Genomic DNA, 123,879 nt, shown 5'->3' on the forward strand with positions numbered 1-123,879 from the left:
GAGATAGACAACACATTGCTTCCAGGACTCTGTCCTTTTGTTGTACTACTGATTAATCCAGAGAGACAAACATCACATTGCTTCCAAGACTCTGTCCTCTTGTTGTATTACTGATTTATTCAGAGAGACAGACATTATATTGCTTCCAAGACTCTGTCCTCTTGTTGTATTACTGATTTATCCAGAGAGACAGACAACACATTGCTTCCAAGACTCTGTCCTCTTGTTGTATTACTGATTTATCCAGAGAGATAGACAACACATTGCTTCCAGGACTCTGTCCTTTTGTTGTATTACTGATTAATCCAGAGAGACAGGACAACACATTGCTTCCAGGACTCTGTCCTCTTGTTGTATTACTGATTTATCCAGAGAGATAGACAACACATTGCTTCCAGGACTCTGTCCTTTTGTTGTATTACTGATTTATCCAGAGAGACAGACAACACATTGCTTCCAGGACTCTGTCCTTTTGTTGTACTACTGATTTATCCAGAGAGACAGACATTACATTGCTTTTAGGACTCTGTCCTTTTGTTGTATTACTGATTTATCCAGAGAGATAGACAACACATTGCTTCCAAGACTCTGTCCTCTTGTTGTATTACTGATTTATCCAGAGTGACAGGACAACACATTGCTTCTAGGAGTCTGTCCTTTTGTTGTATTACTGATTTATCCAGAGAGATAGACAACACATTGCTTCCAAGACTCTGTCCTCTTGTTGTATTACTGATTTATCCAGAGAGACAGACATTACATTGCTTCCAAGACTCTGTCCTCTTGTTGTATTACTGATTTATCCAGAGAGATAGACAACACATTGCTTCCAGGACTCTGTCCTTTTGTTGTACTACTGATTTATCCAGAGAGACAGACATCACATTGCTTCCAAGACTCTGTCCTCTTGTTGTATTACTGATTTATTCAGAGAGACAGACATTACATTGCTTCCAAGACTCTGTCCTCTTGTTGTATTACTGATTTATCCAGAGAGACAGACAACACATTGCTTCCAAGACTCTGTCTTCTTGTTGTATTACTGATTTATCCAGAGAGATAGACAACACATTGCTTCCAAGACTCTGTCCTCTTGTTGTATTACTGATTTATCCAGAGAGATAGACAACACATTGCTTCCAGGACTCTGTCCTTTTGTTGTATTACTGATTTATCCAGAGAGACAAACATCACATTGCTTCCAAGACTCTGTCCTCTTGTTGTATTACTGATTTATTCAGAGAGACAGACAACACATTGCTTCCAAGACTCTGTCCTCTTGTTGTATAAATGATTTATCCAGAGAGATAGACAACACATTGCTTCCAGGACTCTGTCCTTTTGTTGTATTACTGATTTATCCAGAGAGACAGGACAACACATTGCTTCCAGGACTCTGTCCTCTTGTTGTATTACTGATTTATCCAGAGAGATAGACAACACATTGCTTCCGGGACTCTGTCCTTTTGTTGTATTACTGATTTATCCAGAGAGACAGACATCACATTGCTTCTAGGACTCTGTCCACTTGTTGTATTACTGATTTATTCAGAGAGACAGACAACACATTGCTTCCAGGACTCTGTCCTCTTGTTGTATTACTGATTTATCCAGAGAGACAGACAACACATTGCTTCCAGGACTCTGTCCTCTTGTTGTATTACTGATTTATCCAGAGAGACAGACATCACATTGCTTCCAGGACTCTGTCCTTTTGTTGTATTACTGATTTATTCAGAGAGACAGACAACACATTGCTTCCAGGACTCTGTCCTCTTGTTGTATTACTGATTTATTCAGAGATACAATTGTCCCAATTATTAGTTTTTTGTATAACCGATTTTATTTACCAATGCAGAGAGACAAACACTGGTAAACATTTTTTTATCGTTTTGTTAACCTGAGTTACACAGGAATATAATTGTCCACAGTTTTCTGTCCTTTGGCTGAATAACTGATTTACCCAGAGAAAAATGAAAATGACTTTTATTTTTTTAGTTGTCTGTCCTTTTTCTATAAACTGATTTACCCAGAGAAAAAAATGACCCCATCTTTCCCTTTCTTTACCTGTGATTTACACAGGGATACAAAAATGAATTGCTCCGAGTTTTTTTTGTTGTTTTTTTCTGAATATATTTGATATACCAAGAGATCGTATACATTTTGTTACTTTTCTGTATACATGATTTACCCAGGAACAAAAGAATTTGTCCTAAGTGTTTGTTCTCTTTATTAATACTAGTAATTGATTTATCCGAGGATACAACATATTGCTCCCAGTTTTTTGTTCTTTTTTTTGTCTAAAAGATTTACCGGAGGATACAAGATATTGCTCCCAGTTTTCTGTTCTTTTTCTGTATAATTGATTTACCAATGGCTACAAGATATTTCTCCTAGTTTTCTGTTCTTTTTCTGTCTAATTGATTTTACCCGAGGATACAAGATATTGTTCCCAGTTTTCTGTTATTTTTCTGTATAATTGATTTACCAATGGCTACAAGATATTGCTCCCAATTTTCTGTTCTTTTTCTGTCTAATCAAGGATTTGATTATACAAATCCTTGGTCTATCTAATTTTCCAATGGATACAAAATATGGAAGAAAGATACCAGAGGAACAGTCAAACTCATAAATCGAAAATAAACCGTGACACCGCCATTGCTAAAAAAGGAAAAAAATCAAACAAACAATAGCACACATGATACAACATAGAAAACTAAAGAATAAGCAACCTGAACCCCACCAAAAACTAGGGGTGATCTAAGGTGCTCCGGAAGGGTAGGCAGATTCTGCCCCACATGTGGCACCCCTCAAGATATTGCTCCCAGTTTTCTATTATTTTTCTGTACAATTGATTTACCAATGGCTATAAAATATTGCTCCCAGTTTTCTGGATTTTATTTCTGTCTAATTGATTTACCCGAGGATACAAGATATTTCTCCCAGTTTTCTGTTCTTTTTCTGTCTAATTGATTTACCCGAGGATACAAGATATTACTCCCAGTTTTTTGTTCTTTTTCTGTCTAATTGATTTACCCGAGGATACAAGATATTACACCCAGTTTTCTATTCTTTTTCCGTCTAATTGATTTACCCGAGGATACAAGATATTACTCCCAGTTTTTTGTTCTTTTTCTGTCTAATTGATTTACCCGAGGATACAAGATATTACTCCCAGTTTTTTGTTCTTTTTCCGTCTAATTGATTTACCCGAGGATACAAGATATTACTCCCAGTTTTTTGTTCTTTTTCTGTCTAATTGATTTACCCGAGGATACAAGATATTACTCCCAGTTTTTTGTTCTTTTTCTGTCTAATTGATTTACCCGAGGATACAAGATATTACTCCCAGTTTTCGGTTCTTTTTCAGTCTAATTGATTTACCCCGAGGATACAAGATATTACTCCCAGTTTTTTGTTCTTTTTCTGTCTAATTGATTTACCCGAGGATACAAGATATTACTCCCAGTTTTTTGTTCTTTTTCTGTCTAATTGATTTACCCGAGGATACAAGATATTACTCCCAGTTTTCGGTTCTTTTTCAGTCTAATTGATTTACCCCGAGGATACAAGATATTACTCCCAGTTTTTTGTTCTTTTTCTGTCTAATTGATTTACCCGAGGATACAAGATATTACTCCCAGTTTTTTGTTCTTTTTCTGTCTAATTGATTTACCCGAGGATACAAGATATTTCTCCCAGTTTTCGGTTCTTTTTCAGTCTAATTGATTTACCCCGAGGATACAAGATATTACTCCCAGTTTTTTGTTCTTTTTCTGTCTAATTGATTTACCCGAGGATACAAGATATTACTCCCAGTTTTTTGTTCTTTTTCCGTCTAATTGATTTACCCGAGGATACAAGATATTACTCCCAGTTTTTTGTTCTTTTTCTGTCTAATTGATTTACCCGAGGATACAAGATATTACTCCCAGTTTTTTGTTCTTTTTCTGTCTAATGGATTTACCCGAGGATACAAGATATTACTCCCAGTTTTCTGTTAGTCTTCTTTAGGTATAACTGATTTACCCTGTGAAACAAGAAAAAGACCCCTGATTAATTTTTTTGTTCCTTTTCTGTTTAACTGATATTTCAAACTATGGTACAAGACATTGTCCCCTGTTTTTTTCTCCTTTTCTATGCAACTAATCTGCCCCCCCCCCCCCCCCTAGGGATACAAGACATTGTATTCTGCGCTTTTCTGTCTAATTGATTTATACCAAGGAGGCAAGACAATGTATTAGTATTATGTCTTTTGTTCTGTGTCACTGATATACCCAGGGAGATAAGACGTGCATATCGTAATTTTAAATGTGCCCGTGTTAAAACATGGCACGCCGCGTTTTCTCATGACCGCACGTGAAGTTCTTAACTTGTTATAGATTGTATTATAAATGTTTTTGAAAATAATATCAGTTAACTAACATGTTTTTTGTTATTTATATTTTTGTACACATTACCTTCCTACATTGTGTGTATGTATGTTGGGGGGGGGGGGGGGGGGGTATTCATCCTATATGTTTGGTAATCTCTTTTTTTTAGAACTTACCAAAAAGGCTATTCTTTACTTAAAATCCTACTGACCGACCCCTTCTTCAAAAACAAATACATGGTCTTCCCCTAAGCAGTACGAACAGCTAGTGTATAGAATCGTTACCCCACACAAAAAAAACCCATCACATTGATAGGTTTACAAAGCCCGCAATTTGAAATAAATTAGGTATTCATGTAAGATTATTCATTATCACTGAACTAGTATATATTTGTTTAGGGGCCAGCTGAAGGACGCCTCCGGGTGCGGGAATTTCTCGTTACATTGAAGACCTGTTGGTGACTTTCTGCTGTTGTTTTTTCTATGGTCGGGTTGTTGTCTCTTTGATACATTCCCCATTTCCATTCTCAATTTTATTATTGGTTACTTTGAATAAACTTTTTTTAAACTATAAAACACAGTAATAAAAAAAAAGCATTGATTTTGTTTACTGAATAATTTTGCTATATATACATTCATGAGTAATTACGATCCTATACATCCTCTAGAAACTGTTTCCCTAGTACTGTGGGTTTTTTTCACACAAGAACATGCGTTTGTAAGACTTGTTTGTGACGTGTTTTATACTTAATCGTATGATTTTACTGGTTAATACTTTTTGATACTGTTGATTGGGTTTTAACGCCACCGTGTTTTAGCACTATTTTGCTATAGTATTTCATGGTGGTATGTTTTTGTTGTTGGAAGAAGCTTGAGTGCCCTGAGTGGGAGAACACCGACCTTCGGTTTAGGAAAACTGACAATCTTAGTCAATTAAGCCGGATAGAAGTCGAGTGCACCTACCACGTGCAGTAATTCACAACCTCGGTGGTGTTTTAGTCAATGAAGCCGAATAGAAGTCGAGTGCACCTACCACGTGCAGTATCCGAACTCACAACCTCGGTGGTATTTTAGTCAATTAAGCCGAATATAAGTCGAGTGCACCTACCACGTGCAGGATTCGAACTCACAACCTCGGTGGTATTTTAGTCAATTAAGCCGAATCGAAGTTGAGTGCACCTACCTTCGAACTCACAACCTCGGTGGTTTTTTAGTCAATGAAGCCGGATAGAAGTCAAGTGCACCTACCACATGCAGTTTTCGAACTCACAACCTCGGTGGTTTTTTAGTCAATTAAGCCGGATAGAAGTCGAGTGCACCTACCACGTGCAGTATTCGAACTCACAACCTCGGTGGGTTTTTATGTACCACTGGAGGTGACATCCCATTAGTCCGACAACCATTATTCTGACAGCCCACTATTCCGACAGCCCATTACCCCGACAGCCCACTATTCCGAAAACCCATTACTCCGACAGCCCATTATTCCGACAATGCATTTTTCTTATATGCATGGGTAAATTTTCTCTAAAAAAGACCAACTCCGTTCTCTGTAATATTTGTGGTTGTCCATTTTGATTCCAATTATTCTTTCCATACGGGATATAAGTCTCGGTACATTGGAGTTGATACACATGCTTATTGCATTTGCTCAGTACTTTAAAACCCCGGTACCTCTTTTGTTTTACGTGTCTGGGTATTTTCTTTTTCTTTACATTTCATCGTTTGTGTGTCCACTCTCAGTCTGTGCTGTTCTAGTTGGCTGTGTTTTTTTGTGTGTGTTTTGATCTACCTTCTTTCACTAGATCGTCGGTTACCCCCTTTCGCTTATCAGGGGAGTGAGGTTTCATCGCTATTAACATGATTAACTACATAAAGAAAGATATCGGAGTTGGATAACACTACCCGCCCTCTTTGGTCGCAACACTTTCTACCCCTTGTATCACTCATCTGAGTTTTATCTAAATTAATTTTGTCGCAGAAATAAGGGACTAATGTAGCGTCGGTCAAATTGAGAAAAACAAAGAGACAAATACATACCCAGATCCTTAAAAATAAGATGGCAACTAGGACGGAATATGTGCTCAGAAAAGATAAGCAATTCCAATTATGAATACAGTTTCATGTTCGGGAATGTGAATCCACGAAATACGGAGACAGTACACAGCACTTTCAATAGCGATCGAGAGATGACACTCGATTTGTTTGTAGTGATACCAATTTTATATCCCGATCTAGAAAAATATGCCTCTTTTATAACGGTTGAAGGAAGTGCAGGACTGATGATGTGCAACAAAAACGAAAAACAAATATGACGGACATGAACATTTCGGCAACTTCTTTTTCTTTTAAAAATATTCATAAGGAAAAGTGATATCGGGTCGGTGACTCTTTAATTTATGACAAAAGTCACATAGAAATATACAGTCAACGTATTTTGACTGTTCAAATAGAACGAGTGCAGTATAAAAGCCAATAGCAACTAGTAAGAAATCTAAGACAACGTGTGACATTCTTGTCCTGCTTGTGTCTTTCTCTAATTGTCTAATTGTAAAAACTCACTACATTATGTGTTTTGTGGCAAACTTGGCACTTATGTTTTATTTAAAGATTGTTTTCAAGGTGAAAAATATTTAGATATCAGTGGTTTTAAGAAAGGAAGTTCATAATTCTGTTAATTAAGAATCGGTGCTCACTCATTACATTAAGAATTGAAAATGCCAGATATTAAAAAAATCGTATCTTACAGCTGATAAAGTTGAGGATGAACGTCATTTTACAATCGAATGCTCACATTATCAAAATTTGAGGGAGAAACTCTTTCAGCATATTCAGTCTAGCACATGACAGAACTTTGAAAAGATAAATATGATAAATCTTCGATGTAAACCCTAGAAAACATTACTATTATAGGGGAAACAAATGAGGATTATATTGTTAGTTCTTTTGAAATATGTAGTGCATGGTTTGATACTGACTGTTATTTGATATCAATGTCCTAGTTTTTTTTTTTTCAATTCTATTTTGGCTCCGATTGTGACTGAGGCTTACGGTGTTATAAAGATAAATATATCATATTATTACTAGTTTGATATTAGTATTGTAAAGTCTTAATGTTGACCCAATCATTATACCGCCGCTTCGCAAAAGTGGGAATATACTGTTTTACCTCTGTCTGTCCGTCCATTCAACCGTCCACTCGTCTGTCAGCCAGTCCGTCAGTTCGTCCTTCCGTTCCATGGATATTTTCGTTGCATCTTTTTCATGAACGACATATACAAGGATTTTTGAAAGGTTTATTTAAGTCTGCTACATCGTGTGATACGTTTTCAGATTCATTACTCATCAAATTCCTGTTTACCGAACACTTTTACATGACAGCCAAGTTGAAAATGTTCGTCTCATTTTTCGCAAGAACTACAATACAATGATTTTCAAGGTTTATATAAGTCAGCTATACGGTATGAGGCTTTTTCAGATTCACAACTCAAAAACGAAGTATTTGTGCGGGAGCATCATCAGTAACACGCACCATCACTGGTTGTTCTTGATTTATATGCTGTTTATATACCCTTTAATTTGAAAAGTGAAATAATATTTTCTGTTCTATTCTATATACCGAGATTTCGACTTGAGTGTACAGAAAGTATTCGAACTACCTCAGCCTTATGTTATACATGTATATACGGAGTTATTTCTTAAAATATATAAGTTTTATTTTACTCTGATACCCTAATACTTGGCTTGTTAAGTGTCGGATTTATGGGTTGTCGGAGTATTGGGCTGTCGGAGCAATGAGTTGTCGGATTATTGGGTTGTCGGACTAAAGGGTTGTCGGACCAATAGGCTGTCGGACTAATGGGCTGTCGGAATAATGGCATGTAACCCACTGGACGTTTAGCAACCAACAATTTCAGTATTTTTTTGAAACTATACCAAGACCCTGTTTTATAATTGTTTTATTGTGTACCAAAAAATACCCATGACATCAAAGACGTCTGATGTTGATATGTCAGAGACAAGTGCCTGTGTTGCTCAGTCTTTAGTTTTCTATGTCGTGCTTTGTATATTTCGTACTGCCAAAGCGTTGTCAGTTTGTTTTCAGTCAGTAAATGAGTTTAAATCTATATGGTATCTTTCGCCTCTCGTTTCCATGACCATATATACCGGGCGTCCACCGTGTATAATTATATTGGCAGTGGCTATAATTCTATAAAAGGGGCTATTTTACCAGCACTGAGGCTGATCAACATTATAATAGTGAAATTGTTGCCGGCTTTGGAAAATTAGAAAATATGTCTATTTTGCTGGCATTGGGTAAATGAAAGAAAAGTTAAAGACTATTTTGTTTACACATATCCAACCTCAAATAACTGACTATTATTTCAAAGGGATTTTTTTAGCTGTCAGTCTGATCAAACGGATCATCGAAGCACAACTTGAGAGATCGACATGTGAAGTCTGAGCTTGAACTTATAGCCGTTATAGTCCAAGGTCTGAGAACATAAAACTCGGATAGCATATTATAGATTACATCCTAATCTTACGGTTGAAATTGAGATCGAAATTAACTGTGACCATCCGATAACTTGAAGTCATTTTGTTTATGTTTGAGCATATTAAAAGTATTTCATATAATAAAGAAATGGTAGAAATTAAATATATATGACCAATGATTTCATTAGCACTAAATAAAGACGGATCTATGAATTCTTGTCATATTTTATAATCAACCTATTTTTCCACAGCCACTTGTTTCTGTCATTAATGGGTTTATTATCCATACCCGTGTGAAAAATCACCCCATATTGACAGAAACAAATGCCTTTGTATTTTTCTCATTTTTTCTGAAAGTTGAGAGTGCGGATATACTTGGCATTTCCGTTTCATTCCGGGTACTACAAATTACTGGGGCGAAACGGGGTAATTCTAAATTTATGCTAGCAGACGGGTTTTCTTTTAGCGTGTTGTTCCAGTTAATAATTCAATACGATATGGTTTGATATGGAGATGATACAAGTATTTTTTACCTACAGGTAAGTTTTATCTTATAGTTCTTGAACAGTATTATCATTGTCAACCTGGATACACTACAGCACAGGCACAGGAGTCAGTTGAAAAACCTGTGATGCATGCATGCATGTGTGTTACAACTTACACAAACAGTCCCCACTATTAGTGCACTAAAGCTTTCACATGCATTGGTATGGTTAGCTCTGTTTCTGGTACACATCATCTTCAAAACTACAGATATGCATCCAAAGAATAGCCATGGATCGTGTTGACTGTTGTCCTGGCATTTTGAGGGAGATTTACCATTTACTGGGTGTCGGACCGTCTGGTCAATATGTCTGTCATCTTGTTGTCTGGTTTTGTTAGTGCATTCTCCTGTACATTTTTTGCCAGATTTTTCATAATAGTTATATGATAGAGCCTTATATAATCATAATGTCTGACAAGTTCAAAAATCAGTGCCTATAAGGCTATATCAACTATTTTAACTGAGTTATGCCCCTTTGTAGTGTTAAGGCAGCAACCATTTGATTTTCGGGGGGGGGGGGGGGGGGGGGGGGGGGCTATGGTTTTTTTTTGGAGAAAAAGTTTGTTTCCAATTTTTGGAGAAAAAATAATTTGTTTTGAATTCTGAAAAAAAAAAATTGTTTGTTACACCCTCAGCTGCCAGTATATGTAATGCTAAAATTGAAAGAAAAAAATTGTTTTTCGACTTGTCGCGATAAAAATAGATCGTTTTTCGCCGCTGGCGAAAAAAAAGTTTGTACAGAAAAAAACCCATAGCCCCCCCCCCCCCCCCCCAGAAAATCAAATGGTTGCTGCCTAATTACATGGAGAGTTTCATTGTTATCAAATATTGATAAATGAATATACGGTAATACCTCTTGCAAATTATGAATTATATTATATGATATGGGAAACTACATTATATTTGCCCTCAAGCCTAATTCATTTCTCTTAGATATTTGCTAAAAAGTTTTAAATATAAACAAAAAAACAAAAAAATAGAAAAGGAAGATATTTTTAAAAATTCCTTTGACATATACATGTATTATTATATTCCATGCCAATATATGGAAATAATATTTAATAGAATTTATGCCTTTATGGCACTTTTTCCACTGTTCTGTGTCACATTTGAACAATAAATGTCTCTTCAGTGATGCTTGAGGCCAAATTTTTGAAAAAATTAAACTAACAAATATTAAAGAGCTGATCATGAATTAAAAACCAAAAAGGATCTTAACATGAAACCAGATATAGACAAGAAATTCACCTAAAGTATGCACCTATTTCGAGAAAGAGACGGAATCAAAACCAATATTGGACTATAACTGACACAGGGTGAAGTTTGATCTAATCTTGCTGTTTTAAAGCCATTTTATTGAATGTTTGATAATCAATGTGTGGGTCACTGGATCTAAGCTCTTCATTCATGGTCAGAACTTGATCTCAGGTGCTCTGGAATGGTTTGAAAATTCTGCTTCACATGTTGCGCCTGTTGTGTTGCTCAAAACAAACATGGTGATAAGTCTTACTCTTATTAGGTTTGTGACATTTGTACAAACAATTACTGGATTGTGTTTTAAAGACACTTAATAAAACATATGATGGTCATATCTGTCACCATCACTCAGTAAAACAGTATTCGGAGGAGAAATATATGATATTCGGTTGATGCAATCGTAGAATCTATCTTTAATTCAGTCAGTTTTAAGATTTAAATTGGCTGTTATATATATTTCTATGTACTGTATTTCTGTATTCACAATTGATAATTTATTAACACTTGTTCAAATGTAGACCTTTACTCAATTTAATTTTTTTTTTCTTTTAAATTACAAAGCCTGTGATTTCAATTACTAAAGTACTTGAACCATACAGTATTAGTTGTTGTATATGAATACTCTATTGATAGATTCTACTACTCTTTCCACTAAAGCTACGTTGTACATGTATATTATTGTACCTTATTAAAAATTTAAATGTCAAACCATGTCAGATCCTGATTGCTAAATTTACATTTATTGTCTCTCGTAAAGCATTCCTTTTCACCTGATCTAATCATATATAAGTAGATTGATTATTGGAGATTCCGCAGTATCAATTTCATTGTTATAAATGATTTTTCATCGTAGCATCCATCGAGGAATTTTGTTATATTTTTATGTCATGGATGTGTAGCCAGGTAATAAGAGTTTATTGATAATTGTGAAAGCTTATGTAGCAAATGCAACTGAAAACAGCAATGAATAATTTATATACTTCAACTAACACCAAGTGTAACTATTTAAAGGAAGTCAAGTAAGCCACTGGAGACGGAATGAACACTTTCCATTCACAATTAATATTGATCCGAAACTTGTCAGTTATATGTTTGTCTTTTACAGAAATGGATGTTAAACATTGAAAAATGAGTGAAAATCGAGGATTAAATGGTGGACCGCATCAATATGATGATTATGGAACAGTGGATAAACAGCCAATTATTGACCGTGATGAACTTGTAAGTCTATTTTGATGTAAACAATTAATAATGCCTGAGCCCTTGATCAGTGTCAAAATTGGAGTTAGTATGGTTATGCTTAATCTGTATGATAGAAATTTAATTGATATATACAGTACGTGTTATAAGGTTAATGGATGTAGTTTAAAATCTAAATTCTCATCACCAGAAAATTTCATTCATATAAATAGAAGATGTGGTATCATATGATTGTCAAGAGACAGCTCTCCACAAGAGACCAAAATGACACACAAATTAACAGCTATAGGTCATCCATCGTACAGCATTAAAATTTCTTGCCTTGAGCTGTTTTTACCATATAACTACAAGTTATTAGAATTTGTACAAAAAAATGTTATTTTGTTTTTTTAATTACTTGATATTAGTTTTTACTGATGATAATAGTTTACCAGAAATATTTTTTTGCACTTATATATATATATTAAAATGCAATTTTAGCACTTTATCTATGAACATGATGAAAGGATATCTATGTACATGTAGACAACAACCCAACAACAACAAAAATTATTATATTAATTAAGTTTATCATATATTTAGTACAAAATACAGTTATTATGTATATCTAATAAAGATTCGTTTTTCCAGTCTGTATCACCTACCTCGTATTGCATAGCTAAACCCGTATTGCATGGTAAAACCCATATTGCATCCCTTTTTTTTTTTTTTTTAAATATACAAAACACTTAAATAAATACAATAATAAACAAAATATTTTCAAAACAACAGATTGTAAGGTAACCCAGGTGCTTCGTATAAATAATTGAGCAGTTATTTTAAGGCTTTGAAACAAGACAAAAGCAGAACTTAAGGTAACCCAGTGCTATGGATCAGAAAACAGTTCATATAATATAATACTCTTCTGTTGAAATATATGATAAAGCATATAATACATGGCAAAATCCGTATCACATGCCGTATCATCCTCGACCAATATCATTTATAACTATTTATCATATATTTAGTACAAAATACAGCTATTTTGTATATCTAATAAAGGTTCTTTTTTCCAGTCTGTATCACCTACCCTGTATCGCATACCCCGTATCGCATGGCTAAACCCGTATCGCATACCCTGTATCGCATGGTAAAACCCGTATCGCATACTTTTTTTTTTTTTTTTTTTTTTAAACTTAAGTCAGTTTTTTGGGTTTTTTTTTTGCTGAAGAATTTTTTTTCTATTAAAATTTTTTTTTTTTTTAAAACATTAAAAAAAAAAAAAAAATATTAAAAAAAAAAATAAAAAAAAAATAGGTCAATTTTTTAATGACGTCATTGTTTGGTATGTAACGTCACGAACATCAAGTTTTTACAACAATTTTTTTGGCACACTAAATGCAACTATAAAAAATACAAAACACTCAATAATACAATAATAAACAAAATATTTTCAAAACAACAGATTGTAAGGTAACCTAGGTGTTTTGTATAAATAATTGAGCAGTTATTTTAAAGCTTTGAAACAAGACAAAAGCAGAACTGAAGGTAACCCAGTGCTATGGACCAGAAAACAGTTCATATAATATAAAACTCTTCTGTTGAAATATATGATAAAGCGTATAATACATGGCAAAATCCGTATCACATGCCGTATCACCCTCAACCAATATCATCCCTCGGGCCTAAGGGCCCTCGGGCTGATATTGATGTCTCGGGATGATACGACATATGATACGGATTTTGCCATGTATTATTCTCTATATAAAAATTGAAGCCTATTTTGAGTGTGACCAACAACAGATACAAGCTTTTTCTGCTGGTTTTCCTCTAACCTATGATACTGTAAACCAACTTATTTTCGCGGATACTATATTTCGCGTTTTACTCTTTCTAGACCACTTCACGGCTATTTAATTTCGCGATTTGCTAATTTACTTGATGTATTTTAATAAGGAAAGATCAACTTTTTATATTTTCGCGACGATTTATATTCGCGTTATTTTTCTACTCGCGAAAGTCGCGAAAATTAATCGCTCGCGAAATAAGTTGGTTTACAGTAATCGTATCTAAAAAAAAATATGTGAATTTTTTTTTTGCTTTCATTGCGGAGGCTGTATGGTTGCCTATAATAGCTTCATACACTTCATTTCAACTTTGGTGGATAGTTAACTAATTGGCAATCATACCACATCTCCTTATTTTTACATTGAAAAATTAAATATATATATATATGCAATGATAACCTTAAATAAAAGGCAAAAGTTAATCTTACACATCTGTAGGAGCCTTCATTATCATCTGACAACGTTATTACTTTAGGGACAGGAAAAGGATTAATTGACATTTTGTGTTTGCAGTTCAAATATAGACTATATGATTTTTCTATCAATATTTCTGAGAAGTTTTCTTCTATAGATCATAAATAAAATCACTAGAGATTTATAATCCTTACTAAACCAGTATAAAGTTATGATTTCATACAAGACATGATGGGTAAGATTGAAGTGTTTTTCATGCATTAGTTCACATATTTGATGTCTTAAGAGACTTGTACATCATGTTTTATGTCATATAAAAAAATTCTAATAAAAACCACCAAGGTTCAGTAAATTAAGTGCATGTATACAGACTACATTACAGTTCAGTATACTTTATAGTGCATGTATACTGAAGAAACATTTGATTATAATAATAATTTCATTAAAAACTAGTGATTATTAATTTGTCAACTGAAAACTTAGTTATGATAGATTCTGAAGAACTCCCGATTAGTATGAAAATAGAATGCTTTTATTAATTTGAAATCAAATATATTGCATTTCTGCAAAACAGGCTGTAAAAAATGCTGTTATCAATTAACACTCAGTCCAAATAGAATCTAATCAATTTCCCAGTATTGATGGTTCATTCTCAACCAGAAAATTCAATCACTAATAATAAGCAGCATTTTATAACCAAAACTTGAGCAATATGATCTACACAGCAAAATTGCTGTGCACATTCAATAAATAAACTGATTAACTTTTCATAAAGCTTGTTCTGACAGTGTAGGTGTCATAAACTGGTACTATATAAAGTGACCAATTCAAGGAAAAAACTTGCAAGCTTATAAATTTTAAAGCTCTAATACATGCTAAGAGTTAACAGACAGTCAGGAATAAAAAAGAACTTTTCAGAATTTGCATCTACTATATAGATGTATCATAGAGATAAATCTAAAAAAATCTAGTTCTTCATCAATTCTAATGGAAATAGATCTCAATTATTGCCTTTTTTCACTTTTTTTTTGGTCGTAAAAATGTTATGTGAAAATTATTACTGACATTAACCTACAATTTTATAAAGAATTTCTTTTATCCTCAAATAGTTTCCATTGTTACATAAATTTATGCAAGGTTCAGTGGGAGGCAGTAAAAAATTTTGTATAAAATATTGGGTAAAATGCTTGGTTGCTGAGATGAAATCTATGTAAAGCTATATTTAGTTGCTTTATCAAATAAAATACTATTGCTAAGTTTACCCAGTTTGATATCCATTGAACACGTACATTGTTTGTGAAGCGAAACTGCATAAAAAATGAAGAGATGTATTTATTATATGATTGCCAAAGAGACAATTATCCACCAGAGTTCAATGACTTGCATTGAATATATCCTTCTGATGTTGTAAACTTTGTTTGGTTATTTCAGTTCATACATCTTTATAGTTTTTAATCTCACAAAAAATGTGGCTGACTATATATAAATTTGATCAAAATCCATGTGTAAAATGAAAATTATAAAATGCATAATATTTGTGTTACCTACACTTTTTTTTTCATGCCTGAAATTTTGAACCTGAAAGAATTTATAGGTAGCAGTATACTTAAGATTGTGAAATGTAAGAAAATTGTAAGTGGTCCAGACTCCTGAAATACTCAACTCAAGGTGAAAAAAAAAGAAAGGGGGAGGGGGGGGGAATTGTAGCTACTGTAGTAATCCCTTTTTAAGGCACATATTTTGTCATTTCTCACAGTTAGTCCCAAATATCCTGGTTTAGAAAAGCCACTCTATTTTTTTTATGTGAATGTCAGATTTTTATATGTCTATAAACATGCAGTAAAACAACAGTTCCTGCTTCGATCTTCTACTTTCTCTTATACTTATTAATTTCCTAAATGTATAATTGGTATAAAATCTTGTGTAGAATATTAATGTGACATACACTTTTCTGTAAGAATTCCATATTGATTAGCCTTTTTCCTGCAGATTTATCTTCTTAAACAGGACAATTAACAGATTATTTCCTACTTCGGAAATTGTCCTTCTTTGAAACACTTCCTACAGACGGAAAAGCTGAAGTGTTATAACGAGCCTATTAGCCGTTCTTATTGATTCTAAAGCTAGAAATATACTGCATTATGGCGTGAAAATGATTATTACGGCCAATGTAGCGAAGGAGACAAATATATAATATTTGATATGACAGTCTTCTTTAAAAAAACCTGATGGATTTGGCATTAAATTGTGAAAACTGTCTGCATTGCAGAGAACCAGCAAATAAATACATGTAATAGTATTTGAAGTGTTTTATATATTGTGGGTCAAGGGATTGAACCTGAGTGTCTTCTCAGCAATAGTTTTAACCTAAAAACTGATGAATTTGGCATTTAATTCTAAAAGCTGTCAGTGCATTGCTTTGAAGCAGCAAATAATACTTTTTTGAAGTCTTTAATATAATGGGGGTCTTTATTGTCAAGGGATGGAATCTCAACAAAAGTTTTACCATAAAAACTGAAGGATTTGGCATTCAATTGAAAGCTGTCTGCTTTGCAGAAAATAATATTTTTTTATTTTTTTTATTTTTTTATATATATAGTGGGGGTCAAGGGATTGAATTAGGAATTTCTCAACTAGTTAAATTCAAACTGATGGATTCAATTCTAAGAGCTGTCAATTGAAATATTCAATGAAGTACAAATTTTATATAATAGGCTTGTTTGCAGACTTTGACAATACATGTACCACAAAATCAAATATCCACTGAAATATAAATTTCCCTCAATCAACAAACATTTGTATCCACAAAAATATAAGAATGATCTTTATCTACTTGTGATGTGCATACATGTATAATTTTTTTTTGCACAGTGTGGACTTCAAAGATTTAAATTTAGAATGATATTTAAATTAAGAGCATACTTTTTTCATCCGTCCACTATATTAACAGAAAATAATAACTTGTTAGCAATTTGTTTGTTGTTTAAATCATATTTTAAACAGTCTGTTCATAAGAGTTTAATATTTAAAGTCAGTATTGTTGTAGACGGTGAAATTTTCAATATTTGAAAAACATAATATTTTTGTAATGTATTTACATCATGAAAGCTCAGTTTATAGAACTATTATTAAGTTTAAATATACCTCGTCAAATTGAATGTGTGACGTCACAATGTTTTGTGAAAAATCGTGTAGAAGTTTTTTTGTAATATTGTAATAGAAGAATATGAACCTATATTTTGACAGTCTGCGCAGTCATCTAATAATTAAGTGTTTATAATAATAATTAGGTAGCATTCATGTCTATATGTATATAAAAGAGTACTGTTATAAACTAGCAAGTTTGTAACTGAATGAATGCATATGGTTTAACACGAATAGAAATATGAAAGGAATAAAAATACCGCTTTTTTTTAAAAGACTCTCATAATGACTTTTCTGAAATGCAAAGGTTATACTTAATGAACTTTATAAAATTGACCGACATTCATGGGATTAAAAATGAAGATTTATTAAGAATAAAAGCAATGACAATTTCTATAATTTTTGTTTTAAAATAACACAAGCCACAGCTAGATTCAAATTGTCCACATCACAGCTGGGTTTTCGTCCCATTATAAAATTGCATATTGTAAATTCAGAAATTATTGTGTGCATTTATTATTGCGATTTTGTCATTTTAGACTTAAATGCAATTTTAATTATTACAATTTTGAGAAAAGTCCTGTTTTATTCATATAAAAAATGTTCAAAATGCAAGTTTAAATTATTGTGTTTACAACTCTCTCGCATTTTTCGCAATAATTCCAACCTTGCAATAATTTCTGAATTTACAGTACCTAAAAAATAATAATAACAATAATAAAATTTCATAAATGTACAGTGGATGAATAGACCATACTGCGGATACCTTACTATTCATTGGGTACTTATTTTCATGGTTTTCCAGGGTACAGTTTAACAACGAATTTAATTGTTGAATTTGTAATGAACTTTCTATCTAAGGCTTGCCATTGAGCAGACAAAAGCAAAACCATGAAATTAAAAACCAATAATAACTCATTTTTTTTCTCAATTTAACGAAAATTAGTACATGTATTTTGCTTAGGCATATTCACTGAAATGTTCTTATTTTATTTTAACCCAAAGATTATAAACTTCCCAGATACCCTTGTCACAAATTACCCAGATACCCTTGTCACAAATTACCCAGATACCCTTGTCACAAATTACCCAGGTACTCTTGTCACTAACTACCCAGATACCCATGTCACAAAGTACCCAGATACCCTTATCACAAAGGAGACAGACAAACTTACTGGTTTTCTACTGCACTTTTGTGTTGGTATCTGTTGTTAACATATATATTACAAAGACATATTCTCAACAATTACATGAAACAGATATGTCTCGTTATAATAAGCCGTACTGTTGGAGTATGCCAGTTCTTTCTTTGTTTTACTTTGTTTGCAGAAAATACTTATTGCATGAAAAGATCAGATTCATATATATGTAAGAAACTTAAGTAACTTTTAGAAGATTAACAATTGAGCGATTTCAAGATCATATACAGTACATTTTAATGTTTTTTTCTGCTTTGGTGATATGGCCTTGAACAGTCATTAATCAACAGGAAATTAAAGCAGAAATGTGAATATTGATATATATATGCGATGGATACAATTTCATTTTCAATAACAATTGAATTAAGCTTGGATAATTCCTGGAAAATTGTTTTATATGTCTCCAAATTTTAAACTTTTGCAATGAGCATTTTTTTTTTTTTTGTATTGTATATTCAACAGCATATTGAAGAAGCCATGTCACTGCATGGTCACAAAGACCTGTAATGTACTAATTAACCTAAAGTCACATTCTAGAAATTTTGATAAGCAGTTTACAATGCTACTGGTTATATTGTTTAATTTGCAAAGATCAATTCCATCAGATATCTGTATTAAAGTGAATTACTTTCTTCATCCTTCGGCAGAAAATTGTTCTAAAAGAATTATGGGTAATAAAATCATACTGATGATACAATCCTTATTTAGGAGTTAATTTTCTCTGTAATTACAGGATTCACTGAATTACATCAGGGCTACTGTGTGTGATTTAATTGGTGATGTAATTGAATAATTGATAATTGTTTTTGACATTGAGTGCTAACTATTTATATTGAATATGGATCTAATGATTGTATTGAAACTAATTGGTATTTTAGTTATATGGTTCGCTTCTAACCCCAACAGATCCATAGAGGGTTAGTAAAATCCATAGGGGGTGAGGCCAAAGTACGAATCCACTGTGGATTTTATTCACCCTCTATCACTGGATCCGTAGGGGTCAGTAGTTAAACCATATAACAAAGTTATCGCATGTTGCACTTTTTTTGCTGTGTTTTGTTGAAAAATAAACAATGAAACACAACAACATTAAAAGATGACGTCACCATTAAACGTCATGAACCCCCTATGCAATTTACTAACCCCCCTAAGGTCTCATAGGGGGTCACCATGTGACAGCGTTAAACCAATCACAACATAATAATTTTTCATATGCATTGGTGCGATAAAATATCATGTGAAACAGATGTATAATAGAAATATTGTACAGCCCTAAACTAAATGTCATTTATTAATAATAAACAGTTGCTGGTTAAAATTAAAATTTTTTTTTGAAGGGTTTGACACATTAGTGTTGATTTTGTTTCATATTGAGTTAAATTGCACTATTGTAAACAAATTGCTAGATCAATATCTGATCAGGATGGGAACTGTAAATATTTTGTGAGATGATATGGAATCCAAGGCCCTCATCAGTCATAAAACTTTACTTTGTATTTGGAGTAGAAAATGTGTGATCAAAACACCTTATCCGATAATTTAGTACATGTAGGTGATTTCTGAGTCTGAGTACTATAATAATGCTTGAAAGTTTTATAACCAAAAGGCCTGGCCACAGGGATTGATATCATATGTACATGTGCATGCTTATATTTTATTCACAACATAAGTCAGACTTGGGGTTGATTTATAGCTGAATTCACAGGAAATTGTCTACAACTGCAATGCAGACTGTATGTTGACATGGAGATGTATGTTCTTGTTGATTGAGATGTTGGATAAAATTGTCTAATTATACTCCCACTTTCACTTTGCCTCCATGTTTGTTTTGTCCCATAGGTTAAAGTCTGTCCAACAAATGGTTTCATCACATTTCTCAGACACTGACTTGACTGTTATCTACATGGATTTGGCCAGCAGGTTGACAGTGATATAAATTGTAAAGTGTGGGCAGTTCTAGGATCTGTCAGACACATACTTCCTGTCTGATGTTCAATTCCTTTGAGCTGTTAAAGTGGTTGAATGAAACTTAAACAAAATTTGTCACACATTTGTTCAATACCTCTGATCATGAACATATTGATTTTATATTTGGTGGGCAATTTACTCAACAGTTTAGGAAATTATGTGTCCTTTTCAGATTGTAATGTCAAAAACATTACTTCTTATTTTTTTTACTTTATAGATTTTAGATATTGAGTGGGAATATGTTCTTAAATATGTTTTTATGCCGTTTTTCTGGCATGTAGGGTTATCATTATAGCAATATTTATTAAAATTGTCATAATTTGGGGGGTTTAGCTAGCCATTACCCCAGGTTTAACCCACCATTTTTTTTGCTTTAAATGTCCTGTACCAAGTCAGAAATAAGGTCCTAGGGGGCTCATCAACCTCTCCCTCCCCCTTGTGGTGGGGAAAATTTGGTTGATTATGTAGGGAATCACTGAAGCATGATGAGAGAGACCCCCTCTTAGGTCAGTCAGTGGGCCCCCTTTATGAAAAGTTTTGGATCAACCACAACATTTTTGTTTTTGAGTTTATGAATACTTTACATATCTTTATATTCCCACATCTTTCAGTAATAAAGCTGACGAAAGAAACCAGACTAACTGTACATAACTATGTATAAATTAAGGTGGCATTTTGTGTAGGGACTGCATTGGGTTCAAGCAAACTGTATATCTAAAGATGACGAAGTTGCAGGCTGAAGTGAATATTGCTAGAAAGCCAGTCAGACTTAGATTTTTTAACTTTAGATATATATGACCTAGAGGCAAAAGTCCTAAATGTATTCTGTAGACATTCATGCTTCTGATAATGGGCTGAATTCTGAAAAATTTACAGCTCTTTTGTTCATTTTAGTATAGTTGTAGGTAGACTTAATATAATATGGTATGAAGTTTAACAATGCTATTGTAGAAAAAGGCTCCTGGTCATTGTTAATATGATGATGGTGTATTAGGCATTGAGGGATTAGGAGGGATCTAAGACCACAAGATGATGTATTAAGACTTCTAGGTGTCCCCTAGAATGTTAAATATTTATTTAATGATTTACAACATAAAAATGGATCCCTTGTCAATCTTTTTAAAAAAATACTTTGTTAGACTTATATTTAAATGGAAAATGTTTCCGGGGAAATATAATAATTGATCAGTTTCACATTATGTCATATACATTCATATAAATAAATTGATACATTAGATAACTGTGTTTTTATAAACAAAATTCCTATTGATTTGATGGTCAAAGACTTGATCTGAGGTAGCAGATGTTTTCTTTCTGTAGATATGTCAATAGCCATTATCTGGACTGTCACTGTGTAACTGATGTATCAATATTTCTCTCTATAAAATCTTTCAAATAGTTTTATGTCAGATTGTTGTTGTAGATTTTGTCAGCTGTTTATATAATAACCTTGCTTAATCTAGATTCTTCTGTCTAAATTGAAAATAAAGTTTGATGCCCCTGCAGTCGAGGGGGTGGGGGGTGGAGGGGCATTATGTTTTTCCCTTGTCTGTCTATCCGTATGTACAAAAACATTGGTTTTTGGTTCTCTTATTTTAGTTTGCCTCACCCAAATGTTATAAAACTTTATTACACAATGCTTATTACCAAAAAACAGAGATCAAGTTTGAGTTTGGTGTCATCACTTCTACCTTTCTAGAGTTATTCCCCTTTGTCATATAGTTGTCAAAAATGTGCTGGCACTTTAAATTCAAACGGGGTGCACACCATATTTAAATAACCAAAATGTAATGAAGATAATATCACTTACAATTTGTATCAAGATAAGTTCCTCTAATTTTGATTTGAAAGGTGAGCTTTAACATCAAATCAAGAGGTTTCAAAGACTATCAGATATGGTGTAGTTCTGACCATAAATGAAGCCAACTAGCAATGCACATTGTTGCTTCGATGATTCTTCAGCGGTTTGGGGGTTCCAGGGGAAGTATGGTTGCAAAGCTGAAACTAAAAGGAATTGATTGAAATGGACCTGTCACCAGCCCAGGGATGGAGCGTCTTGAAAGACCTGTTGTTTGAAAACTCTTATCAGAACCTTTTTAATGTCCAGTGCCAAATATTTCATGTAAAATGATTAGAAATCATCAATGTTGCAGAGCTATATAATGCTTATGTAAAATTGCCTGAAAATAAGTAGTAGTTTGTTTTAAGCCTGGCCAAATATTGTCAAATCCTTGTAGGTTGGAATCTATTTTGAATACAAAACTAGATCCTGTTCATCCTGAAAGGTTTTACAATATTATCAAGTTCTAATTACACTTACAGTAACTAGAATATCCGATATGAAGGATTATAATTGCTTTGTATATTTGCAGAAATAAAAGTACAACATATCAATAGAAAGAATTTTAAGCAATATCTTTGTCAGAATATAAACCATTGTATTTTGTATTGATTAAACGTGAAGCTTCATTTATCATTTATTGTACAAACTAGAACCCAGAGTATTAGTCTAGGCGATATTTCAGATTGATGAAACTCTTGTTTAATATTTGATGATTGGTAATTGGAATAGAAAAGTAAATATTATTCCTTCAAAGGCTTATAGGGATGTAGAAAGGATCTATAGGTATTAAAACTAATCTTATTTCTTTAGCTGATTACATTTGTAGCAAAAATTATAAGTTTAAGTGGATATTAGTTTTTAGATGAAATTTGACAATACTATATATATTAGTTTGATGTAAGATGTAAAAGAAAAATCTTTTAATTATGCATTGCCATCATTGAAGCATTAAATTGGATTGTTAAATGAATGGTACCCATAGGTACACTGATTATAAGTCTGCTACTATGTTGTTGGTATCCCTGGGTTCAGATAGTTCACAGGGCTATTAGATGAATAGCTACTGATATACCACTAAAAGTTGTACCAACAAACTAGTGGAAGTTAAAAGTAGGGGGGTTGTGAACTTTTTTTCATTTGCTAATGATATGGAACCTAAGAGTTGAAAAATGCATCTTGGCAATCTAGAAATAACTTTTTATTTTATCAACAACATTACCTCCCCTGTAAATGTATCATATGCCCTACAGTTTGTTTAGTTATGAGTATAAGTATAATCCACTAATACTAGTAGTTTACTACAGCTGCTGGTCAAACATATTTTTATTTGAAGTAATACCAATAACAACAGTGTTATTACAACCTCAATTGTTAAATGAAACTGAATTAAATGTATAAATAGCCGGAGGATATATCTCTGTAATAATCATTATAACATTTATCAGATCATCCATTTAAACATGTTAAATGACATCATAGATACCTAATTTCTAACACATTAAAGAGACAGAATTGGGGTATCTCTTAAGCCCTTTATGTGGATGCTTTAAGGCATGTATAATGGTGAATTCAAGTTTACACTTCAATGATTGTGTAGGTGTTGGTATTTAGACTACACCATTCAGTCTACCAGAAATCCTCTTTTCATTAAGTATCACTGTACTGAGCAAAATGCATTAAAACATTTAATGACATTGAACTATCTTCTTATATGCTCTGTGATTTGGAGTTTGTGGCGGTATTTATTCCCCACCTTTGCAAATTATTGTGAATTTGTCATTTTTTCAGTTTTGGTTTATTACATAATTGTTCATAACATTCAGTTGTATTATGTTTTTATGGTTTCTGAATAAATGACCGTTATTGCAAACCTTGTGTTAGATATTTTGCAAATGAACTTGAATCCTTGTGGTATTTCCTTTTCACGTCATCAGTTTAAAAGAAAAAATTTGGCTGACAAAAATAATAAGTCCATGGATGATTTTGCCCCGAAGCAAAAATTGTGCATTTACATTGTAAACAGAAAGTGCATTTATTGTATGTTTTATACAATATTAGAATTTTCTGTTTTTTTTTTCTGCCTGTCATGCAGTTGTTGTTAGCATTAAAGGATGACAACCAGCATTAGGTAGACACCAGTAGCAACTATAGGTCACTATACAGTGTTCAATAACAGTGGCTGATCTAGAAATGTTCATAAGTGGGGGCCCACTGGCTGCCTAAGAGGGGGCTGGCTCCCATCACGCTTGAGTGATTCCCTATATAACGGTTAAATAAATAAACCAACCAAATTTTATATTCTCAGAATGGCTGCCCTCCTCCCCCCTCAAAAAAAAAAAAAGATCTGCCTCTGACTAATGAACAAAACCCACACCACATAGAGAGCTATAAAAGCCTTGCCATAACTTAATAAATAAATTTGAGTTTTTACTGTCTTCTGATTGGTTAAAATTATTAGTTTTATTTCCAATGTTGTCAATTTTGATGACGACACGCCCACATGTGTGTACGGTTGTTATAGTTAATATAAATAATATAAAAAGTTCTTTGAGCCTTATTTTTGATAGAAATTTATTTATAATGAATGGCAATAATTCATTTTTATCTTATTGAACCATAAAACTAATTTTTGACTCTTCACATTTTACATAATCCGCTTCGCTGATTATTCAATGTGAAGAGTCAAAAATTAGTTTTATGGTTCAATAAAATCAAAATAAATAATAGCCATTCATTAAGTGTAAAAAATTGGAATGAGACAACATAAGTCTTGATTTGTCACAGTACAAAACAAAAACCAAATATGATATTATCAGGAACAAAAGACAAGCACTGAATTACAGGCTCCTTATTTCTATAATTGAAAGCACACTACTATAGATTAGGAATTCAATTTTCAGTCTTGACTTTTTAAACAAAAAATTAGACAGAGATTTATGTTATTGTTTATTATTTACATTTTTTTATTTATGTAGAAGTGCATTTAAAATTGTCATTCTGTAGAGATAAGAGATTTAAACTTATAAACTCAATCAGGTGTTCATTTGTTTATTTATTATTTAAATATGGATTCAGTTGAAAACTTCAAGTCATGCTTCAAAGGTCTTGTAACAATAGGCTTTTAAAATGACAGTATAGAGATAGTTAGAGAAAATTACGTACTGTGGGAATTTGTACAATGTGTATTGTTATTTGTTATGTCAACCAATTATAGTGTAGTACTATAATGAACTTGAAATTTATCTGGTTCTAAAAAAAAGATGAAGACCAAACTACTGGTAGGTGCAATTTAGAATACCTTTATTATTAATTCTTAATATGAAAGTTTTGACATGAATATTCTTTGAAATAAGCCAGTCAGTGTGCATTAGCTAAGCTGGTCATTATATTCGGAATTCTTGTGCTTATCTTTCAGAAGTAAATCTTTTTTAAGGTTCCATAAATTTGACTGAGGTCCAGGTTCTGGACCCTGTATACCTCCATATGTTTTTTGAACAATTTAAGTACAAATCAGACTATGAGTATGCTAAGTACTCATTTCCTCTATGATCGGACCATTTAGATTTTAACATTCAGAAGCAGACTTTAAAAAGTTATTCTTCATTAACTTCTGACCTTAGTTTTCATAAAGAATCATTCCTACCCTACTCTATTTACACCATGTAATTTGTTTTCAGTTAATTTCTTGATACTCCCTGTTTTCTGTTTTCTGTTTTTTAAATTATTTTTACAATATTATTTTTATATATTTTAGAGCTCAGGAGGAGGGATTGAGATGTCTGCCAAAGCTAAGACACCAGTGCCACTAGAAGACACATGTTTCTTTAGGGATGGCGAGAGAAGAATAGGTAACTATACCATTAAATTTTATTTTGTGATTTTTAAAAAAAAAATTATTGAACATACCTTCCTTCCTTCTGTTTTTGTAAGAGTTATCTTCCATGTGTGCAATTAACTTCATTTGTAAGATCAAAGCGAGGAAACCTTATGTTTACAAGAATTGAGAAAGTAAAAAATCATGTTTACTAATTCATCAACAAGACTAGATTAACTGAATGTCAAATTGTAATGTTTTCTATTGCAATTCTATCGGGACTCAGGGATCTGGTGTTTTTAAGCTCGGGATTTCGGGATCTGGGAATTTCTTTATTTGAATTTCTGGACCTCAGGATTTCGTGTTTTTAAGCCCTGGATTTCGGGATTTCGTGTTTATAAGCCCAGGATTTCAGGATCAGGACCCCTCCTATCCCTCCTCATTCAAAAGTTTTGCTGCATTGATCTTTTGAAAGGGATGCTTAGTTCACATTACTTAAAGAATTATAGCTTGAAAAGATGCACATCACATAAATGACTCTTAGTAAATAGTTTCTTTAAATTTATAGGAACAAATACAGAAGTTCCTCATCTTTTCAACTCATAAATTTTGATTTAAGAAAAGATATACAAAATGACATACCATTAAAATATGTTTATATATAAATTTTTATGGATGTATTTACATCTTTTGTAAAGGATTTAAATTGAATTTATTTGAAATTGTTGTATTGATATATCACATTTAAGATATTAAGTTAGATATTTTATGCTTTACTAGTGATTTAAACATTCAATTGTGTCACTTTTTGTAAGAATTTAATTGTGTGGATCACTGATATACCAATGATTATGTGTAGAAGTGAGGACAGTTGGAGTGTTTTTTATATAAAAAAATAAGGAAATGTGGCATTTTTGCTATACATGTATAAAAATAAGGAAATTTGGTATGATTGCCAATGAGAAAGCTAACTACCATTGTTCAAATGAAGTTGAAACGAAGTGGATGCAGAAGTAGAAACCTAATTTTTATTGTCGAAGAATGAATTTTGGTTAAATTTGTATCATTTGTTAGCTCTTATTGCCTGTTTTCAATATTTATGATAACACATACTGGGTCAAAGAAAAAAGAGCCCTTAGCTAACCAGATGTAAAGGTCAAATTTGAGCAGTGCCAATTGGTCTCTTTTACTTTGCAAGATTTCCCTTCTTGTCTAGTGTTAGAGGGTGCTGCTTCATGATGCATCTAGTGTTGGAGGGTGCTGCTTCATGATGCAATGGTAACATAATGGTCTCATTTGGGTCTAAACGTGACCCAGGATTGCTGATTTTTTGTAAGCGTGACATGTGAATCAAACTATTTTGCCATGAAAATGGGAAACGAAGTCTAGCAGGACACAGAAAATTACAAAAAAAATTGCTTACGTACATAGTGTAACATGGATAAGCAGGATACAGGAATCTGACATAACAGTAAGAGGGATCCAGGATCAGAACCCCCCAATGAGACCCACATTGGAGGCTTAGGATGCAATAGTATTAGATAAGCACTGAATGAATCAGAACTTGGTGAAAAATATATGAATAAGGAGATGTGGTATGATTGTATAGAGACAAAATATATGAATAAGGAGATGTGGTATGATTGCATAGAGACAAAATATATGAAAAAAGGAGATGTGGTATGATTGCATAGAGACAAATTATATGAATAAGGAGATGTGGTATGATTGTATAGAGACAAAATATATGAATAAGGAGATGTGGTATGATTGCATAAAGACAAAATATATGAATAAGGAGATGTGGTATGATTGCATAGAGACAAAATATATGAATAAGGAGATGTGGTATGATTGCATTGAGACAAAATATATGAATAAGGAGATGTGGTATGATTGCATAGAGACAAAATATATGAATACTGAGATGTGGTATGATTGCATAAAGACAAAATATATGAATAAGGAGATGTGGTATGATTGCATTGAGACAAAATATATGAATAAGGAGATGTGGTATGATTGCATAGAGACAAAATATATGAATACTGAGATGTGGTATGATTGCATAAAGACAAAATATATGAATAAGGAGATGTGGTATGATTGCATAGATACAAAACATATGAATAAGGAGATGTGGTATGATTGCATAGAGACAAAATATTTGAATAAGGAGATGTGGTATGATTGCATAGAGACAAATTATATGAATAAGGAGATGTGGTATGATTGCATAGAGACAAAATATATGAATAAGGAGATGTGGTATGATTATATCATTGCATAGAGACAAAATATATGAATAAGGAGATGTGGTATGATTGCATAGAGACAAAATATATGAATAAGGAGATGTGGTATGATTGCATAGAGACAAAATATATGAATAAGGAGATGTGGAATGATTGCATAGAGACAAAATATATGAATACTGAGATGTGGTATGATTACATAGAGACAAAATATATGAATAAGGAGATGTGGTATGATTGCATAGAGACAACTTTTCATAAAAAAGGTAATAAAGATATAAAGCAAGATCAACATGCAGCCTTCAATAATGAGAAAAAACAATGTGTGTTGTATAAGCTATATTAGTCCTAAGCATATCAAAATGTGATACAAATCTAAAGAGAAAACCAATGGAAGTTGAAAATGAGGTCTATTTCTGTATCTACAGCATTGTATAAAGTAATACAAAAACTTTGAAAAGATGAAATTACAATGATAAACAGAGGAAGCAACTATTATGTTAATGCTGCAGGGATGCAGATTAAAAATGGGACCAGAAACTATTCCCTTCAAAGAATAATTTTGACTTTCAGATTTATATTAATATATATATATTTAATACAAAATTAGCATAAAGTACCAATTTGTCAACACTTTATGAGGCTTATTTTATTAAAATACTGAGATGTGGTATGATCACATAGATACAAAACATATGAATAAGGAGATGTGGTATGATTGCATAGAGACAAAATATATGAATAAGGAGATGTGGTATGATTGCATAGAGACAACTTTTCACCAAAGGTCAAAGGTAATGAGGATATAAAGCAAGATCAACATGCAGCCTTCAACAATCATGAATGAGAAAAAACAGTGTGTGTTGTATTTATAAGCTATAATAGTCCTAAGCATATCAAAATGATACAAAGGAGTAGGTCCGGTAAGAGCCCTTTTTGGCCCTAAAATAAAGCAGTTTTACAACATTGATAAAATGTAAAATTTTAATTATTTATTGAACAGTAGAGTGCTTCTGCTACATAAATATGGACTATTTTTGACTATACAGTGAACATATATCGGGTACTGGCACCTTAAAGTCATGAGCAATTACTGAATTCTTCACAATTGTAACATTTTAGTTAAATTTTAGACGGTTTTCGTGTAAAACGAAAGTGGCCACATTCGTGTTCATCCATAATATTGAAATTGAAGTTGTATTTTATGATAATACATAACATATATAAAGGTGGAAGTTGAAAATGAGGTCTATTTCTGTATCTACAGCATTGTATAAAGTAATACAAAAACTTTGAAAAGATAAAATAACAATTATAAACAAAGGAAGCAACTATGATGTTAATGCTGCAGGGATGCAGATTAAAATGGGACCAGAAACTTCCCTTCATAGAATAATTTTGACTTTCAGATTTATATTAATATATATATATTTAATACAAAATTAACATAAAGTACCAATTTGTCAACACTTTATGAGGCTTATTTTATTAAAATGCTGGTCAACTTGTTTTGCCTTCCAGGCAATAACCAGAAATTACCATATCATTTATGATTAAAAAAAATACAGCATTAGGAAACTATTGAAGAATTTCTCCATGTTTGCATTTGCAGGGTCAAAATATTAGATTTGATCATATCCTTTCCTCCATAGTGACGCCTTTTGACGCCACCCCCTTTACTCCATTATAAATGATGCCTTTTGACGCCTGTGTAGTACCTCAGTTAAAACGCTTTGACTACAAAGTGTCTGCAGTAGACTAAATAAAATTTGTATCCAATATGAAAAGGAATATCATAGGAATATCTGACTTAAATTTATTTGATGAAATATTTGTTTTTCGCAATGCATTAATACTTGGAATCATATTTTCAGAATTTCATTAAAAAATCCTATGCGAATCAAGTATGCAAAAAATAAAATTCAATGGAGGAAAGGGTTACGTAACACAGTTATCATTTTAATGAGTACCATTATCGGCTAATGTGCGATGATCATTGCGCTACAACAGTTAGATTTGGCAGTGTCTATTTTGTTTGGACTCCAATGATAAAAATTGCAGTTTATCTTGACATATATATAACTGACTGATTCAAAATTTACTCTCCTATAGAATAATAATTGTTCTTATCACATTTCATTATAAGACAAATATAGCATATTATCATGTAAAATTCATTACTGTATTCGTCATTACATAATTATACATATAAATATTAGACAAACATTGATTATATTGTAAATTAACTGACAATGGTTTTACCTTTGGGTATAAACTGTAGTATTATTTGTATGATGACTGTATTATTATTAAATATGTCTGTGATTAAGACTGGCCTGTGCTTCTATGAGTGCTTATAGGTTGCAATTCTGTAAATATAGACAATTCAATTTCCCATAGGAACTCCTTTTGTTGCTAAAACTGAGGCACTTTTACTATGAAGTTTCGTGCAAAATTATAATCATCCCAGAACAGAAAGTTGATATGCCTTACAATTTTATTCAAAGGTCAAAATATAGGGCTGCAACGGGCAGCATAATTATTTACAACATTTATATGCCCTGAATTTTGTGTCTAGTGGCTGATATTTTAGGAAATCTATATGAAGAAAACCTGTCGATCCGCTTCTATCTTTTAACTTTTTTGGATACAAGTAAGATTTTGATATCTGTTTGTATTGGAGTTCTTGAAATAATTTAACCCAGTTGATATCTTTCAAGTTGCTGGTTTATTTGGTTGATTTGTTTATATGTTGATACCATGTTTTATTTAGGCTTCAGCAATAAAATCACAACTTTCAATAAAATAAGATGATTAGTCAGAAGTTTTACTCCATAATTTTGCACTGCATCATATCTTCGATTGTTCTTTTATACCATTGATCCACTGATTGAAAAAGTCATTGGGTACTTTGATTTATACACTGAATGACTTAATTAACTAGTCTACTGATTTTAAGTCAGACTGGATAAATCTTATTCCATTCATTAAAGTTCTTTAGAAAAGTCTGAGAGTAAGAGTAGACATTTCATATGTCAATTAAGCCAATGCAAAAAAATGAATTGAAATTGTAGGCTTTTCTGTAATGTCATGAAATCAGACAAGATGTAGGAGTTTCATGTCTAGTAATTTGACATTGTGAGAGAAAAAAACAAATTGCAAAATCCATTCCATTGTAATAAATTAGTAAAAATGTGTAAATGTCACACTTAATAACTTTCAATTTATCTACTAAAAGGTCAGATGATGTGAAATAGGGCTCTTCACAGTTGGTTCAGCCATATTGGATTGGGGGCAGATTTTTTGGATGGAGGTGGAAATAGTATGAAAGTGTGGGAAATCCTATGTGTGTTTCTAAGCAACATATATGCAGCTATGTTTAAATGATGTTTTCCCGTATTTTTCACACCATTTTTAGCTCTATTATGAAAATTTGCCCCTATCCAATATGGCCGGACTGATCGTGCAGAGCCCTATTCTGTAGATTATGAAATTATTTTGTGGATATTTTATTGTCATGTTATACAGAACTTTAATGATTTAATGATATTTAATATTTTTATGTAGGTTCAATGCCAGAAATCAAATGATAGGTTCTTTCCAAAATTTTAAATTGTGTGTTTATTTGTTGTTTTCATCATCATGTTCCTGTAATAGTTTTAAATACCTATATTGATTCTATTCCTTTTAACAAATGCATTACAATTGCTTACATATTTTACCATTTCTCTTGTCTGTTAAGTAGCAGTCTGGCTAAGAATCATGCAAATGATGAAATAGTGATACACACTGTATCACAGAAATCAACAAGACTTTTTGTGTTGATGGGTCTTGTGAAGTTAGTACTAAATTCAAAATATTAAACCATTAAACACAGTATATTTTTCTTGGTGCTTTATTAAATATTCATAATTTTGACTTGGGTTCAATCCATTAAACTATACCAAATACCCCGTAAATATCCCAGACTATGGATGTATCACCCCTTGCATGATTCTTAGCCAGACTGCTACTTAAATCACGTAGATGCACAAGTAGCTTTCCATTACATTTGTACAAGATTTCGAATCAAGCTTGAAATAGAAACCTTTCTGTATACAGATTAAAATTTTCTCGACAATTTTAAAGTTGTACATCTCATATGAACTGGTTTTAAGAAAAATTCTTAAAATCAAACCTGATTATTTTTTGTATCATGTATATTGTCCAGGCAGTTACTTTGATCATTTGTTTTCTCACATACATGTTTTAATGATACTACTTGATGTATTGTTTTACATGGTACTTTAAAAATGCTTACACTGCTGTATTATAAACTTTTATTTCTTTGAAAATAAATCCAATTTATTTTAATTATTTTTAAGGCCCCATTTATGGGCACTATGTTTCTCAATCTGTTGTGTTGATCTGTTCTCTCGTCCTTTTGTTATGCAAACATTGACAAATAAACGAACAACTGGTTTTCAAAAATATTACAATAAACAAAATAGAATAAAGATAAAGGACAATTTCAATGTAACAAAAACATTTTTTTTTTATTTGACATTTTGATACATTTTATACATTGTATACTAGCAAATTGCACATCAATTGAAATCTTGAATTTTATTGATATTCAGCTGAAATTTGCTGCTGTTCTGTCATGTGATACCAGGGCAATAAAATTAATTGTGAATTCATGTCATGTTCAACAATTAATTATCATCGATATAAAAAATATTTTATTGGTCAATAGTAAGTTACAATGGTAAACTATATATGATGGTATTGTTTCCTGGAAGGCTAATGTTTTACACTGTGATTTCAGAACAATATGGTCTATTTCTATTGGCTATATATTAACCAATTTTGGAGAAATTAGCTGCATGTAATGAAAAATATCCAATACCTGATTTAGTAATGAAATTGACTCTGTTATCTGAGGTTTCAGCTTAATTAGAAGAATTGATTGTTATTTTAGTATAACAGATCTAAGGATATTGTTAAAATCTCCATGTTGTACCAAGTGATTTTTCCACAACAAAAATATACATAACTGCTGGAATATCAATTACAGACACTCAGTATGCATTGTTGTTGTTGGGTTTTTGTCCCCTGCATAACATGTTGTAGGGGACATGGAAAAACTGGGCCTCCTTCCATCATTCAGTGCTTTCTGTCTTGTAAGCGCTCTAAAGGGTACAATTCTTGCCATAATTTTATATAACATGTTATACCATAGGGTAATGAAAGAGTTCGGCAACGCAGAAGGATATAGATATATATTGCAACTCTTTTATTTTTTTATAGAAGTTGAAAACTTGATACATTTGTGTACATTCAGCATTAAACAAAATGAAAAGTTGCATTTGAAATGATAACAAGATTTGAATTTTCAAATATTTAAGCATTGAGCATCACTTTAGAGACCTTTATGATAAAAATGCTGATCTGGTATAATACAATCATGATAATTAAGTACAGTTAATGATATTACAAAAGATCTGAGATGCTAATTTTTGACTGTCCAAGTAAAAAGTCTTTGCACTTAAAAACATATATTCAGCTCTATTGGGTTTCCCATACCCCTTGCCCACTAAATCAACCTCTGTTTGGTTCTTTTCCCTGAAGATTTCAGAACAATACTCCCTGTCCTAGGCGTGGATCTAATGGGTATAGATGGCTGTCTGAGGCCTTAACATTTGGATAAAATGACTTTTTTTTCAAATTTCTTAATACACAACTTTTAAAAGGTCTGAAATTGCAAAAATGGTAGAATTATCAACCTTGTTAAATTATGTTTACTTAATTAATTGATAAATAAATAGGTTGCACTGTCTAGTGAATTCAGTGGAGAAATGTTATTTGTGTAATGTGACACTCGGAAGTCATATAAAATGTAATTATCAACACAAAATGGCCATTCTATGATTATTTTTATGACCAACAGACTAAGTCTAAAAGATATTTGACTTGCATTAATGCATTTAAGTAAGAAATCTGGAAACAAGGGATTTTTCTGGCATTTCCCATTAACTGGTAGACTTAAGCTTGTTAATCTTAATTCTGTCCTGATCTAAATTTGGCCATTGGTGATTTCAAAAAAGTCTAATAAAAGTTGAAACGTAACGTATAATGATACAAAAATCATTGCATTGGTAAATATATTATATTGTTTAACAATTAGAAAATGTTGTTTTCTATTATATCAAGTGTTAAATTACTAATAAAGATTAGGTCATAATGGTCAATTACTATTTCTGACAGATACATGTGACTGGGGCTTTATAACAATTTACAGCCATAAACAATTCTGTCATGAGGGAGACTGCAACAAAATTTCTACAAAATTTACTCTATATAAAAAAGAACATGTGGTATTATTGCCAATGAGACAACTATCCACAAAAGACCAAAATGACACAAACATTAACAATTACAGGTATTCGTACGGCCTTCAACAATGAGCAAAGCCCATACTGCACAGTCCGCTATAATGTCTGTTTATAAAATGATACACTGTACCTGATTGACCAACACAATTGGTTGGTGTCTCAAAAAGTTCTCTAAGACAGAGGTTTTGCTTGATAAACCTGCATTATTATTTAACATGCACGGGTATTGTCTTTAAGGTTAGTAAAATCATTGATGCCATTTGAGATGAAGTAACTGTCAACATCAGTCCCTTAAGCATTATTCTAAATTAGATACTTTACTGGAAATAATTATAATGGAGACTGTGACTGATTAAGACAGAAGTTGCATGAGGTTGTTTAATTAACTTGAGTAGAATAACAAAGTCTTCACGATGAAGAAAAATAAATGGCTTTGTTTCAGATAAAATACATTTTTTACCCCTTAATTGTTTGTCTAAATTTCTATTTTCTTATCTTCTCCACTTACTATTGCCTTTTTTTATGTTTTTTTCTGTCATGTAAAGTACTGGTTTGTTTGAATGAATTACATCAGGACTGCATGCATGTATACTAAGATACACCCATGAGAGCATTAGCCATTATGTGGGTGTATATAATTTACACAAAGATATATTATGGTTAGAGCAAAAATAATAGTTTTCAATAATTTAGGATTGATTCTTTTCAAAAATTGATGTTATGTTATACAGATAAAACTGATAAATAGGATTTCCAACTGCATCTAATGACATCTTGGTGTTTAAGTAACCTAGATACAGTTGCTCCATTATTGGTTGGAAATGCATTTTTAAACAACAAGAAACTATGAGTAGATGGTTAAATTATGAACTTGAATGATTTTATCTTTAATTCCTCTAAAGAAAAAAAATCTTTATTGTAACCTAAATGGTTTAAGGTGGTACCTTACACTTTCACTAAAATCAATTTGGCTCGTTTAATTTTCATAAAATTTTGACAAAGTATTTACTTTGACCCTTTGACAAAAATATAAAAATTTCAAAAAATTTGAACAAACCATTTTATCAGAAAAATTACACTGGTTATATAGCAGTTTGACAAACACTAATTTTGATCATTCAGAAGCTTAATATTCTCTTAACAACGCAATGTAATTAAAACGTTTAGCTGATTTTACAGAGTTATCTCCCTGTAGTGTTAGGTACCACCTTAAGTGGGGATTACAAGTATTGGTAATGCAGAATATATAGTGTGGTTTTTCTTAAAACTTATTTTACTGTTTTTTGCTTCTTACTCAATGATATTTAAATTATTTCATTTCTTGCGTGTCCAGCAAATTAAATATTCATACTACCAATTCCACATGGACTGAATTGGACTAAACATTTGATCTATCAACTAGATGGTAAACAATTACAAAAATCAGTATTATCTTTATGATGTGACAATTAAATTACATGTAAATAAGATTGGAATGGGTTTATAATGGACAATCCTATTGAGTTCTAAATACTTCTTTTCCTCTAGGGAAATAATAGGATTTAACGAAGGGTCCAAAAAGAGGCCAACTGTAGTTTTCGTTACTCTGTCTTGTTTATTTCTAGTTACGTTAAATAAAAATGCAATGGATAAACACATTTTTCAGTGTGAATAATAATTAATTTAGATGTTTGAAAATTCATATTTGACACTAAAAACTTGTAGATCTATAAATTTTATTCCACTTCCCCAATGATTTGATTTATATGTCTGCATAGTATGAGGAATAAAAGGAGATGTCACAGGTATACATCAATCAGACAACAACCCAAAGAAACACAAGCCCAAAAAACAATCTAAGACACATTAGCATAGTTCTAAATAAATGTCCAATTTATTTCATTACTAAAGATTACAAGCATGCAGATATGTGGTTTTCTCTTATAAATGGTTTTACATATATATTATCATGCTGGGGCCTCCGATAGCTTTATAGAACAGTTACTATAAATACTGGGTGTTGCGCATTTTAAAAAAAATGCGTAAAAGGTGACCTAGCTAGCTATAGTTGTCTTCAATGGGTTTTAAGTTTTCTCTCATTTTCATCATTATTAAACTGATGCAAATTAAACTGTATATTATAAATTTTCTCCAATAAAAATTGCCAAATAAATGAAATGAAGATCGAATGTTTAAGATTGATTGATTGATTGATGTTTGCTTCAAACTGACAAATGTCTATCCCAATCAAAACATTTCATTTTAAACAATAAATGTAATAGTTGCAGTATAAAAAGAACAGCCAGATAACATGATCTTAATCCTTTCCTTAATGGAATTTTATTTTTTGCATACTTGATTTGCATAGGATTTTTCAATAAAATGCTGAAAATATGCTTTAAAATATTAATGCATTGACAAAAATTTCATCTACTAAGTTAAGGTCAGATACTCTTATGAATATCCTTTTCATATTGGAAACAAGTTTTAGTTAGTCAAATGCAGACATTTTGTAGTCAAAGCGTTTCAACTGAAGTACTACACAGTGGTCAAAAGGCATCATTATGGAGTTAAGGGCCAGGGTGATGTCAAAATGCATCATTACGGAGAAAAGGGTTAAAGCATAGATGTTATTTGTTATCTGATCGAGTGCTGGAAACATTAGAAATGCTTGACAAAGCCTTGACAAAGCATAATTTTCAGCTGTTGTTTCTAAACTGTTTACAAATAAATTTTAGAGATTAGAGACGATGGTATATAGCTATTCTTTATTTACATTAATCACAGTGTTTCCTATATTTCCTTTGAATCTGGTTAAATATAGGATGCTAAATTGACAAATTCTCCCTGTCAGTGAATATATACTTCCCATTATAGCTAATGATGATAATGCCTTTGTAAGAATGAGACATTGGTCTTATCTGATGATTTACTTTCCTGTTGTGTTGTTTTTATGGTCATTGACAAGTAAATAGATAGATATAGGAAGATGTGGTATGAGTGCCAATGAGACAACTCTCCATCCAAGTCACAATTTAAAAAGTAAACCATTATATGTCATGGTATGGTTTTCAATACGGAGTCTAGGCTCACACCAAACAGCAAACTTTAAAGGGCCCCAAATATTACAAATGTTAAAACATTCAAAAGGGAAATCCAACTATATAAAACACAAGAAACGAAAAACACTTATGAACCACATAAACAGAGGACAACCACTGAACATCAGATTCCTTATTGATATTGTTTGATGTAAATACATGTTGTTATCTCATTAATGGGACCTAATGGTCATTTTAAAGAATTTTTAAATGATTAAAGATATAATTGTTTATATATGCCAATGAGCAGGGGTGGATCCAGCCATTTTTTTTAAAGGGGGTGCCAACTGTTTGTCCCCATTCAAAAACATTGCTTGTATCAAAAAAAGGGGGTCCATTCCCTAGAGTCACCCTTCCTGTCTCTGTAAGGTATTATATCTAGTTCAATTTATGTTAAGATTTTAGAATTAATAGTCAATTTTCAGGTTTTCATTAATTTTATAAATTTTTGTTTTGTCTCAAATAAAATGATAGTCAAGGTATACAATGTGAGCTGCAGTATCTTCCTCAACGTCATCACCTGTATAGTTTACATCTTACTAACACTAAGTAGGTGGGTATTATACATAGAATTTTAATTAATTTCTATTGATTAAGTATTTTGCCTAATAACTTTATTGATCTTTCTTATTTATTTTTTTCACAGATTTTATCCTGGTTTATGAGGAGTTATTAGAAACTAAAAGCAGTAATAGTGAGGTGGTAAAAGTTGGAAAATGGAGACAAAAATTCATGAAAAATTTACGCAAAGTTGGTTTAGAAATAGAAGAGGTTTGCACATGATATAATAATTGAATTATAAAGAATCGAACCTTTAAAAGTAATTTGCAGGGTGTTAAATAGAAGATTATTGATCATGTTATTAGACAAGTCAAGTCCCTAATTGCATTCTTTATATGATGGTGCAGCTACATTAATCAATTTTAATGAGTTTGAATTTTCTTCCTCAAATTATTTAACATGATAAAGTTGATTTTTAGAAGTTGATATTGGTTATTGTTGTTTGAAGTGATTTATGTGAAGCTATAACTGTAAAATGCGTACAAGGTCCATTGATTGAAGAGTTATTACTAAAACAGTTCACCAGAAATTAAGTGAAAAATGACTTGTCACCTAGAACAATAAAAACACAAATTATGTTTCTAAGATACTTTAAAACATCAATATTATTAGCTCACCTGGCACGAAGGGCCAGTGAGCTTTTCTCATCACTTGGCATCCATCGTCTGGCGTCTGTCGTCGTCGTCTTCGTCCGTCATCGTTAACTTTTACAAAAATCTTCTCCTTTGAAACTACTTTGCCAAATTAAACCAAACTTGGCCACAATCATCATTGGGGTATCTTGTTTAAAAAAATGTGTGGTGTGACCCGCCAAACCAACCAAGATGGCCGCCATGGCTAAAAATAGAACATAGGGGTACAATACAGTTTTTGGCTTATAACTCAAAAACCAAAGCATTTAGAGCAAAACTTTCAGGGGTAAAATTGTTTATCAGGTCAAGATCTATGTGCCATGAAATTTTCAGATGAATCAGAGAACCCAATGTTGGTTTGCTGTTGGTTACCTGAATTGGTAATTTTAAGGAAATTTTGCTGTTTTTTGTTATTATCTTGAATATCATTATAGATAGAGATAAACAGTAAACAGCAATAATGTTCAGCAAAGTAAGATTTACAAATAAGTCAGACATGACTAAAACAGTCAGTTGACCCCTTTAGGAGTTATTGCCCTTTAAAGTCAATTTTTAACCATTTTTCGTAAATTTTATATATCTTTTACAAAAATCTTCTCCTCTGAAACTGCTGGGCCAAATTAATCCAAACTTAGCCACAATCATCATAGGGATATTTAGTTTAAAAAATTTGTGGGGTGACCCTCCAAACCAACCAAGAGGGCTGCCATGGCTAAAAATAGAATATAGGGGTGAAATGCAGCTTTTGGCTTATAATTCAAAAACCAAAGCATTTAGAGCAAATATGATAGGGGTAATATTGTTAAACAGGTCCAGATCTATCTGCCCTGAAATTTTCAGATGAATCAGAGAACCTGTTGTTGGGTTGCTACCCCTGAATTGGTAATTTTAAGGAAATTTTGCTGTTATGGGTTATTATCTTGAATATTATTATAGATAGAGATAAACTGTAAACAGCAATAATGTTTAGCAAAGTAAGATTTACAAATAAGTTAACATGACCAAAATGGTCAACTGACCCCCTAAGGAGTTATTGTCCTTTATAGTCAATTTTAAACAATTTTCATAAAATTTGTAAATTTTTACTACTGGTAATGTTTTCCACAGAAACTACTGGGCCAAGTTCATCATGGCAAATAGCATTTAATTAAAGTGGTTTTTATTTTAAATAGGAAAATGTGCAAAGTCAGAAAAAGATCACAACATTCATCAAACTTCATGCTCCGTGGGATGTATGCTGTTTCTACGCAGAGGACCTTTGCATGAGAGCCCCATTACAGGTATTGTCCGGGATTCTATTCATTTTTATAAATATTTATTTTTTCACATATAAACTGAAACTCACAAACAAGCACCTATTAATCATGATTATATGTAAAAGTCTATTTTTTCTGTACACTTAATCACTTTTGAAAATTTTGAATAGATGTACGTGCATGTGTATGCAAAATTTTCCGCCATTACTTTAAAAAGTCCAAGAAATTCCAGCTTAATTTCAAGTCAGATTTAAAACATTTGATGTCATAGTTAAGTTATGGCATGAATCTAGAAGGTTCTTCAAAGACAGATTTTTGGTAATTCAGAGCAAACTTGACTAAATACCCAATAGTTTAAATATGTTTTTATCTATAACATGAATAAGTAGTTTAATAAATAAACCAAAAGAATTATTCAACTGTAAATTAAATAGAAATTTCCACTTTCCAAATTTTTTTTTTTATTAAGGTGAACGGTATTTTGCATTCATTTTGAGTGTTGTGCTTCTGTTTGTTGAGTTTAGGGAGTAATTGTTACAATCTAGTAGGAAATATTCTTTTTTTTTTTTATAATTCTTTTTTTTAATTTTTAAGCAAGACTTCATTTTAGACTTTTCATATATATTATACATTATTTATAGCTAATATTCTTTCTATATGTTGCTTTTAACTATCATTTTGGTTATTTTACCACTAAACCTGATCAAAATGTGCATGCATGTTGACAATTCTATTCTGATTTATTCAGCCGACATTTTTTTTTAACTAAAACTGATAGATTTTGGAGTCAGCAAAGTTACCTTTTTTCAGATAGAGCAATTTTGAATCTCTCAATTTCACTGATTTATAATGGAACAATAATTAACCCTTCTTGGTTTTGTATCATAAAACAAGATTGTTTTTGGTATCTCATGGATATTCAATACTCTTGAAAAGAATTATAATTTAAAGTTTTCAATTTGATTATTGTTAGTCTTTTTCTTCTGCTCCTTAAGAACTTTCTATTTTCATCTATTTTCTTTTGTAAACCTTATGTTTGGAAGATATTCCTGAGGGCGTCAACAAAAAATCTAATCATCAGATGAAAATAGATTTCAATTTAATTGGAAATAGGTGGTCTCTCTAAAAAGTTTTTGGTTTATTTATATCAAGATTTGACAATAGCAATGAGAAATGTTTATTCAAGTACTGGGTAAACTTGGTTCCTCACTTCAAAAGGCCGCAAATGTACAATATTACTATCATGATAGAATTGGCTTCATGTATGCAAATTGAGACATGCAGGTTTATAAAAATATATTTAACTAACACACAAAAGCACAATTTTTCTAACATTTTCCTTATCACATAAATATGATTACAATTTAATTAATTGCTTTTGTTGTATATGTTATTTTTATTATTATTATATGTAGTTATATTAACATTTGTATACAGGTATTTCAGGCATTTGAAAAAAAAGATTTTGAGCTTTACTTTTAATCATGTTAGTAGAGCAAACTGATTCTATACTTATTTTTACGACTATGACTACAGATATTTGATAGGAAAAGTGACGTAAGTCGTTTTGCATGATAAATTTCCCTTTTATGTAGATTATTTGCTGACCATATTTATATGTTTACTCCCATTTTTAAAAATTATGTATGCTGGATTGGGGATATGAAAATCTTAGAGCATCCATTTTATTATTGTGCTTGTTTAATATTTTCTATAAGCATTGAACAATATGTAAGAAAACTATTGTCAAATGGATACATTTACTTTTGTAACCAGAGTATATAGTGTTACTCATATGATTAGGGCCCTTTAGTGATCAGTCTGTCTGTCCGTAATGAAGTGTGTCCGCTCTATATATAGAGAACTGTTATGGTTTCATACTTAACACTTGACATGTATATTAACCAACATCAGAGGGTGTGTCATTATGTATGTACCAGTAAAACAACCGAGGTCAAAGGTCATGGTCAAAACTTGGGTTTCAGTTGACAACACCATGTCCAATGGTAAAGATCATGTCTGATCTATGACTTAAGAACCATTATGATTATGATATCAAAGTTTATACTCCACATGTATATTAACCAACACCAGAGTATGTGTCATAATGTATGTACAACTTCCTAGGTCAAAGGTTGAGGTCAAAACTGGTTTCAGTTGACAACACCATGTCCAAAGTAAAGACCGTGTCTGATATATGACTTGAAAACCATTATGATTATGATATCAAAGTTTATACTCGACATGTATATTGACCAACTGGGGTGTGTGTCATAATGTATGTACAACTTCGTAGGTCAAAGATCAAGGTCAAAACTTTGGTTTTCAGTTGACAACACCATGTCCAATGGTAAAGACAGTGTCTGATCTATGACTTGAGAACCATTATGATTATGATATTAAAATTTATACTCGACTTGTATATTAACCAACACCAGAGTGTGTGTCATAATGTATGTACAACTTCGTAGGTCAAAGGTCGAGGTCAAAACTTTGGTTTCAGTTGACAACACCATGTCCTATGGTAAAGGCACATTTGTTTCAACACATGTTTGTTACAGTTGGGCCCACTGGCACAGGGATGGCTCTCATCTCAATCATTGATAGTTTTTCATTCTATCTTTTTGTTTGTCAGTCTTTTTGAAATTAGATATTTCTGTATGTGTATAAGGATGAGTAACAGATTAATGATATATTTTTCAGATTAAGTATAATGATAGTGTTTTATATATAGTTTTTATGTAGATCTATATAATGCATGATATCAGTAAAAGTTTTCTGTGGATCCCTTATGGTAAAAGTGTCATTTTACTGGTTTTCACAACTGGTTATCTCCTGCCTAAAGTGTTCCCTTGCTTGAAGTTTTGTCAAATGTGTCTATAAATTTTATGTATATCCCGTTTATTTTCATTATTTGTCAGCCTTTAACTGAAAATTAAATCATAACAAACAAATTGTCTTTCTTTCGATAAAGGCCAATTCATGTAAGATATTTTTTTGAAAATCCAGAATGCTAAGCTTGATACATTTTAAGTTCTGAGTGAGTTATATTATTTTAGTAAAAAAAATTCTGGCCACTCAGCAACATGTCAATTTAATAAAGGACATTTAGGTATGTGCTATAAAGAAATCTAGATTAATAGTCAACATTTCAGGAAACAAAATGAAATTAGAACTATTTCACATCTGCAGGAATGTAAGATTGAGTTATAGAATATCTCTAATTTGCTCAATGTGTGAAAACTAGACTTTTATTTCACATAAATTGATTGATTATACTTTGGATTTGTAAAATAGTTTGAAGTTGGGCAATGAGGTTTTAATTTGATTTTTCTTCAAATGGAAAAATAGAATGTCAATATAAGAAATAAAGTGTAAGTGACTTAGTATTCTAAAACATATTTTCCATATCCAATGTTTCATTTTAAATTAAGCTTTGACACAAACATTCATGTGGGACTCAATTTCCTGTGTTTAAAAAACTGCTGATGAAATTTCCCATCAACTTTTCCATTCAATCACAATACAAATAAAGTTTCTGCAATCTGACTCTTAGTTAGTTGGGGGTGTTCAAGTCAGACGGTATAATTCTGTTCAGATGCATCTTAATTAACAGAACTTGAATTACGTAATAACGAGTACTTCAAATATTTAAATAACTGCAAGATTTTATTCCTTTGAAGTAGTATTTACTCATGAGATGTTAGGTAAATCATTTGTTTGCTTATGAAGTATCATTCTGTTTAACAATCATGCAAGTTATAAAAAGAGATATATAGGGAAAAGTATAGAATAAGGAGATGTATGATTGTCAATGACTCAATATTAGACAACTATCCACCAGGGTACAAATGACGTGAATGGCAGCAAACATAGATATTTAGGTTTATTATTTGATATGCAGCATGATGCTGTTAGGTACATAGTATTTAAATGGTAATGGTTCTTCTCATACTGACTGTTCATGGTAGACTCAAAAGTTTCAAAGTAGTGCATTGTAGATCAAGGAGTTGTCTCTCTTTACAGAATATTCATAACTACATTCAATTTGTATTGCATATTTCTCATGAGTATGAGTTAGGACAGAAATTATACATAGCATTTTCTTTCTTGAAAAAAATGACAAATATCATATTTGGTATGCTTTCCACACATGAATCTTTTGCATGATAATTATTGGTGGTGTGGTAATAAAATCTGCAATAAATGGCAAAATATATAGTCAGTAAATGAAAAAAATGAAAACAACATGTTACAAATATCTTTCATCAGGATTGAGAAACGCTCAATTCCAAATATTTGAAAGCCAAGGATGTATCAGAATTGAAACAGATGAAATAAAATTGAGAAAGGAAATGGGGAATGGGTCAAATCTACAACAACCTGAACATAGAGCAGACAACAGCCGAAGGCCACCAATGGGTATTCAATGCCACACCCGTAGGCAGAAAAGCTATAAGACAAAACAGTCATATGACCTTTTATCTTGATTTTTGTAGCTTTTCTTTAAAAAGCATCAATATAAGCAGGAGAGGTAGATTAAGTTATGAACTGTTGATGATGCAATGCAATACCGATAGTTCTTTATAAACTGATTAGGACTAAACATAAAGAACTTAATAATCCTATATATTCATGAACCTATCTGCAGTGTTATAAATATGCTTTTATATTATGTATTAAGTACATTTCAAATTATAGTACATTGAATTACATAACACTTGGTTCTACTATATTAAATTGTAATGACCACTTTATTAGCCTTGAGACAACATTTACAGCTAATATTCATGTTGTATATCCATTACTGTGTGGGCCCTAGTCAGATCAAAGATATTTCTTGGGAATTTCTGCCTGTAAAATATAAACTAATGGTATAGAAATTATTCTGTTTCCTTTCACTACAATATAATATCTTTTAGGTATGATTTGATGTATGATTATATATCTGTCATGCAAACTATGCATTAGATGTCTGTATTTTATTATCTGATATCTTTTGTCAGGTAAACCTAGGATTACTACCAGTGCCTAATAAATCTTTAAGGAAGTAGTCATATTAAATAGTTAGGCTTAAATCAATAGTCAATCCATCCTTGTTTGTCTTTTGTCTTGGGTGGTGGGTTTGTTATTTGCAATCATACCACATCCTCTTGATTTTATACATTTCGGATGAAGTTTTGGTTTTATAAAGTTCAAAGAAAACAAAATTCAAGTTTCTTTTAGAATTATTGATAAACAAATTACTCTGCTGATCTTTAATTGATATTTATTTATAATTTACAAATACTTATGAATAACATGACACATATATCATTTCTTACAGCTCTTCTATAAAAGCATGCAAAGCAAACCTTTGACCAACTTGCTTTCTATGTTTGCAAACAATAGGTAGGTGGAGTTTTAGTCAGTTTTATATATATACAAGGATTTGATTAGACGATAAAAATCGACATGAAATGAAGTTAATGTTTATTGTCCAATCAAATTCCAGTACATAGTAAACAGACTGAAACAGACTTAGTACCTACATGTTGTTTACAAACATAGCAAGCAAGTTGATTTAAAGGTTTGCTTTGCATGCTGTTATAGAAGAGCTGTAAAGAAGAATAGGTACTTATTATTGCCATTAATCTTTTTGGTAATGATGCAGATACAAATTAAGCTTTAAAATCATCATGATTTAAACCAATGCTGTGAGAATATTAAATTATGAGAAACTCAACACTCAATTCTCCAAATAACAAAACAATAAAAGATACAATGTATGAGGGAAATACAGGGTTCTTGTGAGGGAATGCACATAAATTAAATTTTCTTGTTTGTGCTTGACATCTGATGAGGCAAATGACAAGTTTAATTGGACCAGAATACAATTTGTCTGAAAGATATGAAATATCATAGATTTAAAAAAAAAAATTAAACATTTAGTCTGTATGTCAGGACCTCTGCATGAATATGTAACAGGGTCAAACTTCTTTTTCTAAGTATTCCTCTATTGACTTCATTTTGTAAAATGTTTAATATTATCAGGTGGTGAAGATTGGTCATTCCAGTTTTTGCCACAAGATCATACCTTATTAGGTGATGTCATAAACACAATGATTTGTAAGGAGAATAGTTCATTAAACCAAGTACTCCTGGTGGTGACAAATCATTACTTCACTCTCAATAATGGTTAACATTTCTAAGAAACACCTGCTGTTTCTCAGTCAGTTAGTCTTAGATTTGCCAATTTACATAAACCATCGGATGTCCCTCTCAGACAGTCTGATTGAATGAAGAATGGGTATTTTCATCTTATTTCTTATAAATAGATATTCTAACTAAAGTACACTGAAATAAATTAGTTACAATAAAGAGCATAATGTTTATTCTTATAGTTTTCGCTTAAATCAACATTTTTTATTTGAAATATCTTTATAAACTCTCACACATTTAAAAGACTTAAAACAACTATAAACTTTATAATGCAACAAACTGCACATGCAAATAATATTTTTCTCATATTAATTTGTTAAATCTAAACAAACCAATTATTAAAAGTAATATGTGTAAAGCAGTGTTCCTATTCCTTTTGGAAGAAATACACTAGTTCAAATATTTCTTGACATATATTACCTAGGGTTTATTTCCGACGAAATAAACACAATAGGCATTTTATTTTGTGCAAGTTCTACATACTGGCTTGAAGATTATAACATTTATGTATCAATATAGTTTTGTTAAAGCTATACAGGGGGTCAAAACTTCAAACTCACCCATTTGATGCAAACAAACTACCATAATTTAACTGTTATCTTTACACAATTGTATGTTATTTATTTTAGGCACATCCAAACCCTTCAAATAACTGGTCTGGGAAAATCCTTAAGATGCTGAGAATACCCAATGTGATGGCTGAAGAAGTTCCTAACAAACCATTAGATTATTATACATGTGCTTTTAAAAAATCTAAATTAAATAGGTAAGGTTATTTGAGACCTAAAACACCATAGGATATGAAGTATTCATCCCTTACACAAAATCAGTACATGCTCAGCAAATAACACATCTAAAAAAAGTTATGGAAATGTGCTTTTATTGCTGTTCTTCATCTCATAGTCACAGTGAGGCCTTCAACCTGGAGCAAAAAAAATCTCCTGCATTGCTTGTATAAGACAGCCTCTAGTACTTGTGTGAGCTGAATTCTTGTAAAATGTGACACCACTCATTCAGACTATGAAATTTTTTTTTTTTTTATTTTTTTTTTCCCATATTCTATTGATTTAGGCATTTTTAGTACACACACCAATTAAAACATTCATGTGAATGCTCTAGCACCTTACTTGATTTAGATGACAGAATATTGTTAGGATGTCGATGAGACAAAAAGACCAACAATGTATAACTAGTGCATGAAGATATTAACACTATATTGCAGTTATTCATCTTGACAAAGGTCATCACCACTGACTATATAAGCTTTTGAGAAAATGTTACTTAGAATTCTCTCTATGGGAATTTAGATCTTACAGGATTGGTTGAGAGTCTAGCAGATAACTGGGGGAGACATGTCATTATTATAAAAACCTGGAACTTTTTATTTATCTGGTCTAATATACTGCAGTGTCAGATCAATTTTCATTTGTCATATTAAAAAAAAAAAAATATTTACAAAATACCTTGACTTCAAAAAACTTTTCATGGATTATGGAATAATGGATTAAAGATTGTTGAAATAAGTTGTCATGTTAGATTTAATTTTCTATGCAGGTTTTTAGGAAGTGATAATCAGGAGACATATTTCTCAATAACACAACGAGGTAGGATAGTATGGGAGATCTTAGCAACGACAGCGTATGGTAAACGTAAACATGCTGAGATTGGAGTCGAGAGATTACTAGAGGAGGAGATATATAAAGCTGCATATGCTTTACATGATGTAAGATAGTGTGATGTTTTTGGGGGGAGGAGGAGGGAGGAGATTAACGAATTTATGATTTGGCAATATCGATTTTAAAATGACAACATCAGAGTAGAAATGAGATTCACAGCAATCATATTGAATTCAAAACAATTGACAATATAGAAAGAACAAGATGTGGTATGATTACCAATGAGACAATTTCCATACGTGACCAAATGATGTGACCAGAAATTAACAACTGTAGGTCACTGTATGGTCTTCAACATGAGTAAAATACATACTGCATTGTTAGCTTTAAAAGGCCTTGAAATGACAAATGTAAAACAATTCAAACAAGAAAACTAAATGTTGCGTTTATTTGCAAAGGCATAAACCAAAAACAAATATGTAACACATCAACAAACAACAACCCATCGACTTAAAAGCATATCTATGTCCATGTTATCTGAAAAAGGTAAAAAGAGCAATTCTGTATTATGACTAAAGGAGAATTTGTGAGAGTAGAAAATGCTATCAAAGACGCAGACCAGAATAACTATGGGAAAAAGGCTACAACTGAAAGTTGATTAAAACCAACTGAAAAGAGTAGACAGCATTAATAGACAAGAACTATTACACTGGAAATCAAATAACATTAAGACAACACTTATTATTATGCATACTTTTCTACAACCAGATAAACATGACATTGTGAAAGATAGGATTAATGTTTTCACATAACTGCGAATTTCTGAAAGAAAATTTTCCAGAATCACTGTTTGCAGCTTACAAAGAGATCAAAACTTAGAATAAAAATGTACATGGGAAACTAAATAAAATTGAAATTACATAGCAAAAATAATGTCATCAAAACGTGCATAGAAGAATGTCGAATTGTGAAATATTTATAGAAATGAAGGGGAAATTAAACTTGAGACATTCAATTTCAAAGACAATACTGTGGATTCATTATTATTTGTTGGATACCATTCTTCATGGATTTTGTGGGTACAGGTGAACCACTAATTTACATGTTCCAATGAATTACAAATTTTCTATCAGGTTGTATGCAGACTTTGGCAAAACCACGAAATCACATAAGCAATTCACGAAAATTGGTACCCTCGCAAATAAATGAATCCACAATATTAATGGATGCAAACTTAATTGTAAACCTTGTACACAATGATAATATGATGACTATGTAAGAGAAACTCGTTACAGAGATCCCTCAATGACAGAATCTAAGAATTATGACAGACATATAAGATATAACATGGAAAAAGCACTAACTGAACATTTTAATAGGAAGGATTATTGTAAAGAGGACATGACATTTCAAGTTCTTAACAAATTTATGAAAAATCTACAACATATGAAAAATATATTGAAGCTATGGGACGCAAAGACTCTTAGACTGTTTAGGGTTAACATAAAAAAAGTATAACTTTGGATTAACTGATTACAAATACTTTGATTTCTTTTGTAATATTTTTTACTTTATAGAATGTTTTTTTTTTTATTGCAGGGAACTTTTGAAAAACCAAAGCAACCAATAAGACCTGAAACACTTAACGACAGACAAATATTATATGAATATTGGGCAAGGTGGGGCAAATGGTTTAAGTACCAACCACTAGACCATATACGGGAATATTTTGGAGAAAAAATAGGAATATATTTTGCATGGTTAGGTAAAGTATTATAATTACATATATCTGCTTATTTAGTTCAATACACTTTGATCTAAGTTATTTTGCCTTTAATTTATATAGAAGTCAGTTTACTACCCCAACCATTTTACTTAATGCATTGGCAAATTTTGACAGGCTGTCCTTACATGATGACAAAAACAGAACACCTGAAATAAACCTAAACAGTCATTAGCACAGATGTATGGACAGACAAACAGTCTTTTTTATGGCCCCCTCCATATTCGATAATGGCAGGGGACAGTAGATGGAAGGAGGGTTAAATTGTGATATTTTACTGAGGATTGAACAAATTTACTTCTCTCTGTCAAGAGACTGACCCTTTTAATCAGTTCTGGAAATCTCTGAATTCAGTAACTTTTAAGGAATTTCAGAAACAGTTACCAAATTCATTAACTGAACCAATAAACAATTTGGTAACTTCATTGTTTATTTGATTTTGTCATTTATAAATAAAAACTGGCATGCAGCTCAGGCTATACTTCCATCTGAAATTGTTCCCAGCAATGCTGGGAACAATTTCAGATGGAAGTATAGCCTGAAAAAATTAAAATCTATCTACAGGTTGATGAAACCCAATGTCAAATGTTCCAAAATCCTTATCCTTTATCATATTTATAAATATCAAAACCAAATAAGTTCTGAAGTTACCAAATTCGTTAATGGTTCAATAACTGTTGCCATATTTGTTAATGTTACCAAATTTGGAAATTTCCAGAACTGTAATGCTTAAGCTTGCACCTTTAGGTAAATTATGGGGAAAAAAATTAATTGTACAAAAATTGGGTTAATATAGTAAGTTGTTGAATATGTTTTTGCTACTTATAATATATTTTTTTATTAATTGCAGGTTTTTATACAGCTTGGTTATTGCCAGCTTCTATTATTGGTGTAATTGTGTTCTTGTATGGTGTTTTTACTATGACGTCTAATGTGCCAGCGTGAGTGTAACATTATCCCATTTATCTAATATCTCGGAGCAAATTTCAATAATGGTTTCAAATTTATCAGAAATGTTCAGTTGTGAAAGGACCGAAAAATGAACAGAACTGTTAAAAAATAACAATCTAAAAATCCACCTTACTATTCATAGTAAATATTACTAACTGGTAACCCAAATAATCCCCTGAGTGTTATAAAGTATTGATTTCTAGTCATAGAGTCATATCAATTATATTTATGAGTGGGAGAGGTATAAAATGTTACTGAATATTCTGTCTTTGTAAATACTATTTGTTTGTAATCATGCATATATTAAATGGTGAAAAAAGTTACAGAATATTAGTAATACATTTTATTCAAAATTATCAATCCTAGAAATTGAAAGGTTGTATAACTGAGCTTTAGTGAACTGACAATTTTTGAGGGTTTGTGAAAATTAAGCAGTCATAATAATAGTATAAACTTTTTTAATACATGAGTTAGAAATTCATCTTTTTATTAAGTCCTGTTATATTTGTCATGTGTGCATGTTTTTATTGATAAAAAGAGGCGAAATTACCAAAGGAAGAATGAAAATTCATAAGTCAAAGAGTCTGACAAAATTGTGGCAAAAAAAAAACCTGACAGTCAACCAAACACTGTATAGAAAAATAAAGACTGAGTAACATAAACCTGACCAAAAAACAATAATTATCATAATCAGGAGCAAGTCGGGAGCCTGTAATTCTGTGGTTGTCGTTTGTTCATGTGTTACATATTGGTTTTTCTTTCATTTTTAGCTCACCTGACCTGAAAGGTCAAGTGAGCTTTTCTCATCACTTGGCGTCCGTCGTCCTGCGTCCGTCGTCCGTCGTCCGTAAACTTTTACAAAAATCTTCTCCTCTGAAACTACTGGGCCAAATTCTACCAAACTTGGCCACAATCATCCTTGGGGTATCTAGTTTAAAAAATGTGTGGCGTGACCCGTCAAACCAACCAAGATGGCCGCCATGGCTAAAAATAGAACATAGGGGTAAAATGCAGTTTTTGGCTTATAACTCAAAAACCAAAGCATTTAGAGCAAATCTGACATGGGGGTTAAATTGTTGATCAGGTTAAGATCTATCTGCCCTGGAATTTTCAGACGAATTGGACCACCTGTTGTTGGGTTGCTGCCCCTGAAATGGTTATTTTAAGAAAATTTTGCAGTTTTTGGTTGTTATCTTGAATATTATTATAGATAGAGATAAACTGTAAACAGCAATAATGTTCAGCAAAGTAAGATCTACAAATAAGTCAACATGACCAAAATTGTCAGTCGACCCCATAAGGAGTTATTGCCCTTTATAGTCAATTTTTAACAACTTTTCATCATTTTTTGTAACTTTTCTAAAAATCTTCTTCTCTAAAACTACTTTGCCAAATTTAACCAAACTTGGCCACACTTATCATTGTGGTTTATAGTTTAAAAAATGTGTCCAATGACCCAGCCTACCAAACAAAATGGCCGACATGGCTAAAATAAGAACATAGTGGTAAAATGCAGTTTTTGCTTTATATCTTTGAAACTAAGACATTTAGGGAAAATCTTTCAAGATTGAAATGTCCATCAGAATAAGATATATTCCCTCACAAATTTTCAGTTGAATCGGACAACCTGTTGTTGGGTTGCTGCCCTAAAATTGGTGATTTTAAGGAAATTTTGACGTTTTAGAGATAAACTGTAAACAGCAATAATGTTCAGCAAAGTAAGATCTACAAATAAGTCAGCATGATCAAAGTTGTTAGAGGACCCTTTAAGGAGTTATTGTCCTTTATAGTTTATATTGAACAACTTTTCGTCATTTTTGTAACTTGTATAAAAATCTTTTCTAAAATTACTTGTCCAAATTTAACCAAACTTGGCCACAATCATAATACTAGGGTATCTATTTTAAAAAAAAGTGCCTACCAACGAAGATGGCCCATATCAGTAAACACATTAACAGGTGAGCGACACAGGCTCTTGAGAGCCTCTAGTTATTAATAAATAAGGACGTTAGTTTCTCTTGTGAATTGTTTTACATTGTCATTTCTGTGCTTTATAGCTGACTATGGGGCATGGGCTTTGCTCATTGTTGAAGGCCGTACAGTGACCTATAGTTGTTAATTTCTGTGTCATTTTTGTCTCTTCAACTCTTGTGGAGAGTTGTCTCATAGGCAATCATACCACATCTTCTTTTTTATATAGTAGCACAATAAGGGTAAAGTTTAGAAACATAGAATACTTGGTTTGCTTAACATACTGATTAATAATCTTTTATTTTAACAGAAATGAAATTTGTAACAGTGGGGAGACATTTAAGATGTGTCCTATTTGTCCAGAAAATATAGGTTGTCCATATTGGTATATATCTGATGTGTGTATCTATGTTAAAATATCCTATTTATTTGATCATCCTGGTACAGTACTGTATGCTGTCTTCACATCATTTTGGGGTAAGTATCTCATATACTGTGTTCACACTATGAAAAATACTCTGGGTCTAACCCTTGATAATTAATCTGGATTAATTACCAATTTGGGATTTTCCCTCTCAACAAAAATAGAAATATATATGTTCTTGACAAGTTTCAGAAATATTACAATTACTGTTTTTTTTTAATGAGGTAAATAAGTGGTTTTATTGGCTTTTGAAAAACTGATATTCTCTGAGGCCAAGGACTGAAGTGAAAATCAGTTTTTCAAAAGTTTATTAAACCACATATTTACCAAAAAAAAGAAAGTAATTGTTTTAATTCCGTATTAGGAGAGAAATGTTTGTAATGGAAATTATTTACCAAAACTTATTGTACATCAAACATTTTTTACCAAAATTATACATGTAAAAGCATGCAACATTTAGCATGGCGAATATACTTTTTCGACAAGGTGAATATGCTTATTCATTAAAAATCCCATTCATACAGAAAACCCTACTAAAGTTTTATCAATATGGAATCATTTTTTTTATTTCCACAGCTGTGACATTTTTAGAATATTGGAAGAGAAAGAATGCCAGTCTTGCTCATCACTGGGATGTACTGGACTTTGAAGAGGAAGAGGTCAGCTTTTTCTCAATCATTGAAAAAAAAATGAAAAATGATAAGGGTGGCATTTCATTTTAAGTTTAACTATTTACTGTAAATTCAGAAATAAATGCTAGGTTTTTATTATTGCGAAAAATGCAACAGAGTTGTAGACGCAATAGTTTAAATTTGCATTTAGAAATATTTCATATGAATTAAACAGGATTTTTCTCAAAATCGTAAAAATTTAAATGGCATCACAGTCTAAAATGACAAAATCGCAATAATGAATGCACACAATTATTTCTAAATTTACAGTATTGTGGATTGCTGATAGAACTTATTGGCTAGGAGAAGCTCAGCTCTTAACATACATAAAGATAATGTGTGTAGAAATTAATTTTAATTTTTCTAAACTTTATAACCATTCACTTGAATTAGAATTTGAATGGTAAAAATATGATGAATAATTTCTTCTGAAATTTTAGATAACAAGTTAAATTGTTTTATGATTTGTGGTAAATAGTATTGGTAATATTTGTCCATCATTTTGACAAATACTAACTTACTTATCCTCTTCATCCCTAGTGGGACATAAGGCCACAACAATTTGATAAATAGTGACTCTAAAACTCTGGTTCAATTAATCATAATCCAAATTTCAAGTTGTTATGTATACGATAAAGGGTAAATGCATACTTGCAGTAAACATGGTAAATGAAATTCACTACCTCCATGATATTTAATATATGATTTATGTTTTCCAGGAAAGACCAAGGCCAGAGTATGTTGTAAAAGCTCCTACATATGAGAAGAACCCTATCACAGGTGTGAAGGAACCATATTTTCCTGAGCGGGCCAGACTGCCAAGAATTATATCTGGTTTTGCTGCAATAACTATCATGGTTAGACTTATGATTTTTTTTTCAACTTTTAATATTCTGATAAAAAGTTAATGAGATGCAAAAACCATAAAAAACATTAGTTTAAGGCATGGTGTTTTTGAAAACATTTCATTAACATATGAGTTATTAGAATTAGGATGGGTGATTATAACAAGTCATAATTAGAACCAAATAGAAATTATCATTCTCACATGAAGAAAGGACAATTTATAATTCAATTAATGCACAAAATTACTGAGTAACTGGTAGAAATACTAGTCTCCACATGTTTTATACAGAGTTTCAAATTCTATGTACAGATTTTAAAAAAAAAATATTATATAAAGTCTTTTTTTCTCAGAAATAAAAAAAGAAAGTGTTGTGTTTTGATGGTGAAAAGATACTTTAAAGGTTTTTTTTTTTGTTCTTGACATCTTTGTTAATAAGTGACAAAAATAACTTCCACATAAGGTATTTGAAACAAACTGATATGCAAAAATACAGTCTAATTCACTGTTTCAGAATCTAGTGCATTCTTGGTAATATTTTGAAAAAGGGTTCACTAAAACTTTGTGATTGGTTTAAAACATGATAAACAATAGAAACTCAACAAATTGTGTAACTTTATTTTCATTTTGGTGTATGAACAATGAAATTACCCATAGTCCCTTAGATTCTGAAAAGGCGAATTGTTGGGGGGAAATGCAGACTATTTGTGATATCTACAGGCCTCATCCTTAAAAGGGGCGAATTTTTATATGATTTTTTATTCTTTTTCAGATAACCATTGTTATAGTATTTATTATAGCTGTTATAATGTACAGAGTTCTTGTCAGTATACCATTGTTTCAAAGTAAAACTTTACGAGGCAAAGCATCTCTAATTGCCAGCTTGTCATCGGCAGTGGTCAACTTAATTCTTATCATGTCACTGAGTAAAGTGTATGAAAAGTTGGCATTTAAAATGACACAGTGGGGTAGGTTTATAAAAGTTGGCATTGTTTTCTTAAAGACTAATCTAATTTTGAAGACTTTATTAGAATAAGAAGATGTGTAACAACCACAAAAAAGACAAATAACAATTTACTTAATTAAGTGGATATAGGTAATCACGGATTTCAATGTTCATTTACTAAAGGTTTGTATGCTGATTTTAGAAAAACAATGATATCAAACTGCAATTGTTCCACAATCCACAGAAATTATATATTTATGAAAATAATTGAATCCACAGTATTTGAAAAAGTTTATTAGAGATGCACAAGCATATGCAGGATATCAAATTTGAATGATGCAAGAGTTACATTTTACTAGAGAAAATGGAGAATGTTTATATCTTTTCAAGTAGTTGGTTTTAGAGTTCAAAAGAGATGCTGTTCCTACAGAAACATTTTTTTTTGAATGGGCAGAAGTACTAGGTGGTTATGTTGGATGCTTAAACATTCATCTTTTTATCCTCTTACAAAATAAAGATGCAAATTGTGTCGATACAAATAAACAATTTGTCATTTATTCTTCATTCTTTATTAATTACTCTTTTTAAGAAATGCACAGAACCCAGACAGAATTCGATGATCAACTGACATTTAAAGTGTTCATTTTCCAGTTCGTCAATTTCTATTCTTCAATATTTTATATTGCTTTTTTCAAAGGGAGGTAAGTAATTTTTAAATGTATAGCTAATAATGCATCTACATAAATTGGCTAGGGAAATTATGGCCAGTAAAATAATCATATTTCTTTTTTATTGATTAAACATGAATACTTTATTCCTGATTCTTCAGGAGGCAAAAAATCATATGAATACAACACTGAGCAAATTCATTGACTGAATTTATTTTTATCAGTAAGTAGTATTTTTAACCAAATAACCCTCTGTTACATCAATCCGTAGTTCTAGTAAAAGTAAAAACACAAAAATACTGAACTCCGAGGAAAATTCAAAAAGGAAAGTCCAAAATCAAATAGCAAAATCAGAAGTCCAAACACATTAAACGAATGGATAACAACTGTCATACTCCTGACTTGGTACATGTACTTTCTTATGTAGAAAATGGTGGATTGATCCTGGTTTTATATAGCTAGCTAAACCTCTCACTTGTACGACAGTCGCATCAAATTCCATTACATTGTCAACAATGCATGAACAAAAAAACCAGACTCAATAAGTAAAAATGTCAAAAATAGTCTAGTAAGAGTTAATGTGTATTGCCTGGAATTTTTTATATGAATGCATACATGGGAAAAAAAAGGAAAAAGTACATGTTGCAACTTAATTTCTAGTGCAGTCAAGAAAAATCATTTCAAAATAAGAAAACAGTTTATAAAAATCCTTTTACATGTTTTAGTGTTTTCAAGACATTTTTCCTCAGAAAATATATAGATCAACAAGTACATTGCCTTCAAAATATGTAATTTACAAATTTAGATTGATTTTGATCTTTTAAAAATAAGGGAAAGAAAGGCAATAGACATAAGTTAAATCTTAGTATTAATACATTGCATTTATGTTTGAAATAACAGCTCACAAAATTAATTATATTTTTGTATCTTCATTTTAGATTTGTTGGGTATCCTGGTCATTATAATTCATTTTTTGGTTTGAGAAGTGAAGAGGTATGTGTATGTTAATGGTGATTATTATTTAGTTGTGATTTTTTTAAATATAATTTTCACAAAAGGCAAAAAGAAAACTACGGTACATGGGAAAAAACTCAGAAAAATTACTTCTAGAATAAAATTGAGAATGGAAATGGGGAATGTGTCAAAGAGACAACAACCCGACCAAAGATAAAAACACAACAGCAGAAGGTCACAAACAGGTCTTCAATGTAGGGAGAAATTTTGGCACCTGGAGGCGTCCTAATGAACGCCATACTAATTTCCAAATTGTACCCAAGAAACTAAAATTAAAATAAAGCAAGACTAACAAAGGCCAGAGGCTCCTGATTTGGGACAGGCTCAAAAATTCTAGAAGACTGTAAACAGGGTTTCAAACCTCTTGAGAAGTTTATAATTGCTCAGCACTGATGTGTCACTACTCATAGTACTGTGTGGTTCCATTATTATTTGTTTGATACTATTTTTTTGTGGTTTTCTTGTACAGGTGAACTATAAACTCAAATTCTTAACGAATTACACTTTCTCTATAGGCTTTGTAACCTGTATGCAGAGATTGGCAAAACCATGACCCAAGTAAATGCAAGTTTTCATAAATCCACAAAATTTGATACCCATGAAAATAAATGAATTAACAGTTATATGAAAATATGGAAATGTGATATGATAGGTGTTGAGACAGCTATGCACCCAAGTCCAAATGACATTAATGTAAAAACTCATTAAAGATACTAGGCTTGTAATTTGGTTTGCCAGAAAAGTTGTTTGTCTACATAAGTCTCCTTAATTGGTGCTTAAATAAAAAAGAGTTGGAATGCCCAATCAAAATACAAAGTTGAAAAGCATCAAAAAACTAGATACAGCCTTAAATCTAAATATTACATTTCAGTGCAATAATGGTGGTTGTCTAGTAGAATTAGCTCAACAGTTAGCTGTTATTATGATTGGTAAACAGATTATAAATAATGCACAAGAAATAATAGTGCCGTAAGTAGAAATACCTTGGAATACAGTAATATTACTTCTTAGCTACAATAGTGATTAATTTAATAATATAATGAATAATACACTAGAACAAGAATGTGTCCAAAGTACACGAATGCCCCACTCGCACTATAATTTCTATGTTCAGTAGACTGTGAAATTAGGGTCAAAAATATAATTTGGCATTCAGATTAGAAAGATCATATCATAGGAACATGCGAACTAAGTTTCAGGTTGATTGGACTTCAACTTCATCAAAAACTATCTTGACCAAAAACTTTAACCTGAAGCAGGACAGACAGACAGAATAAAGAACCCGCAGACCAGAAAACATAGTGCCCCTCTACTATCTTGGGTGGAGCATAAAAATACTGGTGTATATAGAGTTGATTTAATTTCTCATAAGAAAAAGAAATGTAGAAACTGATTGGCTTTGACACAATTAGTCCCTTAAGGTGGTACCTAACACTACAGGGAGATAACTCTGTAAAATCAGCTAAACGTTTTGATTAGGTTGTGATGTTAAGGAAATATTAAGTTCTCAATGATCAAAATAAGTGTATGTCAAACTGCTGTATAACCAGTGTAATTTTCCTGATAAAACTATAAATTTCACAAGGCACAGAAAGAGATAAAAGATTTTTCATTGCAAAATTTGATCTAAGCCTGCCAATGTGTATTATTCTATTATGAACTTTTAATTTAGAAATTATTGCGTGCATTTTTTATTTCAATTTATTAATTTTAGACTAAAATGAGATTTTAATTCTTGTGATGTAAAGAAAAATCTTGTTTAATTCATACAGAAAATTTCAAAATGTGAGTTGAAATTATTGCGATTATATAACCCTGTCGCATATTTTGCAAGAATAAAAACATCACAAATAAATACTGAATTTACAGTACACAATAGGAAGTTTTATTGATCATGCTCAGGAGTTTAAATTCAAGTTTAAAATCAAGTTGAAGAATTAACTTAAAATTGCTAAGCTAAGATAGTTGTGAGGAAAATAATCTCTCAATTCCATGATTTGCATAACACGTATTATGAAAAGAGGTGTATTTTAATTTCAGAAAACTGAAAACTTTTATACACCATTTGAAAATAAAGATGAATAAGAATGCTATAAAAACGCGGTGGGAAGAGGATTATAACTTAATAGAAAGTCAAGGACTGTTTGATGAATACTTAGAAATGGGTAGGTATTGATACTTACAGTGAAATGGGGGACACACAGGACCCCCCTCTTTTAGAAACTTGTTTCAAAACCTGTATATCAAAATATTAAAGAGAATAGTTTTACAAGAAGGCTATTATATTACAAATTACACTTAAATTGGTTCAAGTTAGACTACAATTATGAACAAAGGAAGATATATATATAACTATAATTTAAATGTGTTCCATTCTACTTAAACTGAATTACTTAGACCCTTCCCTTGATCAAGTGTCCAACTCGTAAGGGTCTGAACTCAATATTTGATGAATGGCTATTAATTATTTTCATTAACATTAACAACATACACATATGTTGGTGTATGAATACACAACGTCAGAGTGGAAGTGTCGCCATAAAATTGACAACATTGAAAATAAAACTAATACTTTTAACCAATCAGAAGACAGTAAAAACACCAAATTTATTTATAATCAAATGTGTAATAAGTCAAGGATTTTAATTAGTGGTTTGTGAAAAGGGGGGGAGGGGGATAAAGCTTAATGTATAATTAAGATATTAAATCCAGAGTTAATTTAGAATGATTTATTGTCCATTTTTCATTGACTAGGCATTCATGAATTAATGTAGTCAACGAAGGGCAGAAAAATATATCAACTGGGTTACATACTGCTGAATACAATTCCATACTTGTATTTGTCAATTTTTTATTTATTATACATTTAAGCATTAATCCAGTAATTGGTTTTTGATAAGGAAAAGGTTCTGCTCATTATTGAAGGCCATGGAGTCTTGTATAACAAGAAGACATTTTTGTATTAACAGGTGAAGTTATCAGAACATAGAACTTACATTTTCTTTGTCTATTTCAGTTTTACAGTTTGGATTCATCACTATATTTGTAGCAGCTTTTCCACTTGCTCCCTTATTTGCTTTGTTAAACAACTGGGTAGAAATTCGCCTGGATGCACAGAAATATGTATGCGAGACCAGGAGACCGGTGGCTGACAGGGCACAAGATATAGGAGTCTGGTTTTCTATACTGGATGGCATGGCTCAGTTAGCAGTAATAAGCAATGTAGGTTGAAAAAAATTGCTAAGTATTTAAACTAAGATGTAATGGTATGAAAAAGTTACATTTCAATAAATTATGATCTTTAAATAAAACTGAGAATGGAAATGGGGAATGTGTCAAAGAGACAACAACCCGACCATATAAAAAACATCAGCAGAAGGTCACCAAGTGGTCTTCAATGTAGCGAGAAATTCCTGCACCCAGAGGCGTCCTTCAGCTTTCTTCTAATATTTCTCTTTAATAAGTTAAGAAGTAGAAGAGGTATTTAGTTTTTGATCTGTTTGTATGTCTAACTGTCAGTCTTATAATGGAACATCTTAGTTTCCAGATATTGGATTTCAACCTTTCTTTGAGATATGATCACACATAATGTAAGACAGACTCTTAGAGAGGAGGCTCCATGTCTAGTAAGAAATTAATGCATGAAAAGATTTTAAGGATTATAACCAAGGGCAGTAAAAACTGTCCTTACAGAAGGTATTATAAGCCAGTTAGATATAAAAAGATTTTATGACCGTTTTTGTTTTCTTGCTTGTAATTCAACAGGTTTTTTTGTAAAAACTGCTGTGAATTTACTCACTTACATATTACTTTCTCATTACAGGCATTCCTTATAGCCTTTACATCCGAGTTTTTACCCAGACTGTTATATCAGTTCCAGTATGACTCTAATTTAGATGGTTTTACAGATTTTTCTTTAGCTGTTTCTCCAAATGGTACAATGAATCAGACTTGCAGGTAGGCTGCTTGAAAAAATTGAATTAACAAATGTCCTTGTTTTCAAAATTCCAATAGGAAACATACTTTATATAATTGTATATTAACAAATGTGGTTAACATCGATTTATAAATCAAAATCAAATAAAGGCGGTTCCATTAAAACTTACATGTTACCCTGGGAAGGCACTTTAAAATCACAGTGACCACCCATAGAAGCATACATTTTTAGGCCAGTTCAACACAATATTTCATAACCCACCATTAGTGACAAATTTAAGTTGCCTTCCCTGGGTCCCATTTATGTTTTTATGGAATAAACTTAAGACAAATAGAGTTCAGATCAAGGCTTCCAAAAAATATTTGAGCCAGCCGGACATTTTATATCTGATCGCGATTTTAATCCCTTAAGACTTAGTCACAAAAGGCAATTATGGTAATCAGATGGCCATTCCAACGATTGACATAAGATTAAAAAAATCATTTACTTTGATATGAACTTGATGTTCGGATGTAAACTGTTAAATTGGCAGTGCATCAATCAAAGTGTGCCCATCAGCGTGCTCATATCCGCCTTAGACTCTTTATTTGTGCAAAATGACATGGTCAAACCTTTACTTTCGTTCATAAAAAATCACATTTTCTTAAACCGGATGTTGACTTGACAATGGTAAAACATGGACCAGAAACGGATATGTAAAATCTGTGTACGTTTACAAAGCACGACTGAGTGAAGAAGCCCTTTCCACTTTATTTCTTCAACAAAATACTTGAAATGAACGTTAGATATGGGTACCAATGATAATTTTAGCATTTTTGAAGAAATGTTGGATGTATATTTAAATTTTTCGCTCCTGTGCACTTGGGCACATGTGTTCTTAAGTTCATACAACAAAGTTCTGGTGATTTTTCATTTAAAATCTTTTTAATTTTTTCATCATATCAAGTTGATATTCTAATTTCTTAGAATTTTAATCTTTTGGACTAAATCAATTCGATAAAAAACCCACTGAAATGTGAGAAAATAATTGTGAATAGACCAATAAATTTTTACTATGTCTGGTACTGAAAATAGTTTACCTATCACTTAAACAGGTAGATTTCAACTGTCCAGCAACTAATTAGCCTTGATTAAAATAAGAAAGTATTGAAGTAGGGGTTGTTTTGATAGTAATTAATCATCATGTCACTTTTATGACCGGAAATGTGTGAAGGCAAAAGATTGGGTCAAAAAGATCGTGAATTATATTAAAATGACCAATAAAGCCTTGAAAACTAAAAAATGATGACCGTTTCATGCTTTGCCCAGCCAGACTTTTACCGGACATTATACAAATGTCCCGAATATATGACCGTTTTGGAAACTCTGGTTCAAATTTAGACATCAACATTTTTGGAGCCAAAATTGGGATTGCATTATAAGCTTTCAATTGGTAATTCTAGAAAAAGGTCAACCTTGGATTTGACTTACAAGTGTGACTTATGAAAAAAGGAAGTTGATTAATTTTTTCCAATGTATGTCAATTATTTTGTTTGATTATTAATTTTAGGTATAGAGATTTCCGAGACAAAGATGGTCATTATACGTTATTTTACTGGCATTTACTAGCTATAAGACTAGGATTTGTTATTGTATTTGAGGTAAGATCTTGTTTTGGTTATATAGTTTCAAAAGAATTTTAATACTGCTATCAAAAAGTCCAAATTTGTTTAGAAATATTGATTTTAGAGATATTTTTACATATGTTGTTTTTATTTTTTTGGCGCAAATTAATTATAAACCATGTGGTTCAAATACAACTGGTTTTTTTAAATTGTGCTCAACATTTTGAAGGTTATTTCAAATAGACACAAAAAATGTTACGGTCATTCTTATAATTTAATTCCAGTTTGTAAGGCAAACAAATTTTGATAAAACATTGGTTACATCACAGTCACATGACAAAATTATGTATATGAGCTGATAGACAAAACACTTTCAACCAATCAAAAGACCTGAATCATCCAAAATTAAATTATTTTATTATACCACATGTATTTTTTTTCACATAATTGTTTGCATTTTGCTACCATTTTATCAATTTTGTTCATTACCATTTATTATAAAAATGTTCTGCCAATAAAATTTTGTCTATTGTCTGTTGTATTGCAGCATGTAGTATTTGGTTTTTGTCGACTGATAGACTTTATGGTACCAGATGTTCCAGAGGCATTAGAAATTAAAATAAAGCGGGAGAGATATCTAGCCAAGCAAGCTCTTGCTGATACAGACACAATCATGATGGTTAGTATAAATGTCCCCCAAGTGATCATTAAAGTCTCTAAAAATATAGATATTTAAATAATGGTGATATTTAAAATTGTTTTATAAGCATTCTAACAGATTAAGAGACAATGACAGAGAAAACAATTGACTCGAAAGAAACATCTTGACGCTGCTTTTCAATTCCTCCTTACAAAAAAATTGACAATGATTTCAACTTCAAAGATACTTTTCATTTATGAATGAAATGAACATCAAAGGGACTTGAAATCCTTGAAAAATATATCTCAGAAGATCCAATCTTTATAAGAGGACATCATTTGTACAAAAACCTAATATCTTCTGATGGGTCTGTAGATGATTTTTAATGTTTAATTGGAGAATCTGCATACATGTATGTTGGATTATTCCCCCTTTAAAAAACTTGATCTTTTGAACTTATTTTCCCCCTTTTGAATCAGAACGATTCCTCAGATGCTGGTGAGGATCTAGAGGATGATGATGATGATAATGTAATTGATGTAGAAGTAAGTGTTAATGTTGTCATTTCAGTGACCCACTGAGTATAGATGATATGATTTGTTGTACAATATTTCAGCTGATTTTCTTGAGTATGAAGCTTAAGGTAATATCTTTTGTTAGCTTGCTTGCTAATTGAACCGTGAAGTCATTGCTAGGAAAGGTATTAATACCCTCTTTTTGAAGTTGCCTATTCCTGCAAACAGATATATTGGTTATCTGTCTGACTAGTCTACTCTGAAAGGAGGTTAGCTTACCTAACCGAATAATGACCTCATGGTTCAGCTAGCAATCAAGCTAGCAAAGATATTACCTTTAGCTACATACTCAATAAATCAACTGTTAAGGACTTAATTGTAGTAGTGTGTCAGCTTCAATGGGGTACTTTGGAACCTCTTGGATTGCTGTATTCATCCCATACGGTTATTCTTATACCTTGCAATATAAAATTAAAAAATTAAAAGGGCAAGATAAATGGGTCTATAATAGTTCTAGTAATATTAAATACTGTGGATTCATTTATTTTCGTGGGTACCAATTTTCGTGGATTTAGAAAAACTTGCATATTCGTGGATATTTAATTTCGTGGTTTTGCTGAAGCCTGCAAACAAACCTATAGAAAAATTATCATTTGTTGAATATTTAATTTCGTGGTTTGACTGTGCCCACGAAATCCACGAAAATTGGTATCCAACAAATAATAATGAATCCACAGTATAGAGAATAAAGCTAAGTTTCCCAAGATGTTTGAGAAGTAATATGTGGATGAATACTACAAGGATTCCATAGAACCTCATTCCTGTTTATGGCCTATAGATGTTGAATTTAAAATGTCTGTTTGCCGTCATAGTATTTCTTTTTCAGCATGTGCTTATGTCTAAATGTATATATCTGTAAATATATAGTTTGTGTTTCTCAAAGAAAAAATACCATATTCTTTTAGCCATTTGTTTGTAGGATATGTAAACCAACTGAAAATAATTTCATTCCAAATTCTGCAGAGATAATATTGTTTCATCAGTTAGCTACATTTGAAAATTAACATTATTTTTGCATTTTAACAAAAGGAATTAGAAGACCATATAGGAGAAGTGTAGTAAGTTAAATAGCACACGGAGCCTCTTGTTTTACACATAATTTTTAAAATTTCACAATTGCATCACTGATGACTTTATCTTTATATTTTTTTAAGATAGTTTTGTTGTAATGAGCTAATTTTTCAAAGAAATCGACTATTCTACAGATACCCATAACAGATAACATCTTTCAGATAATTTTGATCTCTACTGTGTGGGAAAAAGCAAAACTCAAATTACCAAGTAAAATTTAAGGCCTTAAAACAAAATCCATGTGTATGACAAATTATAATCCTTTTGTCTAGTGTATTATCATATTAGCCTCAGACTGACTTTTTCAAACAGTATATAAAGTGGGGTATTACTTCTATAATTTTGGGATGTATGTATGCATCTCAGCATATCTGAAGGTATAAACTATAATACATGCATTAAAATATAGTCATTTACTCAATATATTAAGAATATTGCTTTAATTTTATTCAACAAAATCACTAGATTGCTACCTTTTCTTGCTTCATATTTATTTTGTCAGCTGTTTTAAGTAAAAGAAATACATAATTTTTAGCTCACCTGGCCTAAAAGGCCAAGTGAGCTTTTCTCATCACTTGGCGTTCGGCGTCCGTCGTCGTCCGTCGTCGTTAACTTTTACAAAAATCTTCTCCTCTGAAACTACTGGGCCAAATTAAACTAAACTTGGCCACAATCATCATTGGGGTATCTAGTTTGAAAAATGTGTGGCGTGACTCCGCCAACCAACCAAGATGGCCACCATGGCTAAAAATAGAACATAGGGGTAAAATGCATTTTTTGGCTTATAACTCAAAAACCTAAGCATTAAGAGCAAATCTGACATGAGGTAAAATTGTTTATCAGGTCAAAATCTATCTGCTCTGAAATTTTCAGATGAATCCGACAACCCTTTGTTGGGTTGCTGCCCCTGAATTGGTAATTTTAGGGAAATTTTGCTGTTTTTGGTTATTATCTTGAATATTATTATAGATAGAGATAAACTGTAAACAGCAATAATGTTCAGCAAAGTAAGATTAACAAATCAGTCAACATGACCAAAATGGTCAGTTAACCCCTTTAGGAGTTATTAACCTTTATAGTCAATTTTTAATCATTTTTCGAAAATCTTAGTTATCTTTTACAAAAATCTTCTCCTCTGAAACTACTGGGCCAAATTAAACCAAACTTGGCCACGATCATCATTGGTGTATCTAGTTTAAAAATGTGTGGCGTGACGTGGCCAACCAACAAAAATGGCTGCCATAGCTAAAAATAGAACATAGGGGTAAAATGCAGTTTTTGGCTTATAACTCAAAAACCAAAGCATTTAGAGGAAATCTGACATGGGGGTTAATTTGTTTATCAGGTTTAGATCTATCTGCCCTGAAATTTTCAGATGAATCAGACAACCCATTGTTGGGTTGCTGCCCCTGAATTGGTAATTTTAGGGAAATTTTGCTGTTTATGGTTATTATCTTGAATATTATTATAGATAAAAATAAACTGTAATCAGCAATAATGTCCGGCAAAGTAAGATATACAAATAAGAAGTCAACATGACCAAAATGGTCAGTTGACCCCTTTAGGAGTTATTGCCCTTTTTAGTCAATTTTTAACCATTTTTCGTAAATCTTAGTAATCTTTTACAAAAATCTTCTCCTCTGAAACAACTGTGCCAAATTAATCCAAACTTGGCCACAATCATCTCTAGGGTATCTTGTTTTGAAAATGTGTGGTGTGAACCGGCCAACCAATCAAGATGGCCGCCATGGCTAAAAATAGAACATAGGGGTAAAATGCAGTTTTTGGCTTATAACTCAAAAACCAAAGCATTTAGAGCAAATCTGACTCAAGTTAAATTGTTTACTAGGTCAAGATCTATCTGCCCTGAAATTTTCAGGTGAATCCAACACCCGTTGTTGGGTTGCTGCCCCTGAATTGGTAATTTTAGGGAAATTTTGCTGTTTTTGGTTTTTATCTTAAATATTATTATAGATAGAGTTAAACTGTAAACAGCAATAATGTTCAGCAAAAAAAGACCTAAAAAGAAGTCAACATGACCAAATTGGTCAGTTGACCTCCTAAGGAGTTATTGTCCTTTATAGTAAATTTTTATCAATTTTCATTAAAATTTGTAAATTTTTACTAACATTTTCTACTGAAACTACTGGACCAAGTTCATTATAGATAGAAATAATTGTAAGCAGCAAGAATGTTCAGTAAAGAAAGATGTACAAACACATCATCAGCACCAAAACACAATTTTGTCATGAATCCATCTGCGTCCTTTGTTTAATATTCACATAGACCAAGGTGAGCGACACAGGCTCTTTAGAGCCTCTAGTTTTCAAATATTATCAGCGAAATTTAACATTTTTATTTTTCAAATACAATGAAAGATATTCTATGCAAGTTGTCTTTGTATGAAGATATTACTGTAAACCAACTTATTTTTCGCGGATACTTTATTTCACGTATTACCCTTTCTAGACCACTTCGCGGCTATTTAATTTCACGATTTTCTAATTTACTCGTCGAAACGTTCCATGGTTTATATATTCGCGTAATTTTTCTACTCTAAAAAAACGTGAAAATAAGTTGGTTTACAGTATATATATACAAAAAACAGATGTGATATGATTGCAAATTAGACAACTCCCCACAAGAGACCAAAAAGACACAGAAATTAACAGCTGTAGGTCACAGTACAGCCTTCAACAATGAACAAAGCCAAAACCGCATAGTCCGCTGTTAAAGGCCACAACATGACAATGTAAAACAATTCAAACGAGAAACCTTTTTCTATATATATAGTCTATAATATGTATAGCTGTTGTAAATGAATATTCATAATAATCCAATTGCAGTATATCTATAGCTCTATATTTGTACTTAAAAATATTCTTCTACGTATCCACTATTTCATGTTTGTGATGTCGTGCTTTTGATAATTTTTTAATTTAATGTTTGAAATACATTTTTTTAATTATTTTTTATTATGTCACAATTGAAATATTTTTGAATTAGAAATAATCATTTGAAATTCCTACAAGGAAAATGTATAATTGTAATAGTTTTCACTATTGGCTCCCTGTAATAATAAAAAATATAGAAATCTTAGCTTTAGAGAAATATGGACCAACTTGAAATAAAAAAAATGTTTGTTTGGTAATGAGCTTGAAAGTATAATATACCAATTATAATAAGTTTTGTATGATTTGACATTTAAGAAATGATTGTAATATTTTTCTGTTTATGAAGAAATAACATCTTGTAGCGAGTTATTTTAAGTTGTGCACCACATTTTTATGTTGTTTCCAATAGACAGACAAAATATTACAGTCATTTCTTTTAATTTAATTCAAAAGTCCATTTTAATCCGTAGTAAACCATGAAAAAAACATTGATGACCTCACAGTCACATGACAAAATTATGTCTATAAGCTGACAAACAAAACAACATCAGCCAATCAGAAGATGTGTTACATCCGAAATTAAATTATTCCAATTTAGAAAAAAAAGAATTGAGAAACATCCCTTCCATAGATTTGCTGTGTATGAGACATGGTCATGGGTGGCAACTTTCAAATAGAGAGCAAGCTAACACTTGGAGACATGAATACGGAAAAAAACTTAAGTTATAGATTGATAATATTTAATGAATATATAACAAAGAGCTGATACAAAGATTGAATACAATTACAGATAGCTGTTACAGCAGATTGCAATGAGTTTGTAGGTAAAGGTAATATCTTTGGTGAGCTTGTTTGCTAGCTGAACCATGAAGTCATTATTAGGTTGGGTAAACTACCCTCCTTTTAAAGTAGACTAGTCCAATAGATAACCATCAATCTATCTGTCTAGGATTAGGCTACTCCAAAAGGAGGGTAGAATACCTTACCTAATAATGACTTCAGCAAGATATCCAAAGGTACTTCCTCTACCTACACACTCAATGCTATTGGCTAGAAAATCAATTGTAAAAATTGTAAAAATTAACCATTACCTCACACATATGACAATTATAAATCTCTCAAAAGATTTTACCATAAGTAGATTTATTTTTAGCTCACAGCTTGCAATTGGGAATTGACTACCCTAAGGTTAGCCAAACTTTGCAAAAATTATTTATGCAAGGTCTGCTGCAAATAGTACTCAGTTGGTTGCAAACAGATTAAAAACATTGCCAGACAACGCAATTGTACTAGAAAAAAATCATTAAGCCTACAAGAACCTGTTCTTTATAAAAATGATTGTTTTAACATTGAAAATGTGGCAATAATTTCACAGTTTATGTATTTAATTTTACAGATGGCTCGTGGCTTAGATGAAGAAGAAGAAGATCTGGAGAAAATATCAGTAAAAATTGATAGTGCTATAAAGAAAAGTGAAAAATCGTAGCAGGAATGGGAAGTAGCTCTGAGTCACTTTAGACTCAATTTATTCAATCGACAAAGCTCTGTTTAATGTAATGTGTAACATACAAGATAAAGAGAACCAAATAATATTTACTGGACCAAACAGTATTGACTTAACCAAGTAGTGAAGTTTTCAAATTTTTACAGATCTGTATCTAATTTGAAGCTTATCACTTACCGAAAACAAAGTTACTGGAATTATTCCAGTGTTTATATACTAAAGAAACAGTACGAAAAAATAAAGCTGTTTTAGAGCAATAATGTTTATCATGTCTTTTCTAAATGACTATTTTTTATGCCCCATTTATGGGCATTAGGTTTTCTGGTCTGTTCGTCTGTGCGTCCATTAGGCCTGCTTCAGGTTAAAGTTTTTGGTCGAGGTTAAAGATTTTGGTCCAGGTAGTTTTTGGTGAAGTTGAGGTCCAATGAACTTGAAACTTAGTACACATGTTCCTTATGATATGATTTTTCTAATTTTAAAGCCAAATCAGAGATTTTCCGCCATTTTCAGTCCATTGAACATAGAAAATGATAGTGGGGATGGGGCATCTGTATACTAGGGGCACATTCTTGTTTATAGCTGCTTTCAATTGGAACCTGTCTTGATTAGTTAAGTGTATGGTTAAGATTATTTGATGTTCGTCCCAATTTAAGACTGTTTAGACATCATTACACAGATATCAATGTCTGATTGGGCAATGTTCAGAATAGTAAAGATCAGAGGGTAAGGTTCATTCGTCATACACTGTTTGTCAGTTAGAGGATAAGCTGACAGTGTCAACATTTAATATTATCATATCATATATATAAGCACTAAATGTCATATATGGGGTTTTTTTTTCATTGTGAGAATGGAGTGGACATTGTTAAAAGATGTGTTGATTGTTATCATTGAAGGTTTTTACATTTGTTATTGACTTTTCAAATTTTATGTCAGATTGAGAATAGGGGTAATCACTAATCAGTGATGTATAATTAATATTTTGTGTACCAAAATTGGTTAATTTGAATTATTTGTTTCAATGGAGAAGCCTTCTGTTTAACCTAGAGGCATTATAAAAATCTCTTTTACACTTTGTTTTGATGCAATGCCATTGAAGGTTTGACCTCTGAGGTGATATAAAGCTGTGCCCTGAGGAGCACTTGGTTTATGTATAAATAATAATGTCAAAAAATTAAAATTATCAGTTCCCAGTTGACTAGAAAATGTTTTTCATTTCCATAAATGTGAGATGAGCAAAATAATGTTCAGATTTAAAAAGAGAGAGAAAATGAGTATGTTAAAAAAAAAAATGTAAATCATGAATACTTCTTTGTAATTTTTTCTATAAAAACATATTGAAAGGAGATCTACATTTTGTAAGCTTCACACCCCAAACAAATGAGAAAAAACGATTGGTTTGTTGTAATTAATTCACATATTTTATGTCCATAAAATCATTTCACATTTTAAGTCCAAAATATAGTGAAAGTGGAAATTAAAAGGTTGCAAAATTGTTATATCTAGTCCAATTCTAACAAGGTATCATCTACATGTATTAAATAAGAATATTGAATTAGTTAACCATGATGTATTCCAAAATGAATTGTTAGGACAATTTTATTTAATTATATAATATGAGCACACACATTAAGACCAAGAGTGGTCAAGCGATATGCTAAGTTTTATACTTATTTGATGCTATTTTTAATATTTTTCATGTCACTTAAAGATATTTATTTTAATGGGCAAAAATTTGTTTCATTAACTTCTACCATCTCCGCATTATATAATCCTGAATATATGCTCGAAATATTTGCAACTGTACATTAAGCAAACTACAATTGCTCCATTTGGAAATGAATTGGTACCACTTGCATAAAAGTATATAATGCAAGTCTCCTGAAGTTTTCCTCATTGATTGGATTATAATTGCAATGTTTGACAAAAACCATATTTAAATGAATTTAGTCATATTACCTGTAAAACATATATTTTTTTTGTATGATGAATAAAGGCTATAATATATATATATCAATTGTGTATAATTGTAATTATTTTTTGGCCATATTTGATAAAGTCTAAATCAACTCCTGTTGAACCCAGATCACTGAAACTTCCCAGGAAGATTCCACAAGTTTTGAAGTTGTGGACCTGTTATAATGGAATTGTTGGAGGAATTTTATCTGTTTTCTCTAGACTGGGGAACATTTTCGACAAATTTCTGAAAGAAGGCAGAATTTTGCAATGTCTCCTTTAATTTTCAAACAAAATTCCTAACACTTCACGGAATGATTTTGCAGACTTAAGTTATTCCATCAAACTCACAAAATGGTATCTTATATTGTAATCATCAACTTTTACAATTCTACAATGGCATATCCCTTAAAACACTATATTGATACATTTTTACTCACAAACATATTTGAGACTTTGACCAATTTTTAATATATATTAAATTTTTCATGATAAAGTTTTGAAAAATTATATAGCATAATACAACTTTTAGTGAATCTCATATTTTGTTTATATTTCTTGTTACATGATAATATATTTGTGCTAATTTAGCTTTTTTTGTCAAGTTTTATTACTTAACAACTGTTAAAACTCTGAATGATTTCTGTAGAAACAAGTTCAAAATGTTTAAAATACAATAAAATAAGCAGAAATTTTTTGTGGTAGAGAATATTATTGCATGTACACAAGTACGTATTGCCTTTTACATCCTTGGACACCTCCAGTGAGTAGTTTTCCTTAGTTATGTCAATGTTTAGAAGTCAGTAGATATTACTTTTCCTTTCCAGCATTATAATAATTCATTAAACCATTTCAAATTCATTTCATTGCAACCTTGAGTATGAATCTCAGACTGTGTTTTTTTTATTGTTTCCTCAAGATTATAATAAAGTGTATTTTATTATTTTTACAATTTTTTGGTTACATAGTGGACATGCAGCCGATTTAAAAATTAGAATAAACCAAGATTATTTCATTCAGATATAAAATGAGATGTAGTTAAGAAACAAACTGTTTTGTCTGGTTTTTCTTTGTAATGTATTGTAGTTCCATTTGTTTGTTTGTTTGTTCTTTAAGACTAAGTATGTTTATTTATGTTTTACAAAACATAGAATGTTTATTTGTGTTTTATAAAACACAGAACCCCAGTACGTATGTTTATTTTTGTTTTATAAAACATAGTATATATGTTTTTTATATAATATGTCTTTTTCTCTTATGTTGTATTTTATATAACGTCTTTTGCAATCTTGTTGTTTTATTTACGTATCTAATGTAACGTTCTTGTCACATTCCTGTCTATTACAATCATGTGTCTGTTATTATTAACTTACAAATGTTATAAAGAAATAAAGAATTTCTTTACTCATATATTATAGCTTGTCTATTTTTGGCCCTGTGAAATGAGCTAGATAAATAAGCAAGCCAAATCAGTTTGTAATGAGGATGCATCAGAGGTTAAAGTCATAAAACTTTGCTCAGTGCTTGGAGCACAAAAATCATGCCTGAAATATGAAATCCAGCATTTTGATTGGTTCATTTTGGAGTATGAGTACAATAAACTGACTCAACAGAATTATGACTTCAAGGCCAGTTCTGCTTTGCCTATGGTGAAGCTATTAAAAATTGAGATTGATGTGATGAAATAATTACATTAGATGACATATGTTTCATTATAATACATTATTCTGATTGGCTACACTGCAATCTCACATTATTCCTTAAACAACTCTATAACAGCATCAAATGTATCATTCATGATGGCACAATGTCCCACAATAAAGTGCACAGGTAAATCAAATAAAAACTTGATAAAAATCGTGTTTTCATGATCCTAGCTAAACAAGAGTGCACACACTGAAATGTCTCGCCTTCTTTACTTATCATTGATATTATGTTGATAGTCCTAATAATAAAGCTTTATTACAACTGTCACATAAACTTAACATAAACCAAGAAAACTAAACATTGACCTTTGAACCATGAAAATGAGGTCAAGGTCAGATGAACCATGCCAGGTAGGCATGTACAGCTAACAATTCTTCCATACAACAAATAAAATTGACTTATTGCTTATACCCGTAGTTCAAGAAAAACAGACCAAAACACAAAAGCTTAACACTGAGCAATGAACCGTAAAAAATAAGGTCAAGGTCAAATAAAACCTGCGCGACTGACATGTAGATCATGAAATATTTCCATACACCAAATATTGTTGACCTATTGCATAAAGTGTTAGAAAAAAAGGCCAAAACTCAAAACTTAACTTTGACCACTGAACCATGAAAATGAGGTCAAGGTCATATGACAGCTGCCAGGTAATCCTGTACACATTACAACCATTCCATACACAAAATATAGAAGACCTATTGCATACAGTATAAGAAAAACAGACCAAAACACAAAAACTTAACTATAACCACTGAACCATGAAAATGAGGTCAAGGTCAGATGACACCTGCCAGTTGCACATGTACACCTTACAGTGCTTCCATACACCAAATATACTAGACCTATTGCTTATAGTATCTAAGATATGGACTTGACCACCAAAACTTAACCTTGTTCACTGACCCATGAAATGAGGTTAAGGTCAAGTGAAAACTGTCTGACGGGTAAGAGGACCTTTCAAGGTATGCACATACCAAAGATAGTTATCCTATTACTTATAATAAGAAATAATTTACCATTACAAAAATTCTTAACATTTTTTTCAAGTAGTCACTGAAATATGAAAATGAGGTCAAGGACATTGGACATGTGACTGACTGCAACTTCCAAACATGAGGCATCCATATACAAAGTATGAAGCATCCAGGTCTCCCACCTTTCAAAATATAAAGCTTTTAAGAAGTGAATTAACACCGCCACCTCCGGATCACTATCCCTATGTCGAGCTCGACAAAAATGTAATTATAAGTATTGAATGCTTCTTTTTGTAACTTCATAGGGTTGCATGCACCAATGTACATTTTGTATGAAGCGCAATGAAGTTACAAAAAGAAGCATTTAATTCTTAATTAAATTTCACAATTTGAATTGAAGACAATAACACATGGTTTTGAAAATCACTATCAACCCCCTCACTGGAAAAGCAATTTCTGTTTTGCCATCAACGACTTCTATAAAAGGCGCGACAACAAATGTTAAATTTGACATTTTTTCACCATATTGACTTATTTGTAGACCGTTCCTGAGTTGTGGGTTTCTGGATGATAAATAAAGAAATGGATTAAATTTAATTATAGCGTTTTGTTCCATTTGACAGGGTAAAGTAATCCTAATGTCTATCCATCACACAATTAGTTTCTATTTAATATTTTTTTCCTCAAATCTACCCAAAAAATAATTGGATTAAAATGTTGCTTTTGGTGGATTTGATATTCCAAACCCTTACATTTGAAAAATATTTACCTTGTGGTTTTTCCTGATTTATGCAGCAGTGGTATCACTGGATCAACTCTCTAGTTTTAACTTTATACATGTAACCTAATGATGACTATGGTAAACTCTTGGGTCCTATTGGTCGAACAAGTTCCTAGGGCAAGATTATTGTAATAGATGACCTGACACTGGGTATCATATTTGTATTCTGTTTGTGTTAGAACATTTGAATTGTTTTACATTTTCATTTCCAGACTTTGTAAAGCTTGCAATGGGGTGTTGTTCTTGCTCATTGTTGAAGGCTGAACAGTACCTTATAGTTGCTAACATCGGCATTATTTGGACTCTAGTAGAAATTGGTCTTATTGGCACAACATCTTATTTTTAAACTGACAGTTTCAGAACAATAACTTGTTGAGGAAAAAGGAGTTGACCTTGCTGCTGTGGTGTGGGAATTGTTAATGGGTGAAGGAAGTATGGTGAACTATAGTTGTTAATTTTTTTGTCATTTGGTCTCTTGTGAAGAGATGTCTCTTTGGCTATTATACAACATCTTATTTTATATAGATTACAACATACGATTCAGCAGACACATTTTTCTGACCCTGAACCAATCACATTAAGCTACAAACTATAAAATGTCATATGCTTGGTAAAGAAGCAGGAAATTTCTAATTGTTTGGTTTGATCAAGCCCATGATAAACCTTCAACACTTGAATTTTGAAATGAAAACAAGACCATGAGACCACTATGCAGTTCTGAGATGGAGAAACAAAATAGAGACCATGACCCCACAAATGCAGTTCTGAGTTCGAGAGAAAAATAGGTTGAGAATGTTTAGATGAACAATATTTTATTTTATAAATGAACATTTACAAGATGCAATATATGCCAAAACAAATGTATGTTGAAAGTGGTTTAAAATCAAAATTTATCTGGACAAAGAGACTTTCTTTAGTTTAGCATATCAGTTATTTTATGTAAAATAGTATGGACATCTAAAATACATGTGTCTGTTGAACAGGCCTTTATAACTTTAATATATACATGTTTGAATAAAATACCGGTATATTTGGTATATGTCAAAAAGACAATACATGTAGTATTCAATCATATCTGTAAAATATAATCTAATTTATAAATTCAAATAGTGGTCCCTTTTTCAAGTATTATTCAAGTATTATTGTAAAAAGACCTGAGAAACAGAATTTAATTTTTAGAATGTTGTGAGATATGCCAAAATCTTTTGGCAGTATTACTATTACTGAAATTTGTTAAGACCTATACACTAAACATTGCAATCATTTGAAACCTAAATGACTTTTTTGGTACATACCATCTAAATAAGAATAAATATCTGGTATAAATATATATTATAGATTTTCTATGTTAACATGAGAAAATTATTTGCAAAACCATTCCATCTATTCAAACATTAAAAATAGATAAGTTAAATGGATTATACTGACCAAAAAAATCCACAAAAGAAACATTAAATTCATTTTGCAACTAAACAGCAACCACCGATATACTATACACATATTTTCATTCACTAATCAATGTTATTTATTCCATCTGAGAAAAGGCATATTAAGGAAATTTTGACAAAAATTAACTTCAGCTCTTTCAGAACTTTGATTTCAATGAAATTTATTTTTATTGTCCACATATCAAAACAAATAGATTGTAATAGACATGTTGCTAAAAATAGTATCTGCATATATTAAGTCAGCTTTTACAATAAAAAGTAATACTAATCCATTCTCCATAAAAGACCTCAGTTACATGATAAGCTTTCAGATTGATAAAACGGATGACATTAGAACAGTACACACAATATGTTGCAGTAAATTCAGATTAATTACCAAAAAAAAATGCATGAATGAAAATACTATTTAAGTTTTGAGAAGATTTTACAGAGGAAAAAAATTGAAATTTATTAAATATCATTTTTTAAGAGAAAAATATAATATGGCCAGTGAGTGACCAATGAAAGTTTTAAAAGACAAAAAGTAACAAAATCTAAATTGTAGAAAGTTGTCATATTATAAAAGATCTCCTTATTTTAATGCGAACTGCTATAGCCAATTGTAAACAAGTTGATTTTAAACCATAACATCTTGTGTGTACTGTGATAACAAAAGCAGTCTTATCCCATATCTTTCCCACTGATACGAGACATCCAGTTACCAGCAGATAAAATGATACCACAACAAAATTAAAATATTTACATCTATTTCTCTGATCATTCATACAGATAAAATAACAATAAAAACAAGAGATAATAACAATATACACTACTTATATACATAATTATCACAAATTATTTAAAAAACAGTTAGTTGGTAGAATATATCATAACAACATATACAATACACACGGGTGAATTTCATGGTCAATTTTTAATAAATGCTGGTAATTCACTCTTAGTCTTACATTATAACTATTGTATATTCAGTATTAATTGCATGACACTAGTGTTGTTATCAACAAAAATAATCGACAATCTTCTTTCACAGGGTATTCAACAAATAAAAAAGAAAACTGTTTAATGAATGAACAGTATCTACCTAAGGGTGTTCTTAACGTGTATATTTACTGCAAAATTCTTATTTTGCATTACATATCTTTAAACAGGCAGTGTTATCTGTTTTTAACATAGTTGTACACTTATGTGTACAATTCTTCACTAGATCCAAACAAAACTTTTCTGTGTGTTTGTAGAATATTGATAGAATATCAAAGTTATAAAAAAAAGTTGAAAAATGTCTTTGCTAAACAGGGAATAATTATATTAAAAGGATATAAGATTTTAAAAAAATGTATAAATATATCAAGATATGAACAGTCAGAAGTTATTTCTTTTTTTCTTTTTCAAAGCATTTTTTTTTTTGAAGACTACAAAATATTAGAACAAGTATTGAGACTTAAAAAAACTCTTAAATTTAAAATGTGTGTATGATCTTTGCCATTGTGTTTATAAAATGTCACCACATGAATTACAGAAACTTTAAAAAGTCAGGTAAAATTCTGCATAAGCAACATATATAACGTGTCTGATCACATCTACCATACACAAGCATTAGATTTAAAAGAACTGGTTCCCGGTACAGTTTTGGTCATCATCAGTCCACTCTTTAGTTAGGCTCCATACACACTTTCATCACTGTAAGCTATGTATAGAAAGAAGTCTTCCTCATGATGCTCCTGAAAAACAAATAAATAATATTGTAAGTGTATTTTTAAAACATGTGCTACACACATTTTGTATTTTTACAAACTATGTTAGAATACCAAACATTACACTTTAAACAGAATGATAACAATGTTGCTAATCTAACACTGATAAGTTCAATGTACATAAATGTAGCACCTGAGATCACATATCATTCCTTAGTTTTTGGTGGGGTTCGTGTTGCTTAGTCTATAGTTTTCTAGGTTGTGTCTCGTGTACTATAGCTTGTTTTTCTGTTTTTCTGTTCTTCATTTTCTTTTTTATCTATGAATTTAAATGTCCCCCTGGTATCTTACATCCCTCTTCTATGTGTGTACAGTATCACTACATGCCATGAAAAGAGACACACATGTAGTCTACAGCAAATATACAAGGTCTTGCTTTATAGCCTTTCAAGTTGTTAAACTTAATAGTTTTGTACCTGATAGAGAGATCCCATTGTTGCACTTGTTGGAGGAATCACATTGTTTACAAAGAAAAATAAAGCATCTTCAGGTCTCAGATGAATTCTCTTTCTGATCAAGAAATAAAACTGTCCAACTGTTAAATCTGATGGCACCAGATATTTTTTCTTGTCTAAATCTCCAACTCTGGCCTTTGGTGCTTTCTCTACAATAACCTATAATATCAAAGTAATGCATCACTTTTTACACTATATGACACCCTAAAGTATTGTAATCATGGTAAATATACATGTATTTTTACAGTTTCTGTTATTTCTGTTGAAGGAAAAACATATGTACATGCATGTATATAGGTCCACAAATCTGAATTTGAGCAACTATATAAAATTTTGTCCTTATTTTACTCAAAAGTAGCATATGAAGGTATATTTTTTATTACATAATTGATCTAATCTGGCAAAAATAGTCTATGCAAATTGTCAGGAAAATTTCAATATGGAATCAAAACTGTCTTGTATGCCCTTAACATAGAACACTAAGGGATACCTTCAAATGTCTTCTTTTAGAGAACCACTGAATGGAATGAAACCAAACAGAGCATGCATGTTCTTTATGAGGTGCTTATCAAGTGTTGTTACTTTTCAGCCAATCTATTAGCCTAGATGGATGTCAGCAGGGGACTTTGTTTAACTTTGAAGCCAATCCATTACTATTTGGGAATCTTTGACACTTGACAAGATATTCTATGACAGCTGTACTATTGACACAATACAACAATCACTTTTCTTTGTGGTGTCAAAATTTTACTGAAAACCTTTGTGTACATGTTCCAGACCATATGAGTATTTGGACCGTACGCGTACGGTCCAGACCGTATACTCATACGGTCAGACCATACGCGTACGGTCGGACCGTATGAGTATACGCATACGGTCCAGTACGATCTGACCATACATGTTATTTGATCATATGCGTTAAACATGTTAAATTGAAACAATCTTTATTTTTTAGTTTTATAAATTGTTATTGATAATTTGTTACAATTAGATAGATAAAATGAACAAACGAACAATTGAAATTATGTATTTGTTTAATTGTATATCTGAATTCTATTTTGGTACTCTCGCCCAAGGTGACACAATTCAAGTAACGTAATATTTTTAGCATTTTAATGTATGCAGTTCATGCATGTTCTTTTCCATTTGCATTTTTTTGGTAAATTTGATAAATATTCTAAAACAATTTAACTCCCACTTTATGTTTACTTCCGATATTAATTTCAGCGTTCATAATACAATTAATGTACTACTGATCGACATGCCTAATACAAGAGATTAGCATATTTAATTAGCGTGTATTAAAAACAAGTCAAAATATAAAGTTTTTGTTTCAATTACAATTGAACTTTTTTAAATTAATTTGATAGTTAAGTTATGTTGATCTGCTATATGCATTTGTATCTAATAAACTTGACCAACGTTTCGGTAATATTAGTCAGACCGTACGCGTACGGTCCGACCGTATGAGTATTTTGAAAAAGTACGCATACGGTCCAGACCGTACGCGTACGGTCCAAATACTCATACGGTCTGGAACATACATTTAAAGTAACTTGTGGCAAAATCAGTCCAATTATTTATGCCGTCTAGGAAGGCTCTTTCTGATTAAATTTACGCCTTCAGTGACTGAAAGAGGGCTTCCCAAAAAAAGGTCAAAAAGTCATAAAATAACAGCATAATTATTTGGACCATGTGTAACCAGGGATCTCCATGGAATAAAATTTAACAATAGGGGAATTTCAATATGACAAAACAAGTGTTTATGGCATCTAAAATTCATCAATAGGGCAATATACAGTATTCAACAATAGTTGGATTGATTGTTGATTACTGTAAGTCAACTGACAAACCTTCAACAACAGACAATATGTTTTTACTTTTTTAATCATCTAAATTCCAAAAGGATGTGCACAGTTTGCATTTGACAGACACATTTCTAAAATTTGTCAATCTAATTCAATTCTCCAAATTTAAAGAGGTATAAAGATATGACAAAGGACAGCTAAGTGACAAATGATAGGCCTTGTATTGGGGCAGACAACATTTTTATAAGAAATAGAAATTATATTTTTTCCTTCGCCATTCTTATAATTTGTTAATTTCCTTGTTCACAACTTACAGGAACGCGATCTGGATACTTCTTTCGGATTTTTTCACCCTCAGCACGCCTTTTCTCAAAGGGATGTTCTTCTTTGTATTCCCACTTCATTATTTCTTTTAGATACGTTTACAGATTTTTCTTCTTTCTGTTTGATGCAACAAATTGTCAACAAATATGGCCGATTTCGGATATAAACAAAATAATATTCCGCACACTAAAATAGTTCTATTTTCTTTTTAATTTATACGTTTCAATTTGAGTCTATATTCAAAAAATATATATTTTGGTTTGTTGTGACTAAGACTTTAACAGCTGACTTGATTGTTCTAATGATTTTGTAAATTACGTGGCGCAATATCTAGTTGATGCGTATTTACAAAAGTCACATGTCAGTCGTCTAATCATTTCTAAAAATAGCTACTGATAGTGACGTAATTACTGGTTCCAAAGGAGATGTTCCAGTCTACGGTGTGTAGTAAGTGCCATCAGAAATTTTTGCAAAGGAAGAAGTAAAGAATTATTGATCTAAAAAAGGTTAACTCTGACAGATTACAAATAAACAAAGACGTTTTATTTCTAAAAACTTAGGATTTTCTTATCCAATGTATAGATTACCTTTAATAGCCGTAAATGGCACAACTTTTTTGAATGATTTCGCCGGGATCCTGAATGCTCTCCAACTTCGTACTTGTTTGGCTCTATAGTCTCAGTTTGGCTTTATAAATGTTTTGATATAAGCGTCACTGGTGAGTCTTGTGTAGACAACACGCGCGTCTAGCGTACTAAATTATAATCCTGGTCACTTGACATATTTATGCCTTGCCGGTAAAACATATTATACATCATTGCGGCCCAATGTTTTGCTCGAGTATAAATGTGACTGAGTACCCAAATTACACCCGTCAGTAGCATTTGACCCCCTCCCCCTTTACGCGTATTTACGACTCATCCAAAGCTTCCTTTTTGTGTTTTTGTAGATGTTTCTTGTTTACTGTACTGTTCCGCTTGTCTTATTTTGATTAGAAAACCGGTACCTCTAAAAAAAAATCCGTCGGAATGATTTTTATAATGAGGAGTAACCAAATTGGATCAATGCCTACATTCAGATTCGTAAGAATAAGATAACTAATATTCTGTTTTATTTTCTCCAAATTTATGGGAGAATTTGACGTTACAATTTAGTCAATGCCATTACCATGATTACTAAGTTTACTTTTTGACTGAGAAATGGATGAAAACGTCAACATAACATAATTTAATTTTACCGATTCAATGAGGCTAAGACCTAGCCTACACGGAGGGATAAGACTGACAATGACTACGGAGACCAACTAACTAAAATTTGCATGATCAAGTTCTATCGGTTTTTAATTATCAGACAAAAAATACTCTAATATTTTACAGATACCTGAAATAAAAGGAACAAGGTTACTGGTATCATGGTGAAACAATCTTTTATGCTGCTCAAGTTCTCTGGAACTCCTTCCTCAAAGAAATCCAGACGGTGAATAAATTTTAATAGGTCAAGTTTATTCCAATGATCTCGTGCTGGAGTGATAAACATGTTCCTGTGTTGCTTGTAAATATTGCCTACATTTCCATCAATACATGTATGCAGCAGCATATAAAAAATAACAACTACTACTGTGACATTTTTCCAACCGGATATGATTTTGCTTTACACCTGCTGGACTTAAAACTTCATGTTTTTATGCTATACTTCTCCCTTTATGCATGTGACAATTGCGTACGTGTAAATTTTTGTATGTCTTGCGTTGTCCTATTGTGTCTGCACGCACTGTATATAATATACATATAAAAAAGAAGATGTGGTATGTTTGCCAATGAGACTACTATCCACAAAAGACCAAAATGACACAGACATTAACAACTAAAGGTCATTGTACTGACTTCAACAATGAGCAAAGCCCATACAGCATAGTCAGCTATAAATATAACAGGCCCCGATAAGACAATGTAAAACAATTCAAACGAGAAAACTAATGTTGGTTCAAAAGTTCGTTTAGTGCTTCTGTTGTATTATTATCAAACTTGCGATTTAAAATGCAAACTTTATAGTTGACTAATTAGCTCAAATTATCGTAACAACAATTCTGTCCTCTTTTCCTCGAATGTTACATCACCGAATAAGAATTATATCACATACGTGAATAAATCAATAGCTGATCGATCTAGATTGTACATGTAGGGGTGAAATAAAATAATATCCATCTTGAAGTATTGTCCACTGGACACAATTTGATAGATAATATCGTCCGCAGACAATATATCGTATAAGGGAATACTATCCAGTAAAGTATTTCATTATGACATAGTGACTGTCCTTCTCTATGAATTTTTGTCAGGTTCTTCGGTATTATTTCGCTGTAAGGTATATTGTCCCTGATAATATTTCACAGTGAATTTCTGTCTATGACAGCATTTCCAAATTCAAGTATATTTGCACGGAGAAATAATTTTTAAATTGTCAGCTGCCTGTGCATCTGTGGGAGTGTCTGAAATCTTTCAAATATTGTTCTTGAAAAGTATAACAGTCTAATACTCTATCACATATTTCTTATCTGTAGTACACAATCATGGAGATTATATATTTTCATATTCACGGAAATAATTTGTTAGGCAATTTTAAGGCAAATGTGATATTTGTACCATATAATATTGTAAGTACAAAAAATAAGCTAAGATTCAATGAATCATGTTTGTCTTCATAAATAAAACAAGGTATTCAATGATAAACTTTTATTTCGTAAAACAATAACAGAGTATTTAAATATTTCACACAAAGAATATAAGGTTAAATTATTTATTCTGGAGTGATAAATCAAAGAACAAATCAGAATCTATACATAGAGTTAACACTGGCTGATATCATTACTAAATTCCTGTGTCGTACAGGAAAGGGACAACACTACATATATAAGTTGTTTGAGACTTATGCAGAAAAGAAAGAACAATTATGATAATTATTGGGAAAAAACTGATTGTTGCCTACTACTATTATTATTTGCAGTAAGGGTGACAGGTGCTATACAATTTAACCATATAAGTGTATTACTGCATGGATTAGGGGATAAATGTGTACTAGATTTAACCAATTCATAAATCTTAATTTCTAGATAAATAATTTGTTCCACATATATTTTTTGTATTAACTTTTATGTCATATATAATGCCAAAATGATAGAGCAGAAAACCATCAATCCGATGGAATAAATATGGACTGATTCAGCCAGAGACGGTCCATTACAAAAGTTACCGTCACACATTGTCGCACACATAACTAATCCTTTATTTTCATAGTAAGCACATAATGTCTGATTGTTATCCGAAATAAACTTTAAACGTGGAATATCATTTGGTGGTATCGAAAAGTCTTTCCCATCGCAACATCTCCGTATGTAAGACTGGATTGTACCTAGAATACAAAAAAAAATAGTATGTTTAGTGATGATGTTAACTTCCTATACACTTATTCAAGTACAAATAATATTTTCTTCAATATGTTTCTCATTGGTATTTTATAACCCAAAAGGCAAAGGGTGACATGGCTACATTTGTCTTCTAACAATCGGTAGTAAAACAATGCCTGCGTCTGGATGTGCATTATGTACTTTGCCAAAAATAACAAATTATGGGGTAATTAAATAGAAACAGTCAGGAACATATTACTAGAAATAGAACATGATAAACAAAATTTAAAATTAAAATAGCAAAGGTTGAGAAAGTTTTTAAAATAACTTGACACATATATATCTCAATTATGTTGCTTTTATAAGAAATGGATGTTAAGGATATGTCATTCAGTTTTACAACTCCATTTACCATAACACTTACAGAGCCAATTTCATCTTCAAAACCCAAAATCTTAGACATATGTTGCAAAGTTAATGAAAGCAAGGACATAAAGGATATAGACTCAACTCAATTTAAAGCTTCTCATTGAAATGTCTGTTGTTGGAGACCAGAGGCGGATTTAGGGGGGGGGGGGGGGAGGGTGGTTGGGCGGGCCTTTTGAGAAGAACAAAAATTTGGTTGCTTATATAGGGAATCACTGAAGCGTGACGAAATCGGACCCCCTCTTAGGTAGCCAGTGGGCCCCCACTTATGAAAATTTCTAGATCCGCCACTGAAGACCTTATAAGTCTTTCTATTTTGTTCGTTGTACAGTTGCTGCCTCATTGAGGATTTTCCCAACTATTCACAACTTTTACCTAATCTTTCCAGTTCTTCAATACAACAATGTGTCCTATTATATTGGTGGTATGGCCGACAGTCATCTATCAATGGATCTTCTCCGTATTTTGCTAAAAAGGCTTCACTGTTGTTTCCATATTGAGTCTTATAAGTATAATGCAGGCCATGCATCCCTTTTGTTTGTTTTTGACAGTTATCTTTACCCTCTGCATCGGAAGTATCTCTACATCCAAAACAGAAGTCAGTTTTTCCGACAACTGAAATATCAAAACAAAATGTACATAGTACTACACATATCTTACATTTATAATGATTTTCCACAGTATAAAGTCCACTTGCTGAAAGACCCCCTCCTTTAATGCTGAAATCTATAGAGGATTTAAAGATTCAAGAAGCAAACTGGTAGACAAACGACTAGCTTTCAATAACCATGTTATAAACATATAAAAATTCAAATGTATTCTTTAAACCAGGTGAGCACAAAAAGGATATCCTTTCAAGGTAATATAATAATTTCATCACACAAATAGGTATTATCGGAAATTTTCTATTTTATATAACTTCGAAGATCCATATAGTTCTTTTTTTTACATTCATCAGAACATCATAAAGAAGTTAAATGTATAATTATGAAATTCTTGAATCTACTAAAAAAGCTCTATATTATCAATTAAAATAGTTTTAAAGCATAGAAAAAATGTCATATTTACTTACCGGAGTTAAACAAAGCGAAAACAGATAAACTAAGAACAATTTTCGCCATCTTACACTACCATTTTTAATTACAATTTTTAGAACATAGGGTGAAGCAGACCCGGTAGTTATTTCGATGTGTATGTTACGACTCAATGCTTTCCACTTTAAAAACTTCTCGGTAAACGTTTCGTAATTTTAAACCTTTCAAACAGGAACAATAGAATAAATATTTAAATACCATCGGAATACATGCATAGACTATCATATTTCGCTCAGCCGTTCAATACACACAGGTTAAAATTTATACACAGTATAAAAATTGCATATCATGATAAGCAATTATAAAATATGCTACAGTTTTAAAGGTATAAAGAAAATAATATACAAACATGGGTCCTTTGGAATATAAGAAGACCCAAAGGAATACGATACAATTAAGAATGGAAACTGAGATTGATTCAAAGAAGCAACAAAACCGACCACTGAAGAGCACAAAGTGAAAGTCCATGCACTGAATGAATTTTCAACTTTGCGAGCAAATTCATCCGGAAGCGGGTTTCAACTGGCTCTTAAAGCAAGCCTTGAAATGTACTAGTTAAGGGTAAATGGACACCAAACTAAACTCCGAATTATATATATGAACAAAACATAAAAAAACCACACAAGACATACGGAGGCCAGATGCTCCTGTCTTGGAACAGGCACCACAATGCGGTGCGGTTTATCATGTTTTGTGAGATCGCACAACAACTCATTCATCAATACAATGTAGAATTAACAAACAAACAGTAAAACTCATTTTAAATGGAATCTGAGTCCGATGTCAGAATATGTATAACAAGAGAGACTAAGCAAAATGAAAATGATACATAAAGAAACATACGACTACTAAATCAGTTACTGATTGCAAGATTATGTTTTCATCATATGAAAATGAAGCACGCTCCCTCCCGTTAGAGGTTTAATATCATAGATATAGGAAGATGTCGTGTGAGTGCCAATGAGACAACTCTCCATCTAAATAACAATATATAAAAGTAAACCATTATAGGTCAATGTACGGTCTTCAACACGGAGCCTTGGCTCACACCGAACAACGAGATATAAAGAGCCCCAAAATTACTAGTGTAAAACCATTCAAACGGGAAACGGCTTAACCAACCGGGTCAAGTCTATATAAAGAATGAGAAAGAGAAACTCATAAAAATTACATAAACAAACGACTGTACATCAGATACCTGACTAAGGACTGGTGTAAACATTTCATACCTTCATAAAATAAACGATAAGTACATTATTCGTATTTTGCCATCAACTTGTTTTAAAATAAATTAGTTTATTTCCGTTGCAAAAAAAAAACATGAGGGAATCAATATAAATTCCAAGCAAATGTCACTTTTATGACCAGATAAGGCCAACAAAACTAAAAACTAAAGTTGCAAGGAAATAACATTATGACACAAAAAATAATAAAAAAGATGTGGTATGATTGCCATTGAGACAACTCTCAACAAGAGACAAAAATGACACAGAAATTAACAACTATAGGTCACCGTACGGCCTTCAGCAACGAACAAAGCCCATGCCGCATAGTCGGCTAAAAAGGGGCCCGAAATGACAATGTAAAACAATTCAAACGAGAAAACTAACGGCCTATTTATTTATATAAAAAAGAACGAAAAACATTTTTTTTAATAAGTAACACATTCATAAACAAACGACTACCACTGAATTACAGACTCCTGACTTGAGACAGGCACATACAATCATTAATGTGGCGGGGTTAAACATTGTATGGACAGTTAGCATCATAATTTTGGAAGTGTGAGCTTTATGTATATAAACCCAAAAAACGCTTCATAGATTGTTGCAACATTACTTTGTACGTGCACGCATAAACATAAACTAAACACTGTATGGAAATAAACAGCATTGCTTTATACGTGTACGCATACACATACTCTCAATACTGCATGGACATAACAGCATTGCTTTGTACGTGTACGCATAAACATAAACCCAAGACACTTCATGGACATTAACAGAATTGCTTTGGACGTATAAGCATAAACTCAACACTGCATTGCCATAAACAGCATTGCTTTGTTCGTGTACACATAAACATAAACCCAAGACACTTCGTGGACACTAACAGCATTGCTTTGTACGTGTACACATAAACATAAACCCAAAACACTTCGTGGACACTAACAGCATTGCTTTGTAAATAAAAGTATAAACATAAACCCAAGATACTTCGTGGACACTTACAGCATTGATTTGTACGTGTACTCATAAACACAAACCAAAGACACTGCACGGATATTAACAGCATTACTTTGTACGTGTACGCATACACATAAACCCAAAACACTTCATGGACATCATCAACATTGCTTTGGACGTGTAAGCATAAATATAATCCAAAACACTGCATGGAAATAAACAGCATAGCTTGCTTTGTATATGTACGCATAAACATAAACCCAAACACTACAAGGACATAAATAACTTTGGTTTGGACGTGTAAGCATACACATAAACCCCAAAGCACTGCATGGTCATAAACAACAGTGCTTTGGACGCGTGAAAGCATAAACATAAACCCCAAAAACACTGCATGGAGATAAACAACATTGCTTTGGACGTCGAGTAAGCATAGACCTATCTCCAAAACACTGCATGGACATACACAACATTGCTTTGGACGTGTAAGCATACAAATAAACTCAATACTTCGTGGACATAAACAGCATTGATTTGTACCTGTAAGCATAAACATAAACCCAACACTGCATGACTTTAAACAGCATTGCTTTTTAGGTATACGCATAAACATAAACTCAAAACACTATACATGGGCATACACAACATTGCTTTGTACGTGTAAGAACAAACATAAACTCAACACTGCGTTGACATTATATTACAGCATTGCTTTGAACGTGTACACATAAACATAAACTCAACACTGCATGAACTTTAACAACATTGCTTTATACGTGTACGCATAAACATAAACCCAAGACACGCGGCATTGGCATTACCAGCGTTGCTTTGGACGTGTACGCATAAACATATGAAACTTAACACTGCATGGACATTAACAGCATTACTCTGGACGTGCAAGCCATAAAACCACTACATGCAAGCCCTTTAACCACTACATGGGCATTAACCATTTCAATGCATGCATGGACACTAACTGCATGGCTCCGGACGGACGAACATATAAATAAACCCAAAACACTGCATGGATATTAACAGCATTTCTGTGGACGTGTACGCATAAACATAAGCCCAAAGACTGAAAGGACATTTACAGAATTACTTCGGACGAGCAAGCAGTGCTCTATTAGTCCTTAGTAAAATCACAAAAATACTGAATTCCAAGGAAAATACTTGCGGTTGGCATCGTATGACCGTTGATGACTGGATTACTAGTAGATACTTTGTTTTAGTAGGTATCAATATACATGTATCGTATATGAATGGACTTGTTTAGTTATGTGGACATTTTCTTATTTAAAATGTGAGGCTTCATATTTTATTAATCTGAAACAATTAATATACCTATACATATAACAAAGAATATAAAAAAAAATTATTCAAGAGGATAAGGTAAAGTATCTGTCATCTGATATCAATGACTTACAAATATCAATGTAATGGGCCATTCCAGTTAATGTATGCTAAGGGGGGTTGAATGATCCTTTCTGGAGAGTGTAAAATTTATACATCTTGGGGGTGTAATTCTGTTTTTTTTTTCCATCTGACATGATAATGTACAATTTTAATCAAAAAACTTCTGGAGGTCTTGCAGCACTAAATAGTTTGTATCATACATTATCTTGTATTGTATCTAAGTGTCGGCAAAATTCTGAAGGGTACACCTCTTTCAGATAAAAAAAATTCCCCCATGAATTTGTCCATCCACCCAGTATGAACAGAACCTTTAAATCTGACAGGTCTGAATATTTAGATCTGATAGGTAGTTTTTCGTGGTGTTTTTCTGATACATAAAATAAATCTAACCGTCCGGCGTCCCCACCTGTCAGAAATTAACTGGAATGGCCCAATAGAGTTTAAGTACTTCGAAAATTGCTTAATTAAGCCAAATATTTCATAACCTACAACTGATCAATATCAAATATATTTCCGAAGTAGTCATAAGTGCATTCCACGTTACTCAAAATATTCAACTCTGTATTTGATACCGTGTTTTACCAAATTAAGCATTCATAGTGAAGGCAGTTTTTCATAAACATATATATTTTTTTCGTCACTTTTATCCATCTATATTTTTTTCAGAAATATATATATTTTCACCGAATTATGAAACCTTCTTCAAAGACATTTGATAAGGCTTTGTATTGATAACACTAATAAATGCTTTCTTTGAGATTGTCAATTTTCACGGTTACAAAAAAACATGCAGAAAAATATGAACGAAAATAGCGTCAAAGTTTTATAAATGTGTAAATTATTCGCCGCAGATGTTGGTCCATTACAGAAATTTCCCCGACACATTCTAACACAAGTTGTTGTTAGACTTTCAGTATTATGTTGACACAAAGAGTCGTTGTTCTTTTGGATATTCTTCAGCGTTTTTAACTTATCAGTATCAAACGACCAGGTAATGCCATCACAACATGTTCTTATATACGCTTTAATGAATCCTGAAATGTAAAAAAATATCCAATAAACTCATCATAGATACCAGGATTAATTTTTTTTTAATTACACCAGGCTTGCGTTTCGTCTACAAAGGACTCACCATTGACGCTCGAATAAAAAAAAGAATATGTATATAGTTGACTTGTTCAATACTGTTGATATTCAATTGTTTTGGTTGTGTTTTTGTTCTTCTTCTGTTTTGTCCCTCATCAGTGAAAGTTAAACGGAAAAATGAATTAGAAACCAAATGATTTACAGCCATTGCATTGAGTGTGTAGGTAAGGGTGATTGTTTATTGCTTCTAATTGGTATACGCTATTATTTATCTATTCGGAATAAGCAAGCTTGAATAAACTCTAATGGTCTTTATGGTGGGAATTCCTCTGTGTTTTTTAGAATGTCGTTGTTTTTGGAGTATACGATGTTTTAGTCTTCGACAAATGTTTGTTATGTCCCTTGCACGCTCCATTCTTTATTTTACATAACACGTATAGAATATATCATGACTCAGAGTTTTGATTATATATATAGGGGTCCTCTATTTCATTTATGTATACTTTTAATTTGTATTTTCTTTCTATTCTTTATGCTTTGTGCCCATTATTATATATTCTTTATAATTAAGCACCTCATTTTTCTCTTTGATTTATTTTTGGGGTCCATTTTTCTCTTTTCTTTACATTTCTTTCCCATTATTCCTATTCTGTGAGGCATCCTCGTCATATTAACGTAAATGCTATGTTTTTGAAAAATATAGACTTATTTTTAACGTATATAGACTCATTTTTAATGTATATAGACTTATGTTTAACTTATTTTTAACGTATATAGACTTATTTTTAACGTGTATAGACTTATTTTAAACTTATATAGACTTATTTTTATCATATATAGACTTATTTTTAACATATATAGACTATAGACAATAACAATGAATAGTTCTATCACATACCTCCTCCTTCAAATTCCTCTACGCAACAATAGCTATGGTTAGTCAAAGCACTACAATTCTGTACGTACGGGTCGTCTTTAAAATCTTTCATAAAAACATCAGTATTGTTCCCATACTCATGCAGTAGCTTAGTATGAAGCTCTTCCATCCTTTTTGTGTTCACCTGACAGTCATTTTTACCCTTGTTGCTTGAAGAGTCCCTGCAGGCAAAGCACATACCAGTCTCGCATTGTGTTTCTGAAACAATCAAGAAAATCTAAACACAACCAATTTCACATCCCTTATGTCTTTAATATGTTAAGTCAGATAAATTTTAAACCGTAGGCAATTATATATAGGCACATCTCCGAAGCACAAGTCACTGTAAGATTAATTGGCCAATCTTTATACATAGATCATTATAAGAAGATGTGGTATGAGTACAAATGAAAAAAAAACTTCATCCAAGTGACAAAATACAAAAATAACCATTATTATAGGTCAAAATACAGTCTTCAACACGGAGCTTTAGTTCACACATTAGAGAAAGCAGTCACGACCATATACCTTTACTTTGCTGGTACATATGTGAGCACATTTACATCCTAAGTAAGGCTTTTAGTTGTAATTGAATATTCTGCCTTTACCACGCTTTTCAGAGAAATGATGGCAATTTCTGAAATACCCACTCTTAAATTTAGGAAATCTGTATAACTTTGAATTATTCGAATCATAATAGCATGGTGTCAACTAGAACCAAGCGGGCTAACTCGCTCATAGATGTACCTGTACTTACAATGAATTCAAAGGACGGATAAGATAGTAAAATATTTGCGTTTGAATAACTGCAAGTATATTATAATCAATATTATATTTCATTTTAAACATAATTCGATAATATATATATAGCACTTGGGAATTTTGGTTTTCATAATTTCAAATTGACATACAGATTGAAATCCAGAAATCATCCCTTTAGCCGATGTGAGGTTTTTGAAAAGTTGCCTTTCATTATACACTATCTGTATTTCAGTATCAACAGTCAAAGCTTTATACATTTACAATGCAAAATAAAATGATAAAATACATGTAGTAGGAAGGAGACAATTTTAGCTCATAATAATGTACTATCACTGTGTGGAAATTATCTGAATTCGTAAATACCACAAATATAGAGGCTCTCACCTGTATTTTCTGATGCTTTGGAAATTATGTAAAATAAGGTTAAAATCATAAATTATAGTATAAGATAGTATTATATACTATAATTATATCTTAGATAATATTAAAAACTGCAAAATTTCCGTAAAAATTACTAACTCAAGGGCAGCAACCTAACAACTGGTTGTCGGAATCGTCTGAAAATTTCAGAACAGATATATTTAAATCTGATGAACATTTTTGCCACCAGTCATGCAGATTTGCTCTAAATGCTTCAGTTTCAGAGATATAAATCAAAAACTGCATTTTACCCTATGTACTATTTTAGCCATGTCTGCCATCATGGTTCACAGACAGGGTCATCGGACACATTTTTCAAACTAGATACTCTTATGATGATTGTGGACAAATTTGGTCACATTTGTCTTAGTAGTTTCAGAGGAGAAGAGAATTGTTAAAATTGACTATAACTGAAGGGCAATAACTCCTTAAAGTGTCAACTAACCATTTTGGTCATGTTAACTTATTTGTAGATCTTACTTTGCTGAACATTATTGCTGTTTACAGCTTATCTCTATACATGTATCTCTATCAATAATAATATTCAAGATAATAACCAAAAACGGCAAAATTTCCTTAAATTACAAATTGGCAACCCAACAACCGGTTGTCCGATTTATCTGAAAATATCAAGGCAGATAGATCTTCACTTAATAAACAAATTCACCCAATGCCAGACTTGCTCTAAATGCTTCGGTTTCAGAGTTATAAGCCAAAATCTACATTTTACTCCTATGTTCTATTTTTAGCCATGGTGGCTATCTTGGTTGGCTGGCCGGGTCATCGGACATATTTTTTACACTAGATACCCCAATGATAATTGGGGCCAAGTTTGGTTAAATTTGAATCAGTAGTTTCAGAGGTTTTTGTAAAAGTTAAATTGACCGACGACATCGGATGACAACGACAACGACGGACGCAAAGTGATTAGAAAAGCTCACTTGGCTCTTCGGACCAGGTGAGCTAAAAAGTGGCAAATGTCGGAACTTCAGTCGAAGATGTTCATGGAATAAAATATTTCATTTTTTCATTGATTCAATTAGTCATCGAATACCAATATGTACATAAATAAAGAACAAATTAAATGCATTTAAAATCCACAAATAATAACCCAACAATAACTACCCAGAGACGTTTATTGGTGATCGATCAAATGTGAAAACTTCCTCGTTCGAGTCTATTCAATTCAAACAAAACATTTCTACACGTTATATGATTCTTATATTTTTATCTTTCAATACATTTTAATTGTGTAGGCATGTACCATTTATATGTGAATTTTAAATTATGTTATATTTTAAAATGGTCTCTGTCGCCTGATTTATTTTCATGACATATTTTTTTGTTGTGTATTAACTGATTTTGTGATATGGATGGATACGCCATATCCTTTGATTTTCCATATGTTCATTTGAATAAAATCGACCTTTAGTGTCAATGATAAGCTAATATTATCAAGATTGAAAATTACAAAAAAAAAAACTATATATGGACGATGTCCCCACCCCTCTGCTATGTTATATGCATGATTATAGTTCCACATACTTTAGATTTGGCAACCATGCAGTGATGTTGAAGTACGACTTGAAATTAATACTGCTTTCTGCAAGACACAAATGATGCCACGCCTGACCATAAATAAATATAAACTTAACACTATGTATGCTGGACTATCTTTTATTTTTATTCAGTGAATGTCTGCACTTGCAGGCACGGATGTCAGTTCATTCGAAGGGTTTCAATTTTCCAGTTTTATAGTCACCAAGTTCATCTTTCAATTTTCCAGTTTTATAGTCACCGAGTTCAACTTTCAATTTTCCAGTTTTATAGTTACCAAGTTCAACTTTTAATTTTCCAGTTTTATAGTCACCAAGTTCAACTTTCAATTGTCAGTTTTAATAGTCACCAAGTTCAACTTTCAATGTCCAGTTGTCAACTACCCGGTATTGATTACAATTTTTGACAATACTAAAACAATCTTATGAAGTGCATTATAACATTTAACTTTAGTAGTACAAACCATGTTTTCAATTATATAGCGGTTTTTGTGAATATATAGCACCCCTTTCGAACTTTAAGTATCAAAATGACCAATTTCAAATACCTAGAATTTTGAGAAAAGTAAATCATATATATAGTGGGACCATGGAAGTAATATTGAATATTACTTCCATGGTCGGACATATCATGTATCTATACCCGGATGGACGAACGGACTGACGGACGGATGGATAGGCAGTGGTAAAATATTTTCCATATTAAATGGCGAAGTTATGTTTTGCCAATAACCAAAAAGGTTTCAGCCATGTCCGAATCTTTCGAACACTCGGTTAAAAACCAAAAACTTACCATTAATAAGAATAGCAAAGATTAGAAGTCTAACAATCCAAAGTTTCTCCATTATTATGAATTCATTATTTTATGGTAATTCGATGATCACACTAACCCGGTAGTATTTTGTTACGGATCACTGGGTTTCATATATGCAATATTTAACTTTTAAACATTTAACGTAACCGTATTCAGTGCTATTTAAATATTTACCATGTATGTAGAGGTAGATCAAATTTCTTAGTTATATAGTCAGTTGTGTTTGTGTGCATTGTTTATAATATCCATGTCTTTCGTTTACCATGTTTACTGTGTACATTTGTATTTCGGTCAAAACGCTCGCTTAGAGCTTATATATATTGTATTGTTATTCAACATACCGACTTGAAAGATAACTTATTTGATTTGATTTGAAAATGAATATTTTTTTCTGAATTTTTCTTTATCAAGGATTCCTAATATACAAATCCTTTACTTAATAAACGAAGATTCTTTATGCATTTAAATTGAAAGTTGCAAAAGCAAGGATTATACATGTAGACTAGTCAATGATGTCATGTCTCAAATAGTGAGACAGTTCAGAATCAAATAATTAATGGAAAATGTGTCAAAGAGACAACAACTGTACCATAGAGCAGACAACAACCCAAGGCCATGCGTCGATGGGTTTTCAACTGAGCTGACGAGGATATCCCACATGGAGCTATGAAGGTTTTGTTGACCCCTAAACAAGAACTTGTATACTAGTTCAGCGAAATGGAAGCGACATAACGGACATATATACAAATGGACAAAAAAAAAATCCCCCCAAAAAACGAAGACTGACAAAGGCTAAAGATTCGAGACAAACTGTACAGGCACAAAAATTCGGCAGGGTTGATCAGGGTTTGTAAGATTTTGACCCTCCCTCAAGTTATACTTCTAGCAAATGTTGAATAAAAAAAAGAAAACAAGGCAATACTCTCACCAAAACTCAGTTTAAAAGAGTCCGAGTCAGTCAGTCGATGTTAATCAGAAAAGGTAACAGAAGAAACTAAGCAAAATTTAAATGACAAAACAAATTAACAAAGGACACAGGCTAACAGTTACTGGTATATGCTATAACGCAAACCTACCAGTTTAGTGAAACATCATATGTTTATCATGTGAAAATCAAATATGGTTTATATGATATCTTATATAACTTATTAGATCATGTTTCTTATACAATTTATAAGATATCTCATATAATATTGTTTATAAAATATCTTTTAGAATATATATACGATATCTGATAAACTATAGGATATATATATCATATAAGGTGTACATAATATATCTCATATAAACAATATTATTATGTAAAATGTCTTATACTTTGTAGATATCGTAGATACAATCTTATAAACTATATTTATAGGTTTCATAGCGAGTGAGAATTAGATATCGCTTGATATCAACTCGAGTTATTTAATTTCAATATAATAATAAACGAGCCTGTGGCGAGTTTGTTATTACTATTTGAATTAAATAAAGAGAGTTGATATCAAACGATATCTAATTCTCCCGAGTTGTGAAACCTATTTCTCTTATGGTAAACATGCTTGTTGTGCTTAATAAAAAAAATCCGCGAAACGTCGACCCAGTCGCTTGAACATAACTGCATTGTGACGTCATATGTCCTGTTCGTCGTCAATCTTCAACAAGACTTTTTTAAACATTTTGTACGCTTCAGAATGTTATAATATTTGAATAAGAATATAAAATAAGGTGAAAAGTGTGCGTATTTTCTATATTATTGAAGAAATCGCTTATCTCCGTTGCAATGGAGGAAATGTACATCATTGTGACCTTTAACTGTCAACAATGACCTGAATAATAGCCAATGAAAATGCCGCAATATCGGTTCAGGAGGTTTCGTTGGCCAATCAAATTAACGCATTTTCGTATCACTTTTTCGTATCACACTCCGGACAGTGTGATACGAGAATTATCTATTCATGCGAGAAATAGATAACAGGCCCCAACCATAAGAGAATAATTTATATATGATATCTTATATATATCATATGAGATATCATGAACTTAGAATTAATAATAAAACGGCTTGCCATAGAAGTCCGGGCTCAGATGGATTCAATAGTCCTATAACATATGACCTCGGGGGCATTTTTTTAATACTTTTTCTATTTACTGTTCTGATATTTTTTTTACTATCAATATGCCACCCGAGCATTAAAAAAATGAAAATATCAGTATAAAAACGACTAATGGATTCAACAAATAGCTATAAACAGACAAATGCCCGAAGCTAGCAACTAGACGATAAAACTAAAGGAATCAAAGAAATAAATAGGTCAGACAAAAGTCGGAATTTGGATGAATACTCCGTCCTCAATCCGGATATTTTAATGATGTGTAAATTTCCGGTTTCGATAAGTTTCTGATATTTTTTTGGATGGAAATATTAGGATACACAGAAACCATGAAACTCTGAAGGGTTATATTATTCAATATATGAGCACGATCTCATCTGCAATTTCCAAATGAGCTTTTATATGCATTGGTATGGGCAAATGCTAACATTATTTTAAGAAAAATGTGAGCCCCAGCACAGGTTTTAAACTATGAAAACCATTTTATATTCTTTAACATTATGCTATCCAGTTACAATATGATACTCAATTTCGGCATCAAAAACTAATGCCTTAAACAATCTCCTGATCCTTAGATCAATATTATGACACAATTGTTCTCTAAATGACTTTGTCATGTTTGTGCTGGATTATTTCATCCTCAGATACTAAATTTCTCCGATAGTATTTGCACACAGTCTTTATTGGTTAATTTGTTAGGCACATGATCAGGGGGGGTTTCAGGGATAAATGAATGTTTAAATCACCTTGAACTTTTTACACACTCTCCAATTAAATGTATATCTGCAGTTCTTTCGTACATGTATGTCAGACATGATTCTCCCAATACGCCCAATACTTTGGTTTGGGTAATCAAGTTGATGGGTCTTGCCTGCAATAGGAACTATTTTTTGTAGTTGTCTCCCAGTTTCACTTCTAGTCCATATATTTTGCAATTTTAGTTTGGTTGACATCTTCACTGCATTTTTCACATTTATCAGACATTGTTATGACGTTATACGTATATACTGGTCATTTAGATTTGAGGCCTCTGTACTGCATCTGTTGTTAACTGGTCTGCTAACTCATTCCTGGCTATATTAGCATGGCCTGGGAACCAAGATAGGTTAGTTTGTATGCCGCCTTTCAGGAGGGTCCCAATGCTTTCTTTAATGTCTGCAATAGTGTCTACATGTATGTAGTTTGATGACTTCCAGTTGAGAGTCAAGATGTCAACCGCTGTCTGGCTATCTGATAGGATCTTGTTTTCTTGCCTCTACCATGCTTAGCATTAAACATTGCTTAACACAAACCAGTATAAATACATTTAGTTTTAAATAATATGATTTAAATGGATAAATAGATAAATTATTGTTGAAATATTGTAACATTGATGACATTTTTTATGTAACAGGTGCATATCAATATATAACTGTATGTACATGTATAATACTTTAATATAATGACTGATCCTTTTATTTTCAGGTAAATGTATAGATTAAGGATGAGATGAGTAATTGTTTATCATTAAGAAGACATAATGTATGGTATGTTTTTTATACGACCGCAAATTTTGAAAAAATTTTCGTCGTATATTGCTATCACGTTGGCGTCGTCGTCGTCGTCGTCGTCGTCCGAATACTTTTAGTTTTCGCACTCTAACTTTAGTAAAAGTGAATAGAAATCTATGAAATTTTAACACAAGGTTTATGACCATAAAAGGAAGGCTGGTATTGATTTTGGGTGTTTTGGTCCCAACATTTTAGGAATTAGGGGCCAAAAAGGGCCCAAATAAGCATTTTCTTGGTTTTCGCACTTTAACTTAAGTTTAAGTTAATAGAAATCTATGAAATTTTGACACAAGGTTTATGATCACAAAAGAAAGGTTTGGATTGATTTTGGGAGTTTTGGTTTCAATAGTTTAGGAATTAGGGGCCAAAAAAGGGCCCAAATAAGCATTATTCTTGGTTTTCGCACAATAACTTTAGTTAAAGTAAATAAAAATCAATGAAATTTAAACACAATGTTTATGACCACAAAAGGAAGGTTGGTATTGATTTTGGGAGTTTCGGTCCCAACAGTTTAGGAATTAGGGCCAAAAAGGGACCCAAATAAGCATTTTTCTTGGTTTTCGCACCATAGCGTTAGTATAAGTAAATAGAAATCTATGAAATTTAAACACAAGGTTTATGACTATAAAAAGAAGGTTGGTATTGATTTTGGGAGTTTTGGTCCCAACAGTTAAGGAAAAAGGGGCCCAAAGGGTCCAAAATTAAACTTTGTTTGATTTCATCAAAATTGAATAATTGGGGTTCTTTAATATGCCGAATCTAACTGTGTATGTAGATTCTTAATTTTTGGTCCCGTTTTCAAATTAGTCTACATTTAGGTCCAAAGGGTCCAAAATTAAACTTAGTTTGATTTTAACAAAAATTGAAACCTTGGGGTTCTTTGATATGCTGTATCTAAAAATGTACTTAGATTTTTGATTATTGGCCCAGTTTTCAAGTTGGCCCAAATCGAGGTCCAAAATTAAACATTGTTTGATTTCATCAAAAATTGAATAATTGGGGTTCTTTGATATGCCAAATCTAACTGTGTATGTAGATTCTTAATTTTTGGTCCAGTTTTAAAATTGGTCTAAATTAATGTGCAAAGGGTCCAAAATTAAACTAAGTTTGATTTTAACAAAAAATAAATTCTTGGGCCTCTTTGATATGCTGAATCTAAACATGTACTTAGATTTTTGATTATGGGCCCAGTTTTCAAGTTGGTCAAAATCAGGATCTAAAATTATTATATTTAGTATTGTGCAATAGCAAGTCTTTTCAATTGCACAGTATTGTGCAATGGCAAGAAATATCTAATTTCACAATATTGTGAAATAGCAATTTTTTTTTTAATTAAGAGTTATCTTTCTTTGTCCAGTATAGTAAGCAAGAAATATCTGCAAGAATTTTTTTTAATTGGAGTTATCTTTCTTTGTCCAGAATCAACTTAAATCTTTGTTATATACAATATACAATGTATATTCACTTTTTACTACCAACTGATAAATTTAAATAATCTTTACCATTCAGTGATAACAAGAAGTTTTTTTACATCTTAATATTTTATGATGTATTTAAATGAGTAGTAATTGTTGCAAACTCCATTAGAATATTTTAATTGAAATTAGTTTTGGAATAAGGGAAAGGGGGATGTGATTAAAAAATTGGATTCAATTTTTCTCATTTGAAATTTCATAAATAAAAAGAAAATTTCTTCAAACATTTTTTGAGAGGATTAATATTCAACAGCATAGTGAATTGCTCTAAGAGAAAACAAAAATTTTAAGTTCATTTGAATACATTCATTCTGTGTCAGAAACCTATGCTGTGTCAACTATTTAATCACAATCCAAATTTAGAGCGGAATCCAGCTTGAATGTTGTGTCCATACTTGCCCCAACCGTTCAGGGTTCAACCTCTGCGGTCGTATAAAGCTACGCCCTGCGGAGCATCTGGTTGTAAATGGTTTTTGTCTTGCACATTTTTACAATATAATGACTGAAAATAAAGTCAGTTTTCTGTTTTCACCCTTTTGAGTTAGTTACAAATCTACCAACAAGGGAAAAATCAAATATTTTGCATCTAAGGACCCTATTACCTGACAAACTTATAGATTAACTTAAGTACTAGGGACATATTACAAATTCAATAGCTTTTGCTACAGGGCCACTGCTGATCTTTTCCTCTCACTATTTGTGCAAGTACATTTTGTAATACAAATGTGCATGTACATTATACTGTGGATTCATTATTATTCATTGGTTACCAATTTAAGTGGATTTGGTGGGTACAAGGTAACCACGATTTTAAAAGTTCAACAAATTACAAATTTGCTACATGATTATATGCAGACTTTTTGAAAATTTCAAATCAAATATCAACAAAAATGCAAGTTTTCCTCAATCCACTAAAATTGGTAGCCATTAAAATAAATGAATCCACAGTATAATGATGTACATGAAGTTTATTTATATTTGGTCATTAGAAAGATCTAGACTAAAATGTAACAGATTTTTTAAAATGTGTTAAATTCCAGTATTTATTACACATGTGAAAACTATATTAGCTTTATTAATGGTTTAGAAAATGTAGTTCTTGAATTAACATTGTAGACCGTCATTATTTCTGATATAGAAAATAAGAATTGAAAAAATATCATACAAAGTTAATTTCATAATTTTCAACATTTGATGTATACATGTAGATTGATGGGAAATATTACAAGTACAGAACAATAAATTTCTATGTTTATGAAGTGAAACCCTTCATTTAAAACAATATATATCAATTGTCTGTATTGGTTCTTTTGAAAATATAAAAAAAGAAGATGTGGAATGGTTGCCAATGAGACAACTCTCCACAAGAGACTAAATGACAAAGAAATTAACAATTATAGGTCACTGTATGGCCTTCAACAAAGAGCAATGACTATTTTAAAACAATTTTTAATTTCAGTATGGTATCAGATTTCTTCTTCCCAAACATGGGAGGAGTGGAAAGTCACATCTATCAGCTGTCTCAGTGTCTGTTGGAGAAAGGTCACAAGGTCATTATCATGACACATTTCTATGGTGACCGAAAAGGAGTAAGATACCTCACAAATGGTTTAAAGGTATAAAATATTTACAAGCACTTTCAAAATGAATATTATAACTGCCTAATTTCCTTCACAACAAATTTCAAAACAAAATATTTTAAATTAGGTATACAATGTATGGTACAAAATATACATCAATTAAGCTCTGGTATTGTGTAATTATATCAAGATACATGTAAGAATATAAGAATACTTTATTCCTGCACCTAGAGGCTGGCTTCAGCTGGCCCCTAAACAGAAATGTGTACTTAATAGTTCAGTGAAAATGGAAGTCATAATAAAACATAAAAATGAACCAAATTTACAAAAACATACAAGACTAATAAAGGCCAGTGGCTCCTGACTTGGGAAAGGAGCAAACATTGCAGCAGAGTTAATCATTTTTGAGAGATCTCAATCTCATGTGAACAAAGCTTTTAAGTATTATGATCTATATTATGGTTTGCTAATGGTTTGATACTGTGACTGAGGTTAAACATCGATTCAAACTCTTCTGGTACAATTTCAAGATCAATAGTAAATAGAACACAAAAATGTTTCATGGAGAAAGAAAATGTATAGGGTAAAGATTTTGAAAATGCAATATTTTTTTCATAGCATGGTTTCTCACTAAATGCAAAAACCAAGTTATTATAAAAAAATCAACATCAATTACACAAAATATGTAGCATCATACATGTATATAAACTTGAGGAAATTGGTCATTGGTAAAATGAAATTGGACTTCTCAAATGTCATTGTGTAGCTACATGTAGCTATAGGTAATATCACTATAATTTAAATGTATCATATTTTTTTCTACTAAAGTTTCTTTTATATTCAACTGCTTGGTCTTTCAATCAATAACTAACAATATTGATGACTTTATAAGCTGTGGGTATACATTTAGCCAGTTAGTAGTTCATGTTATAATTATCTATTTTCTATTTGATGTTTTTTTAATTTTTGCAGGTTTATTATTTGCCATTTCCAGCCTTTTATAATCAATGTATACTACCAACCATATATATCACATTTCCTTTGGTGAGGAACATTCTCATCAAGGAACAAATCACCATAGTACATGGCCATTCTGTAAGTTAATATATTTTGATGACCATTCACTTGACATCTTTACTTAAAATGAAGAATGGCAATTTCAGAATTTTTTTTTATGAGGTTTTTATTTATCCAAATAATGCAACTTGAGTTTTGGTGGCATCACTTTTTCTAGAGTAATTCCCCTCTATAAATGAAAAAAATGCTGAATTACCACAAAATAAGATCAAGTACAAATTTGGGTAGTGAGCTGGGGCAGTGAAGATTATCTAGGTCTATAATAATAAATTTAATGCAAGAACCATATTTCAATTTCATACAGTCTTTTGATATTATCTATGGAGATATTTTCTTTATGTCTAATAGAGTCAGATGGCTGTTTAATTCAAGAATATTGCAATCCTACATATTGGGCCTAAATTAATATATTGTTTGTTTCCCCAATCCCAACCCTGCCAAGCCAGGTGTGGGTAGGTAGGTAGGGAATTAATTTTATTTTTTCCAAAAAACTGGAACAATATCGGTTGATCTGGCAAGCCTGAAAATCAGAAATCAATAAAATAATATTTGACTTAGTTTTGACAATAAAATTATATAAGTCGGAATGTTTTTGTAGGGTCGGTTGGGATTGGAGAAACAAACATTTTCTTATTTTAGGCCTTGACTTATAATTTCTTTCCAGGCATTTTCCACATTAGCCCACGAGACGATGTTCCATGCGAGGACCATGGGACTGAAGACGGTATTTACAGACCATTCTTTGTTTGGATTTGCTGATGCCAGTTCAATACTCACAAATAAAATTCTGCAGTTTTCATTGGCTGATTGTAATCATGTGATATGTGTTTCCCACACAAGGTATTATAATAATTATTTAATTCGAATAATTTGGATGAAAATTTTACCAAAATCAATGAATTTCTGAATTGATTTTCCTCTAAGTTCAGTATTTTTGTGATTTTACATTTTTTGTACCAAATATTTGTTTTTTTTAGTTATAGAGATATGGTTAACAAAATAAAGAAATTAATCTAACATTATAGTAAACAACACAGTATCAGATAGAGGACTCAATTCTACAAAGATGTTTTCATAGTGAAAAAGAAAGCAGTTATAAAAACATTACTGAACCTTAAGAGAAGTTTTTTGACAGTATACATATTTGTATATTTCAGTAAAGAGAATACAGTGTTAAGAGCAGGACTTGATCCAAAAGAAGTTTCTGTAATACCAAATGCTGTTGATGCAACTATGTTTGTGCCAGATCCTAGCAAACGACATCCTGGCAAAAGTATGTAAAAACAGTTGTTGGCATGACACAGGTTATGTTATTCTCATATATGTTATGATGGTATGATACTAAACCCCTAACGGGAAGGATTGTGCCTGATGTTCATATGATGAAATCATAATCTTTCAGTCAGTTTAATTGAAGTCTGGAGCTGGCATGTCAGTTAACTGCTAGTAGTCTGTTGTTATTTATCTATTATTGTCATTTTGTTTATTTTCTTTGGTTACATCTTCTGACATCAGACTCGGACTTCTCTTGAACTGAATTTTAATGTGGGTATTGTTATGCGTTTACTTTTCTACATTGGTTAGAGGTATAGGGGGAGGGTTGAGATCTCACAAACATGTTTAACCCCGCCGCATTTTTGCGCCTGTCCCAAGTCAGGAGCCTCTGGCCTTTATTAGTCTTGTATTATTTTAATTTTAGTTTCTTGTGTACAATTTGGAAATTAGTATGGCGTTCATTATCACTGAACTAGTATATATTTATTTAGGGGCCAGCTGAAGGATGCCTCGGGGTGTGGGAATTTCTCGCTACATTGAAGACCTGTTGGTGACCTTCTGCTGTTGTTTTTTTATTTGTTCCGGTTGTTGTCTCTTTGACACATTCCCCATTTCCATTCTCAATTTTATAGTAAATCAATGGTTGTTAAAATCCTGTGCATTATAATTCTCTGTTGCTTTAAACATGAGGATTTTGAAACTACTAATATACGTCTCCCAGTAAAGGAATCCCTTATTTCTCTGCACATTTAAAAGAATATATGAGAAAGTATTATCTCAAATGCCGCACTATAGAAACCATAATGCCTAAATGACAAATTTAAAATCAGCTTTGATTAGAATATAAATTCCTGAAGGGTTACAGTTGCCTATAATTGCTTACATCCACTTCATTTGAACCATGGTGGATAGTTGTCTCATTGGCAATCATACCACATCTCCTTATTTTATATTGATTCCATTCTTGTAAATTTTTATTGATATCTTTCAATTTGCATCCATATGTTTAACCATATATACACTGTTTTACATTTCAGTAACAATAGTTGTAGTTAGTAGACTAGTATACAGAAAAGGAATGGATTTGCTGGCAGGAATTATCCCTGATGTTTGCCAAACTCACCCGGATGTACAGTTTATTATAGGTGAGTGAATATTTAGCAAGATTAATTTCCTTAAATATTCTACATAAGGATGTTATTTACCTTATCCATTTAGAGCACTTGCCTTTTGTAAAGTTTATGTTGAAAAAATTGCGATAATCTTTTTTTAAGAATTGAAAATATGGACATTCATGCATGCTACATGAAAAGTAGCTGTATTTGAGGTCAAAATTTGTCTAACCAACTATTCATATTTTCATATAGGAATAGAAATATGTTATGTGTATTATATTGTAATCTTAACATCCCTATCCATAAATTTGTTTATATACATATGATTAAAAGTCTATTTAAAAAACATATGACATGATATTATGACAACCTTTAATATTTGTTTAAAATTTCTTCAAGGGATATTATATTAGGCATGATACAGCATGAGATGTAAATTTTTATTTACATAGTTCTTTGTATACTACAGTAATCTGTAAAAGAAGGGAGATGCCAGAAAAACATTCTAACTCATAAATTGATAACAAACTGACAACACAATGGCGAAAAAAGGAAAAAACAAATAGACAAACAATAATACTCAAAACATGACAGTTTCAGAATAATTAATTTTCAAAACACTAGTATATACTGATAGGGGATTAATAAAAGAATCAAAATTAAAGAGCAAAAAAAAAAATACAGGTCAAAGTGCTTGTTTTCAGGATATTAGCCATTGTAATTTTGGCGACTTTTTTTTTCCCTCTTGACTTTTCATATCTTTATCATTGACAAGTTTAAGTTCTCAAAAACTATTGACAAATAATTTAAATTTTAAAAGACTTTTACAGATGGCTTATCATTATACATATAATAGATTTATCAAAAGAAAAATCAGAGTCAATTGGCAAATTTTTTAAAGGCATTCGAATGGATAAAACCAGAGGATTCTGAAAATCTGACAAACATTCCAAATCAAGGGCATACCAATAAAGACTAGGTAACATGAATCCATCCAAAAACTGTGGCAGATATAAGGTGGTATGGAAGGGTAAATTGATCCTGCTCCACATGTGGCAGCAGTTGTGTGGGACTTGTAAGTACAAACCTAGTAAAAAGTCTAATTTCGATAGGTCATATTCATTATTATGTTTTATTATTTTAAAGGTGGAGATGGTCCTAAGAGAATTTTATTAGAGGAAGTTAGAGAGAAACATGAGTTACATGATAGAGTCATACTGCTTGGCATGTTAGAGCACAGAAAAGTCAGGGATGTAAGTAACGATAAGAACAGAGGTGTTTAGAATGAGTCATACTGCTTGGCATGTTAGAGCACAGAAAAGTCAGGGATGTAAGTAAAGATAAGAACAGAGGTGTTTAGAATGAGTCATAATGCTTGGCATGTTAGAGCACAGAAAAGTCAGGGATGTAAGTAAAGATAAGAACAGAGGTGTTTAGAATGAGTCATTATGCTTGGCATGTTAGAGCACAGAAAAGTCAGGGATGTAAGTAAAGATAAGATCAGAGGTGTTTAGAATGAGTCATTATGCTTGGCATGTTAGAGCACAGAAAAGTCAGGGATGTAAGTAAAGATAAGAACAGAGGTGTTTAGAATGAGTCATTATGCTTGGCATGTTAGAGCACAGAAAAGTCAGGGATGTAAGTAAAGATAAGAACAGAGGTGTTTAGAATGAGTCATTATGCTTGGCATGTTAGAGCACAGAAAAGTCAGGGATGTAAGTAAAGATAGGAACAGAGGTGTTTAGAATGAGTCATTATGCTTGGCATGTTAGAGCACAGAAAAGTCAGGGATGTAAGTAAAGATAAGAACAGAGGTGTTTAGAATGAGTCATTATGCTTGGCATGTTAGAGCACAGAAAAGTCAGGGATGTAAGTAAAGATAAGAACAGAGGTGTTTAGAATGAGTCATAATGCTTGGCATGTTAGAGCACAGAAAAGTCAGGGATGTAAGTCAAGATAGGGTTTGTTTATTTAAAAAATCATTTGATATATAAAAAGAAGATGTGGTATGATTGCCAATGAGTCAACTGTCCACAAGAGACCAAAATGACACAGACATTAACAACTATAGGTCACCGTACGGCCTTCAACAATGAGCAAAGCTCATACCGCAAAGTCAGCTATAAAAAGCCCTAATAAGACAATGTGAAACAGTTCAAACGAGAAAACTAACAGCCTTATTTATATGAAAAAATGAACGAAAAAACAAATATGATAACTGGTTAATAAGTAGAATTTGTTAAAACATTTTTACAATAATATTTCATAGACTACTACAAAATTTGTGCATTTTCCTGTAGATTTCCTATGACACAATGCATGTTTTATGACATCACAGTAAGATAAGATTGTTCAATGACGTCATTTATGCTGATAAACAGAGGGTCGACCGTCAACTAATTTTTTTGTTTCTTTCAAATTTCTTCATAATAGGGAGTGCATATATAAAAACAATATTTCTAAATAATTATAAATAATAATAATCTATTTTATTATTGTGTCACATATTGATTGACCTACATATCATACAACAATATTAAAACATACATAGAACAATCAATACCCAGCCATATCATTTGGCTTATGAGACACATTGCACAAAATATATATACATTTTCTTAAAAATCCAACAATACCTTGAAATACTGTATTTTTAAAACTAATAACTATGATTTTAGAGTATTTTCAACATGATGAATAAAACTTAGGTAAAAATATTTTTTTTTTTTTTCGTAAAATATTTACTTTACATTCATCTAAAACTTCACACATATATGTGAAAGTATTTACATTAAGATAACAAATATTAATGAATCCACAGTTTATCCAAAGTGTTTTTCATGCTAATAGAAACATGTATAAATTAAAAGGACACTGAATAATACTTGAACAATGAAGGTAATAAAGTTTGACGTTTCTTTGTAGGTTTTAGTACAGGGAGATATCTTAATCAACACTTCACTGACAGAAGCTTTCTGTATTGCTATTGTAGAGGCAGCATGTTGTGGGTATGTTAAACAAGAACTATCTTTAAAAAGACGTATATAAATTTGAGTATATGTTTAAAACTATCATTTTGATAACCTTCAGAAGCACAATGCAGAACCTCTTCAATTAGATCTCCATCTGTGAATATTCCGATTTTATTTAAATAATGGATTTACCATTTAAATAACGTTTTCTCTATTTGTGTTTTTGGTCCTCTTATCTTTCTGTTTACATTCACCAAAACTCTGCGGAAATCTCACATGTGTAGGTGCATTTTAAAAGTCATGTTCGTTCGTACAACAAAGTTTACATTAAAAATTATATAATTGTCCCGAATAAACAGCTGTCATGGATGCAAAGAGCTATTGAAGAAACAATTATTTTAATGAAAATATAAATCTTTGTAAGATCTAGTTCAAATATTTATAGTTTTCAATTGCTTTCCATCACGATATAATTAACGAGACGTTTTTTCAAACACATCCAAATAACCCACCATGACAGCATTTTGTCCAATCACAGAAAGGATTATCGAGCATGCATATTCTGATGCCATAGATAAGTGTCCTTAAGTTCAAAGGGCACAAACCGAAACTATACTACGTCGAAAAAAAAAATATATGGAGCTTAAGCTTCTGTTTATGTGAAACAAATAATTATAAAATCTTATACACATTTAAAAAAAAAAAAATCATGGGAGAGTTATCATTGTTAGTATAAGTTTGTGAAAATCTAACAAATATAACTTTTTCTGACTTGTTTTTTCTTTAAATAAATATTTTTGACAAGCTAGGAATCATCACCCTTTCGATGCTTATGATAAGATACTGACACTTTATACCTGATATTAAAAGAAGTACTATTTGATAAAGAAGTAGATATAATATAAATGACACATTGAGCTCAGAGATAACAGTACAAGTAGACACACTGTTTAAGTTTAAAACATATTTACAGTTAGAAGCATTATATTCAAAAAAACATTTTAAAGTAAAAAAAATAAAAAAATATTTAAACTTCACAATCAGTTATATCGTCAATTTGATATTAATGAATTCTTAAGAACATCAATAGAAAATACAAGTGTACAAAAAAAAAACAATCTTACACTAAAACAGAATTTTATGCCCCACCTACAATAGTAGAGGAGCATTATGTTTTCTGGTCTATTTGTCCATTCATTTGTTCGTCTGTCCTGCTTCAGATTAAAGTTTTTGGTCATGGATTTAATGAACTTGAAAACTAGAACACATGTTCTCTGTGATATAATATTTCTAATTTTAATGCCAAATTAGAGTTTTATCCACAATTTCACAGTTCACAGAACATAGAAAAAGGATAATGCAAGTGGGGCATCTGTGTACTATGGACATATTCTTGTTATTTAATATTTGAAAAGGCACTTTTACCACATAAAAAAGAAATATGTTTTAAATGTAATGTTTTATCACATCTTAATAAGACATTTATTCAAATTTATATTTTATATGTGAAACAAGGAATTAAAATATTAACAGTAAGTAACTAAATAGATTTTGATTTGGCATATTGACAAACAATTTAAACATATTAAAGCTCTGACAAGCTTTTCTCTAAATATTGACCTCATCAGTATTTGTTCTATAACATTTTAAATTTTATAAGTTTGCAGGTTGTGAGTACTAAAGTAGGAGGAGTACCGGAAGTATTACCACCAGACCTTATATACCTTGCTGAACCAAATGATCAAAGTAAGTATTACCCCCAGACCTTATCTACCTTGCTGAACCAAATGATCAAAGTTAGTAAAAATTCACAAAATTTAAACAAGACTCTTATCTAACTTGTATCTGACACTTTGAAGCTTTTGTTGAACTTTAGATTAAGGGGGCTTGAAGGTATAAATACTTTTTTTTAAAATATAGGATTTGGCAATTCTTTCTGTTCAGATACTTTTTTTCTGTTGAACAAATAGGAGAAATAGAGGTAATATCCATATGAAAAAAGAACTAAATTACAGAAATTACTTAAATTTGACAATTGTCAAGTTTAAGTACAGCTTATTGAAAAAAATAATAAAAGATATAGTTTACTGATGAGTTAAAAAAGATATTCACATAAGATGCCAAAACAATGGCATTTTTGCACCATAGAGAGATAGTTTGAAGCCTTTTATATGGCCATAAAAAAAATTGGGTCTGTATAATACCATGATGTTATCATCTGTGCTTTGTCTGAAGACACATTTGATTTCCAGACAATAACTTTAGGTCAAGTGAATCGATCTCTATGAAAAATATTTAGAAGGTTCAAAACCACAAAACGACTGTTGGGATAGATTTTGGGGATGAAGGTCCCAATAGATTAGGAATTAGGGACCAAAACCAACCATTTTTATACGCCTGTGACGGTACTTATCATGATATACAATTGTGCTGAGTTTGTCTGTCTGTCTGTCTGGCATCCATATGTCGCACTGTCACTTGAGAACCTCTTATCCAAATTTCATGAAACTTAACATATTTGTTTCTTATGATGATCAAATGGTCTTTATAATTTTTGGTGAAATAAGATTTAAACTTTTTGAGTTACGGGACTTTATAACTAAAACAGTTTTTTTTTTTCACATGTCGCACCATGTCTGAAAAACGATTTATGATTATTGCTTAAAACTTACTAGAGAGAAAAGGTTATTGTTGTTAGACAATCTCCAGTTGGATATTTACAAATTAATAGTTGTAAGCTCTGAGGTATATAACAAAAATGTGACTTGTAACTGATGTTGATGATTGAGAAATTAAAATTGCCTGATACATTTGTTTTATATATGCTATGTAAGTTTACTAATTCAAATTTGAGGTAAAAAGTTATGTGGTATTATGAATTCCTGGTTTATGCAAGTTTCATCTTTATCATTGTCTTATTCTTTCATTATACAAATCTTTCATTATTGTCTTTGTTTATTTACATATTTCTTGCAATTATTAAATTATATATCATATATTTATATCCTGATATTTGCAGAGGACAAATTCCAATTTACAGAAATGAAATTAAGAATGGGAGGGGGGAATGTGTTTAAGAGACAACAATCCGACCATAGAACAGACAACAGCAGAAGGTCACCAACAGGTCTTCAATGCAGCGAGAAATTCCCGCACCCGGAGGTGTGCTTCAGTATATATATACAAGTTCATTGATAGTGGACGTCATACTAAACTATCAATTATACACAAGAAACTTAAATTAAAAATCATACAAGACTAACAAAGATCAGAGGCTCCTGACTTTCGACAGGAGCAAAAATGCGGCTGGGTTAAACATGGTTTTTTTTTCGAGATCACCACACTTCCCTATACTTCAAGCCAATGTAGAAAAGTAAACGCATAAAAATACACACAGTAAAATTGAAACATTGATTTGTATCTTACCCTTGTATATGGATATTATAGGTTTAAGAGAAGAATTAGAGAGAGCTATAGCTGACAAAAGGGCAGGAAAGAATGTTCCTCCATTTGTAGCACATAATAGAATAAAATTACTATACACATGGAGAGATGTGGCACATAGAACAGAGAGAGTTTACAAAAGGGTGGCAGATTTAGTGGAGAGAGAAACCAAAGAGAGATTATCTAGGTAAAGTATATCATAAGGTACCTGCCTTTACGACCACCTCAGATTGGTCAGGTGATAGTCACTTTCCGAACGTCCCAAACACTTTCTCTTCATAATTTGACTCTTTTCAGCAGTCACCTTATTTGAGCACAGTATCTTGATTATTTTTAAAAGCATTTATTTTAATATATTTTTAACTATCAATTTAACCATGACCAAACATTATATGTGTTTAGTATCAATGTCAAAATGAGGATTTAATAAAATTGAGAATGGAAATGAGGAATGTTTCAAAGAGACAACAACCCGACCATAGAACAGACAACAGCAAACTTGTTTATAACTGAGATTGGAAGTAAATTCATGAATTCCTTGTGTTCTACTCCTTTCAGGTTTTAAAAACAATATTACTGACTTATTTCTGCATGAAAATTACCAAATTTTGAAAGCTTCCTCCAATTTACAAAGCTGGAATCTGCCATTTTTTATTTCACTGGCATAAGAAGGATAACTCTACCAATTTTACACTAAAATAATTTAAGCAATCCCAATCACAGGTGAAGTTGTTATATTTAAGTGCCAGTCTTTGTAAGAATCAGGCAATTTTGAAAAAAAATCAAAACATGGCTGAAAAAAACCCACCTACCTAGCCATCCTATTTTGAAGTAACACTCATCCTGAGTTAGAAATGGTAGGTCTTTAGTGTCTGCGTGTCTGGTAACTTGAGAAATCTTTAGATAAACTTTGGTTAGAATGATAGCAAATTACAGAGTAAGCTCCCCTTAATTGTTAATTTCTAGTGCATTGTAACCAACTTTTATCTCCAATTACCAGAACAGGACAAGGGATCAAATGGTATATTTTTGCATCATTATACATTTTGAACATAAATTAATGTCAACCCGAGTGGGTTTTATTGGTCTTGTTTTCACCACTGCTTGATTCTTAGGTAGACTAGCACTTTAAAAAAAAGTTCACCTCACTTGAAAGTTCCCTGTTAATTCTTCTCATGAGTATAAACCACTTAATACAGGTTTGATTGTAAGTACCTCTTATCAAAGGTTTCTTTTTTAAAAGAAACAATCCAGTATAGTTCCTTTAATACATTAATTGTTTGATTATTTTTTTTATAATGGGTAGGGGGGATCGGCAGGACCGTTTTTGAAACGTCGGGATTGGATGTTTTTAAGTTCAGGATTTCAGTATTCATCCTTTTGGGATTCAGGAATTCTTTTTTAATTTCAGGATGTCAGGATTTAGTATTTTTTTATATTTTAATTTTTCTATATCCAGATACTATAGTTGTGGACCTCTGTCTGGAAAGCTGTTTGTTATAGCTGCAGTATTAAATATCTGGTTCATGTGTTTCCTACAGATCTTTCAGCCTAGTCAGGTTTGTATATTAAATATCTGGTTCATGTGTTTCCTACAGATCTTTCAGCCTAGCCATGTTTGTATATTAAATATCTGGTTCATGTGTTTCCTACAGATCTTTCAGCCTAGTCAGGTTTGTATATTAAATATCTGGTTCATGAGTTTCCTACAGATCTTTCAGCCTAGTCAGGTTTGTATATTAAATATCTGGTTCATGTGTTTCCTACAGATCTTTCAGCCTAGTCAGGTTTGTATATTAAATATCTGGTTCATGTGTTTCCTACAAATCTTTCAGCCTAGCCAGGTTTGTATATTAAATATCTGGTTCATGTGTTTCCTACAGATCTTTCAGCCTAGTCAGGTTTGTATATTAAATATCTGGTTCATGTGTTTCCTACAGATCTTTCAGCCTAGTCAGGTTTGTATATTAAATATCTGGTTCATGTGTTACCTACAGATCTTTCAGCCTAGTCAGGTTTGTATATTAAATATCTGGTTCATGTGTTTCCTACAGATCTTTCAGCCTAGTCAGGTTTGTATATTAAATATCTGGTTCATGTGTTTCCTACAAATCTTTCAGCCTAGCCAGGTTTGTATATTAAATATCTGGTTCATGTGTTTCCTACAGATCTTTCAGCCTAGTCAGGTTTGTATATTAAATATCTGGTTCATGTGTTTCCTACAGATCTTTCAGCCTAGTCAGGTTTGTATATTAAATATCTGGTTCATGTGTTTCCTACAGATCTTTCAGCCTAGTCAGGTTTGTATATTAAATATCTGGTTCATGTGTTTCCTACAGATCTTTCAGCCTAGTCAGGTTTGTATAATATTGTTTTGTTTGGTAGAATTTTATACATGGTTTTTCATTGTGCCTGGCCTGAGGGAGATATAAAGATTTGTTCACCCAAGAATATTCATATTTCACAAGGGCTGAGCCAAAGGAAAATATGATTTTTCGAGGGTGAGCAAATCTTCATATCTCCCGAAACAAAGGGAAATGAATGTTTCATTATATATTTCACTGCCTTTGCTTTGTTTACTATCAGAACATCACATATTAGTGTGCATTTATTTTTCCTTATCCAATTGATTTTCTAACTAAACACGAAATAAACAATTGTTTGATATATATTGTTGTATGTTCTTGATAAAAACTATACATGTATTTAAAACACAGAACTTTTAAAAAACTCAAAACTTATCATTTGTTATATCTACGTGCACTATCCTGAAAACCATTGCACTCAATTTTCATCCTAAATGGCTGTATCTGTATTACATTGTATAGACACCTGTCAAACATTTGTCAAATATTGATGGGGGGGATGGGCAGGACCTTTTTTGGGACGTCAGGATCGGATGTTTTTAAGCTCAGGATTTCAGGATTCATCCTTTTGGGATCCAGGAATTCTTTTTTAATTTCAGGATGTCAGGATTCAAACTTCTTTAAATTCAGGACCTCAGATTTCATGTTTTTAAGCATGGGATTTTGGTATAAGGACCCCTCCGACCCCCTCACAATATTGACATTTAAAATGCTGGTTGTTTCATTGTTGTTGGATTGCTGCCTTATAGATGTATACCCGCATTCTTTATTTCTGAATTAAATTACAATTTATTTACTTCATATTTACAGAAAATAGAAATTGCTCCGGAACTACAAAGATCACATATTTTGAAGAGAAATGCAAACCAGAAAACTTCAAAAGAAGAACAAAGGTCACAAAAACGAACATTATTAGAAAATGAAGACAATTTAACAAATGGGACCTCATCAAAAATTTTAAGACGATCAAATCGCAAGAGAACAAAATCAAAAGAAGAAGTTTGATGTTTATCTGTGATAGATTTGTTTTTATATTATTTTAATTAATAATTCTTACATATGTTATTGATAATATAGTAGTATGAATTTAAACATTGTAATTTAAATAGCATTTTCAACAGTACTGATAGTATAGCAGTATGAATTTAAAACATTGTAATTTGAATAGCCTTTTTAACAGTGCTGATAGTATAGTAGTATGAATTTAAAAAATTGTAATTTAAATAGCATTTTCAACAGTACTGATAGTATAGTAGTATGAATTTAAAACATTGTAATTTAAATAGCATTTTCAACAGTACTGATAGTATAGCAGTATGAATTTAAAACATTGTAATTTAAATAGCATTTTCAACAGTATTGATAATATAGTAGTATGAATTTAAAACATTGTAATTTAAATAGCATTTTCAACAGTACTGATAGTATAGCAGTATGAATTTAAAACATTGTAATTTAAATAGCATTTTCAACGGGTGCTTGTTATGTCACAAACACAAGAGTCCTTTTATATTAATCAAAAGACAAATGCATTTAACTTAAGGCTAACATTAGTATCGAGACATTGATAGCTATACATTTTATAACTGGAATTTACAAAAAATGTTAACTGACTTTATAACATCTGTAATTATATATAGTAATTCAAATACACTGGGTCTGATGAATACATCTCCATTAATAGACAAAATTATTATTGTTGTTATGTTTTACCTTATGATAAGCTTGCTATTTAGAAATCAAAAGTTGTAATTAATTATTATTTTTTTTTATTATTATTCATTTGTACTGTCTTAGACATTTTTCTATGATTTAGAAAACTTCTTCAAAAATGATTTTCAAGAAAAATTAAAACATAACATGAAATAGAGCACTTTTTACAGAATATCAAATTAATTGTTGGTGTGTCAGATTGATACGGGTATGATATTGTAAAAATCATATTGTATTCTCTATTTATTTTACAGAGTAGTTAAGGTATTTTATCATGTTCATTGCAACACTTTTAAGGATTTTTGTCAATAGCAAAAATGTGGAGATGTAGTATGAATATTTTGCACCTGTCCCAAGTCAGTCTGGCATTTGTTAGTCTTGTATGATTTTTAATTTTAGTTTCTTGTGTATAATTCGGAGTTTAGTATGACGTCCATTATCACTAAACTAGTATGCATATTTTTTAGGGGCAAGCTGAAGGACACCTACGGGTGAAGGAATTCTCGCTACATTGAAGACCAATTGGTGGCCTTCGGCTGTTGTCTGCTCTATGGTCGGGTGGTTGTCGCTTTAAAACATTCACCATTTCCTTTCTCAATTTATTAATGGGACAACTCTCCACCATAGTTCAAAGATCTTCAAATGACTGGGATATATTTAATTATAGATGTGAGATATACATAGTCAGCTATAAAAGCCTCTGACATGAAAAATGAGAAAAGTAATTTCTTTTTTAATAGATATTCCATTTATTTTATTGACATTTAATGTAAAGGAAGTAGAAAATTCAAAGTCTATAACTTTTTCTTTTCTATGTTTGCCATTTTTTTCTGTTTAAGATTTTAGTGTTAATGATGAATTTTAATGTTAATGAGTTAAATACTATTTGAAGCTTTGTTTAAAATTTTTTAGATAATGGAGAGATTTATATATACGACATAGAAATATTTTTTTGTTGAAGATTGAATGTTAACCACTGAAATGACTCTAATGATTTTTACTTGTTGTGGAAATATATCATTGCTGTATACCTTTGGATATTCCATTTCCTGGATTGGATCTTTAAAAGCAATTAAGTGAACCCTTAGAACAAATCATCCTTTGTTATGTCATTAATTTTTTTTCAGTGCAATATTTCTGACACTGCATAATATTAGATTTTGTCTTCTATTGAAAGAGTATGAGTAAACCAAATTACCTTTTTAATTGTCCTCCAATTTTCATGATTGTATAATAGTATGATGGCTATTATTTTTTTGTTGAAAAGATGGTTCTGTATTATAAATGTATTTCTTTAATTTTTCGTCAATTTATCCCTATCTACACCCATTGTATAAACAAATTTAATCAATGTGTGGTTCGTTTGATCTCAGTTCTTCATTGGTTAAAATCCGATTATGACTTCAAATTTTCTTGATTTCCTCTGAATTTCCTATTGTGGCAGCATGAAAAAAGGCGACCATGCCTGATGACGTCTCGTACAAAGAACACATCTTTTTGCAGATCACTTGAAAAGATGAAAAATTTTGCCTGCTTATTATTTGAAAATCATTAGAGAAACATATTCCACCACCAAAATTTTTGATATGGTATAATGGTATGATGTGGTCGTCTTCTGAATCGTTGTTGTAGATGTCTGTGTCGTCCAAAGACAAATTTTTTTCTGGACAATAATTTTAGCTTACATGAATGAATCACTTTGAAATTCAAAAAGAAGGTTCAATACCACAAAAAGAAGGTTGGTATTGATTTTGGGGATGTGGGTCCCAACCGTTTAGGAATAAGGGGCCAAAACAAGCATTTTTCTACATAACTTGTGTTTAAGTGTATGGATCTCTCTGAAATTGTACTACAAGGTTCCATACTACAAAGGGAAGACAGGTATCAAGTGTGGGGTCATTGGTCTAAGGGAGGATTCAAAAAGTTTGGAGGGCGGGTTCCAATCTTTTTAAGGAGGTCAATTTTTTTTAAAATTTTTTATTAAATTTCAAGAAGAAACTTGTAATTACACAGTGTTGCGCAATAGATTTATAAGATCTAGTTTTTTTTGAAACCTATATTATGTCAAAAATTTGATAACAATCCAGATTCAGACAGTATCGAGCTCGAATATTGTGTCCAAATTTGAACCAACTGTTCAGGTTTCAACTTCTGCAGTCGTATTAGGTTGCTCTCAGGAAATCATTTGATTACCTATTAAAATGTATGTCTGTTTGTTTTATTCACACATTGTTGTCAATATATAGGAATTTGATGTGACTGTCATACAAGTGAGAGGTAAAGTTTCATGGTTGCTTTAATCATGATGTGCTTAACAATCTTATTCAGCTGTTATTCAAAATTAAGCAAGTAGGAACAGTAAAAAATAATCGATATTTATATTTGTATGTATGATTTTGATATTTTTTTTATTTAAAAAAAATTAAATCCAACTGATTTTTAATTTTGAGTAGCATATGAAATGGCCCCTATAAATATTTTGATAATCAGACTATCCATATCATATATTGAAAAGCAAAGTGAAGCAAGGCTTATAGAATTATTATTATTTTTTTTACATTTTTGTAATATGAAAATGATGAATATTGTCCAAGAACATAATGAAAAAAGTATAAAAAAATTCTGTAATGGCTAACACATGATAATAGTACCAGGATTATTAAAATAGTTATAAAGCCAAACAAGTACAAAGTTGAAGAGCATTGAGGATTTAAAATTCCAAAAAGTTGTGCTAAATACGGCTAAGGTAATCTATTCCTGGGACAAGAAAATCTTTGGTTTTTCGAAAATTCAAAGATTTTGTAAACAGGAAATTTATAAAAATGACCACATAATTGATATTCATGTTAACACCGAAGTGCTGACTACTGGGCTGGTGATACCCTCAGGGACGAAACGTCCACCAGTAGTGGCATCGACCCAGTGGTGTAGATAGTAATTAAAAGTACCAGGATTATAATTTAGTACGCCAGATGCGCGTTTCGTCTACATAAGAATCATCAGTGACGCTCATATCAAAATAGTTATAAAGCCAACCTTTTTATGCTTTTCCAAGTAACTTTTGGAGATTTTCTTTTAGTTTTTTCTTTAAATCAGCAGTGCTAGTATGTGATACTATGGACAATTAATAAGGACATCTCTTTGTAAATACAGATAAACTTAAAATACATACAACTGAAAATTATTGAGTATTACCAGTTAAACATGAAGGTGAACATTATTTTTCCCAAATATTTTGATATTGTTGTTATTCATGTTTTTGTTGTGATTATGTTTATACTAAAGGGCAATTTGAACTCAATTATACAATACTTAAAGAAAAAAAATAGATTGAAATGACATCTGAATATAAGTGAAATATTCAGATAGACCGTAGCCTAAAAGTACTGGAGAGCTGTATTTCAACTTCTCATACTAATTACGCTATTAAATTTCTTCAATATAACAATATAATCTTGAATCTTAGAAAAAACCCAATGCAAAGATGTAGTTATGAAGCCATTTGATATTTATATAATATACAGTATTAAAAAGATATGAAATCCGTAATTAATAATGTACAATCAAACATAACATTATTGCTAACACTGGAAATGATATGACTTTAAACTCAACTTGTGAGGCAAGTCAAGATTTCAAATATTAAGCAAACATGTTTTTATACTTTTTTTATTATGTTTACATTATAAAACAGATGCAATCTAAATAAAATGACCAAATGATATTTTGTTCTTGTGTTATTTTTATACACCACTTTGTCAGGTTAGGGGAGGGTTGAGCACTCACAAACTAGTTTTACCTGCCACATGTTGATTTTATCTATTCCAAGGCAGAAACTTGCACTTAAATCAGTGGGTGTGATCTTATCTATTCCAAGGCAGAAACTTACACTTAAATCAGTGGGTGCGATTTTATCTATTCCAAGGCAGAAACTTACACTTAAATCAGTGGGTATTTTATTTATTCCAAGGCAGAAACTTACACTTAAATCAGTGGGTGTGATTTTATCTATTCCAAGGCAGAAACTTACACTTAAATCAGTTGGTGTGATTTTATCTATTCCAAGGCAGAAACTTACACTTAAATCAGTGGGTGTGATTTTATCTATTCCAAGGCAGAAACTTACACTTAAATCAGTGGGTGTGATTTTATCTATTCCAAGGCAGAAACTTACACTTAAATCAGTGGGTATTTTATCTATTCCAAGGCAGAAACTTACACTTAAATCAGTGGGTGTGATTTTATCTATTCCAAGGCAGAAACTTACACTTAAATCAGTGGGTGTGATTTTATCTATTCCAAGGCAGAAACTTACACTTAATTAAATCAGTGGGTGTGATTTTATCTATTCCAAGGCAGAAACTTACACTTAAATCAGTGGATATTTTATCTATTCCAAGGCAGAAACTTACACTTAAATCAGTGGGTGTGATTTTATCTATTCCAAGGCAGAAACTTACACTTAAATCAGTGGGTGTGATTTTATCTATTCCAAGGCAGAAACTTACACTTAAATCAGTGGGTGTGATTTTATCTATTCCAAGGCAGAAACTTACACTTAAATCGGTGGGTGTGATTTTATCTATTCCAAGGCAGAAACTTACACTTAAATCAGTGGATATTTTATCTATTCCAAGGCAGAAACTTACACTTAAATAAGTGGGTGTGATCTTATCTATTGCAAGGCAGAAACTTTACACTTAAATCAGTGGGTGTGATTTTATCTATTCCAAGGCAGAAACTTACACTTAAATCAGTGGGTGTGATTTTATCTATTCCAAGGCAGAAACTTACACTTAAATCAATTGGTGTGATTTTATCTATTCCAAGGCAGAAATGTACACTTAAATCAGTGGGTGTGATCTTATCTATTCCAAGGCAGAAACTTACACTTAAATCAGTTGGTGTGATCTTATCTATTCCAAGGCAGAAACTTACACTAAAATCAGTTGGTGTGATTTTATCTATTCCAAGGCAGAAACTTACACTTAAATCAGTGGGTGTGATCTTATCTATTCCAAGGCAGAAACTTACACTTAAATCAGTTGGTGTGATCTTATCTATTCCAAGGCAGAAACTTACACTTAAATCAGTGGGTGCGATTTTATCTATTCCAAGGCAGAAACTTACACTTAAATCAGTGGGTGCGATTTTATCTTTTCCAAGGCAGAAACTTACACTTAAATCAGTGGGTGTGATCTTATCTATTCCAAGGCAGAAACTTACACTTAAATCAGTAGGTGTGATCTTATCTATTCCAAGGCAGAAACTTACACTAAAATCAGTGGGTGTGATCTTATCTATTCCAAGGCAGAAACTTACACTAAAATCAGTTGGTGTGATTTTATCTATTCCAAGGCAGAAACTTACACTTAAATCAGTGGATGTGATCTTATCTATTCCAAGGCAGAAACTTACACTTAAATCAGTGGGTGCGATTTTATCTATTCCAAGGCAGAAATGTACACTTAAATCAGTGGGTGTGATCTTATCTATTCCAAGGCAGAAACTTACACTTAAATCAGTGGGTATTTTATCTATTCCAAGGCAGAAACTTACACTTAAATCAGTTGGTGTGATTTTATCTATTCCAAGGCAGAAACTTACACTTAAATCAGTGGGTGTGATCTTATCTATTCCAAGGCAGAAACTTACACTTAAATCAGTTGGTGTGATCTTATCTATTCCAAGGCAGAAACTTACACTTAAATCAGTGGGTGTGATCTTATCTATTCCAAGGCAGAAACTTACACTTAAATCAGTAGGTGTGATCTTATCTATTCCAAGGCAGAAACTTACACTAAAATCAGTGGGTGTGATCTTATCTATTCCAAGGCAGAAACTTACACTAAAATCAGTTGGTGTGATTTTATCTATTCCAAGGCAGAAACTTACACTTAAATCAGTGGATGTGATCTTATCTATTCCAAGGCAGAAACTTACACTTAAATCAGTGGGTGCGATTTTATCTATTCCAAGGCAGAAACTTACACTTAAATCAGTTGGTGTGATCTTATCTATTCCAAGGCAGAAACTTACACTTAAATCAGTGGGTGTGATTTTATCTATTCCAAGGCAGAAACTTACAATTAAATCTGTGGGTGTCATTGGCTGATGCCTATCATTTTTTTTTTATTATTGTTTTGTACACAAATTAAAAAACGTTCGTTTGGTATTAGGCACAAAATAAGAATAAAAAAACAAATAAATCACATTTACTCTCTTTGCAGACCTATGCTTTTATAAAATCATGCGATAAAACAACCTAGCCAAATTGCAGATCTATTACGCCTCGTATGTTCATACCAGACATGAAAATAACGATTTTTTTCAATAAGATTGGGGTTTACTTATGATAGCTCTAACGCATTATGGTACTTTAAAGTGAATTATTGTTTGAACACTAATTGAATATTTCTATTATGAGATCAATCCATTTATGTACAATCTTTATGCACATTAAATTCAACTAAATGTACCAAGCAATGTAGGGTGAATACTGCTCATAACTAATTGTTTTAGATTACCAGATAGATATATTTTCAAATTCAACGTTTTATTGCCATATAAACTTTACAGTTTGTGACATAATTATCTAAACTGTCATGATACCATCTATTGGTGCAAAGCAATGCTTCTCATTTGCGTTAGAAGTAAACAAATTTTACAAACATAAATCTTTAGATACTTTTCATGCATTAAAATATCAATTACCGTAAAACAGTATACATTTGCATCATGTTCTCATTCGTTTGATGATTTTATTAATGAATATGCATGACAATGATTTTAATAATGAATATGCATGACAATGATTTAGAGTAAATATACTGTTGCTACACTTATGATATATCTACATCCCCTTTTGATTGACGAAACAACTAAAGGTGAGTATCTGTATTTTAGTAGGAATATTATAAATTATTGACAACAGTCAGTATTTCTGTTTTAGTAGGAATTCTGTAACTAAATTATTGATTAGGGTAAGTGTTTGCGTTTTAGTAGGAATTCTGTAACTAAATTATTGATGAGGGTAAGTGTTTGCGTTTTAGTAGGTTTTCCATAAATTATTAACAATGGTTAGTGTTTGTGTTTTAGAAGAAATTTTATAAACATTTAAAAGGGTAAGTGCTTTTTTGTAGGGATTCAATAAATTATTGATAACGGTAAGTAATTGTGTTTTAGAAGGAATTCAATAAATTATCGACAATGGTAAGTGCTTGTCTTTTAGAAGGAATTCAATAAATTATTGACAATGGTAAGTAATTGTGTTTTAGTAGGAATTGAATAAATTAGTGTCAACGGTAAATAATTGTGTTTTAGCAGGAATTCAATAAATTATTGACAACGGTAAGTAATTGTGTTTTAGTAGGAATTCAATAAATTATTGACAACGGTAAGTAATTGTGTTTTAGTAGGAATTGAATAAATTAGTGACAACGGTAAATAATTGTGTTTTAGTAGGGATTCAATAAATTATTGACAACGGTAAGTGTTTGTATTTTAGTAGGAATGCAATAAATTATTGACAACGGTAAGTAATTGTGTTTAAATAGGAATTTAATAAATTAGTGACAACGGTAAATAATTGTATTTTAGTAGGAATTCAATAAATTAGTGACACAAGTAAGTGTTTGTGTGTTAGTCAGAATTCTATAAATTATTGACAATGGTAAGTGTTTGTCTTTTAATAGGAATTCAATAATTTATTGACAACGGTAAGTACATATGTTTTAGTAAGAATTCAATAAATAATTGACAATGGTAAGTGTTTGTCTTTTAATAGGAATTCAATAATTTATTGACAACGGTAAGTACATATGTTTTAGTAAGAATTCAATAAATTATTGACAATGGTAAGTGTTTGTCTTTTAGTGGGAAATCAATAAATTATTGACAATGCTAAGTAATTGGGTTTATGTCAAAGTTCCTTAGATTTTTAACACCAGTTAGAAATTGTGCTTTAGAAGGAATTCAATAAATTATTGACAACGGTAAGTAATTGTGGTTTAGTAGCAATTAAATGATTTATTGACAACTGTAAGTTATTGCGTGTTAGAATGGAAATCTATAAATTATTGACAATGGTAAGTGTTTGTCTTTTAGTAAGAATTCAATGAATAATGAACAACGGTTAGTGTTTGTGATGCAGTAGAAATTGCATAAATTATTGTTGAGGGTAAGTGTTTGTGTTTTAATAGGAATTCGATGAATTATTGATAACGATAAGCGTTTGTGATTTAGTAGAAATTCCATATCTCATTGATAACGATAATTGTTTGTGTTTTGGTAGAAATTCCATAATTTTTTGACAACGTTAAGTGTTTGAGTTTTAGTAGAAATTCCATAACTCATTGATAACAGTAGTTGTTTGTGT

At 31.5% G+C, this 123,879-nt stretch overlaps 5 protein-coding genes across 9 annotated transcripts; 2 read left to right on the top strand and 3 right to left on the bottom strand.

Annotated features, from left to right (window-relative positions):
• Nucleotides 1–9,271: 9,271 nt before the first annotated feature.
• On the top strand, nucleotides 9,272–69,659 carry LOC134693295 (anoctamin-7-like). Of its 3 annotated transcripts, XM_063554042.1 has the most exons (24): nucleotides 11,317–11,573; nucleotides 11,776–11,891; nucleotides 26,019–26,112; nucleotides 38,434–38,558; nucleotides 40,153–40,260; nucleotides 41,773–41,793; nucleotides 47,067–47,203; nucleotides 47,992–48,160; nucleotides 49,653–49,818; nucleotides 50,687–50,777; nucleotides 53,069–53,235; nucleotides 53,759–53,841; nucleotides 54,573–54,710; nucleotides 55,470–55,665; nucleotides 56,233–56,344; nucleotides 57,250–57,304; nucleotides 58,197–58,294; nucleotides 59,366–59,490; nucleotides 60,342–60,547; nucleotides 61,149–61,282; nucleotides 62,812–62,902; nucleotides 63,414–63,545; nucleotides 63,986–64,051; nucleotides 69,443–69,612. In XM_063554042.1, the coding sequence occupies exons 2-24, from the start codon at nucleotides 11,799–11,801 to the stop codon at nucleotides 69,530–69,532; spliced, it is 2,697 nt and encodes an 898-aa protein (XP_063410112.1). In that variant the 5' UTR covers nucleotides 11,317–11,573; nucleotides 11,776–11,798; the 3' UTR covers nucleotides 69,533–69,612. The 3 variants fall into 3 exon arrangements, with proteins under 3 accessions (XP_063410114.1, XP_063410113.1, XP_063410112.1); XM_063554044.1 differs by lacking the exons at nucleotides 11,317–11,573; nucleotides 63,986–64,051 and adding an exon at nucleotides 9,272–9,408 and having other exon boundaries at nucleotides 69,443–69,659; XM_063554043.1 differs by lacking the exons at nucleotides 11,317–11,573; nucleotides 41,773–41,793 and adding an exon at nucleotides 9,272–9,408.
• Nucleotides 69,660–75,766: 6,107 nt separating this feature from the next.
• On the bottom strand, nucleotides 75,767–81,037 carry LOC134693296 (gamma-aminobutyric acid receptor-associated protein). Its single transcript, XM_063554045.1, has 3 exons — nucleotides 80,748–81,037; nucleotides 78,587–78,784; nucleotides 75,767–78,137 (listed from the first exon to the last, which is right to left on the bottom strand). Exons 1-3 carry the CDS (start codon nucleotides 80,835–80,837, stop codon nucleotides 78,072–78,074), a joined length of 354 nt encoding a protein of 117 aa, XP_063410115.1. The 5' UTR covers nucleotides 80,838–81,037; the 3' UTR covers nucleotides 75,767–78,071.
• Nucleotides 81,038–83,797: 2,760 nt separating this feature from the next.
• On the bottom strand, nucleotides 83,798–85,803 carry LOC134693297 (uncharacterized). The gene is made up of 3 exons (XM_063554046.1): nucleotides 85,659–85,803; nucleotides 84,962–85,201; nucleotides 83,798–84,165 (listed from the first exon to the last, which is right to left on the bottom strand). Exons 1-3 carry the CDS (start codon nucleotides 85,705–85,707, stop codon nucleotides 83,906–83,908), a joined length of 549 nt encoding a protein of 182 aa, XP_063410116.1. The 5' UTR covers nucleotides 85,708–85,803; the 3' UTR covers nucleotides 83,798–83,905.
• A 3,370-nt stretch (nucleotides 85,804–89,173) lies between these two features.
• LOC134693298 (uncharacterized) lies at nucleotides 89,174–94,984 on the bottom strand. The gene is made up of 3 exons (XM_063554047.1): nucleotides 94,819–94,984; nucleotides 91,270–91,506; nucleotides 89,174–90,319 (listed from the first exon to the last, which is right to left on the bottom strand). The coding sequence occupies exons 1-3, from the start codon at nucleotides 94,868–94,870 to the stop codon at nucleotides 90,048–90,050; spliced, it is 561 nt and encodes a 186-aa protein (XP_063410117.1). The 5' UTR covers nucleotides 94,871–94,984; the 3' UTR covers nucleotides 89,174–90,047.
• A 2,217-nt stretch (nucleotides 94,985–97,201) lies between these two features.
• Nucleotides 97,202–115,494, top strand: LOC134693300 (phosphatidylinositol N-acetylglucosaminyltransferase subunit A-like). 3 transcript variants are annotated; one of them, XM_063554051.1, is made up of 13 exons: nucleotides 97,202–97,345; nucleotides 98,400–98,461; nucleotides 101,420–101,576; nucleotides 102,513–102,635; nucleotides 103,282–103,457; nucleotides 103,775–103,890; nucleotides 104,930–105,037; nucleotides 106,154–106,260; nucleotides 107,933–108,015; nucleotides 109,640–109,725; nucleotides 111,427–111,610; nucleotides 112,883–112,982; nucleotides 114,600–115,493. In XM_063554051.1, the coding sequence occupies exons 2-13, from the start codon at nucleotides 98,424–98,426 to the stop codon at nucleotides 114,792–114,794; spliced, it is 1,473 nt and encodes a 490-aa protein (XP_063410121.1). In that variant the 5' UTR covers nucleotides 97,202–97,345; nucleotides 98,400–98,423; the 3' UTR covers nucleotides 114,795–115,493. The 3 variants fall into 3 exon arrangements, with proteins under 3 accessions (XP_063410121.1, XP_063410123.1, XP_063410122.1); XM_063554052.1 differs by having other exon boundaries at nucleotides 97,226–97,279; XM_063554053.1 differs by lacking the exon at nucleotides 102,513–102,635 and having other exon boundaries at nucleotides 97,208–97,345; nucleotides 114,600–115,494.
• The last annotated feature ends 8,385 nt before the right edge of the window (nucleotides 115,495–123,879 follow it).

Source organism: Mytilus trossulus, chromosome 12 (assembly GCF_036588685.1).
Source record: "Mytilus trossulus isolate FHL-02 chromosome 12, PNRI_Mtr1.1.1.hap1, whole genome shotgun sequence".
Lineage (NCBI taxonomy): Eukaryota > Metazoa > Mollusca > Bivalvia > Mytilida > Mytilidae > Mytilus > Mytilus trossulus.

Coding starts and splice junctions, on each gene's coding strand:
- LOC134693297 (XM_063554046.1), bottom strand. CDS start 85,707: ATGGCGAAAATTGTTCTTAGTTTATCTGTTTTCGCTTTGTTTAACTCC. Junction 85,202..85,658: donor TTTCGCTTTGTTTAACTCCG/GTAAGTAAATAT, acceptor TTGATATTTCAG/TTGTCGGAAAAACTGACTTC. Junction 84,166..84,961: donor TGAAGAACTGGAAAGATTAG/GTAAAAGTTGTG, acceptor TTTGTATTCTAG/GTACAATCCAGTCTTACATA.
- LOC134693300 (XM_063554051.1), top strand. CDS start 98,424: ATGAGTAATTGTTTATCATTAAGAAGACATAATGTATG. Junction 101,577..102,512: donor ACCTCACAAATGGTTTAAAG/GTATAAAATATT, acceptor TAATTTTTGCAG/GTTTATTATTTGCCATTTCC. Junction 109,726..111,426: donor TGCTGAACCAAATGATCAAA/GTAAGTATTACC, acceptor TGGATATTATAG/GTTTAAGAGAAGAATTAGAG.
- LOC134693298 (XM_063554047.1), bottom strand. CDS start 94,870: ATGGAGAAACTTTGGATTGTTAGACTTCTAATCTTTGCTATTCTTATT. Junction 91,507..94,818: donor CTTTGCTATTCTTATTAATG/GTAAGTTTTTGG, acceptor TGATTGTTTCAG/AAACACAATGCGAGACTGGT. Junction 90,320..91,269: donor AGAGGAATTTGAAGGAGGAG/GTATGTGATAGA, acceptor TTTACATTTCAG/GATTCATTAAAGCGTATATA.
- LOC134693295 (XM_063554042.1), top strand. CDS start 11,799: ATGAGTGAAAATCGAGGATTAAATGGTGGACCGCATCAATATGATGAT. Junction 48,161..49,652: donor CTGCATATGCTTTACATGAT/GTAAGATAGTGT, acceptor TTTTTATTGCAG/GGAACTTTTGAAAAACCAAA. Junction 49,819..50,686: donor AATATATTTTGCATGGTTAG/GTAAAGTATTAT, acceptor TATTAATTGCAG/GTTTTTATACAGCTTGGTTA.
- LOC134693296 (XM_063554045.1), bottom strand. CDS start 80,837: ATGAAGTGGGAATACAAAGAAGAACATCCCTTTGAGAAAAGGCGTGCT. Junction 78,785..80,747: donor AGTATCCAGATCGCGTTCCT/GTAAGTTGTGAA, acceptor TTGATATTATAG/GTTATTGTAGAGAAAGCACC. Junction 78,138..78,586: donor CAATGGGATCTCTCTATCAG/GTACAAAACTAT, acceptor TTTGTTTTTCAG/GAGCATCATGAGGAAGACTT.